The sequence below is a fragment of the Leucopleurus acutus genome (genome assembly GCF_964270905.1).
Source record: "Leucopleurus acutus genome assembly, chromosome: 16".
NCBI lineage: Eukaryota > Metazoa > Chordata > Mammalia > Artiodactyla > Delphinidae > Leucopleurus > Leucopleurus acutus.
In genome coordinates this window covers 63,983,220-64,089,451 of record NC_139158.1, presented here as the reverse complement: position 1 = coordinate 64,089,451, position 106,232 = coordinate 63,983,220, and the positions used below count along the sequence as shown (strand labels likewise).

The 106,232-nt window shown below is 47.1% G+C and overlaps 4 protein-coding genes across 5 annotated transcripts; 3 read left to right on the top strand and 1 right to left on the bottom strand.

The window, feature by feature from the left end:
- Nucleotides 1-4,034: 4,034 nt before the first annotated feature.
- Nucleotides 4,035-9,133, top strand: FAM83C (family with sequence similarity 83 member C; the record flags this gene model as incomplete). The annotated part of the gene is made up of 4 exons (XM_082856589.1): nucleotides 4,035-4,505; nucleotides 6,588-6,845; nucleotides 7,055-7,179; nucleotides 7,693-9,133. 4 exons carry the CDS (start codon nucleotides 4,035-4,037, stop codon nucleotides 9,131-9,133), a joined length of 2,295 nt encoding a protein of 764 aa, XP_082712715.1.
- A 2,314-nt stretch (nucleotides 9,134-11,447) lies between these two features.
- EIF6 (eukaryotic translation initiation factor 6) lies at nucleotides 11,448-17,845 on the top strand. Of its 2 annotated transcripts, none has more exons than XM_082856488.1 (7): nucleotides 11,448-11,493; nucleotides 11,752-11,870; nucleotides 12,005-12,090; nucleotides 13,829-14,004; nucleotides 14,544-14,720; nucleotides 14,908-15,089; nucleotides 17,588-17,845. In XM_082856488.1, the coding sequence occupies exons 2-7, from the start codon at nucleotides 11,764-11,766 to the stop codon at nucleotides 17,595-17,597; spliced, it is 738 nt and encodes a 245-aa protein (XP_082712614.1). In that variant the 5' UTR covers nucleotides 11,448-11,493; nucleotides 11,752-11,763; the 3' UTR covers nucleotides 17,598-17,845. The 2 variants fall into 2 exon arrangements, with proteins under 2 accessions (XP_082712614.1, XP_082712613.1); XM_082856487.1 differs by having other exon boundaries at nucleotides 11,452-11,522.
- Nucleotides 17,846-18,528: 683 nt separating this feature from the next.
- MMP24OS (MMP24 opposite strand) lies at nucleotides 18,529-20,192 on the top strand. Its single transcript, XM_082856265.1, has 2 exons — nucleotides 18,529-18,558; nucleotides 18,633-20,192. Exon 2 carries the CDS (start codon nucleotides 18,636-18,638, stop codon nucleotides 18,852-18,854), a length of 219 nt encoding a protein of 72 aa, XP_082712391.1. The 5' UTR covers nucleotides 18,529-18,558; nucleotides 18,633-18,635; the 3' UTR covers nucleotides 18,855-20,192.
- A 1,698-nt stretch (nucleotides 20,193-21,890) lies between these two features.
- Nucleotides 21,891-65,696, bottom strand: MMP24 (matrix metallopeptidase 24; the record flags this gene model as incomplete). Its single annotated transcript, XM_082858299.1, has 9 exons — nucleotides 21,891-22,228; nucleotides 24,041-24,307; nucleotides 25,719-25,857; nucleotides 28,264-28,478; nucleotides 30,762-30,923; nucleotides 38,330-38,634; nucleotides 40,306-40,422; nucleotides 45,594-45,742; nucleotides 65,469-65,696. 9 exons carry the CDS (start codon nucleotides 65,694-65,696, stop codon nucleotides 21,891-21,893), a joined length of 1,920 nt encoding a protein of 639 aa, XP_082714425.1.
- Nucleotides 65,697-106,232: the final 40,536 nt, after the last annotated feature.

Sequence of the window (106,232 nt, the reverse complement as noted above, 5' to 3'; positions counted from 1 at the left end):
GTGGACGGATGGGTAGAGGGGGTGGAGGGAAGGACGTGGGGGAAAGGGTGAGACCCCATCATTACAGTGTTACAGTGTAGACCCAGACACAGTCACCTTTCCAAAGCAGAATGCCAAAATCCTTATTCCTTGTGATCGTACTTGCCCAGTGCTCGTCTGTGTATGCAGAGTGGAGAGAGGACCTTGACTCCTGGGAGCTGGGATGAGAGGCCAAGTCTCAGAGCCACACTCCCCTGACATGGCCCAGGGCCATGTTCACCTTCAGGGCTGGCCTTTGGTCTGGAAGAGGCCGGAGACGGACCCGAAGGAGCTTCCGTCGTGCTGCTTCGTTTGCCGTCAGGCCTTCACCGAGCCCCTGCCCCTTCATGGCTGGAGAAGCTCTAGATTCAGCATGTACTGAGCTCCTCGTCCTCTCAGTCAGGCACTTGACACAGAGTAGTCCACTCGTTCCTCACAACCACCTGGTGAAGGAGATGGTGTTGGTCCCATTTTACAGATTACGCCACCGTGACTCAGAGTTGTGATTGTTTGGCTCACCCATGAAGTTCCAGAGCCAGTGTGGCCTCCTGAAGGCCTGTGTGGCGCTCAAGAACAGCAAACCACACCATCTGGGCTGTTTCTGGGACTCCTGCTTCGGGCCACCCTGCCCCCGGGGGCCTGCTTCCTAAGTTATCCTAAAATACCGCTCGACGGATCTTGCCAACCTCTGGGCCTCAGCAAGGCCCTCTTCAGGGTGTGGCTCCAGACGGCCTTTCCGGCAGCCCTTTCCCTGCACTGCTGCTTGCAACACCTTCAGGAGGCAGGCCCCCGCCCCTCTAGTCCTCCAGCCTGGAACGCCCAGCCCTCCACCCTGCACGTCTCAAAATCTGTCTCATCCTTCGATACCCAGCTCGAGCCAGTCTCTGGGAATCCTCACGACTTGTGCCTGTGTCAGGCTCTTAGGTCACTTTGCCTTCATTCAAGGGATTTAGGCACACTCTGGCGCCCCTACTAGCCCTGGCTGCTCCTCCCAGGAATCCTGTCGCCCCTGACCCAGAGGTGCCACAGTAAAGGTGTGTGGCAGTGTTGGCATCAGAGCAGCCTGCAACTGAAGGGCTGCAGCCCAGCCTCTGCTCCCACCAGCCCCACACGACATTCACCTGCCCAGGTGCCACTCAGCTTCTAAGAAAGAACAGACAAGGCTAAATGGCCCCTAGGATAGCAGAATGATGCCAGGCAGGCACCTGACACACCCCCTGGACAGGAAAATAATTGTCTTCCTCTTAATAACAGTTATTAAGGGGGCTGTGCCCGACCCACTGCATCCAGGGTCTGGGCTTAGCTATCTGTATGGCTCTCGTTACCCTGGGTCCCCACCCCTAGACTCAGCCCCAAGGCTAGGATATACTTGTCTGCCCTCCCATTGCCCTTTACCCACTCAGCCCATAGGACGGGTGGACAGTCCTGCAGCCCTGGGGGATTTCATTTGATTTATACACTTTTATTATCAGGGTATCCGGGATCCCTTGGAGCCCTTTCAACTCAGTCTTCCCATCCTTGCCCCTCTCAGCTGAGCTCCCTTGTACAGACACTTAGTACCACAGTCCAATGTTAGGGTCAAAGACCACCCCTGCCGCGCAGACATTCATGCACACAGATATGCACCCAGACACATACACGAGAACATACACAGATGCACATGCAGGTAAATATACACTGATGTGCAGCTAGATACTTAAAGACAGCCAAGCAGACACACAAACGTCACAAATAGACAGTATGTAATGTACACACATGCCCAGGTGTATAGTAATGCATAGGTATAGTGTACAGGCATACATTTTATTGTACTTCACTATACAGTGCTTTGCAGATACTGCATTTTTTTTTTTTTTTTTTTTACCAACTGAAGGTTTGTAGCAACCCTGAGTTCTCAGATGATGGCTAGCATTTTTTAGCAATAAAGTATTTTTTCATTATGGTATGTACATTGTTTTTTAAGACATAGTTCTATTGCACACTTAATAGACTATAGTATAGTGTAAACGTAACTTCTGTATGCACTGGGAAACCAAAAAAATTGTGTGATTCACTTTACTGAGATATCAATATTTGCTTTATTGCGGTGGTCTGGAACTGAACCCATAATATCTCTGAGGTGTTCCTGTCTATGTTGAGTTGAGCCACGTGAAATTGTCAATATTCAGTGTTTTTTTTACTTAAAAAAATGGAATCTAATACAAATGTGGGCATGGAGGGAAATATTAAAAAATACAGAGCCAACTTTGTACACCCATGTTCAGGCAGTATTATTCACAATAGCCAAAAGGTGGAAACAATCCAAGTGACTATCAGTGGGTGAATGGATAAACAATGTGGTATATACACACAATGGAATATTATTCAGCCTTAAAAAGGAGGGAAATCCTGTCACATGCTTCAACATGAGTGAACCTGTATGCTAGGTGAAATATGCCAGTCACAAAAAAGACAAAGACTGTATGATTCCACTTACATGAGGTACCCAGAGTAGTCAAATTCACACTCAGAAAGTACAGTGGTGGCTGTCAGGGGGTGAGGAGGGTACTTAGCCTTTCATAGGTAAAGAGTTTCAGTTGGGAAAGATGAAAAAGTTCTGGAGATGGATGGTGGTGATGGTTGCACAGCAATATGAGTGTACTTAATACCACTGAACTGCACAGTTAAAAATGGTTAAGATGGTAAACTTTATGTTAATTAAAAATAATTTTTTAAAAGATCCAAAAATATGTACTGTCAGGTAGACATATACACACTGAGGGATAAACTCAGGAACTCAGCAACACAGAAACATGACTCCTCCCCTCCCAGGAGTGCTTCTCTGACCCAGATATGGCTCTGTTCTCCCCCTAAACAAATCCAGAGATAAGGCCCTGCCACCTCGGCTACCCCCGTGGCTTGTTACCCTCCCACAGTCTGGCTCCGCTTACTCCTCCCCCTGCCCCTCACGCAGCCTCCCCACGCCCAGGGAAGGGCCTCCTTAGAGTACCCGGGGCTCTGATCTCTGCCCCTGCCCCTCCTGGGCCCCTCTAGGATCCTCAGAGACAAAGCCCCATTCGTCTTTAGTCCCAGGGCCCAGCTTGATGCAGGGAGCCCCTAAATCCCCTCGCCAGCACCAGCCCCGCTGTGCATGCATTGGGCCCCAAGTGAAGCTTTGTGGGCATAGAGGAACCTGTGTCTGATCTGGACATGATCACAGATCAGTTAAAGCAAGTGCAGCCAGTACTAAACGGGGTCGTTGAGACATGGCATTAGGTCTTCTGCTGTCCCGGCCACCCTCATGGGACCTCGTCCCTCCACAGAAAGGCGGGGCTGGCACCCTTGTGACCACTTCTGCCCGGCCTGCCTTCCCAGCTAGCTGCCATCTGCTGAGCCCCCTTCTCCAGTGCAAAGCCTCACCCTGCTCCTGAGGACTCTGGGACTAAGGCCCTTGATGGGGGCAGAGAACAGAAACTGGCCTGCTGTTTGCCTCCGGACCATGCAGTGTGTCCCCCGATCCTCTCAACCAACTTTCTCACTAACCATTTAATACTCAGCCCCCGAGGAGGGGAGAAAGGCTGGGGTCTGGCGCCACCAGGTCAAGAGCTTCCCCAGAGCTGAGGGTGGTGGAAACGCAGGCATCGGGAACAGAATTTTTCAGGGGTGGGACGGCATTTTTCACTGGGACTCCGGAAGGGCAGGGTTTGGAGGAAACTTGCTGGGAGCCTGGTGGGGATGCAGCAGGTGATGCTGGGGTGGCGGAGGGAGTGTGTGCTGAGTAAGGACCTTCCCTTTCCCCGGGCGGCGGGCGGGCGAGTCCCAACAGCAGGCGGACTTGTGAGGCTGACCCAACAGGTTCCCGAGGCCGGGGGCAACGGGGTGGAGCGTGGCTCTGACAAAGGGCAGGCGGGTGGGAGGCAGTTTCTGCTGGTATCTTCTTCCTGCTGCGGCCAGCCCGGGGTGCAGGCCATGGAACCTGCTGGAGGGTGAGGGTAGTCGGTGGGCAGGCGTGTTCGGAGGCGCTGGGAGCTCAGGGCATGGCGGGGCCCCTGCGGTGCCGGGTGGAGGAGCTGAAGCAGCAGCGGTGGCGGGAGAGCTCATCGCGGGTGCTCCAGCACAGCGAGGCAGCCCGGCTGGCGGCCGATGCCCTCCTGGAGCGGGGAGAGGCTGCCTACCTGCGGGTCCTCTCCGAGGAGCGGGAGCTGCCCTTCCTGAGCCCTCTGGATGTGGACTACATGACCAGCCATGCGCGCGGGGGCTCTGAGCTAGGCGAGGCCGTGGGGCCAGGGGCTGCCGGGCCTGACCCCCTCAGCCTGCTCTCCGAAGTCACCTCCGGCACTTACTTCCCCCTGGCCTCCGACGTAGACCCCCCGGACCTGGACTTGGGCTGGCCCGAGGTGCCACGGGCCACGGGCTTCAGGCCCACGCAGGCTGTGATCCACTTCCAGCGGAACAAAGCCAAGAGCATCAAGGACCTTCTGCATTTCCTCTTCAGCCAGGCCCGCACGGTAAGGGCCTCGTCTCTTCAGACATTCATTTCACAGATGTGGAAACTGAGGCCCAGGGAGGGGAAGTGTGGCCACACAGCAGCTTGGGGGCAGCATTGGGACGAGAACCTCTGCCCCCTATCACATCACAAGCTCCTAGAGTGTGGGCGTGTTTTATTTACCTTGGTAACCTCTTGGCACTCGAGGACATTATGAACACGCTTAGAACAGGGGATGGGTCTCAGGGACTCCACAAACACCCTGAAAACGCGTGCAAAGTGGTGTTCATTGCAGAGGGGGATCCTCTCTCTTTTGGGGGAGAGGGCCTATGGCCTTCATCAGATTCTCGAAAAGGTCTGTGATCCCCAAACTAAGAACCCCAACCTTGGTGAGCATCTGAGCCACCCCCTTGAGTTACAGAGGAGGAAACTGAGGCCAGAAAGGGATTGGGACTTACTCAGGAGTTCCAGTCAGTTGGTGAAATGGAACCCGGGGCTCAGGGAGAGGGAAAGGGCTCTAGACTCAGGCCCCGGGCCCCAGGCACAGCCCTGCCTCCTGACAAATGGTCCCAACCGCACCTCACTTTGTGCACTGTATCTCCACTGGCCTGAAGCAGGGGAAGGGGCACTGGTGCCTGGGCCTCAGCATGGCCTTGAGGGCTGGGCTTTTAGCTCTGCACCCAAAGGAAAGAGGAGCGGAAGCTGCTGGGCTCAAGGATGGGGAGCAGGGCTCAGGAGAAAGGGAAGCGGCAGAGCAGGTGGGGTGTTGGTACCTGGGAAGCCTTCAGCTACAGACTAGCACAGCCTCACTCCTGGAGGCCTGGCCTCTGACTCAGGAGGCAGGGAGATGGATCAGATGACCCTAGGCAGAGTTTGGGGTGGCTTAGACTCAGTGCTCTTGCTAGGGGAGCAGCCCTGAGGGTACCTGCTGCAGATGTTAGGAGCCAGGATGCTGGCATCCTGCTGGTACCTCCAGAGCCTCCCTGGCAAGTCTACCTATGTCCCAGGCAGGGGAGGGCCAGACCCGACTGGCACAGGGAATGGGGTTATTAGTGAGATGGCTGCTGTCATCACCCCTGCCCTTTGATCTTTCTTGCTTGTCCTGTTCCCCTCACCTGTGGCCAGGCCTGTGCCATGGACTAGGGCATCCCTCAATGCTTTGGTTTCTCATCCTCCCATCTAGACCCTCCACCTCTGGGTCAGGAGCCAAGCTTCCACTCTGGGCTGTCACTGACTCTCAGAGTGATCTTGGGAAGTGCTTCCTCCCCCTGTGGCCCAATGGCTTTGTTTGTTAAGGAGGCAGCAGGAGAGGAACATTTACTGAGCTTCTGTTGTGTGTTGAGTATTTTCACATTAAATTCCCCATAACTCTTGAGAGGTAGCTATCACTATCTCCATTTAGCAGATGAGGAAGTTGAGGCTCCCAGGGGTGAAGGAATTCGTCTAAGGTCATAGCACTAGGAAGTAGCAGAGTGCAGGTTCGAACCCAGCTCTGTCTGGCTCCAGAGCTGGAGTGCTTTGCTCCGCACCTCCTGCCTCTCAGCCTGGACTGGGAGAGGAGGTTCTCTTGGCAGATATTGCAAGTCCCGCCTCTCCACCGAGCAGAAAACTTGGTCCCAGTTGTAAGAGGTCACAGCAGATCTCTGCAGCTTCTCAGGGAAACAGGCGGGTCTAGCAAAGGGCACTGAAGACCCCAGTAACTGGCCTGCAGCTCTGATCCGTGAGAAGGGAGCCTCAGACAGAGAGCCAGAGCTACAGCTTGAGCTAGTGGGGGAAGTGTGAGTTGCTAGCCTGGGAAGTGGGGTCTGGGTTTTGCTTCTGACTCTTTCCCCCTCTGGGCCTCAGTCTTCCCATCTGTAGAGTAGACCTTTAGACTGGTACAGCTGATCCACAGACCTCTTTGAGAATCAGATGACAGATAAACAAACCGTCCTTAGAAAAATGCACACAAAAACTTTCAAACAGCCTTCTGGGCTTCAAGACAGTGAAACCCCCCAGCTTCCAAGTCAGGAACCCCCAGGCTTCCAAGTCAGGAACCCCCAGTCACCACTAAAAGCCCTCCCAGTTCAGGTGTTCTCATGGGCTCTGGCCTCCTGCTTTTCAGTCCAGTGCTGTCTCCGGGGATCTAGCCTCTACCCCTGGCCTCGGCAGTGCCCCGGGCAGGGCTGAGCTCCCCCCCCCCCACCCCCGCCAGGTGGTGGCTGTGGTAATGGACATCTTCACCGACATGGAGCTTCTGTGTGACCTCATGGAGGCCTCGGGCTGGCGTGGTGTCCCCGTCTACCTGCTTCTGGCCAAGGAACACCTGAGGCACTTCCTGGAGATGTGCTACAAGATGGACCTCAATGGAGGGCACCTACGGGTCAGCAAGGGACGGGGGCAGGAACTGGGGTGTGGAGTCAGGGAGGGCAGGAGAGTCAGTCGGGTGGTTCGTGAGCATGGGGGGTCAATGGGAGTGGGAGGCCGGGCTCTCCTATAGCTATTTTGGGTCAGAGACCCCAGGGGATTTAGACATGGCTTGAGCCCTGTCCTCTAAAGGTGATTCCCAACCTCCCTCCCTCCTTGGTCCAGAACATGCGTGTGCGGAGCACGTGTGGGAACACATACTGCAGCAAGGCAGGCCGCCGCTTCACGGGGCAGGCCCTGGAGAAGTTCGCCATCATTGACGGTGAGCAGGTGGTGGCAGGCAGCTACAGGTGAGCAAGTGGATGGCGGGGAGGGTGCCCGGGGCTGAGCCACCGGCTTGCGAGGGTGCCTGGGACCTGGCAGCTTTGAACTTTCCTTTCTTCATCCATCCCTTCCACCATGAACTGAGCAGCTGCCATGTGGCAGGCATGGTGCAGGGCCCAGGGGCCAGTGTGGGGAGCAAGACAGCCCTGGGCTGGGCCCTGGAGGAGCTCACTCTGTGGAAGGACTACTTTAATGCCCTTGGCATAGAAAATAACTCTTGCACCTCGGAATTGGAGGGACTTCAGGGAACCTGGCCCTTGGTCCATTTTACAGATGGGGAAGTTGAGGCTGAGATGTGAAACCACGTGCCGAAGTCCACTAAGCTGAGCCAGGGCTAGAATAGACTCCGGAGTCAGAGCTCTGCCCCCTCACTTGGGCCCTAGGGGTGCTGGTTGTTTTATCTTGCTCCCCTGTTTGTGACTCCTGCCTGGCCCCAAGGTCCTGCACTTTGCCTCCTGACCCTGACCCTCTGCCCCCAGCTTCACCTGGCTTTGCAGCCAGGCCCACACGAGCATGGTGCTGCAGCTGAGGGGCCGCATCGTGGAAGACTTTGACCGGGAGTTCCGCTGTCTTTATGCCGAGTCCCGGCCCGTGGAGGGCTTCTGCGGAGGTGAAGATCCCCTGTCTCCCAGGGCACCGTGCCCTCCCCCAGTGGCCCGGTCCTTCGGGCCCGGCATCCCCAGCACCACGTCCTTGTCGTGCTCCAGCACCAGCCTCAGCAGCATCAAGTGCTCACCTCGCATGGGTCACTCCTCCTACCCAGCTCAGCCAAGAGGCGGTGGCTGCAGTGACATGGCTATGGGATCCTCCTCCCTGGGCCCTGCCCACTGTGAGGCCGATGGCCAGCCCTCCCTGCAGTGCCAGCTCTCAGACCCTAACCACGGCCCCCTGCTTGGGCCCTACAGGGCCAACCTGAGCAAGCTGGGGGCGTCCCCCTTGTCCCAGTCCTCCCCTGCCCTCAACCCCAATAGCACCAGCCCTGTGATCCTGGCAGGGGGGTCACCTCTGCTTGCCAACCCTCGCCCCCTCCTCTCCTTTCCCCGGGGTGTCTCAGCTCTGTCCCGACTCCCAGAGAATGGGGTCACAGGAAGCCAGGAGCCTAGCCCCCCACGAGGCCGCTGGGTACCCAGCACAGCCCTGGAGGCAGTGGAGGAGAATAAGGTGTCTCTGAGTCAGAGCCATGGCCAGATAGATCTCCTCATCCCCTTCCCCAGGGCACGAGAAGCAGGGGGCCCTGATTCTGGGGTGACCCCCATCTCAGGCTCCCTTTGGCCTAGTGAGCAGGCCCCAGAGGACAGGAGGTTGGCCTCAAATCAGAGATACAACCAGCTGGATCTCCTGCCCCAGGCCCAGGATGCCAGGGGTCCCCCTGAGTCAGGTTCCCCCAGGCCTGGCAATCGGACCCCAGAGGACAAGAGGCTGTCCCCAAACCACAGCCATGGCCAACTGGACCTCCAGGTACAGTCCCCCAAGGCTGGGGGCTCCAGAGTGCCCCCTGAAGCCAACTCCTTGGCCAGGCCTGGCAAGCAGGGTAAAGATGAACAACGGCAGACCCTGGGACACAGCCAGCTGGACCTCATCATGAAGTTCGGCCCATTCTGGGGTGAGGGGCCTGGGTCCAATGATCTCCCCAGACCGAGCCCTGGAAGAAAGCCTGGAGTGGACTCTGGGGATGAGAAGCGGCTGACTCTGGGCCACAGCCAGCTGGACCTCATCACCAAGTATCATCAGTTACAGGGCACCAGGCAGGGACCTGAGCCTGGCCTCCCCAGGGGCCCCACAGGTGGCCAGCGCAATGGCAGTAGCAGTGGCCTGTCTGGGGATGAGAAATGGCTGACCCTGGGCCACAGCAAACTGGACCTCATTATTCAGTACAACAAGTCCAAGTCCAAGCTGCCGCGAAGCCGCTTTCAGTTGTAGTCCTGCTCCCAGAAAGGACATGTCCGTCCTCCATCCACTGTGACTCTAGATTGGCTCAGGTCCCAGACTCTGGGGTGGGAGCTCGAGCAGGGGCCTTATGGGGAGGAGAGGGAGTCTAGAGGCCCAGGTTAGACACTCCTTGGGCTTGGGATTCTTGCTTACACACGTACATGCACACACGTGGGGAAATGGAACCCACGGTTACTGGGCACCTGCCGTTTGTCACTGTGCTGAGCCCTTCTCACCAGTTACTTCTCACCCTTCATCCTCACAATACCCTACGAGATAGAGCTCTAGTAGGTGTACAGTTCTAGGATCATAGATATTATCTTCCCTATAATATAAATTTAGAAGCTGGGACCCAGCGAGTTTGATGACTTGCTTGGAATCAGGTCCGAGTAAGTGACAGGGGCTCAAATCTGTGTCTCTGACTCTTAATTTCTTAAGATCGTGTTTTTGCACAGACAGGACACAAAATATCAACAGTTCCCATGTCCCCATGCACACAAAATCCACATAATAACAGAGATGCTCCAAATGCCTGCACAATATACACTGCACACTGACAGGTTTCACACCCACAAACTACACCCACAGATGCAGTCCATGTGATAAACCAAAACACTCAGGATTCTAGTTATAGGTACTCAATAAATGTCATTTGGGTAAATGAATGGTTACATTCGGTGCACACCGTAGACCCCTTAGGAGCCACAGACCATAAATATGCACACACACACACAGAGGCATGCATGCACCAACCAGTATCTTTTTGTACCTAAGCTGTGTACCCAGTCCTGTGCTGGACATGCCATAGGGTTGAGAAATGAATCAGACTCAGTCCCTGGGAGACAAGGATTCAATGCATAAACGACTGGTGTATCTAATTAAAGGCTAACCAGTGACAGAAGGTGGTAGAGAATGAAGGCCAGCAAGTGGTGGTGATGATGGAGTGGTGAGAAAAGTTTCTTAGAGGAGGCAGCCTTTGAGCCAAGCCTTGAAGGGTGGGAAGGACTTGGATAGATGGAGGCGAGGGTTAGAGGAATTCCTGGTAGAGGGAACCAGCTGAAGAGAGACCATGGAGAGGACTGAATGAGTGGGTCTGAGATGAATCTGGGAGGATGGAGAGGACGTGGATACACACACACACACATACCAGCCTCATTTTGCTGAGTGTCCCTAGAAGTATAGGCTCTGTCAGATGTAGGTCCTTTTCCTGAGCTTGCGACCTGCCTGGGACAGTATACATGATACAAATCAATAAAAGCAGACATGCTATGACCCAGCAGCAGCCTGGTGTATCCTGGAGAAGGCAGAGTTATGAAACTGCAGGTTGGGGACAGGGGAAGGGCACCATTCAGGCAAACAATGGAGAGGTCCTTGAAGGAGAGTGGACGGCTGCAGGAGGGCTGGGGGGTGGGGAGGAAAGGGGCTCCAAGCTTCCCTCTGTCCTCGCTGAGAGTGACATTCTGCGAGACCCTGGGGCTTTTGTACAAAATGGGGGCCAAGTTCATCCGTCCACCAGAGCAGGTCTCTTGACTGCCACCATCTGCGGGCGGGGCGGGGTCGGGGGTGGGGGAGGGAGGCAGAAAGTGGTTGCCCATCAGCCCCTACACCCTTGCCCACTCTGGACCCTCCCTGACACCCGGCTTCGTCCATCCTCTCCTCTCCAATACCTTCTTCAGCATGGTTTCCTTTCATCCTCTGGCCGCGCCTCCTTCTCCAGCCTCTGTCGTGGTCTTACTTCTCCCTGATGGACACCTTCTCCGTGGGTGACTTCATCCACCCCAGGCTTCAGCTCCACATCTCAGCCCTTCAGTCTCCCCTGGGCTCCAGATCCGGCCTGGGCATCTGTCCGACACCTCACTCTGTCCTTCACCTCTCCCACACCTGCTCTTCCTCCTCGGGCTTTACTTCAAGGTATAACTCCGTCTGGGACTTCCCTGATGGTCCAGTGGTTAAGACTTCCCGCTTCCAATGCAGGAGGCGCGGGTTCGATGCCTGGTGGGGGAACTAAGATATAACTCCATAATCAACCCGTCTTCTGCGAGACATCCCTGGCTCCTCCATTCTGATGCCTCACATCCAACCAGCACAGGTCTGGGTCGATATTATCTCCTACAAAGCTCCTGACTGAATGAATAAATGAATGAATGCGAGCCTGCTGGAGGCGGGGCCAGGCGGGGTAGAGACAGGACCACTTGCAGCCATAGAGTGCTCCCAGAGGCTGGCGCTAGAGTGGTCGCATGCGTGGCAGCGTGCGCCGCGTTCTCTCGGAAGTCTCCCAGGGAGGAGGCGGAAACGGAAACCTACCGAGGGCCGAGGAGGCCTTTTGCGCGTGCGGAGGTTTCGTTTACGTGGTGAGCGGTTGTGGCGGGACACCGGCGGGGTTAGCTCCGGGCGCCGTGGGTCGTGAGGGTTGGGGGCCGAAGGATTCGGGGCTGTCGTGTCTGGAGGGGCTAGGTGGGCGGGCCCCGAGGGCTGGGGGCCGAGAGGGGCGGGGTCGCGGCGGGGCCTGAGGCGCGGAGGCCGCGGGACCCGGACCCGGACCCAGGGTCGAAGCCGGAGCACCCTGTCCCGGGAGAGGATCCGCCGGCCCTGAGCTCCCTGTCCCGCAGCTCCTAGGCCTCATGGCGGTCCGAGCGTCGTTCGAGAACAACTGTGAGATCGGCTGCTTTGCTAAACTTACCAACACCTACTGCCTGGTGGCCATCGGAGGGTCGGAGAACTTCTACAGGTGCGGCGGGAGCCCGGGGCCCGTGGGCAGTGTGTGGGTGGGTGGCTGGGAGGGGTACTTGGGAGTCTGGGGCTCGGGCAGAGGGAGGGTTCAGGCCCCCCAGCCCCGTGACCACCGAGTCCTTGTCCCTACAGTGTGTTCGAGGGTGAGCTTGCTGATACCATCCCTGTGGTGCACGCCTCCATCGCCGGCTGCCGCATCATCGGGCGCATGTGTGTGGGTAAGCTAGCTGGAAGTCGCCGAGGGAGGAAATAGAGCCTCCCAGCGCCATTAATTATACCCCTAGAAGGGACCCCGGATGACCCAGGGATTCCTGGGCTTTCATCCATTATTTCCAGGGACTACAGAATCTCTCAGGCCTGTGCTGGACCCTAAGTGTCAACAGATCAGGGACAACCTCTGGCAAAGGCTTCTGGATCATTGTAATCACAAATAACATTAAGAGCTTTCACTTTTACCCTTGTTTCAGTCCTTGTTCACGAAGACCCTGGGAGGTCGGAATTATTGGCCTAATTTGACTGATGAGAAAGCTGAGACTCAAAGAACCCAAGTGACTCGCCCAGTTCCACACCTGGTGTGAGGGAAGATTGGATTGTCATCTCTCCCCGGCCACTGACTCTGGGCAAATTGCTTCCACTTTCGGAGCGTCTGTTTCTGCCTCTAAAACATGACAAGCTGGGCTTCCCTGGTGGCACAGTGGTTGAGAGTCCGCCTGCCGATGCAGGGGACACGGGTTCGTACCCCGGCCCGGGAAGATCCCACATGCCGCGGAGCGGCTGGGCCCGTGAGCCTGTGCGTCCAGAGCCCGTGCTCCGCAACGGGAGAGGCCACAACAGTGAGAGGCCTGTGTACCACCAAAAAAAAAATAATAATAATAATAATAATGACAAGCTAAGATTCTGGGGTGTACTGTTCAGTTACCCATTTCAATCTTCAGTTCCCTTTACCATGTGCCCCTATATCCCTCAGCGTGGTTGACTCTGGCCATTTGTACTTTCTTTGAGCTGGATCTGTCTGCCTTTACTGCCTCCCCTTCTTTCTAGTTTTGCTCAAATAGGAGTTTGTTCCTTTATTTTTAATCATAAGCCTGATGATCTTGGACTCTTGAGTATTTTCTTATTCAGGCAGAACATTCTTATCCCTAACCATGACCTTTGGACTTGAAGCTAGTTCTTATGTAACAAAGGAGATCTTAACCTGACCTTTGGTGGGTTTTTTTTTTATGATGGGAGAAACTTATAGTTGAGAAGTTCAGAGTTGTGACCTTGCAGAGTTAGGCAGAGGTTTAGTCATTGTTGTCACAAGATAATTGTGGTTCATTCATGTTGCCGTGTACTGTGTTTTGTGTAGGTATACCACGGTGTATTCATTCATTCTCTTGATAGTGGGTATTTGGGTAGTTTTCAGTTTGGTCTGTTATGAGTATTGCTGCTATGTTTCTTAGTGAACAACTGTATGTATTTCTATTGGATATATAATACCTAGGAGAGGAATGGCTGGGTATTCAATGTAGTAGATGATGCCACATAATTATCTGAAGTGTTGCCCAGTTTATACTCCTATTGGTTGCTCCATATATCTTTGCCAACACTTGGTATTGACATTCTTTTAAAAAATTTAGCCATTCTGGTAGGTGTGGAGTGTTACTTCAGTTTCTTAAAATACAACTAATGCCCAAGAGCGCTTCCTGTTAGTCCTGGTTCCTCCTGGCTGATGACGGCGAATTGGGCAGGATGTGTTGGGACAAACTCCTAGGTCATCTCTGGCCTGCCCAGTGGGACTCCTGGTCCCCCGGGTGTTGTATGGATCAGTGGTTTGGAGGACTGGGGTCTGGGTCTGAAGCTTTGCTGGGGAAGCTAATTGGGCTGGATTGTATCCCCAGCCCCCAGGGCTCAGCAGGCGTCTTGTGTATTCATGGTCCATCCTTGTCCCACCTTCCCTAATTTGGGTCTCCCCAGGGAACAGGCATGGTCTCCTGGTGCCCAGCAACGCCACTGACCAGGAGCTGCAACACATTCGCAACTGCCTCCCAGACTCAGTGCAGATCCGGCGGGTGGAGGAGCGGCTCTCGGCCCTGGGCAATGTCACCACCTGCAATGACTACGTGGCCTTAGTCCACCCAGACCTGGACAGGGTGAGGCGGCCCAGGAGTCACAGGATATTAGCCGAGTCAGCGGTTAGCCACCATTCTTGCCCATCAGACAGGAATTAGGGGTATCTCTTGTGGTTTCTCTTTATACCTGGGCTCCTGCAGTTCAGACATTGGTTGGAATAGTGAACAGAGGCCTTCCATGGTGTGATCAGTGTCAGAAAGAAGCTAGGGAGTGTATTAGTCCTTCAGAATCAGGGAGATTGACCCATCTGGTCTTGAAGCCAGGGCTAGGAGAGAAGATTGACAGGTGAACTCTTGCCTGTGGGTTAGAGAAAAGGAGGGTAATGTGGAGACCAGCCTCTGGCTCTTCAGGGCATGCATGGATATTAGGGGCTCCATAGCTGGTCTAGACTCTGCTTCAAGCTGTATTCCCTCCTTTTTCTGGGTGAAGCTTCCATATGCAGCTACATAGCAGAGGAGTGAGCTTAGGGAGTCATGCCCTGGGTGGGTCTGGGTGTGGAGGCCCTGGGTTCTTTGATCTGCTTGTTCTGGGCGCTGAGCACAGTACCTTTGGCTGACAGGAAACAGAAGAAATCCTGGCTGATGTGCTAAAGGTGGAAGTCTTCAGACAGACAATAGCTGACCAGGTGCTGGTAGGAAGCTACTGTGTCTTCAGCAATCAGGGAGGGCTGGTGCATCCCAAGACTTCAATTGAAGACCAGGATGAGCTGTCCTCTCTCCTTCAGGTCCCCCTTGTGGTAAGCAGTCTTATTCTCTGAGCTCTGTCTCCTGCTGGAGCAGATCCCTTTGCCCAGTATTCAGGAATCTAGATTATTACCTGTCACAGTTTGGGTTTGGGCTGAGGGTCAGGGAGAAGGGTTTGGGGAGAGTCCTCATGACTTTGGCTGTTGGTGCCATGATCCACACCGAGCCGTCCCTTGGCAGGCGGGCACTGTGAACCGAGGCAGCGAGGTGGTCGCCGCTGGGATGGTAGTGAACGACTGGTGTGCCTTCTGTGGCCTGGACACGACCAGCACAGAGCTGTCAGTGGTGGAGAGTGTTTTCAAGCTGAATGAAGCCCAGCCTAGCACCATTGCTACCAGCATGCGGGATTCCCTCATTGACAGGTATCTGGGCCTCTCTTCTTTGGAGGGGAGGGGAGGGGAGAGGAGGGAGATGCCACCTGTAATGGGAGCCACGCTGTATTCATACTGGTAGGTTCTCCTTGCGTGTGAGGCCACATCTGCACACTGCTGAGCAAGCACGGTACAGTCCACAAGCCTTTCCTGAGTATCTGACCACTGCCGTCTTTGAAGACACTGGCTCAGTATATCCCTTCTGTAGTCTGTCTTTTATTTTATCACTGACCACATTCTTTTGCAGTTTGTATTTGCCTGTGTGTCAGTGTCCCCAGCCAGTAGCCTGAGACAGGAAAGAGCTTTTTAATTGAAGGAAGGAGGGAAGGCTGCTTTTAGGAACTGAGGAGACCCAGGTGCCTAAGGGACTCGGGGGTATGGGGAATGCATCAGAATCACCATCATCTGAACTTTGTGGGTTTAAAACAAGAGTGGGTTCTTGGGCCCTAACCCTGGAAGGTTCTGGGGTGTTAGGCTCTAGAATCTCTTCCTTTGGAAGAGCAGCAGGTGCTGGATATTTAGTGCCTCCCCCCCCACCCCCCCATTTAGGATCCTTCTCAAGGCACGCCATACCCAGCTAGCACAGGAGTCTTTATGAGGATAGAAACCCCAAAGTAGAGCAGGTGTCCAGTAGCAGACTCCCTACTTAGCAGGGGCAGAATTTCCCTTCATTTTCCCTCCTTCATTCATTCAATTGCTTGATGTTCATTGAACCCTATGGACAAGACCCCATGTGGGATAGTCCGGCAGCTTAGTGCTACATCCTGCCTCTGAGAGGGACTTAGATTGTAGCAGGGGAGAGAAGATGTAGTGGCCATATATAAGTTAGCTACCTTCAAAGAAGAAGTAAAAGGTGCCTTTTGTGGTTTTGGAAGCTCCTGTGATACACTTTCTGGAATCCAGGAAGGTTTTGGGGAGGACAGATCATTTAGTCTGGGCTTCAGGGAAATGAGTAGGTAATTGAAAATGCGAAGATAGGGTGGGGAAGCACTTCAAACAGATCCAGGGATGGGGAAGTGTGGAAGGTGTGAAGGGGAAAGGTTTTATTCCCAGTGTTGAGGACTCTGAATGCCCATGTCAAGAAGTTTTGACTGTAGGTGTTTTGACCTTTGGTTTATGTTTGGATACTTGTTAACGTAGTTTCTTGCCTTCACCCCTCAGATACTGATTCCCTCAGTTTGGCGTGGGACCCAACCATGTGTGGTTGTTTTAATAATCTTTCCTAGGTGATTCTGATGAGGGCAGTTTGGAGACCACACTGACAAACTCTGCTGTCAGCACTGGAGAGCAGTTGAAAGGGTCTGAATAGGAAAGTGGTACCAGTGGTTTTGTTATTTGTTCAACAACTTTTTTTGGAGCACCTACTATGTGCCAGACAGTAGTGATGGGGTGATGAATAGAATATACCCTTTCTCCCCTTTTGGAACATTGAACCTCATAAAGAAAACAGTACTTCCACAATTAACCATTTAATTAAAGAACAAAACAAAAAAAACTTCTTAGCAACCTAAGAACAGAAAGAAATTTCTGTAACCTGATAATTGTTACCTACTAAACTACAGCAAATGTTGTATTTAATGGTGAAACTTCAGAAACTGCCAGGCAGAGCTGCCTGCAGTCAGCAGCCTTGGTCAGCATTGCAGTTAAGATAAAGACATGGGTGTTGGAAAAGAAGAGACAAAACTCATTAGCCTCCTTTGGTTTTGAACCTGTTGAGTTTGAGGTGCCCATGAGACCTCACAAAGAAGGTGTCAGGTCGGGGATTAGAAATATGTACTTCAACTTCCCCAAAGTTCTTTCATTTCTTCTACTTAAGATTTTATGAGGAAAAGCTAATCCTAGGAAAACTAAGATAGAATCCAACTTTTTTAGTACTTTAAAGAGAAATAAAAACTTCAGATAAGAAAAGAAAAACAAAGAAGAAATATGTACTTAAGGGAATTTCCCTGGTGGTCCGGTGGTTAGGACTTGGTGCTTTCACTGCCAAGGGCCTGTGTTCAGTCCCTGTTCGGGGAGCTAAGATCCCACAAGCCGTGAGGGGCAGCCGTAAAAAAGAAATACATACTTCATGTTTATAATCGTGCACATGATTATCACCTCCAGGAAGAATGTTCTGTCCGCAGCCCTGCCACTAGAGGATTTGGGGCCTGGACGTGTCCCTTACCCTCTCTGAGCCACCTTGTTCCCTTGTCTAATGTCTGTTGGGCTTGACCTGTGAGGCTCTGATTTATGATCAGTAACGATTTGAATAAGTTATTGAGTTCACGCACCCGAGTGGAGGAGTTACTTTTAGTTTTTAAGCACTGAGAGTGCTAGACTGGATTTGTGACTTGTGGGAGCAGTGGAATCTGGAGGGGCCTCTGTGTGTGGCTCTTCGGGGCTGAGCTGGAACAGAGGTCCTGGGGTAAGGGTGGAGGCAAGCACCTTGAGAGTGGAGGGTGAGCTGTGCTCTGTGAAGCACCTACTGACAATGCTCCTTCTCTCTCTAGCCTCACCTGAGTCACCTTCCATACTCTTCATGGGCTCCTGGCTCTGGACTTTGGCTCCGTCTCCACGCCCCACCCAGTCTGTCCTGGATGCTGGCAGGGCCGTGGCAGAGAGCTCACCTGGACTCAGTGGCTGGACGCCCAGCCCTTCTCCTGTGCCCATCTCCTGAATCTATAGTTACTGCAAAAACCTGCCACAGGTCCTATGGCTTCTGGCTGAGAGCTCTGTTGTCTGTGCCAACCCATTAAAGGGCAGCTTCTTCCGGCCATTCTGAATGTGTTATTTGGGGACCTCAGCCTGCACTCAGCCCCCCACCATTGTTCCGGGGGGAGGTGGGGTAGGATGCACACACGCCCCTTAGTTCTACAGTCTCCCACTCCTCTCCCCCCATCACCAGATGGGCGGTTTCATCCCAGGACAAGAGGAAGCAGCACTCTCCACTGTACTTCTCCCATTTTCCACACAACTTCAGCCTCATACTTTTGGCTTCAAAGATGAGTCTGTTTCAACTCTCTCCTAGGCCAGTGTGAGGATCCTGAAGGGCTCTGGGGCACCTGGCTACAGGGCAGTCTTGTCCTCTTTCACCCAGGGTGGATGGAGGTTTGCTGGCCTGGCTGCTAGGTGCCCAGGACCGCCTCAGACCAATCTCGGTAGGCCCTTTCCTTTAGGGCCTTGGGTGGGTGCGGAGCCGGGCTGGAGAGGCGAGGGTAGTTGGGGCGGCTCCAAGCGTCTCCGAGTTGCTCGCGGGGCGGAGCCCCGGGGCTTCGGGCGGGTGTGGCCGGTTGCTGGTGGGTGGGTCGGGTTTGCTGGGCCCCGCCCCTGTGCCCTGAAACCTTCCTCGCTGGCGGTCAGAGGGCGGGGTTCGTGCGCCGTGGCGTCACAACGCCAGTCCTTGCTGACGGTGCTGCGCAGGCGAGCCGGAAGCGGAGGCCGGCTCTGGGGTTCTCCTGACCGGCGGCTCGGGCGGTGCGAGGTGAGGGTCGGGCCCTGCCGGGGCGGGGGTGGCGTGCGGCCCGTCCCGTACCTGACGGGCCTCTCGTCCTGCAGAACATGGGAGCTCAGCTGAGCGGTGGCCAGGGCGCCGCGCAGCCGGTGCAGCCCGCGCAGCCGGTGCAGCCCGCGCAGCCCCAGCCCCAGCCACAACCTCAGACCCACCCCCAACCCCAGCCCGCGGCGCCCGAGGGCCCTGTGCGGCCCTGGCCAGAGCCCGGAGCCTGGGGGCCGCTGGACGACGTGCGCTTCCTTATCGTCTGCACCTCCTGGTACTGACTCGTCGCTCTCCGCCCTTACCGCCCGCCGCCTCCCGTCATCCTGTACGCCTCTCCTGCTCGGGTCCTTGTCGTCTCTCCCCACCTTCCGCCACCCTGGAGACGCGCGGAGAGTCGGGGAGCTCGCTGGGGACTGGAAGAAAGCCTCCTCCGCAGCCTCGCCTTGGGACACCGTCTTGCCTCTGGCCCCTCCCGCTACCCCAGATTCGTTGGCTTCTCAGCCTGCACCCAGCCCAGCTCAGACCTTCGTGTTCATCCCCACCCCACAGTTTCTCCAGCCGTCTGGGTGCTGGGGCAGCCTTTCCTGTCACTGGCTTCCAGAACCAGGCCAGGGCTCTTGGTAAGAAGACCCCAAGGCTGCTGACCTAATCTCACCTCATTTTTCCCTGTTGCCAAGAACTGGGCTCTTGCTTTTGTCCTTGGTCATGGCACCATGTGCCTTGACTTGAGAAAAGACCTTGCCACAGTGAACCTGCCCATACCTCTCCTGGGAGGGGTTGCTCCGCCATCCTGGGTGCCACCCTGGCATTATCTGGCTGTTTTCCTGAGACCCCAGTAACCGAGGGCCTCCAGGGCCAGCCTTTTGGAGAGAGGGGGCATCTGATTTTTGGGCCGGCAGATGAGATGCATGGGGCACCTCCCAGACACCGCAAAGCACCCTGTCTCCCAGAAGCTTCTTAAGGCCACCCAGAACCTGATCCTTGTTCCCACATCCCAGGGAAATGACACACTCTGTATTTTTGTTTTATTTAGAAATGATTTAAAAAACATTATACAAAGGCTGATCAGTTTAAAATGTGACTGACACTGAAATGCTGTGATGTTCCCCAGACTGAGGGGAAGCTGGGCTCTGGGGCCGCCAGTGCTTTGCCCCTCTGTCTGCCCTGTCCTGGGATGATGGACAAACGGATGACCACAAGGCAGGAGAATCCATGATTGGAAGGCTCCAGGCTGAGCCCTCTCTGGGCCTGGCCCTGCATCCCTCACATCTGCAGCCTGGGCTGCCTGCCTCCATCTCCTGCTCTTTCTCAGCTGACCTCGGTAGTACCAGGAGCCAGTGGGGAGCCTGGGGGGCCTAGAGCTTTCAAGAAGTGAGAGCACCAACCTGAGGAGTGGAGAGGGACCCGGAAGGGGAGAAGGGAGGCCAGGAAAAGATGGATAAAAGAGACACTTCTGATCTCATCTTGGACCCTAGAGGGGTCTAGCAAGCCCACTGGGTGGCCTGGGCAAGTAACAGCCTCTCTGTGCATCATTTGAAGGCACAGTGAGAGTTACCCTTGGCCTCCCAGGGACTGCATGAGTTACATGTGAGCGGACAGGGGTGAGCTAATAAAGTGCTTTGCAAAGTATAAAACACTGTACAAACCTATGAATCACTAATATCTCTGCAGTTGTTCCCCACCCGCCCCAGGGAGCCCGCCCTTGGCCAAAATGAGAAAAAACAGGATGATGACAGGGAACACAGTGGACCCATGTAGGTGTCTCTGGGATGAGAGATTTTGCTCAAGACAGCTCCCAGAGTCCCTGTCTGCTACAGGTTAAGCAGACTCAAAGCCCAGAGGCCACGGGGTGGGGGCAAGGCCCATGCAGGCTCAGAGGCCCTGCCAGCACCCTGGAGACCGACACCTCTGCTTGGATTTGGCAGGGAGCCAGTGGACATAGTTGAACGCATTGGTTTTGCCTCCGGTTCCGTAGTGACAAGCAGGGCTGCCTCTTACTGGGTTGGAGTGAGGCAAGCAGAGCCCTAGGAATTCCTGCCAGAGACAGTGAGGGGCGGGCCCCTAGGCTTGGGGTTGTTACCAGTTGTGGCTGCCCCTTTCCGAAGAGCAATGCAGGGTGATGGGCCCAGAGAGCTGGGTTAGCAGGGGCCAAGCTCATGGTATAAACACTGCTTCTGGGCTGAGAGATTGAAGTGGTCTCAGGGTAGCTAGGGGTGTGGGCTCTGAGCACTTCAGAAGGCTGCCCTGGGCCCCTTAACCCAAGGCCGTGAGAATGTTGGCCCAGAGCTATTTCCGTCTCACCTCACTAGTCAGGCTGAGTCCTCAGGCCACAAGCGACAGGCTGGAGCAGGGCCAGGGACTTGGGGGATGGGGAGAGGAACGGGAGAGTGGAGGACAGCTACAAACTCAGATCAGCCTCCGAGATGGGGTCAGCTCCTGCTCCAGCCCTTTAGCCTCATTAGCGGGGCCCAGCTCCTGGCGTGTCTGGGCACTAGAGTGGCCTTAACAGCACCTTGGTCCTTATCGCTGGGGGGAGGGCTGGCCTCATCACCAAGACAGTCACCTCTAATTCACCTAAAGCCTCAAGCAGCCTTTGCAGAATGGGACTTTAAACAATAGTGACAGGACATTGAAATATTCACGACATGACAGCTGGGTCCTTGTCAGACCCAGCTGGGCCACAGCCCTGCCTGCAGCATGTGACCCTAAATCCTGGGTCTCAGGAGACCCTGACGTGTGGAGCAGGTTTCCTGAGGGATCTGCTGTTGCCAGCAGAGGAAACCCAGGCTTGTTGCCCACTGTGTCGGCAGCAGGGGTCCTGTAGCCTTGGAGGACGGTGGGGTAGGGGTGGGGGGACATCTGACCAGCAGGTGTTGGCAATGGGGGACCAGGACTGGTGGCATCTCCCAGATGGGGCTGAGACCGCTAGCGCTGGCTTCCCACAGAAGGTGCTGGGTCCAGCCAGGTACAGATGGCACTGTGGTGCCTCGTGGATGCCACAGGGCGCAGTGACCACGGGCCTCCTCCTGGCATGGTCCCTGCCTCCTGATGGGGCCTGGCCTATTCCCTTGAGTAGGGAGCAGTTTACCCAGGACAGAAGGCTGGCAGCTGGGTGCCAGACACCCACCCTGGGGCACAGCTGCCATCACTCCCTGCCCCATGCTCAGCCTAGGCCAATGCACCACCACTTCGGCTACATGACCCCTGGCCTAGGGCCATGCTGGCCCCGGTGGGCAGTGGCCAGAGCTGCCCCTCAGACCCTGGTGAGGAAGGGCCTGGCTGGCCAGACCGAGTGGACAGAGAGGGCTCTGGGCTGCTCACACCCACTCCTGGACTGGCCGCTTATAGTAGGTGACAGGCTGAGGGCCTGCCTTGTTCTTGAACTGGAAGATGGTGTAGACCAGCACCAGGATGCAGAGGGACAGGATGCAGGGGATGACCACGGCCACTGCATTCACAGAGCCTGGCACGTCGTTGATGGTCACCATGATGTCCACATCGTCCTGGGGCAGCCGCCGCTCCTTGCGCCTCTCCACCTCCTTCTGGTTGCAGCCCATCCAGTCACGCAGGATGTTGCGCGGGTAGCCTGGCTCCACGCTTAGTTTCTGGTTGTCGAATTTCCAGTAGTCCCGGCCCTTGTAGAAGTAGGTGTAATCTGCAGAAACACGGCCCATCATCACCATCCCAGACACTTCCCTGCACCTGTTCTGCACTAGCGTGAGAGGGCCCAGGGTGCTGTGGCAGCGTGGAGGAGGGGCGCCTCTCCCACCTGGGAGGAGCCTAAGAGGAGCTCTGAAAGGCGGGCGGGCGCGTGACGTGGTGGGGGCGTGTTGGAACTCTTGGAGGTAGGCATGCGGTGCCTTGCACACCCAGCAAGTGGTGTGGCTGGTCGTGGAGGACGACCTGCCCAGCTGCAGAGAGGCACCTGGGACCTGGAGCAGCCCACCCTGTCATCTCAAAGGTGCTGGAAGCCACTGAGGGGCTGGAAGTAGCATTGGTAAGCTCATTTTGTGCTTCCCAGACAGGACTCTTCTCAGCCCTGGGTCTCAGCTCTGCCATCCTGTGCCCATAGCCTCGCCCTTCCCCCATGTGAGTCAGATCAAGCCCCCAACTTAAGGCTTGGATGGCACTGTCTCCGTAGCTCTAGGGCTGAGCCAGCTCCTGCCTGAGCCAAGGGAGGCAGGGAGAAAGATTTCTCCCGTTGACGGAGGGCACCACCTCTTCGCAGTTATCATGGACTTTTTTTGGCTTGGCACACGTGACTGTGCAACACAGATTGCAGGGTCGCTGGGACCCTGCTGGGGGAGGGGCTGGAAGGAAAAGAGGCAGCAGGGCTTGGCAACCACCACAAGGCTTCCTGCAGCAGCCTTATCGCCCCGCCAGTCCACAGACACAGAGCAACTCACACTCTCCTATTGGCCGGCTCCCCACCTTGGCTGGGATTTTCACTGGCTGAAGTTCTTGATGTCACCTGTCTCTGAGGCTCCCCAGAAAGTGAGACCATGTGTGTAAAGCATCAGGTACACAGGAGAGCCACCAAATAGCAGCTCTGCCCCTGTGGCTGCTGGCTTTCTTACCGGTGACGTCTCCTTGGAGAGCCCTTCCTGACGACCCTCTCTCACATGGCCCTCTCCCTAGATGCTCTCTGGCAAATGCTTTCCCTTATTGCATTTGTTGCCACTTTGTTTTTTGCCTCTAGACTGGGAGCCAGGGATGCAAGGCAAGTCTTGTTCTAAGCTCCATCCCCAGCCCTCCCACACAACCTGGCTCTCAGCAATTATTGTGGAGTAAATGAATGACACCTGACATTCCATAAAAACTAAAACACCCCAACAAGATAATAATGATGATAACAGCTAAAACTTAGTAAGCAGTGGAGGTGGGATATGAAACCAGCCAGGCTGGCTCCAGGGTCTGTGCTTTTGACCAGATGAGCAGAGAGGGATTCAACAAATAGCCATGGATAGCCACTCTGCACCTGGCAAGTCCCAGCCCCTCTTCTTGAGAAGCTTCTAGTCCGGAGCAGGGAGAGGCTGTGAGTCAGCCTGGCCTCCAGGAGGAGCTTAGGAAATGTCTCATAATTAGAAAATGCTTCTCTCTTATCTTTAAGCCCTGTGAAAAAGCACCTTTGAACCACCACATCCATCATTTCAGATCTGTTACCTTGAGGGACTCCTAGAGTACACCTGAGGACCACTGTTTGAGAAATGCTGTCTGAGGGAATGAAGTCAGTCTATGAAAACATCTCTCAATTGTGAATGATCCCTACAGATGAGAAATTGTGACTTGGCGGCTGGTAAGAGAGGATTAATTTACTGTGTAAACATGGGTCCATATGAGGCACTTGTCTTTACCACTAGGCGGTGTTTCTCAAACCTGGATACCTTGAGAGTATGCCCGTGGGCCCCGGTGAGACCCACGTAAAATCAGGCTCCCCCTCACAAAACCCGGCCGGTTTCTTACGTACATCCTTCCTTGCTGATGAAGGCCCCTTGGGGAGCCTGGGGGATGCCCTTCCACACGGTGATGGGCTTGGGATAGCCAGGGTCCGTGGCCCGCCGCTCCTCGCTGTAGCGCCAGTACCGCTCGCCTTTGAAAAAGTAGGTCTTGCCCACAGGTTCCCAGCGCAGAGCTGTGTCAATGCCTTCTCGGGGCAGACAGCTGCCCAGCTCCCCCAGGCTGTGGGGGTACCCAGGCTCCACCGTCACCTCCTTAAACACCCAGTACTTGTCACCTGTGGCCAAGAGGAACCCAGGATTAGCCTTCCTCGGTCATTCATGCTGGAGGTTGTGGATAGAGCCACTTGCCCATCATCCACTGGGACCAAAGTCACTCATGGAGCCGGTGTCAGGGGGAGACGGCCCTGGTCCTGCTCGATCCCTGTGGCGGAGGAGGCTGAGGCCTCTTGGCTCAGGCAGAGCTTAGGGGGCAAGAAGCCAGAATCCAGTCTCAGATCCTGGGCAACTCGCCCCACGCTGCCCAGGCTCCGTGCCCCACCCTCTTTTCCTTTCGTGTGACTTGCTCCTTTTTCCTTTCCGGGTGACCTCAGCCTCTCACGGCTTCACACACACACTAGTACTCCCCCAACCTTCTACCAGTGACACCCAACTCTGAGGCTGCCGCTCTCCCAGTGGACCTGGGCACCAGGCCCAGGACCCTGATTGCCTACCGTCCTCTGGGCATTTCCAGGTCGGCTTCCGGAGTTCCTCCTCTCCACCCCAGGGGCTCCCTCCCTCACCACGTGTCTGCCTCCCAGTGTCCCTAAGAAGGTGGCATCACCCTCTCTTTCCTTCTCCTCTCAGCACTTAGCCTCTCACAAGGCCTTGTCAGCCTCCTAGCCTCACTGCTCCTCCCTGGTACAGGCCTTACAGACATCGCTCTCCTCAACTCCAGCAGCCGTCTCAGAAACGGCCTCCTGCCTCTGCCTGGATTGCCGCCTGCCCTCTGGCTCTCTGCTGCTCAGAAACAAACAGTGAACTTGCAGCATTGCCCTGATGGGTTAAGACCACAGTCCGGCTGGGCAGCCAGGGCTCCTCAGGACTCTCCCCTAAACTGCCTTTCCAGGCCACTTCTCACAGCTCTCCGGTGGGGCTCCAGGGCTGTCTGGTGGGTCTTCTAAAGCCCTTTGAACTACTCCTTTGCCCATGCTGTTCCTTCCCCTTGGAATGCTTTTCTCACTCCTCACTATCTGAATCTTACTCTTCTGAGGCCTGGCCCAAGTCAAGATAATCGAAGTGAAACAACCTAGCACAGGGTGGGCCTGCCATACAGCTAGTTCCCCCTCCTCCCCTGGCCTCTGCAGCCTGCGTGACCTCCCCCCCTCCAGGCTCTTACAGAACTCACAGGGTGGCCTTCCATGGAGCACTGGATGGTCTTCAGTTGTCTGCACCTCCCTATACTTTGTGGGGGTGAGGCTTGTCACCCCACCAACTTCGGCACATACAGACCCTCAGCAGTCACTCCCTGACTTAATTTCTCTGCCTGCAGGGATCTGTCCTGTCAGATGGCAGTGTTTCTGTTACGGCTAGAAGGACCCTTGCAGCTCATCTGCCTCCCACCCTGCCTCTTCCAGTTTACAGGTGGAAAAAGGGGGTCCCGAGAAGGGCAGGAAAGCGCGCCAGGTCCTTCTGCACAGGCCACGTTACCTTTGAAGAAGACAAATCTTCCATCAGCCCTTTCATAGGCTGCGTCTATGCGGGCGGGCAGGCCTTTCCAGAACTGCTCGATCTGCATGGGGTAGCCCTCCTGTACCCGGTTATTGCGCAGGCGCCAGAACCAGCGATCCTGGGGGTTAAGGCAAGGAAAGAAAGAGGCATAGCCTTTGAACCCAGTGATCTCGGCCCTGGGGCTCAGGCCCCAACAACCCAACACGTTCCCCTGGGCCCAGCCTTGCAACCCTCCCTGATGTTTGCTTCTATCTTTCAAAGCCCAATGAGGAAGATAAAATGCCCATCAACTCTCTTCACATAAGGGTCCTGATGGCTCTTGCTGCCCAAGGGGCCATGAGACAGAGCCAGCAGACAGGCCTGGTGGGCAGAGGAGGCGTCGGGGCGGGGGGGGGGGGGGGGGGCGGGGGGGCGGGGGGCGGAGCTGGAAGGGATGATGCAGGGCCCGGGATGACCACATGAGGGCAGCAGAGAGTCACCAACGTCAGCGGGGCCCCTCCCCAGGCTGGTGGGAAGCAGGGGTTGGTCACTGAGCCCGGGCAGAGTGCCCTCCTCACGGCTGGCTCCAGCCAGCAGGGTAAGGTCTGTGGGAAGCAAGCCGTGGAAATTCCCCCAAGCCCCGGGTGTGAATTCAGTTTCCTCCTCTTACAGTTGCGTGACCTGGGGCTCAGTACTTAAAGAGCCTCACCTGCAAAGGGGGGTAATAGTGGGGGTCAGATGAGAGATTATAGGTGAAGTGCCTAGAACAGTACAGGGCACATAGTCAACGTTAAGTAAATGGCAGCTCAATAGGCCAAGAATGTGAAAAAAGCCCTCCTCCTCAAATTGGTGCCTGGTCCCACTGCAGCCCTGGTTGGTAGGCAGTCTGGGTGAGGCCTGTAACCTCCTAGGACCTCGGTTTTCTTATGTGTGAATGGGAATGATAAAACCCAGACTTGCTTAGGAACCGTTCAGTTGGAGGATCCAAGGGTGCAGAAGAATGAACATGATACATAAAAATGGTACAGGGGCTTCCCTGGTGGCACAGTGGTTAAGAATCCGCCTGCCAATGCAGGGAACACGGGTTCAAGCCCTGGTCCGGGAAGATTCCACAGGCCGCGGAGCAACTAAGCCTGTGCACCACAACTACTGAGCCTACGCTCTAGAGCCCACGAGCCACAACTACTGAGCCCGCATGCCACAACTAGTGAAGCCCACGTGCCTAGAGCCCGTGCTCTGCAACAAGAGAAGCCACCACAATGAGAAGCCCGCGCATCACAACGAAGAGTAGCCCCCGCTCACCGCAACTAGAGAAAGCTCGCGCGCAGCAACGAAGACCCAACGCAGCCAAAAAAAAAAAGGTACAAAAGCTAGAAAAGTTTTTTTTTTTAGGTGTTTTACGAAGCACTTTCACATCCAGTTTTTTAAACCTTATTTTGACTTTCACAACTCCTGTTAAGTAGATCTGAGATACACAGAGTCTTAGGGAAGGCCAAGTGACTCTCCTTGAGCCACGCAGTGAGAGCAGGACTGGGGCTGACCCCTGTCGCCTGATTCTTGGTCAGAGCTCAAAGCTTGCTGGCGAGAATTCCAAGGTGAGTGGGGCAGCTCTCCACAACCAGCCAGTGTGACAGAGACACGTGTCAGCGGAGGGCCTCTTGTGCTGGTGGCCGGGAGTGTGGTCAGCAGGCAGTTTTCAACTGTCAACCTCGCTGGGGATGGCCTAGCTCCAGAGAGCTCCCCCAAGGTCATGCCCCCCCTCACCCATTGACTGAATAAAGTTCCAGCCATTTGGGGCCCAACACGGGACAACTCTGACGGGCCATTCTAGCTCCGGAACTCGCTGTGGGCGTGGCCGGGTCTGCAGTGGGTCTAGTTGCTGCTTATCTTCTCCTGCCCCATCGTGCTTCCCTCCCCTCCTTCCCACAGATGTGGATCCCAGAGGTGCTCCCTGGTCAAAATCTTGCATCCCAAACACTGTCCCAGAGCCTGCTTCCCTGAGAACCCAACTGCAACACACTGAGCAGGCTGCCACCCTGCAACCCATGGCTAGAGGGACAGGAACAGACCAGGGGACAAGATGTAGCCTGGCCAGCTTCCTGTCAGGCGGTCCTCTGAACCAGCCCTGGCGGGATCCGGAGACAGATGCAGCCACTGCTGTGCCAGCCCCTACTCCAAGCCAACGTCTTCACAGCCATGACTCCTTTGATCTGCACACACCCTTCATTAGAGAAATGACCCTCCCAGCCCTCAGATGGAGAAACTGAGGTCCAGACAAGGGAGGTGACTTGCTCAGAGTCACAGAGTGGAGGCCGGTCTCCAGCACTTTTCCCCCAGCGTTAACCCTCAGGAAGGGGCAGGGTCACCACTTCCCGCCTCCCTCTTGGAAACAAGTCCATTCACCCAGCAGCACCAGGAAGAGACCTCATGGCCTGGCCGCTGGGCTAGCTCCCCTCCAGGCCCCACAGCAGGCCTAATCCCAGAGCAGCAGCTCTCTCCCGCCCCAGGTGGGGGAAGGAGTGGAAGGGGAGCCCCGAGGTCCTACCTTAAACACAAACATCTCGCCCCGGAAGAGGGCCACCGTGTTGAAGTTGCCGTCACAGATGTTGGGTTTGGCGCCTGGTGTGGCTGGCCGGTCCCCCAGGGGCGGCCGAGGGGGCCTGGGCTGGCGCTCATGCTTCCTCTCAGACGGTGAGTGGATCCTGCGGACGGGGAGTGTGGGGAGGGGCCTTGTGGGCTCCAGGGGCTCCGCGGGGGGTCCTGGAGAGAGGGGCTGCATCTTAGAGAAGGGCCAGGCGTGCCCTGCCCCTCGCTGCCATTGCCTCATCCTCACCCGGGCAGCTCTGAGACAAGCCTGTCACACTCCAGCCTCCTGTCCCCCCCTCCCATTGTTTACTCCCCCAGTCTTTGAGAAAATCCATGAAAAGAGCCATTAAATGGGAACTCCCATCTTTCCACCCCCAAATCTGGTATCTTCTCTTTCTTCTCTCCTGTTATGAGAGAGGACATGTCCCTTCTTAGGCTCAGTGTCCCCTACCCTCTCTGTCTGCTCCCCCCATTCTTTATCCTGCTCCAGCATGGCCTCTGCCTCGTCACCCATTGAAACTGCTGTCAGGATCACCAATGACCTCCATGTTGCCAAATCCAACATTACTTGACCCAAACTTTGATGTCCATATGAATCAGGGATCTTGATAAAATGCAGATTGTGACTCAGAGGGTCTGGGGTGGGGCCTTAGATTCTGTGTTTCTTCAAGCTCTCAGGTGATGCCAGAGTTACTGGTCTGAGGCCCACGCTTTGAGTAGCAAGATCATACAAACACTTTCCTTGAAACACTCTTCTCTCTTTTCCAGAACCCTGCACTCTCTTGGTTTTCCTCCTACCTCGTGTACTGTTCCTTCTCAGCCTGCTTTGCTGGCGGCCTTTCCTCATCCACCCGGCTCTAAAGGTCGGCATGCCCCTGGGTCCTCTCCTCTCCCCTCCCCTCCCCTTCTCTGTCTGTCCCTGTCTCTCTCTCTGTCTTTCTCTCTCTATTTTGGTCCTAGGTCAGTGCTTCTCAACTTGGGCTGCATATTAGGATCACCTGGGGAACTTTAAACCCCCCCCCACGATGTTCAGAAGTCACCCCAGACCAATTAAAACCAAATTTCTGGGGGTGAAGGCTGGGTATCAATATTTTTTTGTTTTTTTTTTTTTTGCGGTACGCGGGCCTCTCACTGTTGTGGCCTCTCCCGTTGCGGAGCACAGGCTCCGGACACGCAGGCTCAGCGGCCATGACTCACGGGCCCAGCCGCTCCGCGGCATGTGGGATCCTCCCGGACCGGGGCACGAACCCGTGTCCCCTGCATCGGCAGGCGGACTCTCAACCACTGTGCCACCAGGGAAGCCCCAGTATTTTTTAAAATTGAAATCCCAAGGTGATTCCAATGCACTGCCAAGTTGAGAATCACTACCCGAAAGGATCTCTTCCAGGTTCATGGCTTTAAAGACCTCCGTTCAAGCCGTCCCACAGAACGTTCTGTGATGACATACATGTCCTATATATCTGCACTGTCCAATACAGGAGCCTCTAGCCACGTGCGGCTATTGAGCACTTGAAATGAGCGACTAGTTATTAGTGCGGCAGAAGAACTGAAGTTTTAATTAATTCTAATTAATATAAATTTAAATAGCCACATGTGGCTAGTGGCTACCGTATTGAACACCAAAGATCCCAGATCAATATTCCAGCCCACATCTCTGAGCTACAGAGGTCAATCTATTGCTCCACAGTTACAAAAGCCAGAAACCTCGCCCCTGTGTCTAATCTATCAGCAAATAGCGTCCATTTTATTTTCAAAAGACCTCCTAGTCCCCACTACCTGTCCAGTCCTCTGCTGCCTCACCTGTGGAGATCCTGCCCATCCTCCAGGCTTTGGGTGGGGCGACCTCCTCTGTGAGGTCCTCAGGGCCTCCAAGAAGAGCCCTCCTCCCGTACTCCACAGCCTGGGGGCTGTAGGGGCCGTGCCACGTGGACATGCATTTGCCATAATAAACTGGTCTTCCCATCTCCACCGACTTGACGAGAACAAGAACTTCCCACACCGGTGTGAACAGAGAGTGGGGTGGCATGGTAGCAGGCCCTTCAAATCTTATCAAGATATCAGCCTAGTTTGTCTTTTTCTTGTTTAAGAAAAAAGCTCTGGTAATAATACTTATCCTATTGTATCCCATTACTTGGGCAGATGGGTGACTCTCTTGGCTAGAGGTGGGACCCCTTGAGAGGGAACCACAGGAGGTGAGAGGGAGGTGTGTGGAGGGGGGAGGCGGGTAGAGTAGGGGGAGTGGGAGGCTCTCTGTTCACTTTTGTCCCTCCCAGTTGCAGCTCAGACCCTCCCCTAGGTTTCCCAAGTGTGCAGGGAAGGAGGGGGGTGGGGGAGGAGCCTTGCAGACAGCAGTCAGAGGCCCAGGTCCCCAGCCGCCCCCCAACCCTCCGCCCCGACAGGCAGGCAGTCATGGCCCAGCCCAAGGAAGGAACGGTGGCCCCTCCCCCTGCCACACACCGTAGATCTTCTGGATGCCCTGGAGATCATCCTGAGGCAGCTTGAAGTTGTGTGTCTCCATGTACTGGTAGAAGGGTGCCATGATGGCGCTGGGGTCGTTGGAGTGCTCCAGTCCCAGCGCGTGGCCCAGCTCATGCACGGCCACCAGGAAGAGGTCGTTCCCTGTGGAGGGGGAGATGGGGAGGTGCCCAGGGCACCCGCTCAGGTGTCAGTCAGTCCATCCATTACTTCAGCAAACACCTAGCATAAGCTTTGTGCCAGGCCCTGTCCCGGACACTGGGACATACACACCCCTACCTTCCAGAACTCTCCATATAGTGGTGGATAGGGACAGAGAAACAAAATAAGTGAAATTAGTGTTCTACAGCTGTCTATAAGGGTTGAGTGAGGATTCCGAGGAAGGAGGAGTCATTTACGCTTGAAGGAAGATGTTCAGGGAAAGCTTCATGAAGGTGAAGCTTAAGGTGAGTCTAGAAAGATAAGAAGTTGGTCAGCAGAATGGATTCAGTGGGAAGGAGAGGGAGAGGGGCGGAGGTGGCATTGCTGGCTGAGAGAATGCTATGAACAACGTCCAGGGACAAGCAGTTTCATTCCACTTGGCTCCGGAACAAAGCAGGGGGGGAGGGCCAGAGGGAGATGAGGTCAGCCAGGCTGGCACGCAGGGCTTGTGATGCCATGCAAAGGAATTTGGATTGGCTTCTTGGCCAGTGGGGGGTTTAAGCAGGTTGGTGTCGGGGACGGGGGGGCTGGTGGTGACATGATGAAATCACTCTGGCTGCAGTTGGAGGAAGGATTAGGGGGTGATGAGACCAGAGGCAGGGGGATCAGTGGGGTTGGTCTGGAAGCCAGTATGAGGGTCCCGGTGAGAGATGAAAAGAGCTTGAGCTAAGGCAGAGGGGGTGTGACGGGCAGAGGGGAGTCCTGGGGGCGGCAGGCTGGCGGTCATCTTCAGAGACCCGGGGGCAGGCGGAGCCTTGGTCGTGCAGCAGCTCTCGGTCCTGAAAGGACTGAGCTATGGCCAAGATCAACGCAGGGATTCAAATGCGAGTGAAAACGAAAGGTCCAGGTACTGAAAGTGGGACACCGGATCCCGGGGGTGAAGCTGAGGCAGCAACACAGCAGAGTGGTCGTGAGCCTGGGCCCCTGAATAGGACAGGTCTCGTTCATTTCCAGCTCTACCCCAGTGAGCTTTGTGAAATCGGTCAGAAGGTCTACCCTCTGAGCCCCAATTTCCTTATTTGTACAATGCGGAGGTCGTACCTACTTCAGAGGGTTGTGTGAGGACCGGATAGGATAAGATGTGTAAAGGGCATGATGCTGCATGGCAGCTGTTGTCACCATGCATAAGACAGGAGCTTGGTCCCTGGAACAAGCCCGTTGACCAGAAAGGAAGCACGAGGCACTTGGGGTCCCAGCAACCAGATCCTCTTAAAGCCAACTCCCCTGAACTTCTGGGTCAGGCCTGGGACAGGGCAAGGCCTGACTTCGAGGGGATTAAGCAGCCCTGGCTTTGGGGAAGAAATGCAAGGGGCAGGGAGTTGAGCAGGCCGTCGAATCAACAGTCCTGACTCATGTTACGTCCAGTTATAGACTCCTGCTTGCCTTGACCTGTGGCATTTGAATGTCCCTTGAGCCCTGCCTCTGTTGCCCAGCGCTAATGCATGTCACAGTCCAGTCCTGCCGCCTTGAAGTGCAGGGGAGGCTGCCAAGAGCCCAGGAGGTGGTCAGGGTCCTAGTGTTCACTCTGGCCCCAGTGGCACTGGCCAAGCTGCCGTACCCCAGCCCGGCTGAGGGCCCCACGAGGGTCAGATGAACCTGGGGATTGTGTCTGGCCTTCCTGGCTAAGGTCTTGGGAAGAGAGAATAGCCCTATGGGGCCGACTCAGTCACACACACATGCATGCCGGCCGCTCCGCGGACACCACCAGTACCTTGAGCGAAGGGTGGATGGGCAAGATCAGGGGAAGTTTGGCCAAGAGCCTGGGGCTGGCCTTCTGCTGGGGCAGGGCAGGCTGGCATGAGGAGGCCAGGCCTCCCTCAGTTCCTTCCTCAGGTCCTGGCCCCTCTGGCAGCGGGGAAGGGTGAGCTCATCTCTGAGCTCCATCCCAAACAAAGGCGGCTGCTCGCGCCAATGGAAGGCAGCCCTGCTTCCTGGGGTCCGGTCCTGGCTCTGCTCCTGGCCCGTTCTGTGACCCGGGACAAGCTGTTTGGGCCTCTGTCTCCTGACTAGGCTCTTCCTCAGGGAGCATCCGGAGGGATTTCAGCTGAGAACCAGGGAGCAGGGCTCTGAGCGCCTGACTAGTCTCTAAACCTTTGTCCTCAGCCTGTGTCTGTTACTCTGTAAGCCTCTGTGCTGGGTCTCTGCAGAGAACAGGAGTAAGCCCTTGAAGGAAAGGGGTCTGTGGGTTTGTTCCAGGGACCAAAAGGCAGAGGAGAGCTGGGGAGCTGGCATCCTACTGCACAGAAACCCAAGAGACCTGTTAAGTGGGGGCTGCCCTGGGGAGATGGAAGGAGAGTGTGGAGGGGCAGGAGAACTCCAGGAAAAGCAGAGGGATGGAGAAGACCCACATGCTTAATGGGCAGGAGGCTGGTAAGGGCTTCACCACCCAAGAGGATGAAAGGCAGAGAAGCAGAGTGGTCAGAAGTGTAGTCCCTGGGGGTCTGACTGCCGTGACTCCCGGCTCTGCCATGTCCTAGCAGTGTGACATTTTAAATCTCTTCCTCTGTAAAATAAAGGGATTAATGGTACCTTCGTCATAAGAATGGGATGAAGATTAATGAGGCAAGGTACAGAAAGCACTCACACCACCTCCAGGCACAGAACTATCACGGTTAATTAGCAAGTTCACGTTAAACTATGTATGAAGGACCAGCATCCTCAACAGGGAGAGTTCCCTTGAGCTGGGAGCTCAAGTCCTTGGGCTTCCTAGCAAGCACCCAACAGTCTACTTGGCTACTCCAGTGTATCTTGTCTCTGTTTCATTTCCTTCTCTTGGGACCTCCATCTTTGGTGAGTCCCATCTCATTGACTCCTGAAACCCTCCCAAAGGTTACAACATTTCCTTTTGCCTCTATTCTTTTGCCAATGCTGTCCCCTCTACCTGGAATAACCTTACTCCTTCAAAGTTCAGCTGAATGCCACATCCTCCAGGGAGCCTTCCTTGATTTCCCTAACCAGCAATGACTGCTTCCTCCTATACACTTTCCCAGCAGTGTATCTGTATCATCTTTATGGCCCTGACCACTTTCCACCCTACATCATAGCCAAGAGCACACACTGTCTTCTGCTCCAGGACTATGAGCTCCTTGAGGGAAAGCTCTGTGCTGGACAAGCCAGGATGGAACAGTGCCAAATGTTCAGTATTTTTTCCAGGTGTTGTCTTTGGACCATCTGCAGCAGAACCAACTGGGGTGATTGTTAAAAATTCAGAGTCCCGGGTTTGACACAAGTAGTGTCTTCTTTGGATGAGAGTCAGGACTTTGCTCTGGAAAACCAAGCATGAACTATCCAGACGCAGTTCATAACCCCAGCAATAGATTGCTAGGAACTGGGACGCAGCCATTGCCCTAGGATGGTTTTTGGAAGGACAGCAAAGGAACCAAGATTGATTGAGCACCTGTACATTATCTCGTTTAATTTCCACATAAACTCAGCGAGGGCGTGATGCAGCCTCCCGGGAATTTTTGTTTGTTGGCTTTCTTCTCTGTTCTTCTGCCGCTTACCGTGTGAACGTCTCAACCACTCAGAACTTTCCTTTCCTCACCACCCTGCCCAGTCTAGCTCCCAGGGTGGGGAGGAACCACTGTAGTAACTGCGGAAGGACCGTCCCCTGTGAAGGGCTGGTCCCCATGACGCTTCCCGTCTTGTCACCTTCCCCAGGGCTGGGCTCCCTCCCCAGCAGAGCTTAGTGAATTCTGCTGACTTCACTGCTTGACCCACTGGAAACGGATGAGGACACAGGGTGCCTGGGAGACTCCCCGAAATCAGCTTAAAGGTGTGGTGGGCCAGATCGCCCTTCGCACAGACTCCAAAGAAGTGGAGAATCAGAATCCCCTTTACATTCTAGTGGTTCTCCAGGAGAGCCTTTTCAACACACAGGTGGAGGGGATTCTGATTCAGGAGTTTGCAGTTAGGGCTTAGGCAACCTTTTGAAAATAAAGTCCCCCGAGGGAATTTTATAGTGGTTGGGTCAGGCTGACACACCTGAAGCAACTGCTCAAACTTCACGTCGCTAAGAGGGGGACGGCCTGTGTCACACGTGCTTCCTAACGTGATGCAACAGGGGGGACCAGCACCACCTGGGAAGCATCCTCGCCAAAAAAGTCAATCCAGTCAGGCCTGTAGATCTACTCAGGCTACATGCAGAAGAGAGACATGGTAAAAGTGAACGTAAGTCAGACAGAGAAAGACAAATATCATATGATATTGCTTATATGTGGAATCTAAAAAAAAGGGTACAAATGAACTTATCTACAAAACAGACATAGTTATAGATGTAGAAAATAAACTTATGGTTACCATGCGGTAAGAAGGGGCGAGGGATAAATTGGAAGATTGGGATCGACATATACACACTGCTATATATAAAATAGATAACTAATTTCTTCAACAGATATAGGGAGAAAAGAGAAGCAAGGTGACTGCTGTAAATGAAAAGGGCCTTAAGAGACGAATGATGTGTGGATGCTCTCTGGATCCTGTTGCAAGCAAACAACCGTTAAAGACATTTTTGAGGTAATTTGGGAAAATGAACACTGGGTATTGGATTTTAAGAAATTATTGCTAATTTTGTCAGGTTGGTCATGATTCTGTGGTTGTGTTAAAGATAATCTGTTAGAGGTATGTAATAGACTATTTAGAGGTGAGACCTGAGATTTTCCTTAAAATACATCACCAAAAAACAAAGGGGGTCGGGGAGGGTAGATGAAACAGCACTGACGTAATGTTGATAACTGCTGAAGCAGGGTGATGGGTGCCTGGGGGCGTTCACATTCTCATTCTCCCTACTTGGTAAGTTTAAAATTTTCTGTAATGGAAATTTAGAATAGAGAAGAAAGCTAATAAACAAAAAATTCCCGGGAGGCTGCGCTCACGCCCTCGCTGAGTTTATGTGGAAATTAAACGAGATAACATATAGGTGCTCAATCAATCTTGGTTCCTTTCCTCTCCTTCCAAAGGCCGTCCTATGGCAATGGCTGCCTTCCGGTTCCTAGCAGTCTATTGCTGGGGTTATGAGCTGCAACTGGATAGTTCTGCTTGGTTTTCCAGAGCAAAGTTCTGACTCTTTTTTTTCTTTTTCTTTTTTTTTTTTCTAAAGTCCTGACTCTTGTCCAAAGAAGACATTAGCTATCTTGGAATTTCTATCCGAATTCTTGGTCATTCGTCAGGATAGGGTGGGACAGATGAGAGGGTGCTGGGATGGAGCCCATCCACGGGTCCCAGCTCCTTCCCACACACACCACCAGAAGTTCTCAGGATTTTGAGACTGGTCCAAGGTCTCCACCAGCAAGGAGCAGTTGTGGGAAGTGCACACCCAGGGCTGGGAAAGGCAGGGTAGAGGAGGAATGCCCTTAATAATTCATGTATCTCTATCAGGGCTATGACTGTTATCAGCTAACAGTGCCTGGCACATAACAGTGGTTCAAAAATGTTAGTTCTCCTCTCGTCACACTTTATCAGTTAGCACAGACAACCATTGGTTGACACTGATCCAAGAATAAGAACAAGATAAAGAATAGGTGTTCAGAAAACCAGGAAAGACATCCAAGACATAAGGGAGAGGATTCCTGGGCTGAGGAAATGGAGCTAGATAGGAAAGAAGCCCAAAGAAGAGGGTGGGGGACAAAGAGAAATGGAGCAGTTTCATAACTTTGCCTAGGCTGAGCCTTGGCCACATCACCTCCCGAACCACCCTTTGACAGACAGGACAAGAGTCGTGATCCCTGATCCATGCAATGATATGAAATGCTTTTAAGGAGGCAGTCCCCACCTACAGACAGCAGACACAGCCTCAGAGGAAATGGGCCTTTAAAGGCTGCTCTCAGCCTGAAGCATCTCCAAGGAAAAAGAAGGCCTAGTGTTTCCCCAACTTGCCTAAGCTTAAGAATTGGAATTTCCAGGGGAAGGGCCTGGGAATCCATGTTTATAACAAGAACCTGGTTGATTCTTACGATCAGGCAAGTCAGGGAAACTCTGGGGATTAAGACAGTGTTTCTCAAGGTAATGGACACCTGCCTCAGAAGCACTTGGGGTATTTATGAGACCATGTGCAGATCCCCAGGCCTGAACCCAGAACCAGAGAATCAGAATAGCAAGAGGTTAGGGGCTTGGAGCCTGGAATCTGAATTCTTAAAAAAGGTTTCTAGGTGATTCTGATGTGCCCTGCAGTTGGAGAGCCATGGAAACAGCATGGTAGCAAAGAGTATGGGCTCTGGAATCATCATGTCCGGGTTTGAAAACGTATTTCCCCATTCACCAACTGTGGGACCTTAGTAGGTTACTTACTGTTTCTCTACACCTCAGTTTACCTATCTGTAAAATGGGGATGATAATAACATATACATATTATACAGTATGTGGAAAACACTTGACATGGGCCTTAGAATATTAACATACTAATTCTAATCTATTATAATCTAAAATAGAATTGAATCGAATCCTCTGTCCCTCTTTCCTCCACGTCCTACTGCATTTTCTTGGTACTTCTGCTGCGTCCTTCAGTACAGTCTGCCTTGCGACAGGGTGACTTATGTATACATCTGTCTCCCCGACTCGACTCTGGACTTCCAGAGGGCAGAGACTGTGTCTTTTTTAAATGTTCAAACACGTGCATAATGTTCCATTAGAGTCGGAAGGGACTTTAGAAGTCACCGAATCCAGCCCCTCATCTGACAGATGAGGAGACTGAGGGTGAATGATGCGCCCCTCATCACATGGCCAGTGGTTGAACTACAGTCTGAGCCCTGGCACTGCTGCCTACCAGCTATGCCATCTGAGCCTCCAACTCTTCATCTTAAAAAAGGGCATAATGATGTGCAGTTGCCTACTTACTAAGCAGTTGCCTTGCAAGTAAGTACTGATGAAGAACTCTTGCAACCTGAGGAGTATTGTTACGATTACTGCAGACAGGATGCTAGAGTAACTACGGGGCCTATTATTCACTTGTGAGGTTGACATAAGGGAGAGAGTCTGTCATGTTTTCCCACAGCATGGCCTTTGAAGCCCTCATCAGTCAGGCCAGAGCCTATCACTTTCAGCTTTAAGCCTTTTAACCTTTTCCTCCAGCCTCTGATCCATTACTTTACCGTCTTATTCATGGCCTAGACTTTCCTCCTAACTCAGTCCAATTAGACCATTTACTAAGTGATCTGACCCATCTCCCTGGCCCTGGCCCTGATGGATCAACTGTTGAATATTATCAGAGACCACAGTTTCCACCCTCTTAGGGTCTTAGTTCTTGGACAAGAAGCTCTAGAAACCAGGAAACTCAACTGTGGTATCCTCCAAGCTCTTCCTCAGGGCTTCTTTCCCTGACAGCCAAGTAACCCCCTGTCCCCTCATAACCTTACCATCATGGTTGGCATTTCCTAACGTCCATGGCTCGTCTGAATCAAAGTGAGTGTCTCCACCAATCCCTGGGCCAGGGAAGTAGGCATGAGCCAGGAATCCCCCTTCGCCATCAAACGGGGAGCTGTCTCCATGGAAGCCAGAAGCAAAGAAGATCATGATGTCGGCCTCCTTCCGGTCACTTTTGATTTCATGGTAGGGCACCTCTTCAAAGGTCAGCGGGGTCACCTTCTGCCACACATCGAAAGCCTGGCGAATAGCTTTCCGCGTGTCTAACTCACCCACCTTTGGGGTGTAGTTGTGAATGCTGGTGAGAGAGGGGAGGATTGATAGGGAGGAACAGACCAAGAATCAGAGACCAGCAGAGCTAAAAGGAACACCAGAGGCCATGTGGGCCTAGAATTCTGCTGAGGTACCTCAGGGGTTGATGAAGAGGTTGGGTGGGCAGGGCTCTGGGTCCCCACCCCTGCCTTTTTACTTAGTGTTTTTATATTTGATCTCTGAAAAAGCTTGTGTTGAATTTGTAGAAAAAAGATTAAGTTGTGCATGGCATTTCCTAAATTTTAAGTTTTTCTCCCAATACATAAAAATGTACATTTATAAAATTTATAAAAACACTTAAACAGGGACGTTCCTGGTGGTGCAGTGGTTAAGACTCCATGCTTCCAATGCAGGGTGCCCGGGTTTGATCCTTGGTCAGGGAACTAGATCTCACATGTCGCAACTAAGAGTTCACATGCCACAACTAAGGAGTCCGCCTGCCGCAACTAAGGAGCCCGCGAGCTGCAGCTAAGACCCAGCACAACCAAATAAATAAATTAAATAAATAAATATTTTTTTAAAACCCCCTTAAACAGTGGAGAGTTTAAGTCAAATATCCTGTAAAAAAATCTTTGGCACCAACTACTACTCTTTGTCTACACAGAAGCTGGCATAGGGTGGCATGTGATTAAATCAGTTACAGGTTTAACTATGTAAGGTTACTGTATCCATATTGCATGGTTCTCCACGATGGAGCATCACTACTTCTGGCTGCTCTGCCCCAAGAACACCTGGGGCAAAGACTATTCACCCATTCTACAGGCAAGGAAACTGAAGCCCAGAGAGGTTGCGTGGTAGAAGTTCAGGTTAGAATTGGGTTAGAAGCCACTTCTAACTCTACGCTTGAGGAGACTAAGTCTATGCAGTTACTAACCCAGATTCTTCTTAAGTTTCCTCCTCTCGTCAGATTTCTGAAAACATCCTGTTCTGGTCTCTACAGCTTGTGAGCAGGAGAGTCCTTAGCTCAACCCAAAGGGTCTTTGTCTCAGATCATACTCCTGATCCCAGGGATCCACCTGAGATGGAATCAGAGACTTGAGAGGTGCCAAACAGGGCCCAGCTGAGCCAGCCCTATGCCTGGCCCCGACCCCACCCCCTCTGAATCCTGAGGTCTGCGTCTGCTGTGATGGGTTCCTTCATCCCTGCCCTTGGTCACTGGGCTGACTTGGAGTATGATCCTGCTTTGCCCAGACAGTCAAGGGATGACAACTGTTGCAATTCAGTTCCCAGCTCTTTATGCTCCTTAAGAAACAACTGGAACTCTGCTGGGAATCTCGGCTGAAGTCCATCAATCAGGCTAAGTGGGGAAGGGATCCAGATAAGAGGGAGTGGGGTTTGGCAAGCAGCGGTGGGGAGGATGGCTTCAGCCATGGTTCTTTATCCCAGGTGAAAGTTACCGAACATACCCCACTTCCCGTAACTAAAAACTCTAGGAATCTGAACAGAGCATAACTCATGAGCCCCTAAAGGACCAAAGAAACCAGAAGCTGGAGACGTAGCATCCTCTGGACGCGACAAGGAGAACAAAGTCATGGGGTCTCAGAGCCTGGCCCTGATCACAGACCCACCTACAGTGTGAGCCTCAGAAACTCAGGCCGGGAAAAATCAGAGTGAGGGTGGAGCCAAAGCCGAGGAGGAGGAGAGGGAGTTGAGGCACCTGTAGGTGATGTGCTTCTGCCGCCACTTCTGTCCTGTCAGGGCATAGCGCTTGTTTCTCCGCCTGCGGCTCAAGTGCGGGTGATCAGGGACGCCACATCGGGGTTTCTTCATCCACCTGGGCAGAGAGAGGACACACACACACACACACACCAACACTGTGGTCCCTGGACACTCTAGGAAGGCACTGCAGCTCCCCGGTCCCAGGCTGAATGGCAACATGCACACTCAACCCAGACTCTGGGCCCCTGGCTCTGATGGGGTCCCCGAAAGGAACACGATCGACTGCTCGATTCATCACTTCATTCACTCCTAACTGCATATGAAGAAGCGCTGCTGCATGAGAGACTGGGAGTCAGAAGACACGGGCTTGCTAGTTCCAGCTCCGTCACTAATCATAGGAGCCCGGGCAAGCGACTGAGTCAATGTGAGCCTCAGTTTCCTCATCGGCAACGTGAGAATTCTAGTTCTCGCTGGTCTTAGCTTGTGGGGAGCCTCCAAGGAGGGAATGCACGCGGAAATGCTCTGTAAATGAAATTAGATCACATCACTCCCTGCTTTAAAACCTCCCAATGATCTCCCCAATCACCTAGAATAAAACTCAAACTCCTCACATTGGCCCACAGCCCCTGCGTGATCCACGATCTAACCCCCACCTATGCGTGATGACACTGGCACCCCCTGCTTCCCCACAGGCACTCTGCTCCAGCTCCAGTGGCCTCCCTGCTGTGTCTTGAACATGCTAAGATCATTCAGCTCAGGGTTTTGCATTTGCTGTGTCCTCTGCTTGCCATGCCCTTCTTCTTCACATGGTTTGTTCCCTTACTTCATGAAGGTCTCTGCTCAAATGTCACCCTTTCCGAGAGGACTTCCCTGCCACCCTCTCTAAAATAATTTCCCCCTCCCCATCCCACCTCTATCTGTTTATCCCGCTTAATTTTTCTTTATATCCTTTATCATTGCCTGAAATTACATCATATCTTAGCTTTTTGTTTATTCTTTGTCTCTCTTACCAGGTTCTAACTCCATAAGGACAGGAACCTTGCCTGTATCCCCAGTGCCAGCACAGTGCCTGACTCAGAAGGGGTTCAAGAATGATTTGTTGAATGAATAAATGAGAACTTTCCCATGGTAGAAAGGAATAGCTTGGAAGACAGTAAAGTCTCTTTCACTCCAGGTGTTCAAAAAGTGGCTGAACAGGAGGACTTCCCTGGTGGCGCAGTGGTTAAGGGTCCGCCTGCCAACGCAGGGGACACGGGTTCAAGCCCTAGTCTGGGAAGATCCCACATGCCGCGGAGCAACTGAGCCCATGTGCCACAACTACTGAAGCCCGTGCTCCTCAACAAGAGAAACCACCACAATGAGAAGCCCGCGCACCACAATAAAGAGCAGCCTCTGCTCACCGCAACTAGAGAAAGCCCGCGTGCAGCAACGAAGACCCAACACAGCCAAAAATAAATAAATAAAAAAGTGGCTGAACAACTGTAGGACTTGGGGTGTAATTATCCGCAGCACTTAACTACACTGTATTGTGATTTGAAATCTATTAGTCTGTTGTCTCTAGTAAATAGTAAATTCTTTGAGGACAGGAACTGTTTTGTATTCATCGTGTCCTTAGAAGCTAGCCCTGTGCTTGGAACTAAGTAAATCCTGATAATTGTTTGTTGTCAGGTTAAGTTGCATTAGGGAACAGTGAGCCTGGAACTTCATTGGGGATATAAAATAGGGGCCAGGATAGGAGATTTAAAAGATCATGGCTGATTGGAAGGGCCATCCTTGCATTTCATGTCTCTGTGCTGCCCTAATGACCAGCTCACTGAACTATAGATTGAGATCGCTGGGGGAAAAACAGTCTGGCCTTATTTGCAGTTGTTGAAAGCAGTTGCCTTTGGCAATAGAGAGAAAAGGAGACAGAGACTATTTCAACCAAATATTAAGGGACTTGAGGGACTTAACCAGGTCTTACACATTTTGTATGCTTTATATCACCTAGAATGTGCACACTCGGAAATCAATAACAAAAGACAAAATAATAACAATAACATGCATGGGTATAAATGTTTATCATTTTCACAGTGTTCACTTACTTTTTTAAAAAAAAAATAAATTTGATTCTCAAAACAGCTCTGTGAGGTAATCAGAAATGATTGATCCCAATTTTACAGACGAGGGAAAAGGTACAGAGATAAATCGAGTGACTTGCAAACTATAGCAAACAGTGAGGCAGGACTGGGACTTTGTTGAATGAATGAATGAACTATTAATTAATGCAATTTGAGAAACAAAAGCTGGGGCTTTTCTTCTTTATTTTTCTTTTCTGTGCTTAGCACAAGTTTGGGTTAGAGGAACTATGTTTGTTGAATGAATGAAGGAGTGAATAATGTGTGACATTTCCCAAGGTAGGCACTCAAAAATAATATTTTAAAGTGCTAATCTAGCTTCCTTTCACTGACAGTCCCTGGGAAGAGACCCAGGAGGCACCTCCAGGAAGCTGAACTAGACCTGGAAGGGCCCCCAGGGAGGAAACAGGCCCAGAGAGAGGCAGCGATTGCCCAAGGTCACAGAGCTGGAGCCAAAACTAAGGTCTACAAGTTCTACCCGCAAACACCCTCCGCATCAGGTCTGGGATTAAGTGCGAGCACCTTCCTCCTTCCCAAGCCTCCAAAACAGCGTTCCCCGCCTTCCTACGAAGAGCTGGGGGCAGAGCGGCAAGTGGGAAATGCCATCTTCCTCCCTCAGATCTTTCCCTCTGCCTCCTTCTCTTGCTGCCACCTGCCACTCTCTGAAGCCTGTCCAACAGGCCTGCAGCTTCTGGAACAGAGCGAAACCCAAGGCCAGGTGGTGCCTCAGCAGACACACCAGTGCTCCTGCCCCGGGATGCGCTGCCATGAGCCCTGCACAAAGCCCTCAAAATAACCTCCACTTTGAAAGGCGGTCAGGCTCTCTTTGACCAGCTGGCTCGTGAGGCCACAGGGCCAAGGAGTCCACTGTACTCACAGCATCATAGGAGCGGTCAAATGTATTATCTCAGAATTTCACAATCTCACAATCAGAGAATTTGAGGAATAGAAAATGTTCATACAGAATTTTAGTATCATAAAACCCCAGACTCAGACTTCCCTGGTGGCACAGTGGTTAAGAATCTGCCTGCCAATGCAGGGGACACGGATTCGAGCCCTGGTCTGGGAAGATCCCACATGCCGTGGAGCAACTAAGCCCGTGCGCCACAACTACTGAGCCTGCGCTCTAGAGCCTGCGAGCCACAGCTACTGAGCCTGTGTTCCACAACTACCAAAGCCCGCGTGCCTAGACCCTGTGCTCCACAACAAGAGAAGCCACCACAATGAGAAGCCCACACACCGCAACGAAGAGTAACCCCCGCTCGCCACAACTAGAGAGAGCCCGCACACAGCTACAACGAAGACCCAATGCAGCCAAAAAATAAATTAAAAAAAAAAAAGAATCCGCCTTCCAATGCAGGGGATGCGGGTTCGATCCCTGGTCGGGGAACTAAGACCCCAAATGTCGTGAGGCAACTAAGCCCACGCACCACAACTACTGCGCCCGCGCACCACAACGAAAAATCCCGTATGCTGCAACTAAGACCCGACACAGCCAAAAAACAAAACAAAACAAAAAACCCCCAGACTCACTAAATTTTAAAAGCTTAGAATAATGGAATCTAGAATTTAAGAGTCAAAAATCCAACACTTCCCCCACCCACCCCCGTGTAAATGAACAAGATGAGGCCCAGAGAGATGCTTATCTCAAGGAGTGACTCACCCAAGGGATGGATTGATCCTGGATCCACAATTGGCTAGATTTCCTGTTCTCCACCCACTGACTTCCCTGCATCCTCCCCCAGCCCCACTCCTTCTTTCCACCTGAGCTCGGGCTCTTGCCCCTCCCCCACTGCTTGGGAAACTCACTCCAGCTCTTGGTCGTGCCTTCGTGGCAGCTATGGCTTTTCTTAAACAGCTTTAATAACTTTCATGGCTATTCCTTAAAAATATATATAATATACTCAACTCTCTCCCATCTTAAACAAACAAAACTTCATCCCTCTCTAGCTCCAACCAGGGATTGAACCCCGGCCATGGCAGTGGATGCCCAGAATCCTAACCACTGGGCCATCAGGAAACTCCCACTGATCAGCTTCTTGAAAGTTGTCCCTACCTTTGTCATCTCCACTCCTCACCTCCCCTTCTCCCCACCGCAATCTGACTTTCCTGCCACCACTCCAGGGAGGTTTCAATGGCCAACCTCTTTGTTACTAAACTCAGCAGACACCTTTCAGTCTCCTGTTTGACCACCATGGCAGCCGACCCTGCTGACCATCCCTCTTCACGGCCATGGCATCCCCGCCCTGGGCTTCCTTCACCTCTCAGGCTGCTCCTTCTCGGCTTTTTTTTTTTTTTTGCGGTACGCGGGCCTCTCACTGCTGAGGCCTCTCCCGTTGCGGAGCACAGGCTCCGGACGTGCAGGCTCAGCGGCCATGGCTCACGGGCCCAGCCGCTCCGCGGCATGGGGGATCTTCCCGGACTGGGGCACGAACCCGTGACCCCGTGCCCCCTGCATCGGCAGGCGGACTCTCAACCACTGCGCCACCAGGGAAGCCCTCTCGGCTTATTTTGTGAGTTCCATCCCCAGCACTCTTCTCTCCCTCCTCTTTATCCTCTCCCTGAGTATAAAAACCATCCCTGTAGCTTGGCTTACTTGTCATTACCTCCTAAGTATCTCCCTGAACCTCAGTGTTTCCTTCTGAGTTCTAGACCAGTGTAGCTAGATGGTGTTTTTCACTAAATGGGGAACCTCTGGAGGGCAGGGATCAAAGGACCAAGCCCAGTGCCTGGCACACGCAGACATTCAGCAAATACTTGATAAATGGGAATAGTGGAATAAGACTTGCCAATTATTCTAGAGTCTCTGTATCAAGTGAGATGTGGGCATCTCAGGAATGCCAGAGGGGTGACTCACAGACCCACAAGTTATTAGTGTCAGAGGAGATTTAAGACCATCTATAACCAAACCCTTTATTGTGCTGATAAGGAAACTGAGACCCAGAAGGGTTAAGAGTCTTGTCCAAGGTCACACAGCAAGTTTACGGCAGAGCACATCCCCAGCTCACATAGGAAAGGGCACCTCGGTGTACTCCCTCCCAGGATGACACTGCAGCGGTAAAAGATAGGAAGGTAGGATGGGCATGGTATACAGATGAGGCCATGACAAATGTGAACCCAAATGTAAGTCTGGAAAGTTCAAAGGCACAATGTCCTATGCAAATCTTACTCGATTGTTGTCTGATCCAACACACCGGTGACTGGGATCCCGTAAAACTGCTGCATAGTGGCGACTGCTGACTGTAAGGCCTTCCCTGAGTGCAACGCAGATGCCCGTGAGTCATAGGGCAGCAGATAGCCGTATGACTTTAACCAGTTCTGAAAGACATGTGAAAAGAAAAGGATGCATTACGCGAGAGAAGGCTCTGTTCTACCTGGGCAGAGATTTGCCCTTGAAACCAGGGATCGTTTTACCTGAGGGACTTATGGACTCAGCCTCTGATTCCTGCCTCCTTCATTCCTTCCTGCAGACACTGTCAAATTAACCTCCAGAAAACCCAGCTCTTGTTGGCTGACTCTTCTGCTATAAAACTTTCACTGGATCTCTACTGGCTGCAGAATAAAGATTAAATTGCATTCCAGGCTCTCCAGTACCCTGCCTCTTTACCATGTAGGTGTTTTCCACTGATATATGACTACACATGCAAGAGCACCAGAACAGTTCATTCTCGGAAGCAGTTGGCCTGATAAAACGCTGTGCCACCCAGAAACCCACTGTGTCCAAAGGCACAGTCTGCTGAAAAATCATGTTGTAGAATATTAATAGGCATGAGATTATCTGTGGTCTTTATTGCTAATCCCTCCAAATGAGCAAGCCATTATAAATAAATATAAACAAAATAAGCAAAACAATGTATTATTTAATTTAAATATGAGTACACAGATATATGCACAGAAAAAAGCCTAGAAGGGCGCACATAACATAATAATAGTGTGGTTATGTAAGAGAATTCTTTGTTTTTAGGGAATACATGCTGAAGTATTTCAGCTTACATAACGGTGCACAATGTCTGCAACTTTTTCTTCAACAGAATCAGGGGAAAAATAGAGAGAAAGAGGGAGAGGAGAGAGAGGGAGGAAAAAAACCACAAATATAGTTAAATGTTAGGAGTTGGGGAATGTGGGTGAAACGTATTCAGGAATTCTTTGTCCTATTCTTGAAAACTTTTCTGGAAGTCTAAAATAATGTCAAAATTTTTTTCAGTAAAAAAAGAATTAATTTGAATATCCTTTGTTATAATATCTTGGGGGACATTTTTCTGTGCTTTTCTAAGTTTTATGCATGGAGTCATTTTTTTTAAAGAAGGAGAAAAACTTTAAAAGGGCAAAAGAGTCTGAAAGTAGCTTGGATGAAGAAGCTCAAACAAACAATGAATCTGAAGGACAGCAAAGTAAAGATGATTATTTCCACCAACAAGCACGAGGGATGGAAACGGAAGAAATCACAGCACCAGGAAATATCTGTGGCACCAATTGGAAAATGGGGGAAATGTCCACATATCTATGGAATCCGCAAGCATGTCCTATAAGGAGCACACCTACACACTGGTCTCTAAACCACACAGGACCTGCTGCTCTTCCTCAGAGGATTATCTTGAACATCAAGTAAGCTAATGAAGCAGAAAGATCTTAGGAAGCTGGCTTATATCCTTCCCATCTATAGTTTTGTTTCTTGTTTCTATATGAACAGTCTTATTGTGGACGCATCTGTTACAAGTCAAATCAAACCATTTTGGAAAGGAGGCAGACCAGAAACTATAAACAAGTTGTTATTTATTTCATCCCAGGTGGCTATCACATCTTTACTGCCTTGTGATGAAATCCATCTGACTGAGTAAAAACAGAAGAGTCATGGGACTTCCCTGGTGGTACAGTGGTTAAGACTCCACGCTCCCAATGCAGGGGGCCTGGGTTCAATCCCTGGCCTGGGAAATAGATCCCACATGCATGTCACAATTAAGAGTTTGCATGCCACAACTAAGGAGCCTGCCTGCTGCAGCTAAGGAGCCCATGAGCCGCAACAAAGGAGCTTGCCTGCCACAACTACGACTCAACCAACCAAATACATAAATAAATAAATACTTTTTAAAAACCCAAAAACAAAACAGTCAGAATAATAAAGTCTTAAAACTTCCACAAGAGAGTGACAACCTTACCTCTTTCATGTTTGAGATCCAAAACCTGTTTTTCTTTCTAAATTTTGGCACAGGATTTCAATACTTCTTTCACTTTCCCAAACTTTGAATCTCTTTCATGCCTTTGTATGTTTCCCCCATCTGCCTGGCATATTTCTTTTTTTTTTCCTAAAATTGACCATTGTAACCATTTTATTTAGTTTTTAGAAATGCTTTATTTATTTATTTATGGCTGTGTTGGGTCTTCGTTGCTGCACGCAGGCTTTCTCTAGTTGCGGCGAGCGGGGGCTACTCGTCATTGCAGTGCGCATGCTTCTCATTGCAGTGGCTTCTCTTGTGGAGCACGGGCTCTAGGCACGCGGGCTTCAGTAGTTGTGGCATGCAGGCTCAGTAGTTGTGTCTCTCAGGCTCTAGAGCACGGGCTCAGTAGTTGTGGCGCACATGCTTAGTTGCTCCGCGGCATGTGGGATCTTCCCAGACCAGGGCTTGCACCCTTGTCCCCTGCATTGGCAGGCGGATTCTTAACCACTGTGCCATCAGGGAAGTCCCTATGCCTGGCATATTTCTAAGTTTGGCAAAAATCTTTCATTATTTTAAGGTTCAGTCCATAAATTACTCCTCTGAAAGACTTGTCTCACTCCTCAGCCTGTTATTTTCTTCCTCTTCTGTGCTCCCTAAATCCCCTGTTACAGATGGTATAGCTCTTATAATATTGGGCTCTAATCATTACTTTATGTATCAGACTCTGAGCTCTGAGTTCCTCCAGGGAAGGGTCTGTGTTTTAATCATCTCTGTATATCCGGTGCCCAGGAAGTGCCTGACAAAGTAGCTGATCATTGTCTCCATTCAACAAACATGACTGGGCACTGACTACCTGCTGGGCACTGTGCATGGCTCTGGGGATACAACGATGAATAAGGAGCTCACAGACCAACAAGTAAACCCACCATGAAACTACAGCACTAACAATCAGGTGTGTAGAGGGTTCCATGGGAGAACGAAGGTGGGGGGCCTTATCCACATGGAGGGGTGGAGATCGGGAGCAAGGGGGAACTCAGGGGAGGCTTCCAGGTGGAGCTAAGTCTTGAAGGATTGCACAGCATGTGCAATTGCCTGGAGGTGTTGGGATGCATAGCACATTCTGAGCGGTATTTAAAATGGCTGGAACTTGCGGGAGAGGAGTGTGGTGATGAGTGGAGAGGATTGGAAAGGAGGGGAGTGGGGAGAGATGATTTGCCATTAATTATCTGTTCACAAAGTGGGCAACTTACAGAGAATCACTTGTGACTTGACTGTGGTCTCGGATCAGCCAAAAAGCTCATTTAAAGCATCTGGAAATGGACATGATAGGGCAACTGACAAGGTACCTGTCTATTCATCCAGCTCCAGTTTCTATTCCCAGGTCAGTTATGTCATCAAAGCATTAAGTTCCTGCACAGTATTCCTCAGCCCCTCCCAGCCAGCATGCCACATTCCGTTCTTTCTTTACAGAAACTTCAATGAAGAATTGTTGGGTTGAATAAACAGAGCGGTATAATGGGAAAGAGGCACACAGTCCTGAGATGGAATCCCGGCTTCACCACTTGCCAGCTGTGTGACTTTGGACAAACTGAGCTTCAGTTTCCTTCTTTGTAAAATGTAAACAATGACCTTCCTCCACAGGATTGCTGTTAAGGTGAAATGATCAAATGTACCTGACATATAATTACTCAAAAGTGATTCGTTTGTTATCCCTTTGGACGGTGTCTCTGTTACCTTTTGTAAAATCAACGTGGAAAACATGGTCTTTGACTCCTTCCCTGCCTTTTGACCTCTAGTCATCCTGTCCTCCCCCTGGACCAAGAGCCAGGGCTCGTGGGTCCTATGGAGGGTAGTGCATCTGTCACAGTCAAGTCTACCTGCTCTCGGGTGACCTATGGGCATGAACATCTCTCACACGGCACTGGGAACACTGCGTTCAGAGAGATGACAGCTGACTTGAATTGTTCTCTTCGCCCTGTCGCTCAGCTTTATTGGGACCAAACACAATCACTTTCTATCAAGCTTTAGCTTGAGGAAAATGGTTTCCCTACAGGAGATTCTGCATACTTTCTGGTTTCAGAAAATGCACACTGGGTAACCCAGTGGTTTTCCATTTTTGGCCTTTCTGCCAGAAATCTTTCAGTCAAATTTATAGCATAAGTGTTGAACACGGTGATGCTTGGAAGTAGCTATTACTTTTTTCATCTTTCCAACCACCAAGTTATGTTTCATCCTTAAAAAATCTTACTTAAAAACATTGCTTCACTCTGTAAACTGCCTCAAACCCTTCCAAAAAGAGGTGTGGTACAAACTAAAATCCAATACCTCCCTATCTGTGGACTCAGTTCTCTTAAAATCCAATTAGGATGAATTACAGCATTTGGGAAATGGCTGGGGAACTTTCGACAGATAATTCTGACAAACCAGTCAACCGACCAAGTATTTTTTGAGCACCTACCTCCAAGCTAGTATGGAATTTAAGGATCTTCTTCCCTCCTGCCCTCATTACTACGTATGGTAGGAGATAGGGAACAGGGAATTTTTGGCATAAACTCTCTTCAGCCTTCTAAAACTTTGGGGAATTGAAAGTAGCTCTTCCTCTGTAAAGGGCAACCTGGTTTACCCAGCTCCTTTTTTTGGATACTCAAGCAAGGAGCATCTCAAAGCCCGTCAGGATCCATTACGAAGTTCTCAGCAGTGTCAGGAGTTAGGATCTAAGGACTCAGGTCTTAGGCAAATGTCTAGTTCAGGGCCAAACATTGGAATGCGTCAGCCTTCTCTGGGTTCTGCTTCCCTCCCAAGTTCACTGGGAGCTCAGGGGCAGACCCTTAAGAGGGGAAATGGGAGGGGGAGGAACTGGTCAAAGGACAGCTCTAAGCCAGGGAACAGGGCATTGAGACTGGACCTGGGCTGTGCGTGAGTGCGTGTGTGCGTGAGTGCGTGTGTGCGTGCGTGCGTGCGTGCGTGTGTGTGTGTGTGTGTGTGTGTGTTACAGGGTGGGAGGCTAAGGACTATGCATTAGGGACCAGACAGTTCCAACTTCTGCTGTTTAACCCTGTCTCTGCCATTCACCTGCTCTGTGACCCAGGCAATCCTCTGACTTCTCTGAGCAGGAGCTCCTAATGTTGAAGGAAGTCTTCTACACTCCAGTAGTCCCAAGTCCAGAACATTCCCTGCCCTTTCACACTTCCAGGCTGTTCCTGCTGCCAACAGAGCCCATTCTCTTTATGCATGTTAGCAACCGTATCCTTCAAAATCTAGCTGAAATGTCACCTCCTTTGGAAAACCTTCCTTAACTCTCCCTGGCAGAGCTAGGGGGCACCCCCTTCACTCCTGCAGCGCTTACTTCTCTAAAAGTTGCTCTAAACGTAACTACCATGGTGTATCACACCTGTTGGTTGATATGTTTTCCCCACTAGATTGAGTTCCCAAGGAGCAGAGACTGTCGTATTTATTTTTATATCTGCTACAGTACTTAGCACAGTGACTGGCATAATAAATAATCACTGAATGAATGAGTGAGTGAAGGAAGGAATGAATGAGTGAACAAACAGTTGGTCTAGGAGGTACTGTCTGGGTACCAACGAAGGGATTTCATCTTGGGAAGGTTTAAAGAGTCATACACATGAAAGTACCAAACACAATCCTTGGTATCTATTAGGGACTGAAAAAACCGTTTTTGCTGAAATTCAATCTTTTGTGGTTTGACTTCTTTGCCTGATGAGGCAAGAGCCTCCATTGTCCCATTTGAAAAAAAGATAAAATCCACTAAAGGAAAAAAAAAAAAGCCCCATTCAGTTTTAAACAGAATGACCTACCTTTCGTCTTTTTACACCTGGATCCATTAATCAATCACCAGCCGTGTCAGAATTCTAACCTTTACAGATCAGTTAACCAACTCTAAGATGTCTGTCACCCTTTAAGTGCTGAAAAAGGTGTAAACCCAGAGGAAAGTGAGAAAGATCTCAGAGTGCGAGCAGGGACCAAAATAGCTGGGCTGAACCGAAGATGGAGAGACTACCAACAACACCGCGTGATTGGTCCGCTGGCCAGAAGGCGGGATTTTGGTTCCCGAGAAGCCGAAGCTGAGATGTTTAGCTGCAGTGGCAGGCAAAGGAGAGAGCGGAGAATAACAAGGAGAAAAAAAGTGGCCCGAAGAGGGAAGAGAGCGGCAGACAGCAGAGGCGGTGGTGAGATTAGAAGTGTCAATGGAGGCGGCAAGTAGCAGATCAACTGGTGTGCTGCCGTTTGCTCTTGGAAAACAGATATGGCCATGGGGGAGGAGAGAGATGGATCGGTCAAAACAGCGTCTCCTGGGGTTGTTCAGGAGCATTGCATCTGGTTGGATGTGAACCCAAACCATACTGTAGAGGCCTGGAGAAGGAGCAGGAGAATGATTAGGATCTTGTGTTTGGTCAGGAATCCAGTGGGTCTGAAGGTAATGTCAGAAAGGGCAGAGGCAAGTCTACAAAGAAGGGACAGGCAGGAAGGTGTTAAATTTGGAAGCATGGGCTGGAATGAGAAAGAAAGAATCAAAGATCTTGATCAAAGAGTTTGGGCAGCTGAGGTCATAATCCAGGGTGACAATGTGAGTAACAGAAACAAGGCATCGACCTCAACATGCATGGGAAGTCCAAGTCCAGTTCTAGAGGGACAGCGACAAGCTAGAGCATGACTAAGGGAGAGTGGCCAGGAGAGTGAGGGAGTCATTCATAGGAACCATAGCCCACAAGGAAAGATGAGGGATGTTTAGGCTGGAGAAGGGAGGACTGCAGGGGATGTGACTGTCTTCAAAAAGCCAAATGGCTGTGGATGAAGGAGACTGGCAGACGGCCAAGCTAAGACCAGCACAGGAGATCACAGGACATAGATCTTGACTCACTCAAATAAACAGCTTTTTAACAGAGATGTTCTAATTATAGTAACAAGGATATAGCTACTATTATTAGAACTCCTACTATATACCTGGCACTGTGCCAGGCAGTCTAGACTGCAACGACCCCACAAGGTAGGAATTATGATCCCCAGTTTGCAGTTGAAGAAACTGAGGTTCAGAAAGTTTAAATAATCATCCAGAGCCACAAAGCTAGTAAGTAGCAGGATTCAAACCCAGTTGTCTCTGAAACCAGGCATTTCACACTGTCAGACCACTGGACAGGCATCCCTTTCCCTCGCAGGACTTTCTATAGCTCATACTCCTTTGTGTACCTTATCTCAGATCACCGTGAGCTCAATACCCTTCTGCTGTGATTCCTACACCAGGCTTCGGCACCACCCCCCACCCAGTTATCAAACCAGAAGCTTCATATGACACACGTCTCCCTGCTCTCCTTGGTCCACATTGTCTTTTACCAAAGAACTATAGGCTCTACCTCCTAAACATCGAATCTGTTTCTGTCTATTCATTCAATAAGTATTTATTGAGGACCTACTACGATGTCCAGGCACTGTGGGCTAGGCTCTGGGATAGAACATCGAACAAAAACACTCTCCTTACTTTCTAGTTACAGTCTAATGGACGAGCCATTTTGCAATAAGTGCTATGAAAAATAAAGTAGGGTAAGGAGATGGAGAGTGATGGGACAACTTTTTTATTGAGAATGGTCAGGGGATGTCTCTGAGGAAGTCATATCTGAGCAAGAGACCTGAAGGAGGCGAGAGAGTTCCAGGAAGAGGGAACAGAAAGTGTAAATACCCTGAGGCAGCTTCAAAGTCTTCCCATCAAGAGCATTTGAGGGAGGGGGAAACCGGAAGTATTAGTCAAAGGGTACAAAATTTCAGTTACACGAGATTAAGAAGTCCTGGAGAGCTACTGTATGGCATAGTGCCCATAGTCAACAATACTGTATTATACACTTAAAACATTTGCTAAAAGGGCAGGCATTAAGTTCTTAGCACAAGGTGATGATGATGGTGGTGGTGGTGATGATGATGATAGAAATAAAGAGGGCAGGAGGAAACTTTTGGAGGGGATGGATTTGTTTATGACATAGATTGTGGTGATGGTTTCACAGGTGTAGACTTAGCTCCAAACTCATTACGTTGTACGCAGTAAATATGTGCAGCTTTTTGTATGTCAATTATACCTCAATAAAGTGGTTTTTAAAAAACCAAGAGGCTTTATGATATGGTCCCTGACTACCTCTGCAGCCTCCTTTACCACTCCCCACCTAGCACTCTGTGTTCTAGTTCTTCCAGACCCTGACATACATAGTTCCTTCTGTCTAGATCACGCTCCTCTCTCTTTCTCTGGGGAAGCCTTCCTTGACCCCTTAACTCAGGAGTTCCTTCTACATCCCTGGTCAGTACCCATCCTTCTCCTTATCACAATTCTTATCACACAGCGTTGCAATGGAATTGCTTGTCTCCTCTGCTTGACTACACAATGCCCGAGGGTGGGGCCCATAGTCTTGTCTTCTTCACTATTGTATCCCCACACCTAGCACAGGGCCAGCATAGATACCTCTTTATTGAATAAAACAAGTTGAAGTGCTCAGGGAGAGGATGAGTCATTGCTGGTCAAAATTTGCTATAGAACAGAGTTTCTCAGTCCCGGTACTACTGGTATTTTGGGCCAGATAATTCTGTTGTAGCAGGGCTGTCCGGTGCATCGTAGGACATTCAGCAGCATCCCTGGCTTCTACAACAAGATGCCAACAGCACCACCGCCTCAGCTGTGACAACCAGAAATGTCTCCATTGGCCAAAGGGTTCCCTCGATAGTGGGCAAAATTATCCTATGTTGAGAACCACTATTATAAAGGGATTCCCATATAGGGCTGCCTTGAATATTCTCTAAGGGTCCTTTCAACCCTAAATTCTGCACTAGGCATTTAGGGAAAGCACTAGGCATTCAGTCGATAGCCTCCTAGGATGGGGCTCAGAAAGAGAGCTGGTTTCCTTATCTGAGCAGGTGGACATGAATGGTAGTGAGGTGTGGAGAGCAGTGAGGAGCGAGGCAGCTTGAGAGGACATTTAGGGTATGGATAAGAGTACACGCTCTGGAGACACACCATGCTGGGCTCAAATCCTAACTCTCCCATTTACTTGTTACACAACCCACAGCAAATTATTCATCCTGGCTACTGCTCACATCAAGCTCCATCTGCATGATGTCCTTAGCATGTGCCCCATGGAGTGGTTGTAAAGATTAAATAACATAATACGTGGTATTGAGCGCTCAGTAAAAGATAGCAATAATAATGGCTGTTATTTTGCTGATAGGTGACAAACAACTCTAAAGCCCTCACTGCACTGCAGCCCCAAACACTGAGGCTGTGTTTCTCACTGGGCAGTCCTTGTGCATCATGGGCTGTCAGCATCACCTCATCCAATGAACTTGTTAAAAGTACGTATTCCCAAACGTGAATTTAGACCTACAAAATCAGACCCTCTGAGGTTGGGAACTGGGAATCTGCGTTTTTTGGGGATTTTTTTTTTGCGGTACGCGGGCCTCTCACTGTTGTGGCCTCTCCCGTTGCGGAGCACAGGCTCCGGACGCGCAGGCTCAGCGGCCATGGCTCACGGGCCAGCCGCTCCGCGGCATGTGGGATCTTCCTGAACTGGGGCACGAACCGGTGTCCCCTGCTTCGGCAGGCGGACTCTCAACCACTGCGCCACCAGGGAAGCCCGGAATCTGCGTTTTTAAAAAGAGAGCACCTAAAGTGATTCTGTTGCCTACTAAAGTTTGAGAACCACCGCAGTAAGGACAGCTGGGAGTTGATGACCCTGTGCCACGAAGAATGGGCGTGTTGTGTTCAGTATCACCTCTGATTTGCTAGGACAGGAAGCATGTTGCCATTTAGGAAAGCCTTCTATTAAAGTTGGCTCAAAAGCCAGCCCCTGCCCTCTGTGCCTCGGCTCTGCTCTCATCCCTGGGTCCTTCACCTGCCTGTCTCCTCAGCCAGCCCTTACAGGTGGGTTTTGGCCTCAGTTTCCCTGGCTGGCACTCAGGTCCTAAACTGAGATTGTAAGGACACTAATCTGTTTCTCAGGACCTCAGGTTCCCTGCCTGGTTCTCAGTGTCCTCCGGAGAGTGAGGCTCTAGTCCCTACACACCTGGGAGCTGAGTGAGGTTGTATCTGAAAAGACAGGTCACTTGGGACCCAGATGCCACCACATGCCAAATATTACTTAACTCTGCTCCTTCCAGCTGAGTGTCCTTGGGCAAATGACCTAACTTCTTTAAGCCATCATTTTATTCATCAGTTACATAGAGGATATTAAAAGAAGGGTTGTTAGGAGGATTCAGTAAGATGATGATTCAGTAAGATTCAGTACTAGCTGAAATTATGGCCCTTCAAAGATGTCCACATCCTAATTCCCGAAACCTGCTATGTTGCCTTACAGGGCAAAGGAGACTTTACAGGTATGATTAAGTTAAGGATCTTCAGGTGGGGAGATTAGCCTGGCTCATCCAGGTGGTCTCAGTGTAATCACAACGGTCCTTATAAGAGGGAGGCAGGACATCAGAGTCAGAGATGGAGACGTCAAGACAGAAGCAGATGTCAGAGTAATGCCATTGTCGAAAGGGGGCCACAAGCCAAGGAATGCAGGCGGCCTCTAGAAGCTGGAAAAGGCAAGGTACGAATTCTCCCCTGCAGCCTCAAGAAATAATGCAGCCCTGCTGACACCTTGATTTTAGTCCCTTTAGTCCCATTTCAAACTTCAGACTGTAAGATAATATTAAATAAGAACTAATAAATTTCAGAACTGTAAGAAAATAAATTTGTATTGTTATAGGCCCCAAAGCTTGTGGTAATTTGTTTCAGTAGCAGTAAGAAGCTAATAGATGAATGTAAAGCATTTAGCAGATCCTGGCACATAGTAAGCATTCTCACAATGTTATTGTCTGTATTTTTCTCCCACACTCTTCAGCAGTACATGGACCACCACCTTTGGTCATTACTGCTGGACCGAATCACTGTGTCCTTTGGTGACTCCTCAGAAATCAGCCTTATCACTGTGGCAGTTCCCTCCAACTCCTGTCCCACCAACACCCCACTTCCTCCTCCACCCACCGAACTGAGGTCTCAGCCTTGCTGCTGAACCCACCTGAGTTATAACTAATTTTTTAAAACTTCAAACGTGAAGGCCTAACCATGGAGGTATCTAGAAAATGCACTCATCAACAAATACTTAGGGATCATCTAATTTAACACGCTTATTTTGCAGAAGAGAAAAATAAAACTCAGGGAGAAATGACTTATCCAAAGTCACAGAGCAAGTTAGTGGAGGAGCTGAAAACGGAGGCTAGTGTCCCTGCCTCCCAGGGAGGGTTCTCTCTGCCATGCTACACCCTCCACGCTAGCTCTGGTTTGCCTCCAAAGGCTGTGTCTTTTTAAATTTTTCGTCTTTTCCCACTCACAGCCAGTCTAAAAAGGGCCCTCAGGATCGCCCACAAATCCCAACTTAGCTTCTTGACAAACACCTTAATGGCACGGCATTGCCTCTTGGCTGCCACCATCTCTCGAGTGGGTGGAAAGTGCACCAGCGGGAATTCCCTGGCGCTCTGCACAGTGTCCTTGGCCCACTCCCAGGAGGCCACCACAAGCCAGATAATCACCATGCCCAGGGAGGTGGTACATTTGGGGTTTTGGATCAGCCAGACACTGGGATGTCTGAGTTTCCCAATTCTGGGGAGGCTTCCTCCCATGGCCAGGAGGGTAGCCATGCGCACATTCACTCTCTGAGAAGCGAGGCACCTTAGTCTTCCTTGCCCTTTCCAGTGCCTTCCTGCAAATCTGCCATCATTTTCTGTCCGATGGGGCTTAACTTATTGATGAGATTTAGAAGAGGGAAGAAGGAAGACAGAGACCGTGGTCAGGCCTTAGTTTCTCAACTGAAATAGGCAGATGGCTGAAGTAGATAACCTCTCAGTAATTATATAAAGTTCTATTACTTTAGCTTAATTGGATTGAGCGTGGAGCTGATCCTCACGGCCAGTCTTAAAGTCTAAGCTCCTCAGCACGGCGCTCGGCAAGCCTCACGGTCTGACGCCAATGCACCTTTCTAGCCTTTCCCTCCGAAGTGTATGCCCCACCCTTCTATTCCCTACCCCAAGTGCCCCCTCCTCTAGCTACTGATCTGCTTCTGTTGCCTGAAAACAGCCTGCAAGTTCCTTCCTCTCTGCCTTTTTTCATTCCCTCTCCCTAGAAGGCCTTTCCCACGTGGATACTGGCCTCTCCCTGATGAACTAATAGATAAATTTCCTCTGAAATGCAACTTGAATGTCACCTCACCTGGGAGGACTATCTCAAGGTTAAATGGACTTCCTCTGTGCTCCCATATGCACCCCTTACTTACAGCATCTTTCATAGTACATTATCAATAGTGGTTTCCATGCCTGTCTCTCCTACTGAGCTCTTCCTCATGGAGCTTACAGCCTGGAGGGGGAGGGAAACATGGAAAGACAAAATGTTTCATTCCAACGGTGATAAGCAAAGGAATAGGAGAAGGTGCTGGGAAAGAAAATGTGTGACAGGAGATCTAGGCTGTGATGTCAGGGATGGCCTCCCAGAGGATGTGACATCTCAGCTGAGACCTGTGTATGAGCAGAAGAGGTGAAGGTGAAGGTCAGATAATGAGTGTCCCAGGAAAAGAATAGCTTATTGAATTCCTGAGATGGGAAGGAGCCTACTTATTAAGAAAAGAGAAAGAAGGCCAGGGCAGCTGGAGTTGACTGAGAAGCTGGTATAAAAGGGAGCAGAGAGGTGGGGAGGACTCGGTGATGCAGGGGCTCAGAGGCCTGATTAAGCAGCCTGGGGGGTTGCTGGGTACGAGGGGCTTGTGACACTATTTGTTCTACTTTTGTGTGTGTTTGAAGTTTTTTCATAATAAAAATTGAGAAGTGGCCATAGTATTGTAATATTAGTTTAGCCTTTACCTTAAAAGCCATTTTAAGCAAGGTGAGAGTGGGAGTCACATACCAGATTTTTTTGTTTAAAAATTAAAAAAAATTAAATATTATAAGCATTCAGAAAGGCATAAAAATAATTTTTAAAAAACCCTTGGATAGGGGCTTCCCTGGTGGCACAGTGGTTGAGAATCTGCCTGCCAATGCAGGGGACATGGGTTCGAGCCCTGGTCTGGGAAGATCCCACATGCCGTGGAGCAACTAAGCCCGTGAGCCACAACTACTGAGCCTGCGCGTCTGGAGCCTGTGCTCCACAACAAGAGAGGCCGCGATAGTGAGAGGCCCGCGCACCGTGATGAAGAGTGGCCCCCGCTTGCCACAAGAGAAAGCCCTTGCACAGAAACGAAGACCCAACACAGCCAAAAATAAAAACAACAACAACAACAACAAAAAAACCTTGGATAATCACCAACCGGCTTTGTTAAATCTTGACTTTTGCCATATTTGCTTCAGATATAACTGGCCCCTGCATAGATTTGTTTATTTATTTAAATTTATTTATTTATTTATTTTTTACTGGAGTAAAATTGCCTTACAATGTTGTGTTAGTTTCTGCCACACAGTGAAGTGAATCAGCCATACGCATACACACATCCCCTCCCTCTTGGACCTCCCTCCCACCCACGCCTTCTACCCCACCCATCTAGGTCGTCACAGAGCACCTAGATTTATTTTTAAAAGGTCACTCTGGCTGCCGTGGGAAGAAGGATTAGAGGCAGGCAAGAGAGGCGGATCAGGTGGGAAGTTTCTGGAATCCAGGTGAGACAGGATGGAAGTTTAGACTAAAGTAGAGGCAACAGTGGTGAAGAGAAGCGGCCACAGGGAAGATCTGTTCAGGAGGTGGAAGTGCTGGGCTGGCGGCTGATTCTACTGAGGCAGGTGAGAGGAAGACCAGCTGAAGGATGGCTCTTTCTGGTCCAGTGCTTTTGGGGCACAGAGAATGGTATGCATGTGAGCGTTTGTGGTACAGAAGTGAGTTTTAAAATTATTATTGCTGGGACTTCCCTGGTGGTCCAGTGGGTAAGACTGCACTCCCAGTGCAGGGGGCCCAGGTTCAATCCCTCATTGGGGAACTAGGTCCTGCATGCATGCCGCAACCGAGAGTCTGCGTGCTGCAACAAACATCCCACGTGCCACAACTAAAGATCCCACGTGCTGCAACTAAGGCCTGGCGTAGCAAAATAAATAAATAAATTTAAAAAATTATTGCTAACAGAGTTGTTAATAACTATGCCTTGCTTTTCTTTACCTACTTTGCTATAAGAACGTGTCTGATTTTTGAGAAAATATTATCTTTTATAAATGTGACTTTGCTGTTATCCTATAGATCATCAAAGCCTAGTTCCAAGTTGCCCTTGAAAATGAATGCATGGAGTAATGATGAAGAAAAACCAGGGAAGGACTTGAACGAAATTGATCCTGAGGGCCAGTGAAACCAAATTATTTGTTCCAGAATTGCTCAGCTGGGGAGGGCCAGAGCTGGGGTGCACAACTTTTATCCACACACTAGAACAGGTATACAGACCTGAGTTGTGTGAAGAAAGCTAAAAGCACCCAGGGCATCAGCCAGCTCCCAGAACAACTCAGAACAGGCCTCGGTGCCTCCGTCCCCTCAACACGGCTCTGAGAATCTGAACAGGTCACTTCTCTGCTTAGAAACCTTTCATGATTCCTCTCAGTCTTTGGACAAAAGCCAATTTCACAGTCTGCTCTCAGCCTCCCTTTCCAGCCTCTTCTCAAACACTCTTACTGGAAATAGCAATAACTCAAGGCCTCAGGCACATCAAATCCTCTACCATTTCCTAAATACGCCCTGCACGTGTGTGGATCCTTGGTTCATGTTTTCCTTCCCTCTGGACTGCCCCACTCACCGTTCTTTGTCCGTTTCCTCCCTCAAAGGTTCATCTTCGATACCAACCTTCTTCCTAGAACATTCCCTAACTTCCCCAACCCCATCTCCCCCCCCTTTGGTGCTTCCCCAGACCTTTAAACCTCTAGCATACATTGATTTTTCTTCAAAACAGGTACGGACTTTTGCGTGCCAAGCACTATGAAGGAAGTTGGTGGGGGACACAGATGATACAATCGATTTTAAAATATTTATCAAGTATCTAGAATGTGCCAGGCACTGTGCTAGGTCCTGAGGAGTCATTGGCTGCAGTCTATGAAGAATTGCTTCCTCTGATTTTGAGTCTAAACTATACCATATCATAAGGCTAGGTTTAATCTCTAAGATTAATCTCTCTGGTACAACTATAATTTACATTTATTTGCTCTAAAACTACCTCTTTCAATGACTGGAGTGGGATATACCTGAAAGTGGAGGAGATTAGCTAAAAGGCTATTACAATAATCCAGAATAGGACAGTTTCATATATAGGGAAAACCTCAGATCTAGGACAGAAAACCCAGCTTCTGGTCCTCGCTTTACTGTTTATTAGCTCCATATGGGTCTCTGGACAATGTGTGGCCAAGCCACATCATCTCTCTGAGTCTCCGTTTCCTCCTCTATAAAATGAGGACAACATCTTCCTAGTCCACCTCATGGTGTTGTTGCCAGGATCAAGTGGGGCCAGGCACATGAAAGCATCTGGAAAATGCAAAGTGCTTTACAGATATGAGGCTATTAATGTGATAGGAAAAACATAGTAGTAATAAGAGAAAATGATTTAAAAATGCAGCAGAGTAGACTCAGGTTAGGTAAAAGGAAGAACTTCCTAAGAGTGAGAATTTTTTTTCAGACAAGAATGAAGATATATTGGAGGCCATGATCACATTGAAATACATTTTTGGCTTGGGAGTCTGTTAGTGCTTCTTAATAGGCCTACCCCACCCCTAAACTCATTTAGGGCTCTAACTTTCCTTGACTACAGGTGCAAACTGAGGAACTTTCTCCATCTGCCCAGAGCAGACCCCTCAAAACCAGTCTACAGAGCAGGAATCCATTAAGCCCTGGGTCCTGGAGTCACGCTCTGTCACTCATGTGGCCTGTGCTGATTGGCTTGTCTCTTTCTGCCTATACTGACCTTCCTCAGAATCAAATTGGAAGTTAGGAGGGCCAAAAATCTATTCATGGGGCATTCTACTCAGCTAATAATAAGAGAAAGAGATGCTTTAAATAAACCAAACACAGGAAGCCAATTAGAGAATCAGTGGGACCCCTCAATGTGCAAACTACAAAAGAAAGACTCAAGAAAGCAAAGGAGAAAACAGATTGAACAAATTTGGGGGGGGGGCTTTGTCTTTTGGTAATAAAAGATCAGAAATATGAAATCAAAGCCAAAGACAGTGAAAACGCTTTCAACCAAGAAGTCAGGAAACCAGGGAAAAGTTCTAGTTCTGAATCACCTACTGTCAGGCTTAGTGACCTTGGGCAACTCACTTATGGCAATTTACGAAGTATCTGTTAAGTATCTGTTAAGTGCGCTTACTTAGGGATCTCTAAGGTCACCCGTACCCTAATTCTAACCCATACATTAACACTAACCAGTACCCTAACACGTACCCTAACCCTAACCCGTTGTCGTACCCTAACCTGTACCCTAAACCGTACCTCTCAATTCCTCTCTATTGTATATCACTACCACTTGATGACAGCCTATATGAAAGAACTCAAGGGTGTCATTGTGGAACCACTGACAAGCGGAATAGCCTCTATTTTCATTGAAGGAAGGACAGGCAGGCAATGAGTTTTATCCCTAAGAAGGGTTTTAGAAGGCACCTTGAGACCACATGCCCATGAGTGTCTATTTCAGATGCATGTAACTTTTTGGCCTAAAGGATGAAGAGAAGAATCATTGGATGCTTTCTGAGTAATTAACAACGAACATTGAGAGTTGAGGACTGTGCTGGATCTAAAACCATAAAGCACTTTGGTTGGGGAAGGCCCTGCCTAAGAACCACAACCCTTTTCCTGAAAATAATGTTTAAGTATTAAAAAAAAAAAATTAAATGACAAGCTGGCTGGAGCTGCCTCAAAGTGCTCTTCTGAGAAGAGAGAAATAAATGCCTAGAGAAGTCAGGGAGAGTTTCCTAGAGAGGCAGGGCTTGAGCTGGAACTTTAAGAAAGGAGGCAGATGGATGGGGGGAGGTACAGCATGTGTAAATGTCCAGGGAAACATGGGGAGCTTATCTTAGGATAAAGGAGAGACAAGCTTGTCTGGAGTAAGGATGTGTATGGATGAGCAGGGGGAAAGGCAGCTTCTAGTGAGGCGGTAGGGTGGAGTCAGACTGCAGAGGCCTTAAAAGATAGAGAGAGGACTAAGCAACGTTATCTTCTCGCTGAAAGGCATCAATATTTCTATAAGGTTTCAATCACATGATCCACTAGGATTCAATGAGGGGATAATAGTGTGCAAATTATCCACAGAAGGAGTGGATATAATTATCTTTCAGAAAGTTTTGGACAATATATTAGAAATGGAAAATGGAGACACCATGGAACTGAGGGTGATGAGGGCCTGAGAACTCAGAGAGAAAATGGTAGAAGGAAATAAACAATAGAAGGCAATAAATTAATAGGTGGAAATAAATAAATAGATGGAGCTGGTCACATCTCTAAATGAAAGGAGATTAAGAATGCAGGGGTCCCCAAGAGACCATGCTGGGATCCGTCTGATTTCAATTTTTTATCAGTGATCCAGAAGACGTAGAGCAAAGTGAAAATTTCAGGACCGCAGATCATACTAAGCCCTTTCAGGTAGGGACATGCTCTGCCAAAGGAGGGGGGGGGGGAGAGAGAGAGAGCTGAAGGAAGGTACTGAGTGGGACACAAAATGGAAGCTAAATGTCAACGTGGGAAATGTAAGGTAACAATGTACTCCGGTAAGGATAATACACAGATAGGGTGCTGTGCTCCAGGCTATCAGTTTTGACCCAGGAAAGGGATCGGGGAGCTACTGCAGATTGTTTCCTAAAGGCAGTGTCCTAATGTGTTGGGATCAGGAAGGCTGACAAAAAGATAGGCAGAAGCAGGAAGGGACCTAAAAAATCAAAGAGGAAATCATCCTCCTTTGTGTAAGATGACAAGGTCCCATATCTGGGGAGAATGGTCAGGTTGACATCCATTGAAAGTTAGGAGCCAACGATATCTAGAAAAGGATAATTAAAATGATTCATGAGGATGAATGTGACTATTCTAGAGGTGGCCTATTATAAGGGGGAAACAAGTATGAAAAGACAAAGGCTGAGAGAGGTGGAATAATCAAAGCCTATAAAACTGATAAAGATAAGGGTAGCATTACCTTCTCTCCCAATCCTAACATATTCAACCAAAAAGCCTCCTCTTAATGCTTGAAATATCATAGGAATAAAAGGGTTTCAGAGTTGAGATCATTTAGCCCTATCTCTTTGTATTAGAGATGGTAAAATTCAGGCTTAGAGAGGGCAAGGAAATGGCTCAAGGTCACAGAAGCCACCAGGAGCCAAGGTAGGATTAGAAGCCCAGGCCTCCTAAATCCCAGGCTAGGGTCTTTCAGCCTCACCCTGTGCATTCAGGAAGACTAAAGGAATCCTACTTTTTATAGGGTATAAACTCATGAAATGCATTACTTTGAGAGGAAATAAAGCTGAAAACACAAACAAGCTAGGGAAAGTTTTCACTAAAAGTCAACAGCAATTATAAGGCATTTGGAAGAAAACTACCAGCAGGACTAGAGACTTTCTACACACCCTAATTTGGGGGGGATCATGTACCCCTCTGAGAGTCTGAAGAAATCGAGGGATCCTCTCCAAGAAAAACCCATTTGCACATACGAACACAATTTTACACAAGATTTCAGACTCCCTGAGTCCCATGCCCAATTAAGAATTCCTGTTCTGACAGATTCTTCTGAACAAATAGATTGCTTCAACAAACACACTCCATCTCTTACAATAAGTGAGGCAATCACTCTGATATTCCTCAGCAAAAAAAACACTGTCTCAACGTCACTTATCAGAACTGCAGACCTGCGGGTTGCAAGAGACCAGAGATATTACCTAGTCTAACTGCCCCCCGCTCCCCTTGTGTGACATAGGATAATGTCATGGTTAAATATGTGGAGACTACAGTCGGCCTGCCTAGGTTAGAATCCCAACTCCATTACTCACTAGCTGTGTGATCTTGGGCAAGTTACTTAGTTCTCTGAGTCTGTATCCTCATCTGTAAAATGAGGAAAATAATTACAAATATCTCGTAGCGTAGTTACGAGGATTAAACGCGATAATTCACATAAAACTCAGCACCAGACCTGGCACATAGTGAGTGCTCAGTCGATGCTAGCTGGCATTATTGTTATTATTATGCTTGTATCCAGGCAGATATTATGCATGCATCCATCCAGTCCCCTCCTGGAGCTTTTGCTTGCACATGTCTGCGATGAGCAGCTCCGATTGTTACAAACTTCTTCTCATGTTGAGCGAAATTCGCCTTCTTGCGACCCTTACCCCCACCCCGTTGGCCCTAGTTCTGTCCTGCGGGGCCACGCAGAGCAAGGCCGTCCTTCCTCCACGTGACAGCCCTTCAGATACGAAGACAGTGATCGAGTCCTTCCCCCGTCCCCTGCCGCCCTCCCTGCCCCCCGCTCCCCCCCGCCCTGTCCTCTCGTCTCCAGCTTGAACATCCTCGGGTCCTTCTCCCAAACCACAACAGACTGGCTGCGCTTACTATTTACTCCCAGGCGTTGTACGGCTTCCCTCACACATAGTCAGGCAGGCCACACGCCACACCGCCACAGTTCCGACCCTCCCGCTCCGCCCCCGCCCGCTGCCCCTGTCCGCGGTGCTGAAGCGGCTCCGGGCCCCCGCGGGCCTGGCGCGGCCCTTCCCAGCCCCCGCCCTGGGCCGCTAGCCCGGACTCCCGGCGCAGACCCCCGGCACTCCACCTCTGCGCCCCGGGCGGCCGGCGCGGCCCGGCCCAGGCCCGGCCCCGGCGCCGCCCCCCGCCCTGCCCGGAGGTCCCGAACCCCCGCCCCGGCCCGACGCGCCAGCCCCACCTGCCCGGCGAAGGGCGCCTCCGCCTCGGCCGCCCGCGCCGCCCGGTCCCCGGCCCCCGCCGCCGCCGCCGCCGCCGCCGCCGCCCGCGCGGCGCCCGGGAGGCAGCAGAGCGCGGGCAGCAGCAGCAGCAGCCGCTCCGGGGCCCGCCAGAGGCTCCAGCGCGGGGCCAGGCCTGGCGGCGGCAGCGACAGCCCCGGCGCGGCGCGGCCGCCCCGGCTCTTCGGCATCCCGGCGGCGGGGCCCGGCCGCCCGGCTGCGATGGCGGCGGCGGCGGCGGCGGCGGCGGCTCCGGCCGGGTCCTCCCGCTGCAGCCGCTGCGGAGCCGCCGAGTCACCGCGCCGCGGACACGCGCCCGGCCCGCCTGTCTTCGCCGCCGCCGCCGCCGCCGCCTCGGCAGCCAGCGCGCCCCCGCCTCCGCGCGCCGCGCCCTGGCGGGGGACGGCCAGGGGCGCGGGGGCAGCACCCAGGCGGGACCCGCGGAGCCGGCGGCTCCGGCCCAGCCCGGAGACACTGGCCGAGGAACGACCCTGGGGTGGGAGTCGCAGAGGCCAAAAGACCCGCTCTGGAGGCAGGGTCCAAAGGGGTGGAACTGGAGGAGGGGGGCCTGAGTGGCAGCCCAGGGGGAGGGGGAAGAAGCTAAATAAATAATCCTAGAAATAGAACCACGCCGCGGCTCTGGGAGAGGATATCCGGGGTTGGGGGTCCGAAGCCAAAGGCATAGTCCTGGGGTAGAGGGTCTGAGGCGGGACACTGCAGAAGGGGGTCTGGGCCTGGGGGAGGGGAATGAGGACCTGCCCTGGGGTAATGGTGAGGTTGGAGGGAATGAGCTGAAGAAATAGTCCTGGAGGAGAGAGTCTGAGAGGGTGGCAGTGGAGAAGGGAGGGCAGGGAGAGTGAGAAACTAAAGAATAAACCCAAGGAGCATTTCAGGGGGGTAGCCCTGGAGACAACAGGTAAAATTAAGGTGAAGCTCGTTCTCTTACCCCCAGAGGGAGAGACATCAACCAGTTGGGAAGATCATCTTTCATCCAAAACAACCCATATTTATTGAACACTTTCTATATATATGTAGGGCTCTGGGCTACTTGGGATACCAAAAAAAAAAAAAAAAAAGAGGCTGATTCCCTGAAGTGTAGATGTTTACAGCTTGGTGAGAAAACATAAGTACAAAGAAACACCAAGTGTCAAAAAGCATACAGGCAGGTGCTCCAGGGATCAGAGGAGGCTTGATGGGGGACTGGAGAAGTCAGGACAGGCAGTAGGGGTTGGGTGGTGGCAACTCTAGCTAAGCCTTGAAGGAAAGGCCAGATTTAGACAAGGGAAGGGGAATGGAGAGGGCATGATGTCAGGTAGGAAGATGAGGGTGTATATGTGTACAAGACATGTGTACAAGACATGGCTGGGGCAGTAGATCTGTTTCTCTGAAGCACAGTGTTCCCATAGGAAAGTGCTGGGATGTAGGGAAATAGTCTAAGACTGTAAACCCTAGGAAAATGAATTTGGGTTATGTTCTGAAGGGAAATGGGAGTGGTTGTGATTGAAGGTTTTTTTGAGCAAGATGGTGTGTGGAAAATGATGTTTTATGGTTACCTGGTAATTTGGAGGTGTGGAAAGGGAACAGGCTTTAGAGTCAGATCTATGTTCAAATCTCTTGGCTCTGTTCATTCTTATAAAATGATGCTGATATTACTGCATAAGGTTGCTGTAAGGTTGAAGTGCTTAGCACTTAATAGATGTTCCTTATTAGTTCCCCTCCCAGTATATAGAATAATGACCAGAGGAGGCAAAGAGATTAGTTGGGAGATTACTGCAACCTTCTGCATACAAGGAAATGATGATAACAAACATAATTAGCATTTATTGAATGTCTACTATGTATCGAGCACTGGGTTAAGCCCTTTACTGTATTATATCTCATTTAACCACGACTCATAAGTGGCAGAACTGAAGCAATCTGACCTCAGAACCTAATTTTGTTTTTTAAGGGTGGCAGAAAAAAAAAAAGAGCCAAATTTAAGACACATTGGGCAAAGAAGAAGAGGGAAAGGAGTTTGGAGTAATGGCAAGTCCAGAAAGATGGGTGGTGGTGTCTTCACAGAAATGACGTTGTCATAAGGAGGAACAAGCTTGAGGGAATTGACAAAGGCTTTGCTTTTAGGCTTGCTGAGCTTGAGGTGACCACAAGATCCCTGAGATGGGTACAGCAATGAGTTCAGAGGAGGGTGGAGAATAGGTATTTTGGAAACATTCAGGTCAATATGATAGCTGAAACTGAAAGATAGGAGTAGGAAAGAGCAAAAGCCTGAGGGCCCCCTGTTGAGACATGTTCAGTTTAAAGAGTGGTCAAAACGATTGAGGAATCAGGGTTATGGAGTATACAGGAAGGGGGAGAAACGTTTCAAGGAGAGGGAGAGGGGTTGGCAGTGTCAGGGAAATCAGAGATGAAAGAGTGCATCCACACCATTGAATTGAACAGCTCACAGTCTAGGAGGGAGACAGACATAAGCAAATCATTTTGGTTACATAATAAATTATGGCAGTGATGAGAACAAAGTGTTATGGAAACATTGAGGAAAGAGCAACAAACTGCTCAAAGTTAGAAAATTTGAGAGAGGGTATATTCCAGAAGGAGGAAATAGTACATTCAAAGAGTGAAAGGAAGCAGACTGGACTGAGCATCTAAGAATAAGATCTGTCTTATTCATATCCTTACTCCTAATGCCAAATGCTCATTGAACTGCTAATGAGAATGTAAGGCTCAAGTGGTAGTGGCCATGAGCCAGCTACCAAAGGTGGTAGATGTGAGTGGCTGTAGGTAATTGATGATAAAGAAGGAAGAGGTTGGATGCTTATAAAATGTAACCCTAAGGTAGGTCCCTAGTAGGAAAATCTAGAGAGCATTGTAAAGCCAGCCGAAGAGGAGGTTTAGCAGGCTTCAGAGTAACAGCCTAAGATGGAATCACTAGGGCGCTGACTTCTCTTTTCTCCTCTTCCAGGGAAAAAGCACTGGACTTAGAGTCAGAAACCTGGATTCAACATTGGCTGTCACTAATTTGTAGTGCATCTTTGGGCAAGTCGTTTCATCTCTTTGAGCCTTGGTTTCCTCATTTGTAAAGTAAAACTAATGACTCCGCCCTCTCCACTTCATGGGGAGGACCATGTGAATGTCTGGGATTCAGTTTGTAAACTATATAGTTAACTGAGCCGATGTTAGGAAAAAGTTAGATATTGATAATCTTATCAAGAATCATTATTTATATCAGTGCCAGAGCTCCCTGTAGGGAAACTGGAACCCCCTCTTCCCTTTACCTCCTTTCTTATTTCTTTATTCAACAAATATTTATGAAATATCTTTTGGGTGTTAGCTGGGCTGGGGGATATAAAGGAGATTAAGTTATAGTTGCTTCCTTTAGAAAGATAGTCATTTGGGGAGATAGACACTTAAATAGACACCAAGAAGATAACGTGGTATGTGCTATAAGAGAGAAGAGAAAACTATTATGGGAGTAGAGAGGAGGGAACAACTGTCTAGAGCTGTCAGGAGGTGAGATGGGCCTTGAATGACCAGCAGGGATTTGCTGGGTAGAGTGAGAAGGGAACTATATACACAAAGGTGTGGATATATATGAATGCCACGCTAAGGAGTTTGGACTTCATGTTCTAAGCCAGCAGTTCTCAAAGTGTGGTCCTGACCCTTTTAGTGGGTCTGTGAGATCAAAACTATTTTCCTAATAATACTAAGACATTATTTTTTTAACTCTCATTTTCTTATGAGTAGACTGTGTGATTGTCCAGAGGCTTTATGACATGTCACGACAGATTGACTGCAGAAGTAGACATAAGAAGACATCTATCTTCTATTTTTTTTTTTTTTTTTTGCGCTACGCGGGCCTCTCACTGTTGTGACCTCTCGTGTTGTGGAGCACAGGCTCCGGACGTGCAGGCTCAGTGGCCATGGCTCACGGGCCCAGCCACTCCGCGGCATGTGGGATCTTCCCGGACCAGGGCACGAACCCGTGTCCCCTGCATTGGCAGGCAGACTCTCAACCACTGCGCCACCAGGGAAGCCCTATTTTTTTTCTTTTTTTTGAGATTTGTGGGAGTTTTCTTTTTTTAAAAATTTAATTAATTAATTTATTTTTGCCTGCATTGGGTCTTTGTTGCTGCACGTGGGCTTTCTCTAGTTGTGGTGAGCGGGGGCTACTCTTTGTTGTGGTGCGCGGGTTTCTCACTGCAGTGGTTTCTCTTGTTGCAGAGCGTGGTCTCTAGGTGTGTGGGCTTCAGTAGCTGTAGCACACGGGCTCAGTAGTTGTGGCTCACCAGCTCTACAGCGCAGGCTCAGTGGTTGCGGTGCACGGGCTTAGTTTCTCCGTGGCATGTGGGATCTTCCCGGACCAGGGCTCGAACCCATGTCCCCTGCATTGGCAGGCTGATTCTTAACCATTGTGCCACCAGCGAAGTCCTATCTTCTATTAAGTCAGACTTTAAACAGGTTTTTCAAGACTGTAAAACAATACCACTCTTCTCACTAAATTTTTTGTTTTGTTTTGGAAAATATAGTTATTTTTCATAAAAATGTTATTTATGTTGATGCATTTATCATTTTAAGTGAATTAATATGTAAATATTTTTAAATGTCTTAGCTTTGATTTTTAGTGTGGTAATTGTCAATAGATATAATCTACATATTCTAGGTGCTGGGATAGCGCAGTCGACAAATCAAATCAAACGCGCCACTTTCATGGAACTTATACTAGGTGTGACAGAAAACAAGCAAAATAATTAATATATATAGTATGTTAAATAGTAACAGCTGTTGAGAAAAGCAGGGAACTAGGATATGAAAGCTGAAAGCTGTGTGTGTGTGTGTGTGTGTGTGTGTGTGTAATTTTGGATCGAATAACCAGGGAAAACCTCAGGAAGAAGGCGTGTTTTCAGTAAAGAACTGAAGGAACAAGAAGGGAGTGGATCATGCAGCCATCTGAGAGAAATGAATTCAGAAGAGGGAACAGCAAGTGAAAACGTTCTGGGACAAGAGCATGCCTGGGAGGTTTGAGGAGCATCTTGGAGACCAGTGTTGTTGGAGTGGAAGAAGGTTGAGGGTATTAGAAGATGAGGGTTATGGAGGGAAGGGGTGCTCTCCCTGAGAGAGAAAGACAATAGAAGCTTTTGAGAACTGAAGAGACATCTTCTGACTTACCTTTAACAGAAGCACTTTGGTTGCTGCTGAGAACAAGTGAAAAGTCATAAGCAGAAAGGCCAGCTAGGAGGCTATTGCAGTAATCCATCAGGTGCAAGATGATGGTGGCTTGGACCCAAGTCCAAGTGGGGATAGTGAGATGTAGTTGGATTCTTAATAGATTTTGAAAGTAGAGTTGACCAAACATACACTGTATGGGATATGAGGTACTAGAAAAAGAAGGGACTTCCCTGGTGACACAGTGGTTGAGAATCCGCCTGCCAATGCAGGGGACACAGGTTCAAGCCCTGGTCTGGGAGGATCCCACATGCGGTAGAGCAACTAAGCCCATGCACCACAATTACTGAAGCCCGCACACTCTAGGGCCCGTGTGCCGCAACTACTGAGCCTGCGTGCTGCAACTACTAAAGCCCGAACGCCTAGAGCCCGTGCTCCGCAACAAGAGAAGCCACTGCAATGAGAAGCCCATACACCGCAACGAAGAGTAGCCCCCACTAGCCGCAACTCGAGAAAGCCCGCATAGCCAAAAATAAAAATAAATAAAATAAGTAAATTTTTATAAAAGAGAGAAAACGTGAATAGAGCAGAGTGAAGTTCTGATTTGGGGTCTGAAAGGAAGTATAGATGGGAGGCTGGAGAGCACGATCCAGTTCAGGAAGACTTCTTGATTTCTCTCCTTCCTCTGAATTCCTATTAGAGCAGCTGACATTTAATGAGGGCTTATTATGTGCAAAGCAATTTATCTTTGTTACATCACTTAATCTTCACAGTTATCCTATGAGACAGATTCCAAAGAAAGGGTGAGAGGAGAAGCTATTTACCCAATGATACATCTAGAAAACGGCAAAAGTGGGAATAAAGCCCAAGTGTCTGACACTAAAGTTTATGTCCTTATCTGCTTGTTCTTTTGTTCATTCATTAGTCACCTCAAAAATTCTATAAACATTATTAAGCAGCCATTCTGGAAGGTACTGTGGTGAGTGAGACTGTCTTCAGGTAAAAGAGCTAAGACCTGAGCACACATAAGATGTGACAAATAACCACAACACATTACAACATCCTATAGGATTTCAGAGGGAGTGAAGTCACTCTGGCTGGGGAAAATCAGAGATCAAGGAAGGCTTCCAAAAGGAATAGCATTTGAGATGAGCCTATTTAACCAAGTAATATGTTTAAAACTAATTGTTTTATATGCAATATACACTGAACATTACCACACATGTGTTTAAAAGTTATAAGCAATGGAAGACTGTGAAGTTTTAATTGGCAGAAAATAGGGGTGAAGGCATGGAGGAAGGAAAGGGTCTGATTGTTCAGGATGTAGAGAAGCCCCAGTTCAATCCCCTGCCTCTGTCTAAGAATCCAGCCTCAAATGACTCCAAGGTATTTTCCACTTAGATTTTTTTTCCCTTAAGAACATCCTCAAAGTGATGTGCATTCAATAAAACACACTCAGTCATTTAAGAAAATGACAAAGTATTTTATGAACTGTTAGGAAATTATTTCCAAAATGTGATGTTAAATGAAAAAAAGGAAGGTGCAGGATACTGGTTATGGTATGCTACTATTTACGCAATAATGGGAAGAAAAGAGTGTGTGTGTGTGTGTGTGTGTGTGTGCACGCGCATGTGTGTGTGCATTTACTTGTTTACATGTCAAATATGGAAGGATACCCAGGGCACTGATAACAGTGGATACCTTCCCGGAGAGGAACTATGTGGCTTGAGGACAGGGTGAGAGCTCCCTGTATACCTCTATGATTTTTTAACCATGTGAATATATTATCTATTAAAAAAATACATAAATATAAGTTGAACTTTTGAAAAAGTAAGTGTATTAGTCTCTAAAGGAAATTCCCTGAAAAGAGGGCATTTATTACGGTATGATATAAGCAAAAGCAGTTCACTTAGGTGGGCAGTTTCAAAAATTCAGGCCTTAATTTGTTTGGCCAAAAAAAATAACAGAAATAAAGTAAAAAAAAAAAAACAGTAAAATATTTATTATTAATTTTCTTAACGTAAGACAGCTCTTTAGAAACCATGAAGCAAAGGACCTATTACCCAGTTCAAAAATGACAAAGGATAAAATGGGCTTCATGTAAACAGAAATATGGACTTATATTCTTTGTTCTAAAGTCCGACCTTATTTGTAATCAAAGAAAGGCAAATTGGAACAATGAGCTATTGCTTTCTCACCCACGAGACTGCAAATATCAAAAAGTTGAATATTACAGAGTGTTAAAGAGGGCACGATTAAACTACTTTGAGAAGGGATATAAACTGGTAGACTTGCTTTGGAGCACAAATTAGCCATGCCTTTCAACCTTGAAAATGAGCGTACCTTTGACTCATCAGTTCTAATTTTGAGAATATATCCTAGACAGATAATCTTTGCATATGTACACAGACAGATGTACAAACTAATTCACTGCAGCATTCTTTGTAATTACAAAAGATCAAAATCGACCTAAATATTTTCCAACTGGGGAAACTGCTACATCCAAACAGAGAAACACTAGGTAGGTGTTGAAAAGAACAGTGTGCATCTATATTACTGTTATGACAAGATTAATTTATCCCCCTCATTATCTCCTATTTGGGCTACAGTGTCCTGACAGGTTTCCCTGCCTTTATCTTGCCCCCTCGCAGGACCTGCTATGTAATTTGCACGCCCAGTGCAAAATGAAATTTCAGGGCCCCTTGTTTAAAAAATATTACGAATTCCAAGATGATGACAGCAGAGCATTAAAACAAGTGCGGGGACCCTTCTAAGTGCAGGGCCCTGTGTGACTGCCGAGGTCACATGCCCGTGAAGCTGGCTTTGTTCTTGGAGTGCCAACTTAGACACTGGCTGCCGAAGTGGCATGCTGCTTCCTCTGCCTCCCACATCTTTCCCCCACCAGCTGATGTACTACATGCCTGTCAAGAAATAACTCAAATGCTTTGAGAAGTTTTCTTTGACCCTCTCACCCAAGACACTCTTTCTTCGGTGCTCCCCTAGATCTTGCCCATTGTTTTATTAACTCTTTATTACAGTGTATTATGATGATTTGTTTAAAAATCTGTCCCTGTAAGCTTCTCAAAGTCTTGGCCTATGGGTTATGCTTGTTTGCTTATTTGAGTAACCCTAGAACCTCATACATTGCTGGGGACCTGGGAGTTGAGAGAATGAATGAATTGGAGTGGATCTGTTTGGGTGGGTGTGTTAAATAATCAGTTGTTTTGCTTCCTGGTTACACCTCACCTTTATGTTGCTAAATTGGATTGGACTCTAATTTCACTGAGGCCAGCAAGCCCTGATGGCTAGCTCTTGATTCTAAGAGCCGTGATATAGTTTCAGATGGTCCCCTGGAGCGGTAGGAGATGCCTGAACCTGAAAGCCTTTGGAGTATCCCCCAAGCCACCTACCCCTATCTCTGCATCTCCTTATATCCTTCGGGCATTTAAAAATGGGGGTTTGATTTCATCAGGTCCAGCTGACCCCATCAGTCAGTTCCAGATTCCAGGAACCTGGCAGTAGTTTCAGATTGCCTCTAATCCTTTGCAACACTGGCTTTCAAATGGAGGTATGCGATACCCCTATGGTATAGGAAGACTTTCTATGGGGTTCTCACGTACTGATCATTTTAAGGGCATTAATTTCCAGGTCCTCAACTTCCATATGCATTCTACCTAAGAAAGTTCCTGGGGTTGAGGCTCCAAGCTGGCTTTTCTTTCATAATTGTAATTCTTCTAATCTTCATAAGAAAGGCATATCCTGGGTCAACATAAATCTTACTATGGTAATCTATTGCCTGAGGCAATTAAAAATACATTTATTGCATGGGACAATAGAAAATACTGGAAGTGAGTTCAAAAAGATACATGCACCCCATGTTCATTGCAGCACTATTTACAATAGCCAAGACATGGAAGCAACCTAAATGTCCATTGACAGAGGAATGGATAAAGAAGATGTGGTACCGATATAAAATGGAATATCACTCAGCCATAAAAAAGAACGAAATAATGCCATTTGCAGCAACATGGATAGACCTAGAGATTATCATACCAAGTGAAGTCAGTCAGACAAAGACAAATATCTTATGATACCACTTATATGTGGAATCTAATAAAAAATGATACAAATGAACTTATTTACAAAACAGAAAGACTCACAGATCTCAAAATCAAATTTATGGTTACCAAAGGGGAAACATGGGGGAAGTAATAAATTAGGAGATTGGGATTAACATATGTACACTACTATATGTAAAATAGATGCTAATAAGGACCTCCTGTAAAGCACAGGGAACTCTACTCAATATTCTGTAATAATCTGTATGGGAAAAGAATCTGAAAAAGAGTGGAGATATGTATATAAAACTGATTCACTTGGCTGTACACCTGAAACTAACACATTATAAGTCAACTGTACTGCAATAAAAATTTTAAAATAAAATAAAATAGTCTGAGAAAGAAAAAATAATACTGGAAGTGACAAAGAAACAATTAAAAATACCAGTTTCAGGGAAACATCCTTTTTTAATTGAAGCATAATGACCTACAACACTATGCTAGTTTCAGGGGCACAGCATAGTAATTTGATATTTCCATATATTACAAAATGGTCACCACAATAAGTCTAGTTACCATCTGTCACCATACAAGGTTATTACAATATTATTGACTATATTCCCTATGCGGTACATTTCATCTCTGTGAATCATTTATTTTGTAACTGGAAGTTTGTACTTCTTAATTTTCCTCATCTATTTCACTCATCCCCACACCCCCCTCCCTTCTAGCAACCACCTATTTGTTCTCTGTATCTCTGAGTCTGTTTCTGTTTTGTTATGTTTGTTCATTTGTTTTGTTTTTAGATTCCACATATAACTGAAATCATACGGTATTTGTCTTTCTCTGTCCGACATTTCACTTAGCATAATACCCTGTAGGTCCGTCCATCCATGTTGTCACAAATGGCAAGATTTCATTCTTTTTATGGCTGAGTAATATCCCATTGTATATATACACATCTTCTTTATCCATTCATCTATCGATGGACACTTAGGTTGCTTCCTTATCTTGGCTATTGCAAATAATCCTGCTATGTATATATCTTTTTGAATTAGTGTCTTTGTTTTCTTCAGAAAAATACTCAGAAGTGGAATTCCTGGATCATATGGTTGTTCTATTTTTAACTTTTTGAGAACTTCCACACTGTTTTCCACAGTGGCTGTACCAATTTACATTCCCACCAACAGTTCATGAAGATTCTCTTTTCTCCACACCCTCACCAACACTTGTTATTTGTTGTCTTTTTGAGGATGGCCATTCTGGCAGGTGTGAGGTGATATCTCATTGTGGTTTTGATTTGCATTTCCTGATGATTAGTGATGTTGAGCATATTTTCATGTGTCTGCTGGCCATCTGTATGTCTTCTTTGGGAAAATGTCTATTCAGGTCTTCTGCCCATTTTTAAATTGAGTTGTTTGTTTTCTCTGATATTGAGTTGCATGACTTCTTGGTATATTTTAACCCCTAATCAGATATATCATTTGCAAATATCTTCTCTCATTCAGTAGACTGCCTTTTCATTTTGTTGATAGTTTTCAGGGAAATATCTTTTAATTTTGGGGTTACATCATCTATGAAAATTTTTTGGGTGGTATGTGAAAAAAATAGTATGAAGACCACTGGTCCAAGACAACACACTATGGTAGCCTCTGGAGGTTTCTTTAGGAGATCCTGGGCTTCTCAAGCACTAGGCCTCTACAACTGGACTTCAATTTTACTAGGAGAGTCAGGTAAATAATTTTTACTTGATTTTTAAAAAAGTGTATTTATTTATTTATTTGTTTAATTTGTACTTGATTACTTTATAACTTCCATTACAGTTGACAGTCTCCCTCTTATTATTTTTTATATTTTTATTTATTTTATTTATTTTTACTTTTGGCTGTGTTGGGTCTTTGTTGCTGCGCACGGGCTTTTCTCTAGCTGCGGCGAGCGGAGGCTACTCTTTGTTATGGTGCGCGGGCTTCTCATTGCGGTGGCTTCTCTTGTTGCGGAGCATGGGCTCTAGGTGCACAGGCTTCAGTAGTTGTGGCACATGGGCTTAGTTGCTCTGTGGCATGTAGGATTTTCCTGGGCCAGGGATTGAACCTGTGTCCCCTGCACTGGCAGGCGGATTCTTAAACACTGCGCCACCAGGGAAGCCCCGACAGTCTCCCTCTTAAAACACACTCTTCCCTTGGCTTTTATCACACTCTGATTTTCCTTTCAACCTCTCTGGCCCCTCATTCTAACTTTCCTTTTCTAGTCCCATCTCTTCCAATTGACCTTTTAAATTCAAGAGCTTCTCATGGCAGTTATAAGCCCTCTTCTCTTTCTGTGTTTTTTTTTCTTTCTGTCTTTGGTTATTTTTATTTCTAGCAATTTACGTTAACAAACAAGTCTTTCTTCATTGTTTTTCCTTGAAAGTAATACTTTAAACGAATGCCAATGGGCATTGAGTGATTTTCTCCAGACTCATAATCCAGCCACTAGAAACACTTTTCCTTCCTCTTCTTTCCTTACAAAGAGATTTCATCCATTCACCACAATTTTATTTTAAAAAATTTTTTAATTAAAAAAAAATTGGGGGGGCTTCCCTGGTGGCGCAGTGGTTGAGAGTCCGCCTGCCCATGCAGGGGACACGGGTTCGTGCCCCGGTCCGGGAGGATCCCACATGCCGCGGAGCGGCTGGGCCCGTGAGCCATGGCCGCTGAGCCTGTGCATCCGGAGCCTGTGCTCCGCAACGGGAGAGGCCACAACAGTGAGAGGCCCGCATACCGCAAGAAAAAAAAAAAATTTTTTTTTGGCTGCATCAGGTCTTAGTTGTGCACGTGGGATCTTCGTTGTGGTGTGGGCTTCTCTCTAGTTGTGGCGCACAGGCTCCAGGGCATGTGGGCTTTGTAGTTGTGGCACACCGGTTCCAGAGCGCGTGAGCTCAGTAGTTGTGGTGCACGGGCTTAGTTGCCCCACAACATGTGGGATCCTAGTTCCGCGACCAGGGATCGAACCCACGTCCCCTGCATTGTAAGGTGGATTCTTTACCACTGGGCCACCAGGGAAATCCCCATTAATCACAATTTTAAATACCACCTGCATCCCAACAACTCCCAAATTTCTATCTCTAGCCTAGGACCTTGCTCCCAAACTCCAATTACTCATTTTTACTTAAGTAAATCCAATTACTTATTCCATATCTATACCTAAAGGTCCCACAGAATTTACAAACTGAAAAAAACCAAAGCCAAGCTCATGTTCTTCCCAGTCAGAGTCTCGTCTTCTGCTAGGCTTCCGCAACTGAGTCACAGTATTCCTTCTGCCCAGTTCATGCCAGAGGCCTGGGAGGCATCTCTGATACCTCCTTAACCTGCTCCATAGCCAATAAATAAACTATTCCTATAGATTACACTTCATGCAAAATTCCCCTAAGCCTGCAGACTAGACTACATATACCCCTATTCTATACCCTCATATAGCACCTTGTACTTCTAGTACTCATCCAAATTGTAATTATGTAATTATTTATGTAATTATCTCTCCCCCCCTCTACATCACAAGCTCCATAAGCACAAGAACCATGCTTGTCTTTTTTCTGGCACATAGTAGGATCTCAATAAATATTTGTTAAATTAACAAATATAAACCCTCAGATTGTATTGATAGAAACTGTGTGTTGTGTCTGCAGTTTAGTGCCTAATGCTATGTGCACAGTAGGGGGCAGCAGAGTATAGATAATGGAAAAAGTCCACTTCAGTATTGAAAGGGTGACTTCAGGTAAATGATTTAATTTTTCTGAGACTCTATTTCCTTCCTCGGAAATCAGGGCTAATTCTCCTCCCTGTGGATCAAAAAAAAATAAGCAGATATAAAAGAGCTTTAGTGCAAACAGAAGAGAGTATTATTGGAGTCAGTTATGATAAATATTTGTTGAATAAATGGAGGCAGAGGAAGAGGATCTTGGTTATCTTATGGATCAGATGTGAGCTGAGAGTTGACAGATTCATAAGAGATGAAATGAAAGCTCGAGGAAGAGACTGGCCTAAGTCCATAGCCCGCGGGAGGCAAAGCTGTTATCACAGTGTGTTCTTGGCAGGCTTGTATCTCTGCTCTCTGATCACTGCCCTCCCACCTCCACCTCTCGCCTCTGGTGCCCTATCATTGTCCTGAGCTGCAGGCCTTTCTTTCCCTTTGCTCCCATCAAAGCACGTCTGTCCTGTGTCCCAGCCCCTCAGAGGCCTACTCATTGCCATCCACGATGACAGCCAGTTCACCCAATAAATGGGTCCCTGCTAACGTGCTAATGGCAGATAGTGTGTAATTTTACCACTCCCAATAATAGGAGTTGGACCTTCTTGAGACAGAATAACCTACTCAAAAAAGAATAAATTTCAAGTGATGAAGTTTTAGGTTCTATGGAATAAAAGAAAATGGAAAGTTAACTGGGATTAAGGCAGTCTTAATCTTGGTCTCAAGAAAAATAATTGTACAAATACAAAATCTGTTAGATATGACTTGATATGAGAAGAAAAGCTTCTTTAAAAATTCATAAATACATCCATCCATCCATCCATATAATATATGTATATGTATCTGTATATACAAGTTAATTGTAATTTATATCAGTACAATTGACTTTTTGGTGTATAGTTCTGTGAGTTTTGCACTGTCATGTAACCACCACAATAAAAATACAGAATGGTTCATCATTCCCTAAAAATTTCCATGTATTAACCCTTTGTAGTCAAAACCTTCTTCCACCCTTAAGCCCTGGCCACACTGATGTTCTCTCTATCCTGTGGTCCAGTTTACCAAGATTTCCTTTTATGAATTTGGTTTAATGTTGCATTTAAGAATTCTGTCTAATGTAAGGTGACAAAGATTTTTCTCCTTTGCTTCCTTCTAAAAGTTTCGTAGGTTTACATTTAGGTCCAAGATGCATTTCAACTAAGTTTTTAAAATAGAAAGTATAAGATATAGGTCAAGGTTTACATTTTTGCATAGGAATGTCCAGTTACTCTAGTATCATTTGTTGAAAAGACAATCTTTCCCATTGCACTTTTGTAAAATAATCAATGGGCCATTTTTGTGTCAATCTATTTCTGGACTCCCTGTTCCGCTCCATCGATCTATGCATCTGTCCTTTCACCAGTACTATGCTATCTTTATCAATGTAGTGGTATTTCTCCACCAGTGTTCTACTTTTCCAAAATTGTTTTAGCATTCTAGTTTCTTTGTCTTTCCGTATAAATTTTAGAATCAACTTATTGATATCTACAAAAACTTCTGGGATTTTGATTAGGATTGTAGTGAATCTGCGTATCAATTTAGGGAGAACTGATGTCTTAACAGAATTGAGGCTTCCAATCGGTGAACATGTTATATCGCTTTGATTTCCTTCATCGGTGTGTTGTAGTTTTTCAGCATAAAGACCCATCATATATTTTGTTTTATTTATCCCTAAGACTTTCATTATTTTGGTGCAACTGTTAATTATTTATTTAATTTTGTTTTCTAATTGTTTGTTGTCAGTATATAGAAATACAATTGATTTTTATATTATGACTTGTATCCTGTGACTTTGCCGAACTCATTAATTAGTTTTAGGAATTTTTTGTAGATTTAATAGAATTTTCCATATAGGCAATTATGTTGGCTACTAATAGAGAGTTTTATTTCTTCCTTTCCAATCCATATGTCTTTTTCCCCCCTTGCATTGTTGCATTAGTTAGAATTTTCTGGATAATATTGAATACACAAGAGTGAGCATCCTTTTGTGTTCCCAATATTAGGGAGAAATCATTCAGTCTTTAGGTATGATGCCCTTTTTGTAGATGTCCTTTTTTTAGGCTAGGGAAGTTATCTTCTGTTCCTAGTTTGTTGAGAAATTTTATCATGAATAGATGTTGAACTCTGTTAATGTGTTTTCTTCATCAGTTGAGATTAACATGTATTTTTTTTCTGCTTTAGTCTGTGAATATGGTTAATTGATTTTTGAATGTTGTATCAGCATTGAATTACCTGGAATAAACTCCAATTGGTAGTGAAGTATTATCCTTTTTATATGTTTCTGGATTCCATTTGCTAATAATCTGTTGAGAATTTTTAGTCTATGCTCATGTGGAATATTTGTCTGTAGTTTCCTCGTAATGTCTTTTTTTTTTTTCATTTTGGTGTCAGGATAATGCTGGCTTCATAAAATGAGTTGCAAAGTGTCCCTCCATTTCTATTTTCTGGGGGAGTTTGTGTAGAACTAGTATTATTTCTTCCTTAAGTGTTTGGTAGAATTTGCCAGTGACACTCTGGGCCTGGAATTTTCTTCATTAGGAAGGTTTTAAACTATGAATTCAATTTTCTTTAATATTGTCTCACAGGTCCCAAAACTCTGTTCATTAAAAAAAAGATGGTTTTTTTTTTTTCCTCTGTGATCTTCAGATTGATCGGTCTTCAAGTTTACTCATTCATTCCTCTGTCATCTCTATTCTACTAATGAGTCCCTCTAGTAATTTTTTTTCTTCATATAATTTCCATTTTGTTCTTATTTTATTTTTTGGTTCTCTACTGAGAACTTCTACCTTTCTATTCATTTCAAAGGTGTTTACTTTTACTTCATGGAGGATGGTTGAATAGCTTTAAAATCTTTGTCAGGTAATCTCAATATCTGGGTCGTTTTAGGATTAGCATTTGCTTATTTTGCTTTCCTTTGAAGACTGGTCATATTTTTCTGGTTCTTGGTATGTTAAGTAATTTTGGATTTATCCTGGCCATCTTGAATATTATATTGTGGGACTTTTTAAAAAAATAATTAATTAATTAATGTTTGGCAGCATTGGGTCTTCGTTGCTGCGTGCAGGCTATCTCTAGTTGCAGTGAGCGGGGCTACTCGTCATTGCAGTGCACTGGCTTCTCATTGCGGAGGCTTCTCTTGTTGCAGAGCACGGGCTCTAGGCACGCGGGCTTCAGTAGTGTGGCACACAGGCGCAGTAGTTGTGGCTTTGACTGTAGAGTGCAGACTCACTAGTTGTGGCGCATGGGCTTAGTTTCTCTGTGGCATGTGGGATCTTCCCGGACCAGGGCTCGAACCCGTGTCCCCTGCATTGGCAGGTGGATTCTTAACCACTGTGCCACCAGGGAAGTCCATATTGTGGGACTTTGAGGTCTACTAAATCTTCTGGATGTTGATTTTTTTTTTTTTTTTTTTTTTTTTTTTTTTGCGGTACACGGGCCTCTCACTGTTGTGGCCTCTCCCGTTGCGGAGCACAGGCTCCGGACGCGCAGGCTCAGCGGCCGTGGCTCACGGGCCTAGCCGCTCCACGGCATGTGGGATCTTCCCGGACCGGGGCACGAACCGTGTCCCCTGCATCGGCAGGCGGACTCAACCACTGCGCCACCAGGGAAGCCCGATTATTTTTATATTAACAATCAAATCAACATAATTAGTTTCAGACTACAAGTTCTGTCTCACCTTCTATGGGTGGTGGTTCCAGTGTCAGTTCGTTTTCAGAGTTTTTCCTTAGCTGTTTGGACCTGACCCTGTCATGTGCTGCTCAGGGGTTGGTCTGGGACTTAGGTGATGGTTTATATCATAGTTCATTTTCCAAAGCCCTTACTAAGCTTAGGTATGTTCTGCTACTTGGGGATGAACCCAGAATTTCTGTTGGTTCATGCACAGAATTAAAGGGTCCCCATTCTCCTGTTCCCTCCTCCCTGGGATTTCTCCCTCACTCTGGCTCCCAGAAGCCCCTTTTTCTGAATCCTCTGTCTAGAAAGTTGGGGTTCTCTCAGAGCTTTAGCCTCCCATCCTGTCACACAGTTCCATATGACTCAGCCCACCTCTGGGGTGAACTAGCAAGAGAAAAGAGGAAAAAAAGGTGGGGGATTCCCTCCATAGTCTCCACAGTTTTAACCACATTTTCTAGTTTCTATATTTGGTGCGTTGACACCTAGGGCCTTGCTGCTCCTTCAAGGGTTAGCTGATTCCGAGAAATAGGAAATGACTCTCTCTCCTGTGTGCCATTCATATGCAAATTAACCAGTACTGAGGCCCTACCTCAGAATCACCTCTGGGCCCCTAAATCCTAGAGGCCCTGAAATTATTCAAACTAATCTATCCTAAACTTGCTTACCCTGTCTCCCTCATTCCTTCCCTCCAAAACCACTTTAAAGACATCCCTCCAGGTCCTCTCTCTGCCTGCAGTGGACCTCAGTATTCTCTCTGTGGCCCCAGTGGCCATCTTTTCTATGACAATCATCTCCTGATCTGTTGGCCTCACCATACCTGAATAAAAATAAAATCTACATTGAAAAACATTCACACGCAAAACTCAAAATGGATTAAAGACCTAAATGTAAGACCAAAAACCATAAAACTAGAAGAGAATATAGGTAGAACACTCGTTAACATAAATCATAGCTGTATTTTTTTGGATCTGTGTCCTAAGGCAAAGGAAGCAAAAGCAAAAATAAACAAATGAGACCTAAGTAAACTTAAAAGGTTTTGCACAGCTAAGGAAACCACTGACAAAACGAAAGACAACCTACTAAATGGAAGAAAATATTTGCAAATGATATGACCAATAAGGGGTTAATATCCAAAATATATAAACAGCTCATACTACTCAACATCAAAAAAACCAAACAACCTGATTTAAAAATGGGCAGAAGACCTGAATACACATTTTTCCAAAGAAGACATACAGATGGCCAACAGGCACATGAAAAGGTGCTCAATATCGTTAATCATCAGAGAAATGCAAATCAAAACCACAATGACGTATCACCTCACACCTGCCAGAATGGCCGTCATCAAAAAGACCACAAATAACAAATGTTGGTGAGGATGTGGAGAAAAGGGAACTCTTGTACACTGTTTGTGGGCATGTAAATTGGTGCAGACACTGAAAATGGAGGTTTCTCAAAAAACTAAAAATAGAGCTACCATATAATCCAGCAGTTCCACTCCTGGGTATATATCCAAAGAAAACAAAAACATTAATTTGAAAAGATAAATGCACCCCAATGTTCATACCAGCATTATTTACAACTGCCAAGATACAGAAGCAACCCAAGTGTCCATCAACAGATGAATGGATAAAGATGTGGTATGTATACACAATGGAATACTACTCAGACATAAAAAAGGAATGAAATTTTTCCATTTGCAACAACATGGATGGACTTGCAGTTTATCATGCTTAGTGAAATCAAAGACCCATACTACATGATATCACTTATAAGTAGAATCTACAAATAAAACAAACTAGTGACTATAACAAAACAGAAACAGGCTCACAGATAGAGAGAACAAACAAGTTACCAGTTGCATAAGGGAAGGGGAAATGGACAAGATAGGGATAGGGGATTAAGAGTTAACAAACTACTATGTATAAAATGAATAAGGGGCTTCCCTGGTGGCGCAGTGGTTGAGAGTCCGCCTGCCGATGCAGGGGACGCGGGTTCGTACCCCAGTCCGGGAAGATCCCACATGCCGCGGAGCGGCTGGGCCCGTGAGCCATGGCCGCTGAGCCTGCGCGTCAGGAGCCTGTGCTCCACAACGGGAGAGGCCACAACAGTGAGAGGCCCACGTACCAAAAAAAAAAAAAAAAAAAAATGAATAAGCTACAAGGATATATTGTACAGCACAGGAAATATAGCCAATATTTTATAATAACTATAAATGGAGTATAACCTTTAAAAATTGTGAATCACTATGTTGTACACCAAAAACATATAGTATTGTAAATCAACTACCCTTCAATTAAAAAAAAGAAAAAAAAATCCACACAACAGTGGTCTCTTTTCCAGATCCTCTGTCTAAAAATGGGTTTTCTCCAGAGTTTTAGGTGGCCATACTGACAACACCACTCCCATAGCAGTGCAGGGACTGGGAGAAGAAAAAAATAGGGATTCTCCCCACACTCTCCAGCTCAAAATATCTCCTTTTCCGATCCTCTGGACAGAAAGATGGGGTTATCTTAGTGGTTTTTTTGTCTGCACCTGCTGCAGAGTTCCCAGATTTGACCCACCCTCGGGTGAAAGCCAGGGGTAAAGGAGAAAAAGGTCCCAACCAAACACCACTAGGAAATTCACCACTGCCAAAGTGGGCATTCTTCAAGTTTTGGCTTCCTTCCCCGATCTGTCTGCTATTATTAACTTTTCAGAGTCTTCAGACTGTTTTTGTTTTGTTTTGTTTCATATTTTTGGTCAGAGATTTTTAGCTGCCATCAGTGAGAGAGAAAGGCGGTAATGGGTTTACTCCTTTTGGCCAGTGCCAGAAGTAAAAACCAGATATTTTGATTAGTAATAAGTTTGATTGTACTGTTGGAGAGAAAACACTGTATACAAAACCCAGAAAGTAATAGTTTCATTGGATTAAGATGATGCACTAGTCAAATGCTACCTATAGAACTATTGTCCAGTTCACACTTGCACTCTTCCAATCTCCAAGATGATTGTGTCACACCTCTCTTTCCAAGCCACCACCATCACTGTGTCCCTCTAAGGCTCAGATGAAAATTGTGCTTCCTAATTCTCTGGGAAAACAGTTTCCACATCTACTGATCTATTAGTATCTCTAACCATTTGCTCTGTCTCCCCTCCAGTTACTATGAGTGAATTGTCTATGCTCCCAGCCAAGTCAGTTTCTCCATCTGTGCCTTAGATTCCATCCTCTCTCACCTCCTCAAGGACACAACTCCAGTGACCGTCCTTTTTCCTGCACCATCAAAATTTCCCTCCCGATTGATTATTCCTATAAGTGTACAAACATGCTACATTATCCACCTTCTCAAAAGAAAAAAACTTCTTTTTTTTTAATAGGAGATGGAGCAATCTGTTCTCTCTTTTTAAAAAATTAATTAGTTTATTTATTTATTTTTGGCTGCATTGAATCTTCATTGCTGTGCGTGGGCTTTCTCTAGTTGCAGTGAGTGCGGGGTACTCTTCGTTGCGGTGTGTGGACTTCTCATTGCGGTGGCTTCTCTTGTTGCGGAGCACGGGCTCTAGGTGCACAGGCTTCAGTAGTTGTGGCTCGGGTCTAGTTGTGGCACACGGGCTTAGTTGCTCTGCGGCATATGGGATCTTCCCAGACCAGGGCTCGAACCTGTGTCCCCTGCATTGGCAGGTGGATTCTTAACCACTGCGCCACCAGGGAAGTCCCCCCCAAAACTTCTTTTTACTCCACAGCCTCTTTTAGATACTTAATCCCACACTTCTAATACCCTTAGTTAATACTCTATTTTATATCCTACTTCTCTGCTCCCCTATGAAACAAGCCAACTACTCAAAAGAGTTATTTATACTCTTTGCCTCAAATTAGTTTCCCCACTTTCTTTCTTAATCCCACTCCAGTCAGGCTTTTTGTCCATCCCACCACCCAAATTGCTCTTACCAAGTCACCAGTGACCTCCATCAACAATCCATCCTAAATCCATACCTTACTCCACCTCCAGGAACATCTGCTACCGTTGATCACTTCCCCCTTGGAACCTTTCTCACCTGGCTGCTGAGATGCCACCCTCTCTTGGTTCTCTTCATTCCTCCCTGGCCACTTCTCACATTTCTTTGATGGCTTCCCCTCCATCCCAATCATTAGAAGTTGGGGCTCCCCCAGGGTGTAGTCCTCGGGTGTTTTCTCGGTCTTCACTATACCTTAGGTGATCCCATCCAGCTTCATTGGTTTATGCATCATCTATATGGTGAGCTCCCATATTTAGGTTCCAGCCTAGACTTCTTCCCTGAACTTCAGACTTGCATACCATCTACCTGTCAGCATTTCTGCTTGGATGGAAATACTAATAAGTAGCATTACAATACCAATAAGTATCAGATTAAGTATCAAACTTAATGTATAAAAATTGATGTATTTCCCACAAAAACGTGCTTCTCCTATAGCTTCCCCCTTTCAATAAATGGTAACTCTGGCCTCCAGTTGCCCAGACCAAAAACTTCAGGGTTCTATCTTTCTAACAGAGGCTTTATTGAAACATAATACTAATATAGAAAAGTACACAAATTATAAATGTATAAGTCAATAAATGTTCACATTTATATAGTCAGCACTAGATCAATAAACAGACGATTACCCCAGAAGCACTCATGCCCCTTCTAATCAAGGGTAACCAATATCCTGACTTCTTACAGCACCATAGGTAAGTTCTATGTGTCTTTGAAATTTAATAATTGGAATCATTTAGTAAATACTTTATGTGTGTCTGGCTTCATTTGCTCAGCATTATATTTTTGAGATGAATTCAGTGTAAGCATGTAATTTAAGTTTGTTTTTTTAATTTAATTTAATTTTTTTTTATACAGCAGGTCCTTATTAGTCATCAATTTTATACACATCAGTGTATACATGTCAACCCCAATCGCCCAATTCATCACACCACCACCCCTGCCCCGCCGCCGCTTTCCCCCCTTGGTGACCATACGTTTGTTCTCTACATCTGTGTCTCAATTTCTGTCCTGCAAACTGGTTCATCTGTACCATTTTTCTAGGTTCCACATATATGTGTTAATATACGATATTTATTTTTCTCTTTCTGACTTACTTCACTCTGTATGACAGTCTCTAGATCCATCCACGTCTCTACAAATGACCCAATTTCATTCCTTTTTATGGCTGAGTAGTATTCCATTGTATATATGTACCACATCTGCTTTATCCATTTGCCTGTCGATGGGCAATTAGGTTGCTTCCATGACCTGACTATTGTAAATAATGCTGCAGTGAACATGGGGGTGCATGTGTCTTTTTGAATTATGGCTTTCTCTGGGTATATGCCCAGGAGTGGGATTGCTGGGTCATATGGTAATTCTATTTTTAGTTTTTTAAGGAACCTCCATGCTGTTCTCCATAGTGGCTGTATGAATTTACATTCCCACCAACAGTGCAAGAGGGTTCCCTTTTCTCCACACCCTCTCCAGCATTTGTTGTCTGTAGATTTTCTGATGATGCCATTCTAACTGGTGTGAGGTGATACCTCATTGTAGTTTTGATTTGCATTTCTCTAATAATTAGTGATGTTGAGCAGCTTTTCATGTGCTTCTTGGCCATCTGTATATCTTCTTTGGAGAAATGTCTATTTAGGTCTTCTGCCCATTTTTGGAATGGGTTGTTTGTTTCAGTAATATTGAGCTGCATGAGCTGTTTATATATTTTGGAGATAAATCCTTTGTCTGTTGAGTCCTTTGCAAATATTTTCTCCCAATCTGAGGGTTGTCTTTTGGTCTTGTTTATGGTTTCCTTTGCTGTGCAAAAGCTTTTAAGTTTCATCAGGTCCATTTGTTTATTTTTGTTTTTATTTCCATTACTCTAGGAGGTGGATCAAAAAAGACCTTGCTGTGATTTATGTCAAAGAGTGTTCTTCCTGTGTTTTCCTCTAAGAGTTTTATAGTGTCCGGTCTTACATTAAGGTCTCGAATCCATTTTGAGTTTATTTTTGTGTACGGTGTTAGGGAGTGTTCTAATTTCATTCTTTTACATGTAGCTGTCCAGTTTTCCCAGCACCACTTACTGAAGAGACTGTCTTTTCTCCATTGTATATCCTTGCCTCCTTTGTCATAGATTAGTTGACCATAGGTGTGTGGGTTCATCTCTGGGCTTTCTATCTTTTTCCATTGATCTATGTTTCTGTTTTTGTACCAGTACCATATTGTTTTGATTACTGTAGCTTTGTAGTATAGTCTGAAGTCAGGGAGTCTGATTCCTCCAGCTCCGTTTTTTCTCCCTCAAGACTGCTTTGGCTATTCAGGGTCTTTTGTGTCTCCATACAAATTTTAAGATTTTTTGTTCTAGTTCCGTAAAATATGCCATTGGAAATTTGATAGGAATTGCATTGAATCTGTAGATTGCTTTGGGTAGTATATTCATTTTCACAATATTGATTCTTCCAATCCAAGAACATGGTATATCTCTCCATCTGTTTGTATCATCTTTCATTTCTTTCATCAGTGTCTTATAATTTTCTGCATACACGTCTTTTGTCTCCCTAGGTAGGTTTATTCCTAGGTATTTTATTCTTTTTGTTGCAATGGTAAATGGGAGTGTTTCCTTAATTTCTCTTTCAGATTTTTCATCATTAGTGTATAGGAATGCAAGAGATTTCTGTGCATTAATTTTGTATCCTGCAACTTTACCAGATTCATTGATTAGCTCTAGTAGTTTTCTGGTGGCATCTTTAGGATTCTCTATGTATAGTATCATGTCATCTGCAAACAGTGATAGCTTTACTTCTTCTTTTCCAGTTTGTATTCCTTTTATTTCTTTTTCTTCTCTGACTGCCATGGCTAGGACTTCCAAAACTATGTTGAGTAATAGTGGTGAGAGTGGACATCCTTGTCTTGTTCCTGATCTTAGAGGAAATGCTTTCAGTTTTTCACCATTGAGAATGATGCTTGCTGTGGGTTTGTCGTATATAGCTTTTATTATGTTGAGGTAGGTTCCCTCTATGCCCACTTTCTGGAGAATGTTTATCATAAATGGATGTTGAATTTTGTCAAAAGCTTTTTCTGCATCTATTGAGATGATCATATGGTTTTTATTCTTCAATTTGTTAATATGGTGTATCACATTGATTGATTTGTGTATATTGAAGAATCCTTGCATCTCTGGGATAAATCCCACTTGATCCTGGTGTATGATCCTTTTAATGGATTCTGTTGGATTCTGGTTGCTAGTATTTTGTTGAGGATTTTTGCATCTATGTTCATCAGTGATATTGATCTGTAATTTTCTTTATTTTCTTTCTTTCTTTCTTTCTTTCTTCTTTTTTTTTTTTTTTTGCGGTATGCAGGCCTCTCACTGTTGTGGCCTCTCCCGTTGCGAAGCACAGGCTCCGGACGTGCAGGCTAAGCGGCCATGGCTCACGGGCCCAGCCGCTCCGCGGCATGTGGGATCTTCCCGGACCAGGACACGAACTCGCGTCCCCTACATCGGCAGGCAGACTCTCAGCCACTGCGCCACCAGGGAAGCCCATGTAACTTTCTTTTCTTGTAGTATATTTGTCTGGTTTGGGTATCAGGGTGAAGGTTGCCTCATAGAATGAGTTTGGTAGTGTTCCTTCCTCTGCAATTTTTTGGAAGAGTTTGAGAAGGATGGGTGTTAACTCTTCTCTAAATGTTTGATAGAATTCACCTGTGAAGCCATCTGATATGAGTATTGCTACTCCAGCTATCTGGTCCTGGACTTTTGTTTGTTGGAAGATTTTTAATCACAGTTTCAATTTCATTACTTGTGATTGGTCTGTTCATATTCTCTATTTCTTCCTGGTTCAGTCTTGGGTGGTTATAACTTTCTAAGAATTTGTCCATTTTTTCCAGGTTGTCCATTTTATTGGCATAAAGTTGCTTGCAGTAGTCTCTTAGGATGCTTTGTATTTCTGTGGTGTCTGTTGTAACTTCCCCTTTTTCATTTCTAATTTTATTGATTTGAGTCCTCTCCCTTTTTTCTTGATGAGTCTGGCTAATGGTTTAAAATTTTGTTTCTCTTCTCAAAGAACCAGCTTTTAGTTTTATTGATCTTTGCTATTCTTTTCTTTGTTTCTGTTTCATTTATTTCTGCTCTGATCTTTATGATTTCTTTCCTTCTGCTAACTTTGGGTTTTGCTTGTTCTTCTTTCCCCAGTTCCTTCAGGTGTAATGTTAGACTTTTTATTTGAGATTTTTCTTGTTTCTTGAGATAGGCTTGTTTAGCTATAAACTTCCCTCTTAGAACTGCTTTTGCTGCATCCCATAGGTTTTCGATCCTTGTGTTTTCATTGTCATTCGTCTCTAGGTAGTTTTTGATTTCCTCTTTGATTTCTTCAGTGATCGCTTGGTTATTTAGTAAAATATTGTTTAGCCTCCATGTGTTTGTGTTTTTTACGGTTTTTTCCCTGTAATTGATTTCTATTCTCATAGTGTTGTGGTCAGAAAAGATGCTTGATATGATTTCAATTTTCTTAAATTTACTAAGGCTTGATTTGTGACCCAAGGTGTGATCTATCCTGGAGAATGTTCCGTGTGCAGTTGAGAAGAACGTGTAATCTGCTGTTTTCGATGGAATGCCCTATAAATATCTATAAATCTATATGGTCTATTGTGTCATTTAAAGCTTGTGTTTCCATTAATTTTCTGTCTGGATGATCTGTCCTCTTTTATAGCTGTTAGCAGTTGCCTTATGTATTGACGTGCTCCTATATTGGGTGCATATATATTTATAATTGTTATATCTTCTTCTTGGATTGACCCCTTGATCATTATGTAGTGTCCTTCCTTGTCTCTTGTAATCATCTTTATTTTAAAGTCTATTTTATCTGATATGAGTATTGCTACTCCAGCTTTCTTTTGATTTCCATTTGCATGGAATATCTTTTTCCATCCCCTCACTTTCAGTCTGTATGTGTCCCTAGGTCTGAAGTGGGTCTCTTGTAGACAGCATATATATGGGTCTTGTTTTTGTATCTATTCAGCAAGCCTGTGTCCTTTGGTTGGAGCATTTAATCCATGCACATTTAAGGTAATTATCGATATGTATGTTCCTATGACCATTTTCTTAATCGTTTTGGGTTTGTTTTTGTAGGTCCTTTTCTTCTCTTGTGTTTCCCACTTAGAGAAGTTCCTTTAGCATTTGTTGTGGAGCTGGCTTGGTGGTGCTGAATTCTCTTAGCTTTTGGTTGTCTGTAAAGCTTTTGATTTCTCCATCGAATCTAAATGAGATTCTTGCCGGGTAGAGTACTCTTGGTTGTAGGTTTTCCCCTTTCATCACTTTAAGTATATCATGCCACTCCCTTCTGGCTTGTAGAGTTTCTGCTGAGAAATCAGCTGTTAACCTTATGGGAGTTCCCTTGTATGTTATTTGTCATTTTTCCCTTGCTGCTTTCAATAATTTTTCTTTGTCTTTAATTTTTGTCAGTTTGATAACCTGTGTGTCTTGGCATGTTTCTCCTGGGTTTATCCTGTATGGGACTCTCTGTGCTTCCTGGACTTGGGTGGCTATTTATTTTCCCATGTTAGGGAAGTTTTCCACTGTAATCTCTTCAAATATTTTCTCTGGTACTTTCTCTCTCTTCTCCTTCTGGGACCCCTATAATGTGAACGTTGTTACATTCAAAGTTGTCCCAGAGGTCTTTTAAGCTGTCTTCATTTCTTTTCATTCTTTTTTCTTTATTCTGTTCTGCAGCAGTGAATTCCACCATTCTGTCTTCCAGGTCACTTATCCGTTCTTCTGCCTCAGTTATTCTGCTATTGATTCCTTTTAGTGTATTTTTCATTTCAATTATTGTATTGTTCATCTCTGTTTGCTTGTTCTTTAATTCTTCTAGGTCTTTGTTAAATATTTCTTGCATCTTCTCGATCTATGCCTCCATTCTTTTTCCGAGGTCCTGGATCATCTTCACTATCATTATTCTGAATTCTTTTTCTGGAAGGTGTCCTATCTCCACTTCATTTAGTTTTTTTTCTGGCGTTTTATCTTGTTCCGTCATCTGGTACATAGCCCTCTGTCTTTTCATCTTGTCTGTCTTTCTATGAATGTGGTTTTTGTTCCACAGGCTGCAGGATTGTAGTTCTTGCTTCTGCTGTCTGCCCTCTGGTGGATGAGGCTATCTAAGAGGCTTGTGCAAGTTTCCTGATGTGAGGGATTGGTGGTGGGTAGAGCTGGGTGTTGCTCTGGTGGGCAGAGCTCAGTAAAACTTTAATCCACTTGTCTGCTGATGGGTGGGGCTGGGTCCCCTCCCTGTTGGTTGTTTGGCCTGAGGGGACCCAACACTGGAGTCTACCAGGGCTCTTTGGTGGGGCTAATGGTGGACTCTGGGAGGGCTCACACCAAGGGGTACTTCCCAGAACTTCTGCTGCCAGTGTCCTTGTCCTCACAGTGAGACAGAGCCACCCCCCGCCTCTGCAGGAGACCCCCCAACACTAGCAGGTAGGTCTGGTTCAGTCTCTATGAGGTCACTGCTCCTTCCCCTGGGTCCCAATGTGCACACTACTTTGTGTGTGCCCTCCAAGAGTGGAGTCTCTGTTTACCCCAGTCCTGTCAAAGTCCTACAATCAAATCCCACTAGCCTTCAAAGTCTGATTCTCTAGGAATTCCTCCTCCCTTTGCCGGACCCCCAGGTTTGGAAGCCTGACGTGGGGCTCAGAACCTTCACTCCAGTGGGTGGACTTCTGTGGTATAAGAGTTCTCCAGTTTGTGGATCACCCACCCAGCAGTTATGGGATTTTATTTTATTGTGATTGCACCCCTCCTACTGTCTCATTGTGGCTTCGCCTTTGTCTTTGGATGTGGGGTATCTTTTTTGGTGAGTTCCAGTGTCTTCCTGTCAATGATTGTTCAGCAGTTAGTTGTGATTTCAGTGTTCTCTCAAGAGGGAGTGAGAGCCCGTCCTTCTACTCCGCCATCTTGAACCAATCACCATAATTTAAGTTTATTCATTTTCATCATTGTATATTCTATTTTGTAAATATGGCATAATCTTTTCAATCATTCTATTGTTTTTTTCTCTCATTTATTTTTTAGCCGTGCCATGTGGGATCTTAGTTCCCCGAGCAGGGAACAAACATGCGCCCCCTGCACTGGAAGCACAGAGCCTTAACCACTGGACCGCCAGTGAAGTCCCTGCAATCATTCTATTCTTGACAGCTGTTTGGGTAGTGTCCAGTTTGGGGCTATTACAGATAATGCTGCTATGACTAAACATATATGTGTTTTTCAATGGATATATGTAAGCATTTCTATTAGGAATATACCTAGGAGGGATATATTCACCTTTAGTAGATGCTATCAGTTTTCCAAACTGGTTGTACCAGTTTACATTACCCATGGCAGAGTAGTAGTGGTCTAGTTGTTCTATAGCCTCACCAATACTGTTTTTCCCTCCCTCCTCTCTCCTTCCCTTCCTCCCTAGTCTTGTCTTTTTCTTTTTAACTATTCTGGTAGGTAAGTAGTGGCATCATATTGTGGCTTTAATTTTCATTTCTTAGAGTCACTTTTTTATTCCTCTATTTCTCTCATACCTACATGCAATCTGTCAGCAAATTCTATCAGCTCTATCTTCATAATATATCCAACATCAGTGTACTTTCACCATCTCTACTGCAAACACCCTGGTCCACACCACCATCATTTTTCACCCATATTATTATAGTAGCCTCGTAAGAGGAATGTATGTGTCCTTGGGGCTCCCTGAGTGTGTATTTGCCCCTGAGCCCTATTTCCCCTATGGTAGCCACAGTGATGCTCTTCAAACAAAAATCAGATCACATCACTCCTCTTCTCAAAAGCCTCCCATGGCTTCCCACCTCACTTAGAATAAAAATCCAAGGAGTTATAATTGGCCTACAAGGCCCTAAGGGATGAGCGTCCTGCTACTTCTCTCTCCTTTGCCCAACCATATACTATAGATAAACGATCCTCCTTGTTAATCAAATAAACCAAGCTTACTCTCGGGACTTTTGCATTTGTTCTGTCTACTTAGATTAGATTGTTCTTCCCATGGCCATGTGATGTTTCATTCTCTCTCTTCCTTCAGATCTCTGCTCACCTGTCATCCTATTTTAGAGGCCTGCCCTGACTGTGCTGTATAAAACAGCAACTCACCACACCCTGGCACTCGTTATCCCTTTATTACTGTCCCTCACCTCCTTTACTTTTCCACTTAGCACTTATCACTGACATTTTAAAACTTTACTTGTTTACTGTCTTTCTCTCCCAGTAGACAGTAAGTTCTATGAGGACAGACACTTCATTTTGTTCCCTGCTATAGTCCCAGGTCCTCAAATGGTGTCTGAAACATAGTAGACACTCAATAAATATTTTTGGAATAAACTCATATAAATTGACAAGTTGTGATAAGTCCAGAAGAATAATACTGGGATACTGAAAAGCCACATCACATAAGGAACCCTTGAGGGAGCCAGAGATGTTTAACCTAAAGAAGAGAATATTTGGGGGACAGGATCACTGTCTTCAAAAGTATGCCGGGCTGTCACATGTGGTTTTGGAGGTCAGAACATGGACCTGACCCATTTGAATACTTCTAGTGACAGGGAGCTCACTATTTTGTGAAGCTGCCAGTTCTGTTATTGGATTGCTCTGTTAGAAAGTTACTATACTGAGCTAACATTTATTTCTCTGTGACTTCCTCTTATTCATTAATCTGTTCTCCGGAGCTTCCAGACCAAATATCCTTCCCTCTTCACCTCTAACTGGATGAAATGAGACACCAATAAGGGAAATTCACTGGCAGTCCAGTGGTTAGGACTTCAGGCTCTCACTGCCAAGGGCTGGGGATCGGTCCCTGGTCAGGGAACTAAGATCCCACATGTTGCGTGGCGTGGCCAAAAAAAAAAAAAAAAGAGAGAGAGAGAGAGAGAGAAAGAACACCAACACGTATGCCTGAGGAAATTTAAAAAACAAAGTAAAACAAAAAATATGACATGACTTTTGTTTTGCAGAAAGGAATGCACATACTGAAAAATGGGAGGCTTGAAAAAAAATCAAGGGTGTTGTTGCTTGCTGTAAGTGGGAAGGTATTGTGAAGTTGTGAGAGGAAAGACAGAAGAAAGATGAGTCGATGGCTCGGGAGAGGACTCTTGGGGAAAAGTTCAGAAATATCTAAAGGAGAATTTGATTAAGTTTCTGCTGTATGGGGCAGGCATGATGAACCTTTTTACTAGGCTCTCCATTAAGTAATCAGTAAAATATTCCTGCATTGTAGAGTTGGATCTATTTTGGGGGGGAATATGTAGAAGTCTTGAGTCTGGTGAGTGTGGAGCCAGGCTGAGGCTGCTCATGAGAGGGCCGTCATATGCAGGTCCACATACATCAGTCCTTCAGCCAGATGAGGGGAGATCAGAGGAAACAGAGTTTTGGATTCTGTGGAAATGAGTTTTGGATACTGGAAATAAGAATACTAACATCTGCCAGGAAATGAGAATACTAACATCTGCTAGGAAATGAAGATAATACCTGCCCTTCTTTCCTAATAAACTTGTTTGCCAGATCAACAAAAATTTCAACAAGATAATAGAATAAAAATATTTCGGTAATGATAAAATTATATATAAAAGGGATTATTATTATTAAAGTTACTGGAAGACTGGATGAAATCACTTCCTTTCTCAAAAATTGTCCATTTATTTATTCATCTAGTCATTGTTGTCTATCTTTTAAATCCCTGGCACTCTTCTAGATCCCTGGCACTCTTGTAGATACTAAGGCTACAATGGTGAACAAGGGTTTTTATTTCCCTAGAGAAGGAACTAGTTAACTACTGCCTGTAGAATTAAGTATCACTTCTTAGCATTGCATTCTTTTTTTTTAATTGGCCACACCACGCGGCATGTGAGATCTTTATTTTTTTAATTCATTTTTATTTATTTACTTATTTATTTTTGGCTGTGTTCGGTCTTCGTTGCTGCGTGTGGGCTTTCTCTAGTTGCAGTGAGCGGGGGCTACTCTTTGTTGCAGTGCGTGGGCTTCTCTTTGTGGTGGCTTCTCTTGTTGTGGAGCATGGGCTCTAGGTGTGTGGGCTTCAGTAGTTGTGGCACGTGGTCTCAGTAGTTGTGGCTCACGAGCTCTAGAGCGCAGGCTCAGTAGTTGTGGTGCATGGGCTTAGTTGCTCTGCGGTATGTGGGATCTTCCAGGATCAGGGGTCGAACCCGTGTCCCCTGCATTGGCAGGCGGGTTCTTAACCACTGCGCCACCAGGGAAGCCCCGGTATGTGGGATCTTAGTTCCCCGATCGGGGAATCGAACCCTTGCCTTCTGCAGTGGAAGCACGGCGTCTTAACCACTGGACTGCCAGGAAAGTCCCCAGCATGGCATTCTTAATCTGGTACTCAAATGACCCATTTTATCTCCCATTTCCTTACGTAAACTATACTCAGAGCAGCCACATGAGACCATTTATTATTCCTCAAACATACGGTTCTCTTTCACCCTCTTTGACTTTATGCTTTTATGTCCATCCAGAATCCATTATTCATTCATCGAACAAACATGTACTGGACTCTTTCCTTGTGTTGTGTTTTATGCTGGGACATGTCAGGAACTTTTTTTTGACTGCGTAGGGTGTTTATTTGCAGCACGCGGGTTCTTCACTGAGGCACAGGGGCTTCTCTCTAGTTGTGGCTTGGGGTTTTTCCTCTTTTCTAGTTGTGGTGCATGGGCTCCAGAGCGCGTGGGCTCTGTAATTTGCAGCATGCGAGACTCTCTAGTTGAGGTGCGGGCAAACTCTGTAGTTATGGCGCAGGGCTTAGTTGCCCTGCAGCATGTGGGATGTTAGTTCCCCAACCAGGGATCGAACCTGCGTCCCCTGCATTGCAGGACAGATTCTTTACCACTGGACCACCAGGGAAGTCCCAGGAACATGTTGATAAATAAGATATAAAGTTCGCCCTCAAAGATCTTAGCCTGGGAGGGGAGAAACATCTTTCCCCCTTTCACCTACTGAAATCCTTCTCTTTCTTCAAGGCCCAGGTGAATCTATGGCCTCTGTGTAGCTTTCCCAGATCCTTTCCCTCAGGACATGGCTTATAATTACTTTGTATCCTTTTCATTCCTATTGTGTGAAATTAAACTGTTTTGTATGCCTCTCCTTCTAGACTATGAGCTCCTTTCAGGGATCATGTTTTACCCATTTCTGCATCCTGAGAGCAGTTAACACGATGCTTTACATCAAATAGGCCCCAGCAACAGCTGGTTGAATTGGAAGAAGAATAAGTTACAGAAACCTACACCTCAGACCTGGCAGGAGGCATAAAATCAAAACATACATTGTTTTGCGTTTTGTTTTTATTTATATTTATTTATTATTTTTAAATTGGAGTATAGTTGATTTACAATGCTGTGTTAGTTGCTGGTATACAGCAAAGTGATTCAGTTATATATATATACTTATATATGTATAATGGAAAAGAATATGAAAAAGAATATAAATATATATGTTCTTTTTCATATTCTTTTCCATTATATGTTATTACAAGATATTGAATATAGTTCCCTGTGCTATATGCTAGGACGTTGCTGTTTATCTATTTTATACATAGCAGTTTGTATCTGCTAAACCCAAACTCCTAATTTATCCCTCTCCCCCCCTCCCCACCCCGCTTCTCCATAAGTTTGTTTTCTATGTCTGTGAGTCTGTTTCTGTTTTGTAGATAAGTTCATTTGTGTCATATTTTAGATTCCACATAAAAGTGATATCACGTGATATTTGTATTTCTCTGTCTGACTTAGTATGATAACCTCTAGGTACATCCATGTTGCTGCAAATGGCATTATTTCATACTTTTTTTATGGCTGAGTAGTATTCGTGTATATACCACAGCTTCCTTTTTTATATAAATTTATTTATTTTATTTTATTTATTTTATTTTTGGCTGCGTTGAATCTTCGTTGCTGCACGCAGGCTTTTCTCTGGTTACAACAAGTGGGGGCTACTCTTCCTTGCGGTGCGCGGGCTCTAGGCGCGCAGGCTTCAGTAGTTGTGGCTCGCGGGCTCTAGAGTGCAGGCTCAGTAGTTGTGGTGCATGGGCTTAGTTGCTCCACGGCATGTGGGATCTTCCCGGACCAGGTCTTGGACCCGTGTCCCCTGCATTGGCAGGTGGATTCTTAACCACTGCACCACCAGCGAATCCCTACCACATCTTCTTTATCCATTCATCTGTCAATGGACATTTAGGTTGCTTCCATGTCTTGTCTATTGTGAATAGTGCTATGAATATTGGGTTGCATGTACCTTTTCGAGTTAGGTTTTCTCTGGATATATGCCCAGGAGTGGGATTGCTGGATCATATGGAATTCTATTTTTAGTTTTTTAAGGAACCTCCATACTGTTTTCCATAGTGGCTGCACCAATTTATATTCCCACCAACACTGTAGGAGGGTTCCCTTTTCTCCACACCCTCTCCAGCCTTTATTATTTGTAGACTTTTTTTTTTTTTTTTTTTGCAGTGCGCGGGCTTCTCACTGTTGTGGCCTCTCCCGTTGCCGAGCACAGGCTCTGGACGCGCAGGCTCAACGGCCATGGCTCACGGACCCAGCCCCTCCGCAGCATGTGGGGTCTTCCCAGACCGGGGCACGAACCCGTGTCCCCTACATCAGCAGGCAGAGTCTCAACCACTGCGCCACCAGAGAAGCCCATTTGTAGACTTTTTAATGATGGCCATTCTGCTGAGTGTGAGGTGATACTTCATCGTCGTTTTGATTTGCATTTCTCTGATAATTATTAGCGAAGTTGAGCATCTTTTCATGTGCCCACTGGCCATCTGTATGTCTTCTTTGGAGAAATGTTTATTTAGAGCTTCTGCCCCTTTTTTGATTGGGTTGTTTGTTATTTTGTTGTTATTGAGTTGTGTGAGCTGTTTGTATATTTTGGAAACTAAGCCCTTGTCGGTCACACATTTTGCAGATATTTTCTCCCAGTCTGTAGGTTGTCTTTTCGTTTGTTTATGGTTTCCTTTGCTGTCTTTTCATTTGTTTATGGTTTCCTAAGCAAAAACTTATACAAGCTTGATTAGGTCCCATTTGTTTAGTTTTACTTTTATTTCAGTTGCTTTGGGAGACTGACCTAAGAAAACATTGCTATGACTTAGGTCAGAGAATGTTTGCCTATGTTCTCTTACAGAAGTTTTAAGGTATCCTGTCTTATATTTAAGTGTTTAAGCCATTTTGAGTTTATTTTTGTGTATGGTGTGAAGGAGTATTCTAACTTCATTGATTTGCATGTGGCTGTCCAGCTTTCCCAATACCACTTACTGAAGAAACTGCCTTTTCTCCATTGTATCTTCTTGCCTGCTTTGGCAAAGATTAATTGACCATAGGTGAGTGGGTTTATTTCTGGGCTCTCTATTCTGTTCCATTGATCCATAAAAACATACATATTGAACTGAATTAAAAGGATGGGGAAAAAAAAAAAGGATGGGGAAGACAGTAAGCCAAGCTACCCAGAAGGAGGCTTTTAGAATACGTTAGGGAGTCACTTGTTTACATTTATTCCAGATTTGTTTACTTCTTGTGAAAACTCAAATTTGGCCTCCAGTAGTCTGGCTATTGGCAGGTAGGCATAAGCCAAACATTCTGCAGTTGTCTGGGAAGAATAATGGGACTTCTAGAACTCTTACATTTGCCCAAAGGCCAGCTGTCTGGACTTAGGAACTTAGAATCCTAGTTATCAGAGCTGGAAAGTATCTTAGAAAGTATAAGCTCCCTTTCAGAGAGGCACTGACTTAGCCAAGTTCACACAGCTATGAACAAATATTCACATGTGTAAGCATAGGCAATGAACCTTCCATTCATTCTCTACTCGGTGTAGAACCTTCTAGAAATGAGGATTATATCGTCTCCGTAGAAGGTCAGAGTTACTGATCCCATTGTTTTTCTGACGCTTTACCTCTCCTTCTTCGGAATGTGAATAAGAACTTTAAGAAAATCCCTGCAAGTAATCCCATTACTTCTACAGCTTATGACTCCCACCACCTTTCACAGCATGGTGTAGCAGCATTAGCTCAGGGTCAAAAGTCAGAAGTCCCAAGTTCTAGTGCTGGTTCCTACACCAGATAACTGTGGAACCTTGGACAAGCAGCTTAGTCTCTCCCAGATTCAATTTTACCATCAGGTCAAGAATATATGATGTAGGGCTTCCCTGGTGGCCCAGTGGTTAAAAATCCGCCTGCCAATGCAGGGGACATGGGTTCGAGCCCTGATCTGGGAAGATTCCATATGCTGCACAGCTACTAAGCCCATGAACCACAGCTACTGAGCCTGCACTCTAGAGCCCGTGAGCCACAACTACTGAGCCCACGTCCGGGAAGATCCCACATGCCGTGGAGCAACTAAGCTCACGAGCCACAACTACTGAGCCCACGTGCCACAACTACTGAAGCCTGTGGGCCTAGAACCCGTGCTCCGCAACAAGAGAAGCCACCGCAATGAGAAGCCTGCGCACCGCAACAAAGAGTAGCCCCCGTTTGCAGCAACTAGAGAAAACCCGCGAGTAGCAATGAAGACCCAATGCAGCCAAAAATAAATAATAAATAAAATAAATACATAAATACATAAAATTCTAAAAAAAAATAAAGTTGAAATGACTCCTTGATCCATGGGCTACAGAATGGCTGTTGTGTCAGCAGGCATGAAAATAACATTAATCTCAATTAAAAAAAAGAAAGAAAGAAAGTGTCAACAAGCAGAGTATATTAAAAAAAAATGACATTAATCTCACTGTCCATCTCCATCAGAGCTCTTGGGTGACCAGGTGCATTAATGAGCAGTAACATTTTGAAAGGAGTCTTTTTTTTTTTTCCTGAGCAATAGGTCTTAACAGTGGGCTTGAAATATTCAGTAAACCTTGTTGTAAACAGATATGCTGTCATCCAGGCTTTGTTGTTCCATTATAGAGCACAGGCAGAGTAGGTTTAGCATAATTCATAAGGGCCCTTGGATTTTCAGGATGGTAAATGACTACGTCTTCGATTTAAAATTACCAGGTGAGGGCTTCCCTGGTGGCGCAGTGGTTGAGAGTCCACCAGCCGATGCAGGGGACACAGGTTCGTGCCCCGGTCCGGGAAGATCTCACATGCCATGGAGTGGCTGGGCCCGTGAGCCATGGCCACTGAGCCTGTGCATCCGGAGCCTGTGCTCCGCAATGGGAGAGGCCACAACAGTGAGAGGCCCGCGTACCGCAAAAAAAAACCAACAACAAAACCCCCCCCAAAAAACCAAACAAACAAAAATAAATAAATAAATAAAATTACCAGGTGCATTAGGCCCTAACGAGAGTCAGCCTGTCTTTTGAAGCTTTAAAGCCAAGCATTGACTTCTCCCCTCTAGCTATGACAGCCCTAGATGGCATCTTCCAATATAAAGTTGTATCATCTAACATGGAAAATCTGTTGTTTAGTGTAGCCACCTTCATTAATTGTCTTAGCTACATCTTCTGGATAACTTGCTGCAGCTTCTACATCAGCACTGGTAGCTTTACTTGCACTTTTATGTTGCAGAGATCGTTTCCCTCCTCAACCTCATGAACTAACATTTGCTAGCTTCAAACTTTTCTTCTGTAGTTCCTCACCTCTCTCAGCCTTCATAGAATTGAAGATAGTTAGGGATTTACTCTGGATGAGGCTTTGGCTCAAGGGGACATTGTGGCTGGTTTGATCATCTCTCCAGAACAAACTTTCTCCATATCAGCAATAAGGCTGTTTCACTTCCTTATCATTCATGTGCTACTAGAGTAGTGCTTTTAATTTCCTTCAAGAACTTTTCCTTTGTATTCACAACTTAGCTAACTGTTTGGTACAAGTGGTCTAGCTCTCAGCCTATTTTGGCTTTCAATATGCTTTCCTCACTAAGCTTAATAATTTCTAGGTTTTGATTTAAAGTGAGAGACATGCAACTTTTCCTTTCACTTGAACAGTTAGAAGTGTTAGAACACTTAGAATCCACTGTAGGATTATTATTGGCCTAATTTCAATGTTGTTGTGTCTCAGGGAATAGGGAGGCCCAAGGAGAGGGTGTGAGACAGAGGAACAGTCAGTTGGTGGAGCATTCAGAACACACACAACATTTAGTAAGTTCGCCATCTTATATGATTATAGTTCATGAAGTCCCCAAACAATTACAATAGTAACATCAAAGATCACTGATCACAGATCACCATAATAGATGTAATAATAATGAAAAAGTTGAAATACTGTAAGAAGTACCAAAATGAGACACAGAGACAGGAGGTAAGCAAACGCCATTGGAAAAATGGCTCTGATAGACTTAATCAATGCAGGTTTGCCACAAACCTTCAGTTTGTAAAAACTGCAATATCTGTGAGGTGCAATAAAGCAAAACACAATAAAACAAGGTACACCTGTATTGAGATATAATTCACATACCATAAAATTAATCCATTTAAAGTATGCAGTTCAATGTTTTAACTATATTGTGCATCCATGATCACAGTCTAAGTTTAGGATATTTTCATCACCCCCAAAATAACCCTGTGTCCTTTAGCAGTCACTTTCTATCACCACCTCCTCCTCCCAGCACTAGGCACCACTAATCTACTTTCTATATCTATGGATTTCCTATTCTGGACATTTCATGTAAATGGAATCATACAAGATGTGGTTCTTTGTGACTGGCTTCTTTCATTTATTGTAATGTTTTAAAGGCTCATTCATGTTGTAGCATGTATCAATACTTCATTCATGTTTATGCTTGCAGAGTATTCTATTGTAGAAATATACCATAATTTGTTTATCCATTCATCAATTGATAGGTATTTGGATTGTTTCCACCCTTTGGCTGTTATGAATAGCGCTGCTATGAACATTCATGTACAAGTATCTGTGTAGACATGTTTTCAGTTCTCTTGAGTACATACCAGGAATGGAATTGCTGAGTCAATTGGTAAATCTGCGTTTAACTTTTTGGGAACTGTCAAATGTTTTCCGAAGTGGCTGTACCGTTTTACATTTCCACCAGCAATATCATAGGGTTCCACTTTCTCCACGACCTCACCAACACTTGTTTATTGTCTATCGTTTTTAATTTTAGCCATTTTTGATGGTGTGAAGTGGTATCTCATTATAGTCTTGATTTACATTTCCTTAATGACTAATGGTGTTGAGCCTCTTTTCATGTGCTTTTGACTACTGGTATATATTCTTTAATAAATGCCTATTCAAATCCTTTGCCTGTTTTTAAATTGGGTTCTGTCTTTTTATTTTTGTGTTGTAAGAACTTTTTATATATTCTCAGTACTAGATTCTTATGAGATATATGATTTCCAAATATGTTCTTCTATTCTGTGGGATATGTTTTCACTTTGATAGTTTCCTGTTCACTTTGATAGTTTCCAAAGTATTTTATTTTGAAGAATTGCAATTTATCTATTTTTTTTCTTTTGTTGCTTGTACTTTTTTATCATATCTAAGAAACCATTGCCTAATCTAAGGGCAGTATTTACACTTATGTTTTCTTCTAAGAGTTTTATGACTTTAGATCTTATATTTAGTACTTTGATCCATTTTGAGTTAATTTGTGTTTAGAGCGTGAGGTTGGGATCCCAACTTCATTCTTTTGCATGTTGATATACAGTTGTCCCAGCACCATTTGTTGAAAAAATTATTCCTTCTCCATTGAATTACTTTAGCAAATTGTAGGAAATCAATTGACCACAACATAAGGGTTTATTTCTGGAGTCTCAGTCTTTTTCCACTGATCTATATATCTCTTGTTATGCCAGTAGAACACTGTGTTGATGATTGTAGCTTTGTAGTCAGTTTTTAAGTCAAGAAGTGTGAGTCCTCAACTTTTTTCAAGATATTCTTGGGAGCTATTTTGGGTCCCTTGCACTTCCATATGAATTTTAATAGGGACTGCATTGAATCTGTAGATTAGTTTGGGCAATACTGCTGCCTTAACATATTAAGTCTCTGACCAAGGAATGCAGGATTTGTTAATTTATTTAGGCCTTCTTTAATTTCTTTCAATAAGGATTTGTAGTTTTCAGTGTGTAGATCTTATGCTCCTTTTGTTAAATTTATTCTTAAGTATTTTATTCTTTTTCATGCTATTATAAATAGATTTCTTAATTTCATTATTGGATGGTTTATTGCTAGTGCATAGAAATACAAATGTTTTTTATCAATATTTTATTTTTTAAAATATTATTTTATTTTATATTGGGGTATATTTGATTTACAATGTTGTGTTAGTTTTGGGTGTACAGAAAAATGATTTAGTTATACATATACATAGTATCTATTCTTTTTCAGATTCTTTTCCCTACAATTGGTTTTTATATATTGATCTTGTATCCTGCAACATTGCTAAACTTGTTTATTAGCTCTAATTGTTGTTTTAGTACATTCTTTAGGATTTTCCATATATAAAATCATGTCATTTCTGAATAGATAAACTTTTATTTATTCCCTTCTAATACAGGTGCCTTTTATCTTGCCTGATTTTACTCTTGCCTGATTGCTCAGGCTAGAACCTCAAGTACAATGTTGAAAAAAAAGTAGGGAGAGCAGAAATTCTTGTCTTGTTTCTGATTTTAGGGAAAAGGTTAAGTATGCTGTAAGCTGTGGGTTTTTCTGTAGATAACATTTATCAGGTTGAATAAGTTCCCTTCTGTTTCTAGTTTGTTGAGTGTTTTTATCATACAGGGTATTGGATTATAACAAATGCTTTTTCTGCATCTATTGAGATGATCATGTTGATTTTGTCCTTTATTTTATTGATATGGTGTATTACACTGAGTGATTTTTATAATTGAGCCAAGTTTGCATCCCTGGTATAAATCTCCCTTGTTCACGGTATATCATCCTTTTTATATGTTGTTGGATTCAATTTGTTAGAATTTGTTGAGGATTTTCGTGTCTATAAGATATTTGTAGTTGTCTTATAATCTATCTATATGGTTTTGGTCTCAGATTAATACTGGCCTCATAGAATGACCTGGAGAGTGTTCCCTTTTCTGTTTTTCGGAAGAGTTTATCAAGGATTAATGTTAATTCTTCTTTAAATGTGGTGGAATTCACCAGTGAATTAATTTGGGCCTGGGCTTTTCTTTGTGGGAAGTTAAAAATTACTAATTCAACATCTTTACTTGTTATAAGTTTATTTAGATTTTCGATTTCTTCTTAGTCTGTGTTAATTGTTTGTGTTTCTCTAGGCATTTGTCAGTTTCATCAACGTTGTCTGATTTGTTGGCATACAGTTGTTTGTAGTATTCCTTATAATCATTTTTATTTCTGTAATGATATTTGTAATTTGATCTTCTCTCTTTTTTTCTTGATAAGTCTAGCTAAAGTTTTGTCAGATTTGTTTATCGTGGGCTTCCCTGGTGGCGCAGTGGTTGAGAGTCCGCCTGCCGATGCAGGGGACATGGGTTCGTGCCCCGGTCTGGGAGGATCCCACATGCCGCAGAGCGGCTGGGCCCGTGAGCCATGCCTGCTCCGCAGCGGGAGAGGCCACAACAGTGAGAGGCCCACGTACCATAAAAAAATAAATAAATAAAATTAAAAAAAATAAAATATGCTTTTAAAATTGGTAAATCTAAATTTAGCACAGTTGGGTGAAGAGAAGTGGTAGGGAAAAAAATTTGAAAAGTAAGATGGGGCCAGATTTTACAAGGCCTTGACAGTCATTTTGCAGATTCTGAATTTAGCTCAATAAATACGGGAACTTTGAAAAACAGAACAGTGACATGATCAGAACTATATATTTTTATTGCCATGTAGAGGATTAGAGAAATTAGAGACCAGGAGAAAAATGAGGAAGAGCTATTGCCATGGTCCAGTCAAAAGACTGATAGATTTTCTCAATTTGGAGACAGACAGAGAGAGAGATTGTCAATCACAGGTTGGGCTTTCTGGAAGCAGATGCCAAGACAGGGTTTGAGGTGCAAGATATTATTAACTAGGGGGAGGAAGCAGGATGGAATAGAGGAAGAAATCAGACTGTAGTGTAGATCCAACAAAGACCCAGCCAACCTGGTGAGGAGCTCTGGAATGAACACAGCTCATCAGAAATACGGTGGGTCAGAAT

Excerpts from the sequence above, each read along its gene's own strand:
- EIF6 (XM_082856488.1), top strand. The coding sequence starts at position 11,764 with ATGGCGGTCCGAGCGTCGTTCGAGAACAACTGTGAGATCGGCTGCTTT. Across the intron at positions 12,091-13,828 it reads CATCGGGCGCATGTGTGTGG|GGAACAGGCATGGTCTCCTG; the intron begins GTAAGCTAGCTG and ends GGGTCTCCCCAG. Across the intron at positions 14,005-14,543 it reads TCCACCCAGACCTGGACAGG|GAAACAGAAGAAATCCTGGC; the intron begins GTGAGGCGGCCC and ends TTTGGCTGACAG.
- MMP24OS (XM_082856265.1), top strand. The coding sequence starts at position 18,636 with ATGGGAGCTCAGCTGAGCGGTGGCCAGGGCGCCGCGCAGCCGGTGCAG.